The sequence below is a fragment of the Eleutherodactylus coqui genome, chromosome 13, assembly GCF_035609145.1.
Source record: "Eleutherodactylus coqui strain aEleCoq1 chromosome 13, aEleCoq1.hap1, whole genome shotgun sequence".
NCBI classification, from domain to species: Eukaryota; Metazoa; Chordata; class Amphibia; order Anura; family Eleutherodactylidae; genus Eleutherodactylus; species Eleutherodactylus coqui.
Window position 1 is genome coordinate 102,256,678 of NC_089849.1, and position 144,179 is coordinate 102,400,856.

The window sequence follows — 144,179 nt, forward strand, 5'->3', positions numbered from 1 at the left end:
AAAAAATGCAGTAAAAATAATTTTGGTAGCTGAAGGAAACAAAATAGGGCAGTAAAACCACCACATGAGTAAAATCCCTAAAAAAGTATATTGACGTCCGGTAGATATGCAGTGTCCCTCTCTACAGCGGGAGGAGGCTGGAAGAGTTGGGAGCAGTGCACTGAGCTCCCGCCCCCTCTCCATGGCCTCTCCGCCCCCCTGTACTATTTGCAATGAGAGGGGGGCGGGACAGAGGTGGAGCTAAGTTTATGTGACTTAGCTCCGCCCCACCCCTCCCCTTTCAAATAGTGTCGGGGGCGGAGAGGGGGCAGGAGCTAAGTGCACTGCTCCGGTTCTTCCCGCCTCCTCCCCCTGCAGAGAGGGACACCGTTTATCAGCCGGGCATGAATACCCGGCCGTTATACAGTCGTCTAAATGAGCCCTAAGGATCCACAGTGCAGCCGAAACCTCCCTTTGCAGATAATGCAACAATATTGACAAAATCTGCGGCCACTGGCCACCACTGCTTGGCGGGGCTTCAGCAGAAATGCCTTCACCACACTTTGGAATCTTACCCTTACGCCACAAGTATCAGCAAAGAAAATCTTCATTCATCATACTCACGGGATAATAAAAAGAACGTAAATCAGATAGCAGAATCGTGGCGTTGCTGGTGCAGTTCCTTCATGGGGTTTGTAGGTCAGCAGTGAAATTATTCCAATATCCGACTTATGCACTTTTTATTATCTCATCTGTGAGTATGATTAGATCACCTTTCATGATACCTTCCAGTGTTACACTAAATGCGTCCCCTTTGATAAAATAAATAAATAAATAAATAAACTTTATTTGTATAGCGCCAACATATTCCGCAGCGCTTACATAGACAGGGGATACAGAAAGACACAAGTACAAACATTACAGAACCACGGTTACATTGTAATCAGTTGATGGAAACAATAGGGGTGAGGGTCCTGCTCCAACGAGCTTACATACTACAAGTAATGGGGTGATACAGAAGGTAAAGGGGCTGGAGATGTGCACTGTATGGTGAGGTGGAGAGTGAGGGGTGATATACACATAGACAATGGTCAGACATTTAGCCGTGTGACGGCAGAAACAGTATGACTGCAGGAGCGGTTTATGATGGCTAGCAGGGATTGCAGTCAGTAGGTCAGGGAGCATGTTATCAGGCGGAGTACAGAGGGGTTTGTTTAGGGAATGCGGTATGCCTCCCTGAAGAAGTTCTGCGAGTCCTGGATTGCTCGGGTAGCCTTTGGTAGTGCGTTCCAGAGGACCGGTGCTGCTCTGGAGAAGTCTTGGAGGCGGGAATGAGAAGTTCGAATTAAAGGGGCGCTCAATCTGGTTTCGTTAGCAGAGTGGAGAGCCCGGGCTGGTTGATGGATTGAGATGAGGGAGGCAATATAGGGGGACGCTGCACTGTGGAGGGCTTTGTGGATGAAGGTGGTGAGTTTAAATTGAATTCTGTATTTAACGGGCAGCCAGTGCAGTGACCGGCACAGGGCAGAGGCGTCCGAGTAGCGGCTGGACAGGAAGATGAGCCTGGCTGCCGCATTGAGGATGGATTGGAGAGGGTAGAGTCTGGTGCAGGGGAGGCCGATCAGCAACGAGTTGCAATAATCGAGCCGGGAGTGGATGAGGGCAACAGTAAGCGTTTTTAGCGTGTCCACAGTGAGAAAAGAGCGGATTCTTGCAATGTTCTTGAGGTGCAGCTGACATGTTCGGGCCAGAGATTGGATGTAGGGGGTAAAAGAGAGATCAGAATCAAATATGACCCCAAGGCAGCGGGCATGTTGTCTAGGAGTTATGGTGGCGCCACACACTGAGATGGAGATGTCAGGAGGAGGTCAGTTAGTGGAGGGTGGAAATACCAGCAGGTCAGTTTTAGTGATAGTGGAGAGGAAGTTTTTTCATAGTATTTTGGTGATCCATTCCTGATGACCAGTCTGACATTCAGCCATGAGTCATTTTCGCAGTCTTCTGGATATTTGTTGGACTCTTTTTCCTTCACTTTATCTGCTCCGTCAAGCAGCCTGTGACTAAACCACTTAAAGGCCCTTTTCAATGGAACGATTTTCGTTCAAAAAACAAGGAAAGAAGCAGCAGATATTCTTGCTAAATCACTCGCTGTGATATTTGAAAATTCTTAAGAAGTCCCAGAAGATTGGAAAATGGCAAATGTTCCTATCTTCAAAAGATGGAAGAAGGTGGACCCAGAAAACTACAGGCCTGTGAGCCTGACTTCTAAACAGAGAAAGATCTATGAACACATTTTTAAACAGCATGTATGTAAGTACTTGGATGAGAATGGAGTAATTACCCAGAGCCAGCATGGGTTTGTAACAAACAAGTCATGCCAGATGAAACTAATTTCCTTCTATGACAGAATCACTGACTGGGTTGATCAGGAAAATGCAGTGGATATAGTATATCATGACTTCAGTAAAGCATTTGACAAAGTATCTCATACCATACTTATTGAAAAAATGACCAAATATGGGATCGACAAGGCAACTGGTAGGTGGATTCACAACTGGCTGAGTGATTGTACTCAAAGAGTGGTCATAAATGGCTGCACATCCAAGTCGAAGAATGTATCAAGTGGGGAAACACAAGGCTCTGTCCTAGGCCCAGTGTTGTACAACATTTTTATAAATGATCTGGAGGAGGGAATTGAAGGGAAACTGATCAAGTTTGCTGACTACACAAAGCTAGGAGGGATAGCTAACACTAAAGAAGAGAGGGACAGTATTCAAAAAGATCTAGACAAGCTTGAACAGTGGGCAGCGACTATCAAAATAGCATTTAACAAGGAGAAATGCGAAGTCCTACATCTGGGCAAGACAAATGAAAAATGCACATACAGAATGGGAGGAATTGGGCTAAGCAGCAGCACATGTGAAAAAGACTTGGGTATACTAATAGATCACAGGCTGAACATGAGTCAACAGTGTGATGCAGCAGCAATAACGGCAAACAGAATTCTGGGATGTATTAAGAGAAGCATAGAGTCTAGATCACGTGAGGTCATTATTCCCCTCTACACTTTCTTAGTCAGACCTCATCTGGAATACTGTGTCCAGTTCTGGGCACCCCGATTTAAGAACGTTATTCACAAAAGGGAGCAAATTCAGAGAAGAGTTACCAAGATGGTGAGTGGTCTACAAATCATGTCTTATGAGGAACGGTTAAAGGATCTGGGAATGTTTAGGCTGAGAGGAGACTTAATAGCTGTCTACAAATATCTGTACAAGGAAAGACTAGAAGCAATGGGATGAAACTGAAAGGGAGGAGACACAGATTAGATATTAGACAGTGAGGGTGAACAATAAGTGGAACAGGTTACCACAGGAGGTGGTGAGTTCTCCTTGAATAGAAGTGTTCAAACAAAGGTGGACAAATATCTGTCTGGGATGATTTAGTGAATCCTGCATTGAGCAGGGGGTTGGACCCGATGACCCTGGAGGTCCCTTCCAACTCTACCATTCTAGGATTCTACTTTTCATTTGTCGTTCATTTTATGCAGGCATAAAAATCATTCTGGGCTCGTTCATTTATCGCTTAAATAGCGCTTGTTCAGCTGCTCTTAGTCACTTATACAGTGAATGTGAATGACTGAATGACTTCTTGTCTGAATAGCCAACAATGTATCTGCTGTATAAACCGGCTGCTGAGTGGCTCTCACATCGTTCACTTGTTCAAACGATAATAGTTTGGTGTAAATGGACCCTAACATAGATTTTATATGGATCCCTTGGAGATGTAATTGCAGATGGGTGCTATAGTACATCATTATGGTGAAGCATATACAGGGTTTCCTGCCAGCAGTACAGGGGCTTTACCGCAGGTAGGACTGTCAGTACAGGTGGGCCATCCTTTAAAATTCCAATGTGGATAAAGCTATAAAGGATCCAAGTGATAATGATAGATACTAAGCAAAGGGGTTCATATTGGTCCTGTGAAAACAAAAAACGGAAGTCAAACGGAACAGATTCAAATGAAAACGTTTCTGTTTTTTTTTTCTATCATTGATTTTAATGGGAAAAAGACGGATCCGTTTAAGTTCAGTCTTTCTGTTCCAAAGAAGTATCAGAAAAAGGGCTTCTGGAAACGACCGTATTTGTGCATGTTTTTCATTTCAGTGGGTTCGTTCTCATGAACGTGTTTTGCGCATGCATTCCGCACACATGGAAAAATGTCGGACCTGCTCTATCTTCCTGTGTTTTATGCAAACGAGTCTATGGGAGATGCGCAAATACACTAGAGGATGCGTAAAAGACTATGCAAAACTGCAAAAAAAGAACACATCTGGACCTCATTAGGCTAAATAGCCTTTTAATCCCCGGAAGGGGTGTGCCGCGCTTGTGTGCACTCACCCTGCATGCGCAATAATTACATTACTATGTGCAGACACGCGCACAAATCCATCTCAACAACATAAATACTTCTTGCTGAGGTGAACGTATTCGTGCATATGGATGTGTGAAGCTGACAAAACAGAAAGCCAAGAAGAAGCCCAAGCGCAGGTGTGAAAGGGGCCTAACTGCAGCATTTTACTTACAGTGTAATACAGCAGTTCAGCCTCCGGGGGCACTGTTCCATTACTCCCAGAATCAAAAAAACTCAAATCATAGTCTGTAGTGGTAAATGGACACGGGGAGTCTATGAAAGGAAACATGCATCATTCTTCCCCCTCTTCCCCAGGCAGCTGGTATTCCCGCCAGTGATGGCAGGCAAATGTAAATTGATATTTTGCTAATGAAGATGGATTTTTCTCGATAACATAATGGTATTAAAGAAGCATCTGGAGGCGTTGGAATGTAATGGTCAGCAAACAGCGTAACGTTGTGACCGAGAACCGCAATGGACTATGTTACAGGGATTTATTTCAAGAGGCGGAGATATTGCTTCTGTGTACGCTATCACATATAAATGCGCCAAAGCCCGTGCTCTAATTTAGTAGGATGCATGTTTATCCGTTATAAGACTATAATCAATTTCTAATAGTATTGCTGCCTTCCTCCCTCCCATCTTCCATCCTGTTCAGTAGGGACCTGCTGCCCATAAGACCGTACGAGATTCCATATTGGGATCCTCTGATCCTGTTCCGTGTCGCCTCTTTACTTGGTTTGGCAGAGGGCCATTTTGGCTCCCAGATCCCAGATTAGACCAGTGTCTGACGGGAGGGGTAGTTTTGTAGGAACATGCAATATTTTGTGCACATTTGCACACCAAGGGGTCCCACAGAAGTTTATGGTGGGTGTGCAAATGTGCGCGCAATATGTAAGCGAATGTGCGAAAACAGTGCAAAACTGCAGAGAAAAGACCACATTTGGACCTCTTTATCAGGGCGGTGGGTGTTGTGCAACATATGAACAGGCTTCATAGTTATAGATCTCTGCCGCGGTTTTAACAGGTGAAATCTGCATAAAGAGTTCTGTGGCAGCATGCGCGTATGAATATACCCTTAGACCATGTTTACATGAGGTGGATTCGCCATGGATTTTCTGTGCGGACCCTCCGTACAAAAAAACCCTGCAAAATAGAGAGATTTGCAATATCTTGTCCACACGCTGCGGGAAAAATACGCACAAATGTGTGAGGAAATAGACAGTGTGGAATTTTAATCCACCGCATATTAGTTTTATCACTGTATGAGTCTGGTTTCATCGCAGTTGTTCACGCAATTTTTGAGCGTCAGCACTGCTTTTTCTCACAAAAACATCGCTGCTGCTTGCAATTTTTTTGCGTATTTTATTTGCACAATTTTCTTGTGAGAAAGACAATAGGACTTTCTAATGTTAGAAACGCAGCTCATGAAACTCGCAAGTCTGTGCGTTGCGATAAAACGAAGGCTCCATAGCGTTAACAAAAATCGCAAATCACAGAATATTCACCGTTGATTCTACACATACTGTGGATTTTCAAATCCGTTGCATGCGCTATATGTTGCGGAAATGCCGCGGCTTTCCACCATGATTTCGATACATTATGCAAAGAGGGACATTCACAGCTATATTCGCACCGAATCGGCACCCAGATTGCACTGCGGATTCTAAGGCTGGTTCTGCAGTGTAGTATTTGGGTGAAGTGTGAACCCATCCTTAACCTCCTTAGAACTTGATCTTATTTTCATCTGCTCTTTGGAAAAGCTAAAAATATTGCAAGGAAGCTGATCTGTTGGGGGAGGGGGCGGCCGGGAGTGACATGATGTGATGCGACGGCTCGTGTTTTCTGCGATCCACAGTCCAGGAATCGCAGTAATGAACCAGAAAACCTGCAGGAAATGTGTTGGGATGCGGCAGCTGCTGGGAGCAGTGAAAGTGATGGTGTGCGCTCCAACCTCGCTCCCTCCAGTGTAAGCGAGCGAACGGTTAGATATTGACAGATTGTAGCACTGGATATCATTCTGGCTCAGGCTACGGGGTTGGACCTGGTGCTGCTACAAAGTAACCACGAAAAGTCAAAACAAGTCCATATATAGTCCTGGAAAGTGTAACAATATTGTAACAACACAACCAACAACGTTCAACTTGGGAGAATGTCTGTAGTTGCCATTTTTGTGCTCTAGGGGGCACTGTACATGGATTCTTTCCAAAATGCAGTATTCCTATCATCCAACAATGTGGTCTGTGACTAAATGTATTGATATGTGGACTCCATGTGAAGCTGACCCTCTGCTTTCTCTCTTACAGATGTTAATTGCTCATACTTCAAGCACTTCACCTCAGGAGAAAATGCTGAGATCCTACAAGTCACCACTCAGAAAGGTGAGTATCTGGGGTACCTTAGGTAAGTGTATGTGGGTCTGGGATAGTGAATAAAAAGGAATATATAGGGGCTGGAACAGGTACAGGTGGCATAATGGTGCATATGGGAGGCTCTGAACATATCAAAGTTCAGCAGGATAAAGTGACAGGAGGGCGCATGGGCGAAGTGGGATTGGAGTGTGTGTACATTACATAAATGAACTTCAGCTGCTTCTACACCTGTGGGGACTCACAACAACAGAAAGTAAACAGAAAGGCTTCCATTAGGCTAGTTTCACACGGGCGATCGCAATTTTGCCGCAAGGAATTCGCAGCAAAATCGTGCCTTTCTTCCCGCGATTTTTAGGCAACAGCAATGCTTTTTTTTTAGAATAATATCGCATTGCTGCCGCCCGCGATAACCTTTTATCACAAAAGTCAATGAAACTTTCAAATGTTAAAACCACATCGCAACACAAGTTTGTTGCGTTGCGATGCGATAAAAAGGAGGCTCCATAGGGAAACATGGGAGATAAAAAAAAATCGCACATCGCAGAAAGATACTCAGAGAGCACGTTGCGATTTTTTTGTTCTCTCAACATCGCATCAGTGAAAACATCGCAGATGGGAATGAAATCGCATCAGCAAAAAATTGCGTGATTTTCTCACCCTGGGTGAAACCACCCTTAGGTTTCCATTTTTTTGGACCTGAAAATAGCGCAGTCTACAGAGTTGTTTTATCCATAAGAAAAAAATTAAATCTGACGGAATAGAAGCAAACTGAAGCCTTTCCATTTACTGTCCGTTTTTTGTTTTTTTTTTAAACCCCATTGAAATTAATGAGGGGAAAAAATGAAGCTTTTTTTCCGTTTTATTACAGGTTCTCTCCTTTAAAAAACAGAGCAGAGAGACGGAAACCCTGAGCTGACCCAACGCAGGTGTGAAAGCGGCCTTATGGCCCATTTATACGTAACAATTATTGCTCGAAATTCGTTCAAACGAATGAATATGAGCGATAATCATTAAGTATAAACACGACAAAATGCTCACTATTCGTTCTGTTTTTTGAGAAAACTATTGCTTGCTTCTCGTTGTGTGTAAACGCTCCTCGCTTAGCGCTTCATCAAGAAGGTGAAGCGCTGAGCGAGAAGCCAGCGATGTCTTTCAGGTAACGCTCTGCACAAGCGTTAACGACCTTACCGGTGACATCAGCTGACGACCTTACCGGTGACATCAGCTGACAACCTTACCGGTGACATCAGCTGATGACCTTAGTGACATCAGCTGACGACCTTACCGGTGACATCAGCTGACGACCTTACCAGTGACATCAGCTGACAACCTTACCGGTGACATCAGCTGACAACCTTACCGGTGACATCAGCTGACAACCTTACTGGTGACATCAGCTGACAACCTTACTGGTGACATCAGCTGACAGCCTTACCAATGACGTTAGCACTTGTGTAGTCGTTTAAAACAACTGTCAGTCCTGTGTAAAAGGGCATTAGAGAGGCTGAAATTTGGAATATTGTTAACAATCGCATTGCAGAACAGATGAGGACTAAGAAGAGTTCAAAGGGTCTCATATCAAAGTACTAACAACCACTTGTCTGGGGGTTAGTCGATCTGGGGTAGTCGGGCCCGCAACTTAGGATATGTGCTGGTCCTATCAGACTTTTGTCAGATCCAGTGGATTTGTTGTAAACCCCCCCTTCGAGGGGTTGGAGAAGGATTGGCGACAGGATGAGCAGAGTGACCCAAGGGGGTAAGGTGCAGGGCAGTATGGTGCATGGGGCTGCAGCACGATCAGGCAACGGGTGGTAGTTTTGGCTTATATGTAAGAGGCATAAGGAAGGGACTGGAAGACGAAGCCACATAATGGTGACTGTAATAATCATTCCACACTGTAAGGAGGAATGTCCTAACGAGCCCATACTGAAAGATGCCATGATCTGCGCTTATGACTGGGGCAAGTGAATGATTCTCAGCTGTTTATAAAGGGATTTACACCTCCTATGATGAAAGACCGAATCCGCCAGGCATAGTCCACATAACCTCCACACCAGGCTATCATTTTGGACCCCATCCCTGGTTTTCTATAATGATAAAGTTCAACAACTTTTTAAAAACACAATGGCCCATATTTATTGAGGCTGCGTTCACAATTGGATTTGGCATTCCATTTTCCTATTCCATCACATTAACAGAAAAAGGAAATGCCACCCGTCATCCTCCTGGACAAAGTAGTGCAGCGTACTACGCCATTTTATTTGGGATTTTGTGTACATTTGTGTCGGAAGGTCCACATGGAGCCTCTGACACAGATGTGAGCCGAGCCTTAGAAGCATTCCCTGAGCAGTGGAGTAAGATGCTCCAGGCGGAGAATAAGAGGAAACCGCCTCCTCATAAACGTGGTACATATTTTGGCAGTCCATGTGTTTCTAGTATAAAATAAGAGTGTAAGGAGAATTTATGTGTTTACCAAGGAGAAGACAATCCCAGATCTCATGTAGAAGTCTGGGCCCATAGGAGAAATACAAATCACACCAGCCTGTTGCGGTATCAAATGATTTCTAATGTATTCAAAGTTGTATGTGGTTTATTTATATACCATAAATGACATCACAGGAAAAGTACATACCTCCAAGATTAATAGGAATACATGATAGGGTACAACTAAAATGTTTAAGATAAGTTGCACCTTTTGAGGTGTAACTATAATATACAAAGAAACTGTTCTGATTTCAGTGAGAAGGTATGCAAAGGGGGGTCTGGGAGACTCTTATCTTCTGTCTGACTTTATCCCTTATCATTCACTGGTATATAGAAAAGGTTTCGTTTTAATCCCTTCACTAGTTACACTAGTAAAATGCTATATATTCCGAGTCTACAATCTGATAGCAAAAACAATTAACTGATACATTGATCTACAATTTTCTTAACAAAGAGTACAGGCTCATTCACATGGGCGTGGAATTCACGCAAAAAAAGTGCAACTATAGCTGTGGAAAATCATCTGAACGAACAATTTTTCCAGCTGTGATCTTTCTACGCCAAACAAGAGGGACTGAAAATATGCACTGCTGGAGAGAGAGATGAGGGAAAGCCATGCAGCTTTCCTTCATCTCTCCGGGGGTTTCCCCTTCATTGCAGGGATGAGAGGACTCCCCGGCACTTCCCTTCATCTCCCCAGGGAGTCCTCTGTTTTAGGATGGAGCCGAACATCGCCGGGCAGACCCCATTGACTTATAATTGGGTCCATCTGCTTTCCACTCAGCTGCCCGTCATTTGGACGGAAAAATAAGCGCTGCATGCAGCGTTTTTTCTCCCAGTATTTTATGCCAGATCTAGGAATATTGCCTATATTGTCATGGGGGAGGGGTCTCCACAGATAAGAACTTGCTAATGGCCGTACATATCTTGTTTTGGCAGAGTACAGCATTTCGGCGGCCGCCATTGCTATTATTGGGGTCGGCTTTATGGTCATGGGCACTGTGTGCACGCTACTCTCATTCAAGCAGAAGCTGGATTACCTACTTAAGCCGGCCGGACTCTTCTATGTGTTCTCAGGTAAGTCCAAGGGTCCTCCGACCACAGAATGGCAACGGCCAGTATTTATGGACACCAACATAAATGGACAAGGGTCCCATTACACAAAGTATGATAATAACCTGTTATTCCCATAGTGTCCGCACTTCTCCCTTCCGATATGCTATACCATCACACCTATCACCATAGTATACTGAGAACCAGCCACTATCATTACCTAATACATTATAGCCCATACGTCTGACCTACAGAGTATACAGTATATATCACTAATGACAAGGATGACAGATCTGTAGCTCAAGGTCCCTTTACACAGGACAACTGTCGGACGCATTAGGGCAAACAGCTGACCCAGCGACTATCGCTCCTGTGCTTTCACATATGAGTAAAAGTCATTCTGTAAATGAGGGCAGAGTGGGTAGAAATCGTTGCGGCCCGTCCACCTCCATTCACAGTGAACAGGCAGTCGCAGACAGATTGAGTGACTCCTGTTTACACGGCCTGACAGTCAATTGGTTTTTAGGCGAACTAAAAACCAAGCAACTCCAACAAATGGTCAATATGTTGCTCAGTGCACTATCGGCATCCCTTGTACATGGGACGACTATCACCCGAATTAGCAGTTTCCAGCGATAATCACCCCATGTAAAGGAACTTTAAAAGGGTTTTTCCAAAACTTAAGGGCTGTCCCTCCCCCTCATTGGCTCTCTGCTTCTCTCCTCCCCTCTGAGTTGTTTGCAATGGGAGTGGGTGGGGCAGAGCTTAGTTCTGCCCCTCCCTGCCCATTGTCCATAGCCAGCAATGGGAGTGGTTGGGACAGAGCACTCCCATTGCTCCACCCCCTCCCATTGCAAACTCAGGAGTGGAGGAGGGAAGGGGGGAACTGTTTAGATGGAAGCGTACATTGGCTGGCCGTGAAAACCCCAGCCAATATATACTCGTGGGAATAAGCCTTCGAATTGCTCCACAGCAGCTCTGTTCTTCCTGATTGCTGCTGATCAGGACATGTGACTGCTGCAGCCAATCACTGGCTATAGAAGATCACTTGAGTGGCCACTGATTGGCTGTATCAGTCACATGTCCTGGTCAGCAGCAGCCAGGAAGAACAGAGTTGCTGTGGAGCAATTTTGAGTTCTGGGAAAATCCCTTGAAGGTTGCTGAATGACAAGTATATGAAGAGGAGAAATAATCTGCAGATTAATATATCACTGAGGGCTCAAGAAATCTGCAGAACATTGCTCTACTCCCTCTACCTCCTAACATATAGCGATAGACTGACCTCTCTGCAGACCATTGCTCTGTGTCACACTATGATCAGCGATATAAGGTACCTTTACATGGGGTGATAGTCTCCTAAATAATTGCTCCAACGAGTGCTTATTATGGCTGACTGTGTACACATGGCCCCCATCACAGCGAGAAGTCACTCAGTAGTCGCTAGTAGTTCCATTTCAGCTCATTGAAACAGAACACTCAGTGCAAACAGGAGTTGTTCAGAGATTGCGCAACTCCTGCCTACTGTGAATGGAGGCGGATGACCGGATGAGATCTCCAGCCGTTCCATTATTCAACAAAGGGCTGTCGGGCGCTTATGCCATATACTTTTGGGTAACCAAACTGAAGACTTCCATCAACTGTGCTGCTCCTCAAAAAGATTCCCAGGCCTCAGGATCATTCATCAAGCGGTGGAATATCATCTGGGGAACTTTGTTGAGGGCACAATAATCTACGCTATTTGAGACGGCACCAATCGCTACAAACAGGCAAGTATAGGTATTGAAATGGGAACCATCATCGGAGTCATTAGGTGAATTTGAGGTTGGTTTAAGCCCAAGGGTCCCTTCATAAGTCGATGGGTTAAAGTACAATTCATTAATGATGAGATGCAGTCATAGACATTAAAAGAAAGTACAAGAAAATAAAAAAATATAGTTGCAAGACCTCCCATAGAAGAAGAATAACGTTGCAAGGAAAAAAATATTTTTTCATGCAACTAAAATTGTAATTTTTTTTAAATGTTGTTGCTGACCTGATAACCCTGATGATGACATTTGATTTCCATTTCAGTATTTTTACTTACCTGTTTGTAAGGTTCTGTAAGATGTAGCATCCTGAAGTAGAGATCGATGTGTAGATCGTTGTACACCCAATAAAATGCCACTGTTTGATCAATGATCATGAGACCCATGAATCTTTTTGAGAAGCAGCACAGCTAAGGGAAGCCTTACATGACTGTAAGTGAATGCCCTACAGATCCCAGAGACGGTCAGGAGCCCCCGTGGAGCCACATCTACAGGTGCCATGAAGTATCCTTGGGGTTTCCTCATACCTGTAATTACTCCACTGGGGTTGCCCTCTTAAATGCTCTTATCTTTCCATGTTATTTCCATATGCTTTTGTCTACATTCTGCTGTGTCTTGCAGGACTGTGTATGATCATCTCGGCTGAGGTCATTCGTCAGTCTGTGCATCGGATGATTGACAGTAAGGAGACGGTGTGGATTGAGTACTACTACTCCTGGTCTTTCGCCTGCGCCTGCTCGGCTTTTGTGCTACTCTTCATCTGTGGGATCGCTCTTGTGCTTATCTCCCTTCCCCGGATGCCCAGGAATCCATGGGAAACGTGTATGGATGCAGAGCCCGAAATGTGAAATGCTCCTCCCTCCCAGTGATGGGAGAGACAAGGGGGATGAGTTAGAGAGTCTGGGGCAAGAGACATTCTGATCCCCAAGGCCGTTCGAGGACTGTGGCCTCATCTAGCTTATATATGTTCTCAGTATAGATTAATTTTTACTGTATATAAAGGTTGAACATGATGGATGAATAATATCACCCTCCATAAGGTATGCCAGAGATAACCCCATCATCCCAAATCAATGACCCACCTATAAGGCCCTAATTAGATGATGACTTCAGTCCAAGAAACTGGTGACTGATTTCTTCTGGGATTAACAGCTCCAGTACAAAAAACTATTTTCATTCTAAAGTTCCATAAAAGTCCAAAATTCTTAGAGCCCTCTCCTCTAAATTCCAGTAGGTTCCTTGGACCATGAGGATGACGCTAAGCAATTAGTACACACGTGTGTAGATTATCATATATTCATGTCTTAAAACGCTGATGTTTCCTCCAGATATGGATCTGTCCATCCCAGCTACTGGAAGATGCACAGTAGGCCCCTACTAGAAGAAACATAGCGCTTCTATCTACTGTTAGACATGTTTAACATGCCCCTCCCATCTATAGGCAGCCAGCTCAGTGTACCGCCTTCAATTACAACAGGCCCCTCCCATCTATAGTCAGCCAGCTCAGTGTACCCCCTCCAGTCCAGCTCAGTGTACTGCCTTCAATTACAACAGGCCCCTCCCATCTATAGGCAGCCAGCTCAGTGTACTGCATTCAATTACAACAGGCGCCTTCCATCTACTGGCAGCCAGCTCAGTGAACCCCTCCAGTCCAGCTCAGTGTACCCCCTTCAGCTACAACGGGCCCCTCCCATCTACTGGCAGCCAGCTCAGTGTACCCCCTCCAGTCCAACTCAGTGTACCCCCTTCAGCAACAACAGACCCCTCCCATCTACTGGCAGCTAACTCAGTGTAGCCTGTTCAGATACAGCAGGCCTCCCCCATCCACTGGCAGCCAGCTCAGTTTACCCCGTTCAGCACACAACAGGCCCCTCCCATCTAGTAGCAGCCAGCTCAGTGTACCCCCTTTAGCACACAACAGGCCCCTCCCATCTACTGGCAGCCAACTCAGTGTACCCCATTCAGTTACAGCAGGCCCCTCCTATCTACTGGCAGCCAGCTCAGTGTACCCCATTCAGTTACAGCAAGCCCCTCCTATCTACTGGCAGCCAGCTCAGTGTACCCCCTTGAGTTACAGCAAGCTCTTCCCATCTACTGGCAACCAGCTAAGTGTACCCCCTTCAGCTACTGCAGGCCCCTCCCATCTACTGGCAGAAACATTTGATTCAACAATGAGAAGTCTTACAAGGAATGAATGCTATGTTAAACAAGTGACTTGCACCTCAATCTAAAGCCACTTTTACACGGATGATTATCGTGCAAATTGCTAATTAGATCGAGCAGTTTGCACTATAATTGTGCAGTGGGAACTGTTGCAGTGAAAGACCGATCAGCGATAAATCACTGATCGGATCATTCAGACAAAACTATAAATGCATTGCTGGTCTACCACTGTAAAGAGGCCATTTTTTTCTATCGGCAGCCTGTTTACTATGAATGAAGGCGGGTGGGCCGGAGCGATCGCCAGGCTGGTCCGGCTCCATTCACTAGTGATAATGCCCCTGTGTAAAAGCACAGGAACAATTATCTGTGGCATGGCATCAATGCCCGACTGTCCTCCCGTGTAAAAGGGGCTGAACAGGTTGGCTCTCTCACTGACTCTGCTGGGGTGATAATTAATAACCCCTCTCCTGTAATTATGAGTAAACACTTGAAGTTTTTGGAGATTTGTTATTTTATTACTGGCCGATGGCCATTGACAAAACACTGCACCTGATAAGGGGGCTACAGTAGCGATAATGGGGGTGAGGGGACTGAGTTTGTACCAGGGTCAATGGGAGGATTTGTCTTTAAAGGGGTTATCCCAAAATTGACTTTCATCTCTTGTATACAGGGTAGGAGATAAAAGTCTGATCAGTGGGGGTCTCACCACCGATCCCAAAAACGGGGGATCTCATGACCCCCTCTTCTGCTCCCTGTGGGCTCACTGCATGCCCCGCAGTGAAGAAGAGAGTGGATAGAGCGGCGGTCAAGCATGTGCAATGCCATGCCATTCATCTTCAATGGGGGTAACAGAAACAGCAAGTTCAACACTCAGCTATCTCCAGCAGTCTCACTGAGGACTAATGCAGTGGCATCATGCATGATCGAACCCTGTTCCAATCCAATCTCCTTCTGATTACAGAGCATGGAGTCAGCCCAAAGTGAGGAGAGTCACGGGATTGGTAGGGGTCTCAGTGGTGAGATTCACCTACTCAAGTCAATGGAGCTATAAAAAAGGAATGATTGTTGTATAGTAACAAGATTCCAAAGATCATGGAGGAGGGTATTGGCAATGATGGATACACTCCAGGCATCTGATACCTAATTAACACATTGTGGTAAGTGACAGACCCCAGAATCTGGTCTACAAGGAGTCAACACTTGAAGGATGACCTAGAGAAGGAAGGGAGGGGGGGGCATCAAGTCTACGAGAGATACAATGAGACACATAAATGATAATAAATATAGCATAAACAAGGATCCCTACCGATTGGCTGTCTTGTGTTATCTGCTGTACGGTACACCGCCTCTCCATGCCAGACAGGCTTACTTCAGGCCCCTCCAGAAGAAAGAACATTATGGATGCGTTCACACATTGCGGATTGACTGCAATTTCTCACAGTGGAAAATGGATTTGCCATGGGGATGATCTCCGTGGCAAATCTGTAAAGTATAAACACACCCTATAAGTTATCAGGTGAAAGTGTGTCGGGTGTGGTAAGTCGTAGAGACATCCAGTTTAAAGAAAACCTACCACACCGAACCAAGCAGCATCATAAACTAAGTTATGGGGTGGTGTTCTCTGAGATGAGAGGGAGCTGGAGGAGACATATATATATATTTATATTTAGACCCACCCGCTCCACAAGTGTCTGCTGGTTCACGCACAGTGATAAAATCTGACTTTTCAGACTGCTGTCCATGTGCACTCCCTTTAAGCTAGGGATACTTGCCAACCTTTTGCATGTGATATGAAGACCGCAGTAACGTACTGCAACACCTAGTGACTGCCCATAAGGTTGCATTGTGACTACAACTCAGTGGTTAAAAAAAAAAAAAAAAAAAACTTTCGGATTTCTGGTTGTAAGTTGTACTCAACTTTGCTATTATAGACTGCAATGCAAATTGTGTGACTGACTTACCTGCAGTTCATTTTGTTTTTTTAATTCCAAAGGCGCACCTCTAGAACAGTCACCAGTCACACATATTTTTGGTCACATGACTTCCGAGACTTCATATAGGGCGCCGTGCAGCCTTAACCTAACACAAGAATAAAAACCTCAGTGTTTATTTCCATAACCCTCTCACCATTCGCTGCTACATCATGATCAGAAGAACTTTGGAGAGGCCCTATTCTTTATAGGAGGCCATCAGTAGATGACGGATCAGCGACATCTTGCCTGGACGGTGGGACACACTGATGATCGGGAAGGTTTTTTTTTTTTTTTCATTCCATCAAATCACAGGGTAGAAAAAGGCCAAAACCAGAGCTTCACAAATGTTGTAAGTTTGTTTTTGCTATGAGGGCAAAGGGCCTAATACATAGACCAATCAGCCAAACGAACGTTCGTATCAATGTTCCTTCTTGATTATTGCCATGTTTGTAGGTTGATCACATCTTTTATGTGAGCCAAAAAAATAAGTTTGTTGGCAGCATATCTCCCGGGACGTGCTGCCAACAATATGCAAACTGGTTGGGGTTCAAACCTTCGTATTAACAATTGTTTGTCCCCATAAAATTTGCATTGGCCAATGTAAAAGGCAGCGATCAACTCGTTATACATTGAGTGTCAAAAAATAAAGACCTAGAAGTTGTTGACAGAATTGGTTGAAACGTTTTCTGTGATTGTAACATAGATAGAAGTAAGTGATTACAATATCAGAGCAAACGGAGAACTTATTGGGGACAACTGACCCCTTGTAGAGAGGCTCTAGTATCCTGTTGTACCACCTCCATCTTGGATACGAGATGTGATACGGGCAGCATGGAGGCTCTAGTATCCTGTTGTACCACCTCCATCTTGGATACAAGATGTGATACAGGCTGGCATGGAGACTCTAGTACCCTGTTGTACCACCTCTAGCTTGGGTACAAGATGTGATACAGACGGGAATGGAGGCTCTAGTACCCTGTTGTACCACCTCCAGCTTGGGTACAAGATGTGATACGGGCAGGCATGGAGGCTCTAGTACCCTGTTGTACTGCCTCTAGCTTGGATGCAAGATGTTATACGGGCGGGCATGGAGGCCCTAGTACCCTAGTGTACCACCTCTAGCTTGGATACAAGATGTGATACGGGTGGGAATGGAGGCTCTAGCTTGTATACAAGATGTGATACGGGCGGGTATGGAGGCTCTAGTACCCTGTTGTACTGCCTCTAAATTGGATACAAGATGGGATACAGGTCGGAATGGAGGCTCTAGTACCCTGTTGTACGGCCTCTAGCTTGTATACAAGATGTGATACGGGCGGGCATGGAGGCTCTAGTACCCTGTTGTACCGCCTCTACCTTGGATACAAGATGTGATACGGGTGGGAATGGAGGCTCTAGTACCCTGTTATACGGCCTCTAGCTTGGATACAAGATGTGATACAGGCAGGCATGGAGGCTCTAGTACCCTGATGTACCACCTCTACCTTGGATACAAGATGTGATACAGGCCGGCATGGAGGCTCTAGTACCCTGTTGTACCACCTCTAGCGTGGATGTAAGATGTGATACGGGTGGGCATAGAGGCTCTAGTACCCTGTTGTACCACCTCTAGCGTGGATGTAAGATGTGATACGGGCAGGCATGAAGGTATACAGGTTCTGTATTGTATCCTGCAGCATAACACTCTACATTTGCTGTGACTGAGCCTCTAGATCATGTAAATCTGTAGGCTGGCAAAGTTAACATTCCAGATGGTCCCATACATGTTGTATTGGTGATAAATTTGGTGACCGGGCAGCCACGGAAGTGTGACAATTTTGTGGAGGCTTCCTGTGACCCCCTTGTGTGTGCGGGTGAGCATTATCCTGCTGCCTCTTGTAAGCCGCCATGAGAGGAACACGTGTGGCTGCAGGATGTCCTGAACATATCGCTGAGCTGTCATTGTCCCTCGTACCACTACTAGGGTGACCGACTGTCGTATGTTATACCACTCAGACCATCACACTAGTAGGAGCCAGTGTGCCGCTACACATCAAAGGCAGGATAGAGGTGCTCACCTCGAGGTCTCCAGCCACAATTACAGCCAAAGTCAGTGCCCAAACTAAACCCGGGTTCATGACTAAAGACAACGTGGTTACGCTCTGTAATGTCCAATTTCGTTGCTTATGACACAAAAGCAAACGGAGGCGACGGTGGGGGTTAAAGGCCGTATATGCTACATGTATTGGATGCCATGAGGCCAAATGTCCTACAGCCAAGTGCCTGGAAATGGTTTCAACAGACACAGGAGTGTAACGATGGCGCCACCTGTCTCTGAATGGCAGACAACAAAATAGTTGGAGCTGCTTGTCGGATGATCAGACGATCCTCTGCATTGGTAGTCTGTCGGGGCGTCCTGAGGCCGGTCACCTTGTGTGCCCTCACACATCCACTGGTCCCAACACCTCCCAACAGTCTGGTCAGGCACTCCTCTCTACTGGTGGTCTGTAGGGGGGTCCTGAGCCCGGTCACCTTGTGTGCCCTCACACATCCAGACGGTCCCAACACCTCCTAACAGTCTGGTCAGATGCTGCTCTCTGCTGGTGGTCTGTAGGGGGCGTCCTGCACCCGGTCACCTTGTATGCCCTCCCACATCCACTGGTCCCAACACCTCCTAACAATCTGGTCAGACACTCGTCTCTACTGGTGGTCTGTCAGTGGTCCTGAGCCCGATCACCTTGTGTGCCTCCATCCACTTGTCCTAACACCTCCTAATACTCTGGTCAGACACTCCTGTCTACTGGTGGTCTGTCGGGGTCCTGAGCCCGGTCACCTTGTGTGCTCTCACACATCTACTGGTACCAACACCTCTTAAGAGTCTGGTCAGAACGGCCCGATAGGGGACAATTCATGGATACGACCATACAGCTTCTCACATCCCAATAATGCGCCGCTCTCACACTCTGGTAACGGGGTGCAATCTCTTCTCAGTGTCGTAGACGCATCTGGTGGTCAACAAGCTCTACACAAGAAGAGGTCACTACACACAAGAGCCTTCAATAGGTCAACGGGTAAGCACTTTTAGGGGCTTGTGGTGACAAGACTGTTCATCTAATCACACCACAGCTCATAATCTACAGTTACATCAAGGATCTAACTCCAGGGCGGGTTTTGCAGGAAGACGACAACTTCTTCTAGGGGCGTTTTTTTTTTTTTATCGATCTGCTTGTGTAAAAGGACCCTAAGATTTCAAGCACAGTTCCCCTCCGCTCCTGTTTCAGACCAATTATCTCTGTGCAAAGATTGGTTCTTGTACTGGAGGATTGCAGTCACAAAGTAAAACAAGCAGACAGCTACCGATTGCAGCGGGCACCGTATGATGCTTCTAACTGCAGCTTAGCACCAATAGTCCCACAGCAAAAGACCCTGTGATCATGAAGGGCCCCAAATAGAGTCTCCATATGTACTATTAACACCCTACAACATTTATAGCAGAATGCTTCTTGCTGCTTGTGACCCTTAATGTTATTTCTGTCCCGTGGGAACGCGGCCTAAGAGATACTACAGTGCACTACAGAAGTATTACGGTGTGTTACTTGATCGGATTGTAGGTTCAAAGTCCCTTACAGGTTAATTTTAAAAAAGGTAGAAAAAAAATGGTCAAAAAAATATCCAAGTAAGGCCGTCTGCAGATAGCCGGGTCGGAACCGGTTGCGAGAATTCTCGCAGCGGGACCCGACCCGAGACCTGGCAGAAACCAGCGCGGCACTCACCTGCTCCTGTGGCTCTGGCTCTTTGATGTGCCGTCTGCTGACGCATGCGCAGACCGGAGCTGGCGGCCGGGGAGTGACATTTCTGTGCGGGGCTCTATGAGCCCCACCCAGAAATAGAGCATGCCGCGATTATTTTTTTTCTGCGCGTGATTTCGCGCAGACAAACCACGGCCGTCTACATAGGATTGCGTTTTCTAACCCAATCCTATGGCAGCTTCCAGGGGCAGAAAGTCTACAGGAAATCTCATCGCGGAATTTCCGCCCGTGTGTCGGGGGGGGCCTAAGGCTCTGTTCACATTTGTGTCCTCCGGTGCAGATCGGCATGAAGTTTCTGATGAAAAAGTCGTGCATCGAGTGATCCAAAAAGTTTTATGTATCTCAAAACAACAAAATGGTACTTCTAAAAACTACCGGTCATCATGCCAAAAACAAATTATTTTTATTGAAAAGGAAAAAAAAAAGAAGGTGTTTATTGTGTAAAAATCTAAAGACATATCAAACCTAAAGCCTTGCTATCACAATTGTACCAACCCACAGAAAAAAGGCAGCACCTCTGCAATATTTTTTATGACCTTCATCGTATGCAGTAGTTCACCCTCTTACCCCCCAAAAAGTATTAAAAGTATGCAAACCTCAAAATGGTATCAATAAACTATACCTCACCCCACACTGAACGAGCCCTCAATATGGCTATGTCAATGGAAAAATAAAGTTAGAGGGTTTGGAAAAGTGGAGAAAGAAAAAAATCATTGTGTCCTTAAGGCCTTGTTCACACGGGCGACAAAGTCACGCGATTTTGTAGCGTTGGGACAAATCGCATGTATGTAAAGCCCGTTCTTTCCTATGGGTTACTTCACACATACGATTGTTTTGTAGCATGCAACAACCAGACACAAAAACCTTGCGGGTGCGACGATATGTCCGCAACTCGTGAGGCTTTGTAGCCCATGTTTCCCTATGGAGCCTTCCTCTTTGTTGCATCGCACGAAAGCACGATCTTCGTGCAGGGTGATGCAACTTTTGACAGTAGGAAATGCTACTGTCAAAGCCAAAATTTAAGCCTTGGCTCCAAGAAAAAAATTTTAAAAACAGTATACATCACCTTAGAAGCGCTGTCAGTCGGCCGCATCTTCTCCCCGAGTCTCGGTACTGTTTCTCATCATCATCTTCTGGCCAGGAATTGAAAAATTCACTGACTGTGATTGACTAAGTGTCAACCAATCACAGCCAGCGCTCGATGAACCAATCACAGCCATTCATTGAGTGCTGGGTGTGATTGGCTAAGTGTCAGCCAATCAAAGCCAGCGCTTCCAGGAGGCGGAGATTTTTCAATCCCTGGCCAGGAGATGAAGAGAAATAGGGCCAGGCTGACAGCGCTACTAGGTGATGTATACTATTTATTTTTTTCTCCAGCTACTGTTATTTTTGGGAGAAGGCTTATATTTCAAGCCTCCCACTTCCCCAACCCGAAAATCCTTGGATGTGGTGCTACAAAATCGCGGTGTCACCGCAAGAAACCGCAGCGATATTGATGCGATTTTCTCACGGTGATGCCGTGTCACCCGTGTGAACAAGGCCTAAAGAGACTTTTACTACTGACAACCTATACTCACGATAGGTCATCAATAGTTAAGTGGTGGAGGTCTGCCACTCACCATCCCGAACTATCGGCCAATTGCCAGGTGCGTCATTTTATGCAGACAGAGCTGTACTACAGTACTACAGGCACTGCTCTCACTAAAATCTATCAAAGCTGTGCCTGCAGTACCAAACCAGGCCACTGCAATATACACAGCACTATCTACTTCCAGGGCTGTCCAAACGGACACAAAGTTCAGCGATTAGAATATGGTTGGGAATCCTGAGCTGCCGTCCTGTGTCGATCAACTATTAGTGACCTATCCTAACTTTTCCAACAACTTGTACATTTACGATTGCCAGTGTGATAACTAGCAAATCTGCCATTCTCTTTATCGAAAATTTCGTTTTTGTGCTGAAAGAAATCACTATAAAGTGCTCGCCATCAGGGGTCTCCCTTCCTCCTAGTGTGCCGTCCACTAGACACGCTGGCAGAGAAGGAGATTAAGGGGGAGGAGTCATTGTGCGCATTGAACCGTACAGAGAGCAGAATGAAGAGTAGAGACCCACACAGTCACTGCCTGCAGCCAATAGTAAGTCACTGTTTACTTGGTTTTAGCTACTGAAATCACATCTCCCCCTCTCAGTCTTGCCGTGCAAAGTCTCACATGAAGACATCATGCCTGTGTGTGTCGCAGACCGTTACAGAGCAAAATGTGCAGTTCACTATGTACAGTCTATAAAACACACAGCAGCAGGCTCCTCCCACCAGTCCGGAGAAGATTGAGAGTAAAATGTACACCTTGCAAAGGGGAAAAATGGGAAAAAAATATAGAAGTCATATAATAGCCAGGAATAATGTTATTGTTTATGTACATACTCAAGGCAGCTGGCCATTGGCACCATTGGATCACTTTTTATTATTGAAATGCACGTATCATGGATTAGCAAGCATTAGAGATGAGCGAACGTACTCGTCCGAGCTTGATACTCGTTCGAGTATTAGCGTGTTCGAGATGCTCGTTACTCGTAACGAGTACCACGCGATGTTCGAGTTACTTTCACTTTCATCTCTGAGACGTTAGCGCGCTTTTCTGGCCAATAGAAAGACAGAAAAGGCATTACAACTTCCCCCTGCGACGTTCAAGCCCTATACCACCCCCCTGCAGTGAGTGGCTGGCGAGATCAGGTGTCACCCGAGTATATAAATCGGCCCCTCCCGCGGCTCGCCACAGATGCGTTCTGACATAGAGGAGGGAAAGTGCTGTTGGTGCCGGAGCTGCTATAGGGAGAGTGTTAGGAGTATTTTAGGCTTCAAGAACCCCAACGGTCCTTCTTAGGGCCACATCTAACCGTGTGCAGTACTGTGGAGGCTGCTTTTTGCAGTGTTGCACATTGTTTTTTTTTTTGCTATATCGGCCTTGCAGAGCATTGCGCCCTGCAGTAATACTCCAGGGCCAGAAGCGCTTAGGCAGGGACAGAAGACATATTGATTGAATATAGGCAGTGGGCCTTTGCAAAAGAATTTGGGGAAAAAAATCTATTTGGGCTGCCTGTGACTGTCCTCAGTGTTCTGGGTCTGTGCTGGGTGTAGTAGTTCTCCAAATTCGTACACAGCCAGCTAAGTGTTACAGCAGGCTTGCGCAAAATTATTTCCTGGCTCTGTCTGGGCTGTGAAATCACCGCTGTATTGCAGTTCACAGTGCAACACTCTGTAGTTCTTTGACATACTCCAGGGCCAGAAGCGCTTAGGCAGGGACAGAAGACATATTGATTGAATATAGGCAGTGGGCCTTTGCAAAAAAATTTGGGGAAAAAAATCTATTTGGGCTGCCTGTCACTGTCCTCAGTGTTCTGGGTCTGTGCTGGGTGTAGTAGTTCTCCAAATTCATACGCAGCCAGCTAAGTGTTACAGCAGGCTTGCACAAAATTATTTCCTGGCGTTCCGTAAGCGAAGTCAGCCTCCAACCACAGGCCAATAAGTGGCACATTTAATTACAGCGTTCTGTTTCTGCACTACTGGTAATACAGCATGCTGAGGGGTAGGGGTAGGCCTAGAGGACGTGGACGAGGACGAGGACGCGGAGGCCCAAGTCAGGGTGTGGGCACAGGCCGAGCCAGTGCGGTGGCCAGGGGTAGAGGCAGGGCCAGACCGAATAATCCACCAACTGTTTCCCAAAGCACCCCCTCGCGCCATGCCACCCTGCAGAGGTCAAGGTGCTCTACGGTGTGGCAGTTTTTCACAAAGACGCCTGACGACCGATGAACAGTGGTGTGCAACCTTTGTCGCGCCAAGATCAGCTGGGGAGGCACCACCACCAGCATGCGCAGGCATATGATGGCCAAGCACCCCACAAGGTGGGACGAAGGTCTTTCACCGCCTCCGGTTTGCACCACTGCCTCTCCCCCTGTGCCCCAACCTGCCACTGAGATCCAACCCCCCTCTGAGGACACAGGCACTACCGTCTCCTGGCCTGTACCCACACCCTCACCTCCGCTGTCGTCGGCCCCATCCACCAATGTCTCTCAGCGCAGCGTCCAGACATCGCTAGCGCCACTGTTTGAGCGCGAGCGCAAGTACGCCGCCACGCACCCGCACACTCAAGCGTTAACCGTCCACATAGCCAAATTTATCAGCCTTGAGATGCTGCCGTATAGGGTTGTGGAAACGGAGGCTTTCAAAAGCATGATGGTGGCGGCGGCCCCGCGCTACTCGGTTCCCAGTCGCCACTACTTTTCCCGATGTGCCGTCCCAGGCCTGCACGACCACGTCTCCCGCAACATTGTACGCGCCCTCACCAACGCGGTTACTGCCAAGGTCCACTTAACAACAGACACGTGGACAAGCACAGGCGGGCAGGGCCACTATATCTCCCTGACAGCACATTGGGTGAATTTAGTGCAGGCTGGGACAGAGTCAGAGCCTGGGACCGCTCACGTCCTACCCACCCCCCGAATTGCGTGCCCCAGCTCGGTGGCGGTATCTGCGGCGGTGTATGCTTCCTCCACTAAACCACCCTCCTCCTCCTCCTACGCAACCTCTGTCTCGCAATCAAGATGTGTCAGCAGCAGCACGTCGCCAGCAGTCGGTGTCGCGCGGCATGGCAGCACAGCGGTGGGCAAGCGTCAGCAGGCCGTGCTGAAACTACTCAGCTTAGGAGAGAAGAGTCAGATGGCCCACGAACTGCTGCAGGGTCTGACAGAGCAGACCGACCGCTGGCTTGCGCCGCTGAGCCTCCAACCGGGCATGGTCGTGTGTGACAACGGCCGTAACCTGGTGGCGGCTCTGCAGCTCGGCAGCCTCACGCACGTGCCATGCCTGGCCCATGTCTTTAATTTGGTGGATCAGCGCTTTCTGAAAAGCTACCCACACTTGTCATACCTGCTCGGAAAGGTGCGCCGCCTCTGCGCACATTTCCGCAACTCCAAGACGGACGCTGCCACCCTGCGGACCCTGCAACATCGGTTTAATCTGCCAGTGCACCGACTGCTGTGCGACGTGCCCACACGGTGGAACTCTACGCTCCACATGTTGGCCAGGCTCTATGAGCAGCGTAGAGCTATTGCGGAATACCAACTCCAACATGGGCGGCGTAGTGGGAGTCAGCCTCCTCAATTATTTACAGAAGAGTGGGCCTGGTTGGCAGCCATCTGCCAGGTCCTTGGAAACTTTGAGGAGTCTACCCAGATGCTGAGCAGCGATGCTGCAATCATTAGTGTCACCATTCCTCTGCTATGCCTCTTGAGAAGTTCCCTGCAAAGCATAAATGCAGACGCTTTGCGCTCGGAAACGGAGGCGGGGGAAGACAGTATGTCGCTGGATAGTCAGAGCACCCTCATGTCTATATCTCAGCGCGTTGAGGAGGAGGAGGGGGAGGGGGAGGAGCATGAGGAGGAGGGGGAAGAGACAGCTTGGCCCACTGCTGAGGGTACAGATGCTGCTTGCCTGTCATCCTTTCAGTGTGTATGGCCAGAGGAGGAGGGGGAGGAGCATGTGGAGGAGGGGGAAGAGACAGCTTGGCCCACTGCTGAGGGTACACATGCTGCTTGCCTGTCATCCTTTCAGCGTGTATGGCCAGAGGAGGAGGAGGATCCTGAAAGTGATCTTCCGAGTGAGGACAGCCATGTGTTGCGTACAGGTACCCTGGCACACATGGCTGACTTCATGTTAGGATGCCTTTCTCGTGACCCTCGCGTTACACGCATTCTGGCCACTACGGATTACTGGGTGTACACACTGCTCGATTCACGGTATAAGGAGAACCTTTCCACTCTCATTCCCGAAGAGGAAAGGGGTTCGAGAATGATGCTATACCACAGGGCGCTGGTGGACAAACTGATGGTAAACTTCCCATCCGACAGCGCTAGTGGCCGAAGGCGCAGTTCCGTGGCCCAGGTAGCAGGGAAGGCGCAGAGATCAGGCAGCATGTACAGCGCAGGCAGGGGACCATTATCCAAGGCCTTTGCCAGTTTTCTGGCTCCCCAGCAAGACTGTGTCACCGGTCCCCAGTCACGGCTGAGTCGGCGGGAGCACTGTAAAAGGATGGTGAGGGAGTACGTAGCCGATCGCACGACCGTCCTCGGTGACGCCTCTGCCCTCTACAACTGCTGGGTGTCGAAGCTGGACACGTGGCCTGAACTCGCGCTGTATGCCCTGGAGGTGCTTGCTTGTCCTGCGGCTAGCGTCTTGTCAGAGAGGGTGTTTAGTGTGGCTGGGGGAATCATCACGGATAAGCGTACCCACCTGTCAACCGACAGTGCCGACAGGCTTACACTCATCAAGATGAGCAAAGCCTGGATTTCCCCAGACTTCTCTTCTGCACCAGCGGACAGCAGCGATACCTAAACAATACGTAGGCTGCACCCGGGGATGGAAGCATCGTTCTCTATCACCATCCAAAACGGGGACCTTTTTGCTTCATCAATCTGTGTATAATATTCCTCCTCCTCCTCCTCCTCCTGCTCCTCCTCCTGAAACCTCACATAATCACGCCAAACGGGCAATTTTTCTTAGGCCCACAAGGCTCAGTCATATAATTTTTCTAAACAATTTTGTATACGTTTCAATGCTCATTAAAGCGTTGAAACTTTCACCTCAACCAATTTTTATTTTTACTCGGCTGCCTCCAGGCCTAGTTACCAATTAAGCCACATTAACCAAAGCGATTAATGCCCTCTTGGTTGGGCATGGGCAATTTTTCTCAGGTACATTAGTACTGTTGGTACACCAATTTTGGGGGCCCTCGCCTACAGTGTAATCAAATTAATTTTTAGCCCACCTGCATTACAGCTGACGTTACATCAGCTGTGTTGGGCAATGCAATAGGATATATTTATGTACCGCCGGTGGGTTCCTGGCACCCACCCATGCTGTGGGTCCACAGGGAGTTGTAACTGCATGTGTCCACTTCTAAAGAACCCCAGTCTGACTGGGGCATGCAGTGTGGGCCGAAGCCCACCTGCATTAAATATGACATTACCTCAGCTGTGATGGGCAATGCAATGGGATAAATTTATGTACCGCCGGTGGCTTCCTGGCACCCACCCATGCTGTCGGTCCACAGGGACTTCACAATAGGGAGTTGTACCTGCCTGTGTCTATGAATTAAAAAGCCCGGTCAGGTTGGGGCATGCAGTGTGGGCCGAAGCCCACCTGCATTTAATCTGACGTTAGCTCTGCTGTTCAGGGCACTGCAATGGGATACATTTATGTACAGCCGGTGGGTTCCAGGGAGCCACCCATGCTGTGGGTGCACACGGAATTCCCATTGCGGAGTTGTACCTGCCTGTGACTATTTATAAACAAACGCGGTCTGACTGGGGCATGCAGACACCTTGACAGAATGAATAGTGTGTGGCACATAGGTTCCCCATTGCTATGCCCACGTGTGCAGCTCCAGATGGAGGTGGCACAGGATTGGATTTCTCATTGCTTCTGTACAGCATTGTGGACTATCGCCCCACCCCTTTTAAAGAGGGTCGCTGCCTAGCCGTGCCAACCCTCTGCAGTGTGTGCCTGCTTTTCCTCTGGCAGACGCACTTATAAATAGACATGAGGGTGGCGTGGCATGAGGGCAGCTGAAGGCTGGGCAGGGACAGTTTGGTGTGCGCTGTGGACACTGGGTCGTGGGGGGGGGGGTTTGGGCAGCATGTAACCCAGGAGAAGTGGCAGCGGCGTGTCATGCAGGCAGTGATTGTGCTTTGTTGGAGGTAGTGTGGTGCTTAGCTAAGGTATGCATTGCTAATGAGGGCTTTTCAGAAGTAAAAGTTGTTGGGAGGGGGGGGGGGGGGGGGCACTCTTGCCGCTATTGTGGCTTAATAGTGGGACCTGGAAACTTGAGATGCAGCCCAACATGTAGCCCCTCGCCTGCCCTATCTGTTGCTGTGTCGTTCCCATAACTTTCTTGAATTGCCCAGATTTTCACAAACCAAAACCTTAGCGAGCATCGGCGATATACAAAAATGCTCGGGTCGCCCATTGACTTCAATGGGGTTCGTTACTCGAAACGAACCCTCGAGCATTGCGAAAAGTTCGTCTCGAGTAACGAGCACCCGAGCATTTTGGTGCTCGCTCATCTCTAGCAAGCATATTTCTAATTAGTTTATATTAACCCTTTGCAATCCAATTTTGGATTCAGGGTTTCCTAGGGGGCCCTCTTTTTCTGCCATTATACAATGGCGCCATCTGCTGGCTAGAGCCAGTACTGCTGTATGGGACATACTGGAGAAGGCCCCGACAGAGTGGCCAGTAATATACAGTAAAAATACCCTACTGGACGTCTTCCGATATCGGAGCTGTAGAGCCTTTAATTAGAATGTCTTCAGACTTCAGACAGTGGATTGGAAAGGGTTAAAAATGTTGCAGTGTATGGCTTCTGCCATTATCATGCATTCAAATACATAGCAAACTGCAGAATGCCATTCACAGACCATTCCGTTGAATCATAATTCAGTTGAGCAATCACCTAAAGTGAATTATAATGACAATGCCAGTGACTGTGAATGGCTTTCTGCAGCTTGCTACGTACAGCAATATACGCAAGCTGCAGAAGCCAAACGGTCTTAATAAAAAAAAAAATCAATTACAAATATGGTTTTTAGCCCATTATACATGCAATTCAGTATACAAAAATGATCCAAAAGTGTTCATAGACTTTAACACTAGACCCATTCCTTTACCAAGATGGTAACTCACCCCCATAATAATGTGACGACTTTGCAACACTTGTTTCATCTTTATATCGACATATATATATATATATGTCATCCCTGACTCTATAACAACGGTGACCCACCAATGTTACAATGTAGCCCTGACATATCCCTGCAGTGCACTGGTGATTTTAACCCCCCAGTACAAAAAAAATGTGGTAACCCACCAGTCTCTTGGCGCGCCACTGTAAACAAGCCTGCAAAATTTAAAGGGGTTTTCCAAGACTAAGAACTGATGGCCTATCCCTATGATAGACCATCAATGTGTGATTGGTGAGGGTCCAAATCCTTGCACCCTCACTATTCATCCATAGTGTTGCATCCCCTTCATGATTTAGTACATACAGGAGCTTACATTTGGTAGCTGCTGTGACTGGTCCTACAGCTCATAGCAGCTCAATCCCACTTAAGTGAAGGGGACTGAGCTGCAGTACCAGATAGAGGCCACTACTGTATGTAAGGCGCTGTGCCTGCTAAACAATGATGGGATGAATGAAAACGACGCCATCTACTGTTTATCTATAATAATGGTGAAGTACAAGGTCTCTCTGTATATAAAACCGTCCAAAAACCATATTCTCCAAAGGGGATTCTGTTCACCTCAAACGCGCGTGAGATCCAACGGCTCCAAAACATCCATAGAAGCAAAAGGGAGGATCCAGTGCATACAACAAAAGTCCAAAAACTGAAGAAATCTAAAAACATGCCTGGTCACCTTCTGCTGCACCCCCCATCCGATCTCCTGTGAACGCTTGTCTGCCAAGTGATGTTAGACACATTTCTTCAAAAAAGTTTGTCGTTTTCTTCCTTGTGCTGGATCCTCCCTTTTTCTTTGCCCTATCCCTGCCGGACCACCAGACACACACTCGGACTTGCGACCACCACCCAGAAGGCAATTCTGCTGTTCGAATAAAACAGCACAGTACTTGTCATTTCTTGAATAATGTCACAATTTAATGTAAAACATCAAATAATGTACCAAAATGTGTAAGAGAAAAAAAAAGAAAAAAATGGAAGCGGAACAATAACTTTTTAGAATTTTTTGGTGTTTTACTTTTCTTTATCTTTTTTTTTTTTATTTCTTTTTTTTTTCCCAATATCACTGAAGGGGGGGTGGGGGAGAGATTAAAAGCCAGATTACAAACATTTATGCATGCATAGTGAAAAGAAACAAGAATTCTTAACCAAATCCACACGGTTTGTTTCTTTGTAAAATAGTTATTAAATCTACTGAGCACCAACAGGCCTAAAAATTTTTATTCTCGTCTTTCATGATCTGGATACAAGAAGAAAAAAAAATTCTATCAAATAATTGCAAACAACAGTCTGATGTTGCTGGCCGAAAAAATAAACTGCAGAATTAGTTTCTTTATTTTAAAGTATATATATTTATATATATGCACACATCTTAGTTTTTTTTTCCTGTTTTCGCACATTTAAAAATGTGGACACATTATACTGTACTGAAAGCAGTGTCTGTACGCCAATGTATTGCCTCGCAGAGGTATCCATAGTGTAAAAAACTGAAGCTAACAGTATAGAAAAGAAAAACAAAAAAACAAAATGAAAAAAAAAAAATTAAAAAAAAAAATCACAAATAGTACAAAAAAAAAATTCTACAAAACTTGTTGAATGTGAAATGTTTTTATACTTTGCATCAAATTACTGTGTACAGGCAAAGTACATGCTACTGCTTTGAAAGGAAAAAAAAAAAGCTGGTATAATTAAATATGCCTCCCCTACTTAAAACAGCGCCTCCCTCCCCCCAAATTAAACAGTCATACAAAATCTTCAATGTCGCTTTCAGTAAATGCTTCCACAATTCTAGAAATCTCATCACAAGCGCACGGAGCTGTTCCTATGGCCATCGCCTCCGTGAATGCTGATTCTTAAGGGCGTTCCATCCGATGCGCCGTCGGCCTCCGAAATAGCCAATATTTCTCGTATCAGAAGAGATCGGGTTAACGAGACCCCATGACCTCCTTCTCCAAAAATGTATTCTTTATAGAAATTGGAATCCTTTAATAATCAACTGCTTATCAGGGTCCCCAAAGATGAAATAAAGATTAAAACCGAAGATGTGATCACTGTTCATTAGAAAACATTGAAGACAGCGTCTCCTCACAAAAGGATAAAACCGAAGCAGCAAAATAATGGACTTTTTTTTTTTTTTTATAGTCATGAAAAGAAAAATTTAAAAAAATCGAGAAAAACAAAAAATGAGAAGTGAATGCAGTAATAAGATACAATTTTTACATTAACTGGCTATTTCTGGTACAGAAACCCAGTATTGGATGCCAATGTCAAGTGAATAAATGTAAAGACTGCTTACATTTTGTTTTTCTCTTTAAATACAACTTTGACAAAATTTTAACATTTTTTTCTCTTAAGTTTTTTTTTTTTCATTTTTTTCATTTTTACTTTCTGTCATTTTTTTTTTTAAAGATATATAGCCGAAGCCGCTAATTGTAATGCAACATGACACGTAAAAAAAAAAAAAATTGTGAAACATAAAACGGTCATAAGCCGGCCCCACGTCGAAATAAAAAAAATATATGAATATATATATATATTTAAAATTTATTGGTTGGGGGGGGATGAAGGGGGTACTCTCCATAACAAGGTTGCAAATTTAGCAGTAAAGCTACAAAAATGTTAGCGGTGGATGTATATTGATGTATCGTCTATACATTCTCACGCATCCTTTTTTTTGTGTGTGTTTGCATCGTGACTTATGCGTCCACATAAAACATATTTTGAAGCCCACGGCAATGAAGTCTTATAGCCAAGAGCAGCACGCTGTATTCCGTGGCCATATGTAAATAGCTAATAGCTGCTACCTGCACTTCTATTTTTTTTTTTTTTTTTTTTTTTTAATTATTATTAATTTTGTCTGAAAATAAAAAAAGCAAAAAAATTTTGTAAAATCAGTAAAAGCTCAATTAAACATCTTGTTAAAATGGTAGCAGAGATTGAAGTTGCCCGTGAGCCGTAAATTATCCATGTGCATAATAGCTGTAGACACGGACAAGAGATGCAAAACACTTTTTTTTTTTTTTTCCCTCCTTTTTTTTTTTTTTTTTTTTTTTTATGCTCACACATACAAGAAGGAAGGGGGGTGGAGAAAAGCAAAATAGCTTAAAATTACAGTGAGGCTATAGTTTACTCATTACCCAAAACTAAAACAGGGTTTTTCTAAAAAAAAAAAAAAAATGACCAAAAAAATTGTATAAAAACAAAAAACACAAAAAGGAAAAAACTGAGTAGATGGGGGGGGGGGGGGGGGGGTTCTACTTAAAATAGGAATAGAAGCCGTTGTTACCTGATGAACTCCCTAAGCTAAGTTCCTGAAATAAAGACAAGGGGTCACTATTCTTTTTTGCCTGTTCGGGCGGGGGCTTGGGTTTAGGTGGGGCCCGCAGGGCACTAGCATAAGACATGGTGGGCTTGTTGGTGCCTGGGTTTGTCTGGGCAGCTCCGGTTCCGTTGGGTTCTACAATCTGTTTGTTGGGCATGAGAGGTGGGAACTGGCCAAGATGCTGCAGAACATTGTAATTGAAGGAGTTGGACATCTGCATGTTCTCCGCTTTGAGATGCTCGTCTGGGGGCTTCACCATTTTCTGTGGAGCAACTGAACAATGTTACAAAGAGAAGTTAGTAACCGATGGAAGAACATAGTCGCAGAATAACTGACAAACAGTAACAAGAAATGCAAAAAGGAAGCATAGTTTTTTTTGCAATTGATAATAAAACACTGGTTCCTGTGTTTTTTTCATCAAGCTACTAACGATGACCTGTCCATCTGTGCGCGAGTGAGTGGGTTTGTGAGTGACTTACATGCTCTGCCCATGATCAACTGATGGGGACGTAATCAAAGGTCCTTTATCCCCAGTGAGGAAATAATATGCTCCGGCCCTGATCACAAGACTGTGACATCATCACAGGTCCTGTACGCACACGATCTGATGTCCGGCTAGGTGTTTGTTAGTATTTCATAATAGCAACTGAGACCGCAGGGGAACATATTAACTTTTTCTTTCCCACTTCTGCCGTAATCAGCAATTCCAGCAACCTGATTGGTTGCTTTGGTTGGCTGATTCACCAAACAACCAATCAGCTTGCTGGAATTGCTGATTAGGGCAGAAGTGGGGAAGAAAAAGTTAATATGCCACAGGGGGTTTGTAGTTTGTCTGTAATCTGCACAAAGATGCAGGACCTTTGATGACGTCACAATCATGTGATCAGGGGCGGAGCATGTAAGTCATTCACTCAGGAAGAGTGTCACCGTCATGTGATAAAGGGCAGAGCATGACGGTGACGTCATCACAAGTCCTTCATCTCCAGTGCTATGCTGCTTCTGATCCCTGTTGTATTGGATGAACAATGTATGTAGCAGAGCTGTGTGTGTGTGATGTGCATGTGACAGAGCTGTGTGACGCATTGCACCACCAGAAACACTGGTACTATGATTTCCTAATAATTACTATTTCTTATATGCAAAAATCCATGAACAATCCAAGCACCATTAAAAATTAACACCCCCCCCTATGCAACACGGTATTGTGGAACCAACACAAAAAAAGATCCTCTCCTTCACCTATACAAAACAAGAGCAATGAAAAACGTGCACAAAAAACATGGAGCAATTTTCAGTAGACTGTGGCCATAGCTCATACCTAACATGTCCCTGGGCGTTCCTGATGAGTTGGCGCCATTGCACGGAATGTTCTGATATGGGACCGACGATGCAGCACTGACCCAGAGCTCAGGAGATGAATAGTTATATGAAGCAGGCTTGCTGGGGTCTTGAATTTCTTTACATTGACCAAGGGTTTCTTGACAAGCGGCTAATTCCTCTGAACCTGTGTGCGCTGAGCTAGCCGAGATTCTTCTTTGGTACAGCGGCCTGCCAGGTCCTCTAGGTTCATACTAAATCATTTTTAAAAAGTGAAAAAAAAAAGATTAGTGGGCAATTTTTGAAAAAGCCATCTTAATTTTTTTTTAATTTAATTGTATTAATCAAAGATTCTAGAGTCCTGGAAAATATCTACAATCTCTAAACTGATCGATTGTTTTTTACAATTTAATTACAGTACACAAGATTACATAGGAAGCTGTAACAGGGGTTTCCCACTACTTAAAATCGATTCACAGCCACTCTGTCCTTCCTGGTTGCTGCTGTCACATTGGTCACAGTGATTGGCTGCAGCAGTCACATGTCCTGGTCAGCAGAAACCAGGAAGTACAGAGTGCCTAGCAAGCAATTTTAGGTAATGAGAAACCCCTTAAGGTTTCTGGGAAAGAAATTCCCAATTTATTTCTAAGCCCATCTTCTAACAGACACATTCTTCTCAATGAAAGGCAAATCCACAAAAAAAGTAGGACTCTGGTATACAAAGTTACAAATTAATTTCATTTCAAACCCTTCATTTATCCTACTACATATTTATTGCTACTATCTGTATTTATTTCTTTTATTTTCCTTATTGAGTGGTTACTTTTGCTCCTTCTCAGGTTGTCTTTCCGCTGTGATTAGGTTAATTTGTCTGCAAGTGCTAACTTTTGCTATTAAAAACCCATCAGGTTTTGTTTTTTAATTTTTTTTACCAGGAATGTGCACCTTTTTTTTGTGTCTTTTTTTACATTACACTAGAATAAAGTTGGATTTTTCATGTTTATGCAAGAAACATACTTTTTTGTGAGTATACCTCTCAAGTTTATCTAAGGATCAGCTCAGTGCTACCTGTTTTCGGGCATCAGAAGAGATTTCCTTGGCTGAGACCAATGGTACTGGTGCATCTGGTCTCCACCGGAAGTTTCGGTGGAGACATGGGTTAGCCAGGTTGACGGGGAGGGCCAGGTGACGCCCGCAGGTGGCGATTGGCTGTTGCATCTCCCCTGCCTGCAACTCCGCTTGTACTCAAAACCCACTCCCCATGCCGGTGTCAAGTTCCTACTATGCCCCCGCTGTCAGTGTCCAGCCATCTGCGGGTGTGAGGTATCTGCGGCACCTGTATTCGCGGTCCCCGCTGTGAGTCTCCCCTCCACCAGCCTTCCCGCTTAGCAGTCACTGTGCTCCAACCCGGCTGACTGTCTGGCCCGGTGATACAGTCCCCAGCACCCTCCCATCTTCGGTCCTGGCAGCATGCGATTTCTGAGATCATGGGCAAGCAGTGAGTCTCCCTGCTGGCCTCCGCACTGTGCTTGTGGCTGCGCTGTCACTCTTGGCACAGGCGGCGCGTCTGCCTCCCGGCAACCAATGACAGCGGATAGTAGAAACGCCGCTCTTCCGGTCTACTGCTTCCTCGGTGATAAAGCCGCTCCTCAGCTGCCTCCTCTGTCCAACCATGCTGTGGGATCTCCTGCACCTTGCGACGCTCTGCAGCCTCCTCGGAAGGCGATCTACGACGCTATTCGTGGTCCTGCACCAGGAACTACATCTGTACTCCAGCGCGGCAGCCAATCCACAAATGGGGGTGTGAACTGGCCATTCCCTGTCAGTGCTCTAGGCCAAACCCATGTCTCCACCCCTAGTTCTGGTGGAGACAAGATGCACCAGTACCGAGACCAATACTCAGCATGTGAATGGCAATGAGCTGTTACTTTCTATCACATTCTCAATACCCGAGAGGTCAGTGGTAGGGTTACTCACATGACACATCCCTCCCTTCTCCAAAACAAATAAAAAAGTGTAGTTCTATATATTATACACACATTGCCTGAGTGCAGCACTCCAACTTCTGTACTCCCAAGATTGAAAATTGCAACCTCATAGACCTGGTTGTGCCATGACTCCCCAATATTCTAAATATATTCAACTCAACTGCATCGGCTTCATTGCACCCTGTTTAGCCAGTAATCATGGGTCTGTAGTCTTCCAGTTCTTCCTATCGCTGAGGGACATCCCACCACCACTCTACAGAAGACCAACATGTTGACCCATCTGGATTGAAACCGATGGTCCCAGTGTGACAAGCACATGATCGCCCCAGGGCAAATAATGCCTCATAATTCCTGATGGGAAATGTGCCTCTGCGGTCATTCCCAAGACACGGGCAGAAGGTGATGTTACCGCACAGTTAGCAAATCAGGGGATTAGACACAAGGCACATATCTCAGCAGGAATAAAGCCTTAAAGGAGAAGTAACCAGGAAAGAAGGGGGGGGGGGGGCGGAGCATTCACATAGTGACATGTGTGCGGTGTTGAGGGGTTGGATGACCACTTCCAGCAAGCAGAAACAAATCTCTAACATTCATTATTGGCTGTGTGACACTAGACCCCATTCACACTAGTGCTCATGCCACTGGGTCACACCAGAGAATGAACAATACTCATGCCACCGGGTCACACCAGAAAATGAACACTGATGCCACCAGATCACACCAGAGAATAAACATTACTCATGCCACCGGATCACACCAGAGAATGAACACTATTAATGCCACCGGGTCGCACCAGAGAATGAACACTACTCATGCCACCGGATCACACCAAAGAATAAACACTACTCATGCCACCAGGTCATACATGAATTCCCAAAATGCCCCAACTAGCAGCTTACCTCTTCTAGATTGTGAAGTGAAGAGGCGGAGACTGCACGGGATGCTGCTGGGTGAAATGTTTCCTGACCAGCTGGGGGCTGGTGGTTCTGTACATGGATGAATGGGTTTTGTGGTGGTCTGTGCTGTAGAGGGGGCATACTGTAATGAAATCCCTGCCCCATGAGAGGATTCTGTTGTAGGTTGGCATAGGCCCAGGACCCATCCTGTTGCAGGTATTTCATTGGTGGAGGTGGTGTCATGTGCTCTGATGGCATGGTGTAGGGGCTGTTGTACACACTGGCCATGTGCGGTGGGAACGCAGGATTGTTGCTCATGTCCATGTCTCGGCTGTTCTCACTGAAGTTGGGGAAATGGCCACTGTGGTTGGAGGAAGGGGAGGCGAGTGCTGGTGGGCTCCGGGGTTGGACCTGTCTGTATTGTAGCAGCCTGGACTGTGGAGGAGGCATCTCTGTGAGGTCTCGATTATCACCGGTCTGGTCATGTTGAGAAAGTTCCCGTAGAAATTCCTGGAACCTGGAGGCAGAAAAACATTATACTCCAATGATACAAATAACACTCTCAAAAGGTGAAAGTAAACCTAGAGGCACACTCCCACCATCCACCTGCATTGTCACGAGGCAAGAACATGAGCTGTGCCTTCTGAAATACCTGGAATATGTGATCTCAGGTTCCTCCTCTCCACTGTTTGGAATCTTCCAGTTAGGCCTGATGAGCTGCTGCTGGGCCAGACCCATTGCCTGGAGATGGGGGTGGTGTGGGTATGTTAGGTTGGCTTGACTCATGAAGGCATTATGCTCGTTCCACTGCTGTATCCTTGTCTGCTGCTGCCTCAGCGTCTCTAACGCCACGTTACCATGTAGACGATCTGTAATCGTACAGAGATTTAGTATGCAGCTTTGCCTATTCTGCCATATATGATAAAATCCATAGTATCCACATAATTAGTACCACAGCACTCCTGTTAATCAAATTGAAGAGGAGCAAGACCCACCCCAGACTTCCCAAGTACTGACCTAGAGCCTCCCCAGTGCTCAAAGCTTGAGGTCCATCCTCCATGTAGCTGTTGTGGTGCGATGATATTAAATGATTATTATGGGTGACAGAGCGGAGCGGGTTATTGACATCCTGCAGAATGGTTGCCGGTGACTGTTCAGGGATCATGCCATCCACACCAGGCGATGGGGGCCGGTGAGGAATAGGATTATTAAAGAAGGACTGGTTGGTGTTGGGCTGGAAAGCAGGGGACAGCTGGGAGGCCTGCGGAGGTGGCTGCTGTATTAAATGGTTATGCTGGGGTACAATGGGACCTTGTGGGGGAGGAGGAGGGATCTGGTTCTGAAGTTCTGAGAGATGGTTCTGCTGTTGGGATAGAAGGTTTTGCTGCTGCAGGGTAAACTGTGGTCGCTGTAAAGGGGAGACATGTGGGAAGTGGCGGCTGGGCATTGGGTACTGTGGATGTGGAGGGGTTAGATGGATGTTCATCGGCCTCTGATTCGGATTATCTTTGCGATGAAATTTAGGGTTGGTGAACGCAAGGTTGGCTCGAGACTCCGGACTTCTCGTTTGTGCATTTGGGTCCAAGTCAACCTAAAAAATATATTTATATCTTAATACACAACCCTTATTTATCACAGTGACCTACCCCCCACATGCCCTGCCCCCTGACACATGACACCGGATTAGGGGTATAAGGTGAACAGAACACCCGTAAGATCAGACACGTTACCTGTTTGCAGTCCAGCGGTTTCTTCTCAGGCGTGCGCAGCTTATTCATTTCAGCTGAAGGATTGTTCTCGCTTTTACCTGGATCAGAGAAAAGAAAGAAATGTAGACAGATTAGCTCATCAGTATTGTGTCTTCACAGGCCTGGATATAAAACTTCAAAGGCTGGTGTGTTCTGGCATCAGTAGGAGAGGTACGTTACCTTTACATGGAGCGATTATCGTCCGAATCATTGCGTGAATTTGGGTAATAGTCGTCCCGGGTACAAATGGCCGCTCATATGGCAATGAGTGACAAATCGCTCACTTATTGGAGTCGCTTGGTTTTTCGCTGAACTAAAAGCCAAGTGACTATTGGTCCATGTAAACAGGCAGTCATTCCTCTACAAACGACTGCCTGTTTACAGTGAATGGAGGCGGACAGCTAGAAGCAATCTTCGGCCCACTCAACCACCATTCAAAGAACGACTTGCTAGTTTGTAAAGCACAAGAACGTATATGTGGATGGCAGTCACCCTGTGTAAACCCAGCTTTATACAGGGGTCAGCAGCACATCTAACCTCAGATTGTTTCTGCTAGGTATTACGTTGCTCCTCCTTTGTTGACCACTGCAGAAGAGGAAGACACAAGTAGGCAGCCATGTGCAATTAGAGCACGGTGACTATATGCAGGGGGCTCTCAGTGCCAGTCACTGAATGGGCGCTGGGCACATTGCACCAGTCGCTGATTACCAGAGTGGGGAGACATACACCATTACATTATTGCATATTTCTTGAGCTTTTTGGATCTAAGGCAGGACGATATATTCAAAGAGCACATGTATTGCACACCCTGCTGCTGTGTGAACTCTCACAGGAAAGCTGAAACAACACTGGAGCCTGACGTTTTTGGGAGCTCAAGCACATTTCACACTTCTCGTATCTTGTGTCAAACAGCAGAAAACGAAAGGCGCAGAGCCTTCTCATGCAGAGATCTGTACTGCTGATGCGTTTAGCTCACAGAGGATTGCCAATCGTGAGCTAAACACATCAGCTGTCACTAAAGGCCCTTTTACACGGACCGACAGATGGGCAAGCAACTACATGAACGCTGACATCGCCGCTATGATCGTCAATGCTCGTGTAGAGCGTTTACAGAGAGACTTGCCGCTGGCTTCTCGCCGAGTGGGAAGCATTTACACGGAACGAGCTAACGAGGTTTTTTTTTTTTTTTAAGCTGACTGAAAAGTCAGCTTAAACAACCACTAATGACAAGTGAGAGATTTTTTTTGCAAATCCAAATTTTGAGCGATAATCGTTACGTGTAGATGGGCCTTTAGTAACCAGAATGATTTCATCTAAGCTGGTTAGTGCGTTTACCGTTGCGGCTGAGTTCATGTTGATCTTTCTCCATGTGCGGCATCTGCTGGCTGACATTGACTGGTGAATGATGACCGAGTCCGAGTGGAATGGGAGATCCGCGACCATGGCCTTGAAGAAGGTTCATGTTATAGGCCATCGCTGGGTGAGTCATGAGCCGGGGGTCAACAGAAAACCGACCCTGGTAGTTGGGTGGCCATGGGACCTGGGGGGAAAAAAACGTACACGTGGTGACAAATGCTCATGCGCCGTGAACATGTGCTATTAGCTGTCCATACTTCTTCCACTAAAAGCGATAGGGAGCAATGAGAGCCAACACATTAAGTGCGACGTTTATGGCTAACGTGGAAGTAGGACTCATTGTGCATAGAGTATATGGTATTGTCGAAAGCAGCCGGGCGTTGTTCACAGCCCCCCATCTGCAGTGTGTCTTCCAATGGGATTTAATTCATGATTTAGTCATCCTTGCCCAGGTTCACGGTAATCTTGTTCAGACCCCGAATCACATCATGTCTCCTACCCAACTCACATCCACAGCTGCAATCATAAACCTGCTATTACATTAAGCCTTCTACTCCATTCACATCCAAAGCTTATGTCTCTTATGCATCAGTAACACTCACAGCTGAATAGCACCATAACACCCTGTCTGTTTTCCTAGCCTTCCATGGAAACAACACTAGCGAATGACATCAAGACTTTGTTAAGATACCCCCAAAATACTAACTAGTGGGGTATTATTGTTCGTTCTGGATGTGACTGCAGAAAAATAATTGGATGCAGCTCTGGAAGTGGCTGTATTAAAATACAAACACGGAAACACAGAAGACTGATGGCATCTGGTCCGCCCTTCTATTTCTCTATCAGGATATAAGGTTTATATTCATAATATGCAACTAAACTCTAGAAGTGACTATAGTAAAGGACGTGATGCAGCTCTGGAAGTGACTACAGTAGAACATACAATGCGGCAGTAAAAGATGGCCGTTGTCTGAGTGGCAGAACACAGTCAGCAGGACGATGTTGCGCCTTTAACATTCACTTCCACGCTCTCTGCCATGGTAATGTGCTTTTTGCCTGCTCCAGGCAGTGAGGTTGTGGTGAGTCAGTGGTGGCTCCCATCATATCTAATCAGCGTAGTAGCGCAGTGTGCATGAAATGATTCAGGGCACAGGATGCATCGCACGCTCACCAAACAACAAGAGGATCAGCAGCTGCAGACAAGAGTCTGGCGGAGGGCAGGGATGTCAACATATATGTTAGAACCCATATACTAGGCATACCATTATATATATACACATATGCATATGCAATAATGGCTATTTCACATCAGTAGGCTCAGTGCCAGATGTCTGCTGGAGTGGGGTAAAGCCGCCAGCACAGTACTCTGCAGCAAAGGATACTCAAATTACCTACAATTGGAAGCAAAGAATTAGGACGGGTGGAAGTCAGGACCAATCCCAGAATGTGCCCTGACTGGATATGTAGAGACAGTGGTGGTCTCCAGCTGAGGAGCAGTGATGGTAGAGGGTAGCGAGGATGTGAAAGGGGTTATACAAAGATTGAAAGGTATACCCTACTCATAGTATAGGGGGATGGAAGATAGTAAAGAAAAATAAGAGGGTGGAGCAACACCCAGGAGGCAAAGTTGAAATATCTTCATAGGGTATTACTTCCTTTCTGGCAGGGACGGAGACTGGACTATAGTACAGTTTTTGACGGACGCAGCCAACCCAGACATGTCACAACCGTCGAAGGAGGCTGTGTATACAAGATAGCGTGAGTTAACAAGTGGGTGTAGGAGTAACCTTCTTAAAGAGAACGAGATGTTAGGTTAACCCCTTAAGGACACAGGACTTCCCCCCCCCCCCACCCCCCCACCCCACTTTCGGATTTCCCTTCCCCCTTTTAAAAAAAAATCATAACTCTTATTTAGGCCGCCTGAACACGAACGGGTTTGATTCCGCATGCGGTATCCCGTAGTGGAATCCGACCCTGTGTCTGGCCGATGACCTTGTGTACCTATGCGGAATCATCCTAATCTTTACTGCGGATGGTCCAGCCGGTACACCAGTGCACATACACAGTACAGATTTTGCCGCACCGTTGCTAGGCAATGATGCGGATCCCGCGACCTTTCTGCAATTATGATGGAAGCCGTCTGCACAAAATCCACCTAAAAATAGAGCATGCTGCGACTTTTCCTCCGCAAGCAGAAAAATCGCAATTGATTTTCGATTTTCCGTTCGTGTGCAGAAAAAAAAATTGCTTTTCCATAGCATGCTATGGGCGGTATTTGCTGCAGAATCCGGAGACTGGCGCCCACTCTGGATTACGCAATGCAAATCCGCCCGTGTGCAGGCGGCCTTAACCATCGACGTAGCTATCTGTGGGTTAAGTTGTATTTTTCAATGATAGTACATAATGTACTAAAAAACGTCTAAAAAATTCTAAACAGAGTGAAATTGGGGAAAAAAACAAAATTCCACCATCTTTGGGGAGGTTTCTACAGTGTACACGCTGCAGCAAAAATGACATGAAACCTTTATTCTACGGGTCAGTACGATTACTGCAATACCAAATTTATATAGATTTTTTTTGCTGTACTACCTTTATTTTTTATATATATTTTTTTTCATTATTTTGTGTTGCCGTCTTCTGACAGACATCATTTTTTAATTTTTTTCGCCGACAGTCGTGCGAGGACTCAATTTCTGCGGTACGCCCTGTAGTTTCAACGGATACCATTTTGGAATACATATGGCTTTTTCTTACATTTTTGCTTGGACACAGAGTGACAAAAAAGTTGCAATTGTGGCGTTCCTGTATTTTTTTTATGTGAATGTTCACCGTGCGGGGTAAATAATGCAATAGTTTGATAGATCGGCCTGTTACGGAGGCAGCGATACCAAATATGTATTTTTGTTTTATTATAAATATGGCAAAAGGGTTTGTTTTGTTTATTTTTATTTAATAATTAATAAAACTTTTTTAAACACTAATTTTCACATTTTTTAGGTCCCCAGAGTGAACAAGAACTTGCGATGCTTTGATCGCTCCAGCAGTATGATGTAATGCCATAGCATTACATCATACCGCGATCTGTCACAGGCATGGCTTGATAGGCAATGTGCAATGACATCCCTGGGGCCTTTTAGAAGGCCCCAGGCTGCTATGGCAACCCGTGATCTTATTGCGGGGCGCAGTGTGGGACCCCCGAGCAACGGTCGCGGTATTTAAAGGGTTAACAGCACAGATGAGCGGTGAGGCTTATCAGAGCTGCTGCAGGTGGGTATCAGCTGTAAGAAACAGCCAACACTCACATTGTATCAAGCAGGATCAGCCAGCCAGGATCCCCCTCCATGCACACCCCGAACCTGCAGGACGTAACTGTACGCCCTGTAGTGTCAAGGGGTTAATTTGAGCTCAATTCCTGTTTTTATTTCAAATCAGCATGCATATAGAATAAGGGAAAACTTGCATATCGGTGGGGGTCTCCCTGCACCCCCAACAGTGAGGAGGATGAATAGAACTGGTCATGCAATTCCCCAGCATTCCATTAACTTTCAGTGAGACTGTAGGGATACCCAAGCTACTGAAATGACTGGAGCACTGAGTGCATGTGCTCGGCCAGCGATCCCTTCATGCTGACATCACTGCATGGGGAGAAACAACCGCAGCAGTGAGAGACAGAACTGGACATGGGAGTCCGGTTCTGGAAAGAGGCAGGGGTCTCAGCAGTCAAAGCCCCACTGATCAGCAAGTTATTCCCTATTCTATGGGTAGGAAATAGCTTGCAAACTTGGCACAACTTCTTTAAATGTCACCTTACAAAGTCATATTGTCTAATGCATGGAAGAGCAAATGTTCCTAAAGAGTCAATTCCCACCCTCCCACCGCCCCAACTATGCAGCCAGTCAGGATAATACTTACAGGTAAAGGCACGGACATGACCATATTGCCCCCATAAACGGCAGGTACATAGAGGATACTGGTGCCAGTGTGGGGGTCTATCCTCTGCACAGGACTGGGGGATTTGCCCATGTTGTTGTGTGGACCCATGGGAGGGGTGTATGCTCGGATGGGATTGCCAATCAGCACAGATGGATTGGGCTGAACTAAAGAAAACAAAAAACAACAGGAAAGTCAGGTTGAAACTACCAACTTAGTCACATTTATGAAGTTCAAGGAGTTTAAAATCTGCTTTCTGTCTCATCAAAGGTTTAGGCTGCTGCTGCTCTGTCCCACATGCTTTATACTGTGGCTATTCTTCATTAGAGCATGCTATAATTAGCACCTGTCTATTGGTGCCTCAGGTAGTCTATACATAGTCCACCACCTGCCTCCTCTGAAGCTCACACTGCTGCCCATTACTACCCCAAACTTAACGGCCCTTTTAGACAGAACGAGAATCTCACCATTCTCCTTCCCCCGAGCGAACAAGCTATTGACATCCACACCAGCTCGTTCACGCTCGGGCAGCCTGTTTAGCCTTAGTGAAACACTGAACGCCAAGTGCTTAAACTGCCTGACAAGTGAACGGGCCGACGCTGATTTTTTTGCCAGCTGAAACTGAACGAGGAACGAGAACATCCCGCTTCTTGTTGAACGTTTAGTCGTTGGCTCGTGTTTATACTGAACCATTATCGTTCAGTTTTGCTCATTTTAACAATTTTTTGAAAGATGATCATTCAGTCTAAACACCGCTTTACACTGCAGCTTATTCGTCCCCTGTGCTTTGCGCTGCAGCTCAATTATAGCAGACTTACCAATGCCATCTCCTTGAAAGTGCTCGCTCTGATTGTGATGACCTTTGCCCTGAAAACACAAAGGAAGAGCTGGTAAAGCGACAAGAACTTTTAGGCCCAAAAGTTGCCATTTTGTCAACATCTCCTTGAAGTTTAGCTTAAACCCCTATCTGACTTTTGACGCACAATTATGTCATAATATTCGACTGTATGTATAGAGAGCGACAGCATGCAAAATGGGTGGCTACAGCCACTTTCTGTTTCATGGCCTCTGCTCTGGGGTCGGACATGGTAGAAAGGCAGAGCCAGACAAAGGCTCGAGTAACCCTTAGGAAGAGCAAGAACCAAGAATGGAGCCTATGCTGTGCCTAGGAGGCTGCAGAAGGGAGCAGGCTGACAAGGGGAGGCTGCCAAGGGGCTCACACCTCTGAAACTTGGCGTTGTGTTAAATACAGGAAGACTATGGATTTCTTGCTGTGGTAATGGTCTAGATGACTTAACCCAAAAAAGCTCTGGCCTTTAGGACTGCGGCTTAAAAAGCCACGCCATTAAATTGAGACACTATAAAATCAGGTGGAGGAGAGCACCCTGAGAAAGACGATCCCGTTGATCTGGAAAACGCTACAGAGTGTCTGCAATTAGACCACGTCCTTGTACCAGGAGCATCTGGGCCAACTGGGGGCCATAAGGATGACTGGAACTCCCTCCACTTCAATGTTCTTGAACATTCGTGGTAGAACACGGAGCGGTGGGAAGAGGTAGGGAAGGAGGTCCACGGAATTACTAGAGCGTCTGTGGCAACTGCAGGAAACTAGTTGGCTCTGGATACAAACTATGGAACATTACGGTCCAAATGACAGGATAGCAGATCTTTGTGAAGATGCAAGAAGCTGTGGCCAACCCAAATAGGAAAGTGACAAACTCGAAGTGTATGGAGTGGATCACAAAGTGGAAATGGCGCAGTCAGGTGCGTCTGTTCCGGTCCAGAATGGGATGAACTGAGCTACTGATTTCGGGAAAGACAAAAAGGTTGAAGTAGAAACCTATGAGAGCCTCTCTTGAGGTGGAACTGGGATGATGATGCCATGAACAAAGAGTCTGTTCGAAACCTGAAGCTGGAGAAGGAGATCGGGGAGGGATTAAAAGAATCAATTGCTGGGTAGAGGACCAAGATGAAGATGGCAGATGGATGCCCTAGGACACTTCCAGAGCCTGTCACCGTGAGTTCTTTCCTGGTAGGTTGGAGGACGTGGTGGATGAGTGTGAGGCGAAGCGCTGCATGACTGTGACCATGGACTGAGACATCCTAGTGAAACAAGGATAGGGCCCATTTAGAGGGAGGGATGCTGTTGCCTTGGTCAAAAGAGACGGTTCCTGGGCAGGTTGTGAATGATAAGAGGGGCATGTGTAGGAAAAACAAGTGGTGTCGGTAAATAGTGCAAGCGAAAAAAAAGTGACCTAGGAAGATGACCTGGTTTTGTGCAAACTTTCTTCTCTGCAGTCCGACATGCTGTACAGTGTATAGAATTAGATGGCCCATCCCGGCAGCGGGGACTGGTACATCGGCACTGCTAAGCAGGAGGAGGATGCAGAAGTGGAAAATGGAAGCCAGCAGGTGGTGGAGGCCCATGAAAGGGCAGGGAAAGAGACAGCATCCCTCTCCCACACCCAGGGCGAAAGCACCAGCCTGAAAACAGCACTAAGGGTTGGAAAGAAGGAGAGCCAGGAGCAGGTAGTCTGGGCCTGGAGAGGACAAAGGAGCATGGAGATCTGATGTGTAGAGGTGAACCCAACAGGAAATACCAAGTATGTAGGGCCTGGAATAGAAGGCTAGAGCCTAGGAACCAGGGACTCAGGAAGGAATCTATCTGTCCTGAAGCCCAGAAGGTCCCTCAGCTTGTATGGGAAGCATTGGTGCGGCATCACTGTTTACCACCATGCTCTGGCAGGCAGATAGGCAGCAGCTGGCTGGCACAGACCCTCCTTTCTTCAATGGGGTAACAGAACAGTACTTCTCTGGTCTGTTCCCACATGGTCCAACCATTGGCAAGCAAGAGGTGACACTTTCAGCGCTGTTCCCTCGTCTTGTGGTGGACAGAGAGTCTTCTCCCTGTTGCACCAATTTGTAGTGGGGAAAGAAAAAGTAAAAAAGTAGAACTATCTAAACGAAAAACACTAAGTAGAAGAGATCTGGAGACACCAGGTCTGGGTCTGTCTCCTAGTGCCACAAAGCTAAAACTGATTAGCTCAGTGCCTGTAAGCAGGTATAGCCTGCATAGGAGCAGATAAGCTTGTGTTTGTTCTTTGTGTCAGCATCCTATATCTACGGTTTCGGGTTTCGGTGTCCGTTAATGGAGAGACAAAAAGAAGTACACTAAACAGTACCAATAAAAAGTAACACAAGCCCTCACACGGCTGTGTCGACAGAAAAAATTAGATATTGCTCTTGAAACACAGGGAAGGAAAAAAAAATGAAAAATTGCTGGTCTTTAAGGGATTAAAGAGAACCTGTCACTACTCCTAATATGACCTTTTAGTAGATACATGTATTCCCTATGAAACAGCAACAGTGAAGCATATTTTCTCATAACTCTGCCTTGCACCGTTTCTTTGTTATCCTTCCTCAATATTTATGAATCAACTAATAGTCAAATTATTCATAAATTTCCAGGAGTAGTAACAGAGGAACGGTACAGTGCATAGATCTAAAACAAAATGCTATAGAACTATTACTTTATGAAAAATACAAGTATTTACTAAAAAATAGGAGAGGTGACAGGTGCTAGTCAATGTGAACAAGATTTAAGAATGTTCAAGATCTCTGCTTATGTCAATGATTAAGCTTCATTAATGGAAAACGGTTTGAGACGCTTAGATGCTCTGGTACCTTTGGTGGGGACTGCTGCTGTTTGGTGGCATTTGCCGTCTGCTGCTGCCTGAGCGCCCGCGGGATGAACTCTGGTGCGAGTGGGTTCAGTACATAGGTTTTCTTCAACTCTAAGGCCTCTAGTTGGGATTTGATCTGCTCAAATGTGATGCCGTGAAGACTCCGATTCTCGTGGCAAATTGTGATGAACTGCTCCCAAAACTTTCTGTGGAGAGGAGAGAGGAATTAAAAGGGTCCGGCTAGACATAACTGGACATGAGCAAAGCCACCCCCATACAATGCACACAGAATACAGGGGGAGAAACCAGTGGGGAATGAAGGGCTAATCTGTAGGAATAACAGGTCACCAAATCTATATAACTTAAGACGTTGACCATCAGCAGTTCTATGAAACAATCAAACTACTAATGACCACTTGTCAGTAAGTATGCGAGTGCTTCTGATGTCCCCCACCTCCCATGGTGACATTATCTCTCCACCCTCTGGTGACGTCATCGCTCTCCTCTCAAAATGAAGTCTCATCAGTGTATTAAGAATAGTTCTGCAAAGTTCTAATAGACTGTGTGTTACAAATTATCCCCATTTTCAACATCTCTGCTTGCTGCCAGTGAACATAATAAGTTTTGTTCATATCCAGATGCTAAAACCCCTCTATACACCTAATACTTCTCAGACCTCAGGATTTTGTACAATGTATCAGTTTAGAATCCTCTGTGAACTAGAGGGTGCTAGTACATGAGCATTAGTGACTGCTGGTAAGACTCATGAGTTGCTGAGCTTCACCTGGACTTGCTATTGTTTCAAGCTGCAAGTCCAGGTGCAGCTTGGCAATTGCTGGTAAAACAGAAGTGTTACCCGTGGCCTGACAGTTTGTTACAATGTATAAGTGCAGGTGTAATTTATCAGTCTAGAGTACACAGAGGATTGTCTAGAGTGGATACAGTTGTAAACTATTGATTGGCCTACCCTAATCCTTAGTATAGGCCACCAATAGTCAAGCAGCAGGAAATCCACCACCTGGGATCCCCTCTAATCTACTATTGGTGGCTAATCATACAGGAAAGTTATCAATAGTTTACAGCTGGACAACCTCTTTTAAAGCCCATTTACATAGAGCGATGATCGCTCAAAAATTGCTAAAAAGCGATTGTTTGAGCGATAATCGTTGCGTCGAAATGCGCGGCCATCGTGCACTTTTCGTGCACTGCTAGCTGATCCTTAAAGGGGTTGTCCCGCGGCAGCAAGTGGGTCTATACACTTCTGTATGGCCATATTAATGCACTTTGTAATGTACATTGTGCATTAATTATGAGCCATACAGAAGTTATCAAAAGTTTTATACTTACCTGCTCCGTTGCTGGCGTCCTCGTCTCCATGGTGCCGACTAATTTTCGGCCTCCGATGGCCAAATTAGCCGGGCTTGCGCAGTCCGGGTCTTCTGCTTTCTTCAATGGAGCCTCTCGTGCAGGATGCCGGCTCCGTGTAGCTCCGCCCCGTCACGTGCCGATTCCAGCCAATCAGGAGGCTGGAATCGGCAATGGACCGCACAGAAGAGCTGCGGTCCACGGAGGAAGAAGATCCCGGCGGCCATCTTCACCGGTAAGTATAGAAGTCACCGGAGCGCGGGGATTCAGGTAAGCGCTGTGCTGTTTTTTTTTTAAGTCCCTGCATCAGGGTTGTCTCGCGCCGAACGGGGGGGGGGTTGAAAAAAAAAACCCCCCGTTTCGGCGCGGGACAACCCCTTTAAATTCAGGTCAACCTAAAAATCGTTGTGCTGTCTTATCAGGAGTTCACCGCAGGTAGTGCTGATAGCATTGTTACCCGTCGGAGAAGAAAGGAGTTTCATGCAGATAAGAGCCCTCCGGCTATTAACTGCTTTCAGTTAAAGAGTTTATTTGCGCGCTAATGAGCTATTAAGAAGCTAAGCAGCTATTTAATAGTTTATGCAAAATGATTGCTCAAAGCTGTCATTCAAAGTGTCGTTTTGAGCGATCATCGCTGCGTGTAAATGGCCTTAAGCTAGTTTTCAGTGACGTTTTGTCAAGCGCCATCAGGCAAAGCGGGCAGGAAATGCGTCTGATCAGGCAGCAACGCACACTTTCCAAGGCCTCTGAAGCAAAAATCCTTTAATCGGCAAATGATTCGCTTACATATCTCGATTAGAGATGAGCGAGCACGCTCGGTTAAGGCAGTTACTCGAGCAAGCATCGCTTTTCTCGAGTAACTGCATACTCATCCATACAGATTCGGGGGGGGGGGGGGCGGCGGGGGGTGTAGCGGGGGAGTGGGAAGAGCACGCTCGGACCAGTATGCAGTTACTCAAGTAGAGCGATGCTCGCTCGAGTAACTGCCTTAACCGCGCATGCTCGCTCATCTCTAATCTCGATCCTTCGGACTCTTTGGCCCAGATGCTTTGCAGTGCTCAATGTATGAAAATGTTATTTTCCTAAAGTCTACAAAAACTTCCCTGTATTCTGTTCAATGAGGGATTTTGTCAAAGTTTAACTTATCCTTGAAACACACAGATAGAAGATTAATTTTCGCCGGTCATTAACTCTTCTGCTGCAACCACGGCATAGGACAAATCAACACAAATATGGGGATGTAGAAGGAAGAATATCCCCCCTACCTGCATCTTCCAATAGAGCACAAAGCGATGGGGTCGCCCACCACAGCAACCAGAGACTGGGCCCGAGTAATGGCGGTGTTCAGGAGTTTGTAATTGGATAGGAAACCATAGTCAAGATCCTCCGTGGAATCTTCCAGAAGCTGCTCTTTGCGTTTGATGGGAGTCTGCTTGTGTTTACAGGTGTGCCGGGTGCGCACCGTGCTGAGGAACAGGACGCGGAACTGTTTACCTGCAGACGAGAACCAATGAACTTGTCAAAGGGTTAGTATTAGTACCCCATCCTGCAACATCTCTGGCTGTCTGCAGGAAATCATCGACACTTCGAGGAGCTGTCCTCTTGTCTCCTGGCACGTCTCTCAGTACATACTTGCATCTTTTCTTAGAGCTATGCATGGTGTAGCGTTCCCTCTGTTGTTCCGTCTACAAAATTATGAATAATTGACCCCCTAAGGCTGCTGGGCCCAGGAGCACCAGCATCTCCCCTATAGTTACGCCAGTGGTTTGGACAGCATGTTTGAGCCAACAGATTCCCTTTAAAAAAATTAAGTCTTTGCCATCTGTAGGACTGTGTACATTGCAACCTCACTTCTATAGCACATCTTCTATCCATAGTCCATATGTAAGGCATGTGTCTACTCTACTATGTATTGGATACATAACCTGCTTATAGGACCTCTATTGAGGTTTCCTGCACCCCATTTCCCAGTAAATTATAAAACATCTACCTGTAATAGATTATGAACCCTTAGACTTTGGACTCACCCTGGACGTTGAGCACCCTTTCCACGCTGACTTCTGAGAGCCGTTTTTTCCGTAGTTCAGCCCGGATCCGGAAGACTTGATCAGCATAGGGAGTCACCACTCCAATGCTGCCATCATCTAGCTTGCCCCATGCCACCGGCCATTTCCTTCTCAGCTCCTCCACACGTTCTACTACTTCAAATACCTGGAAATAGAAATAAAAATGGTCTGAAGGTGGTGGACAGATGAGTATATGGGTATGCCAGATAATCAAAAGCAAATCATCAATGGTTTACAGCCTTCCCCTGCCTATACATTGACAGCTCTAAGCTGTGATAGCCTTATATATAAGTGGCTCCGTGGCTGCCCAGCCGCCATGTTCGGTCTCCGACCCTCCGCATACCTCAGCGTTGTTATAGAAGGCGGTGCTGTTCTTCTCCTGAACATCCTCTCCTCGCGCAGTGAAAAAGGTCAGAGGGTAGAAATCTTTGTGGGCCGGCTGCTTGCCACTGGCCATTAACTTCCCTTCATAGAACAGCTCAGATGTGTAACTGGAAGCAACGAAGACAAACAGGTCAGCTCCACAAGGAAAACAATCTACAAAGTTACCAAACAATGTACTGTTACGTTTTCTACAACTTAGGCCGCTCTCACACCGGCGTTGGGGTCAGTTCAAGAGAGAAACTGAAAAAAAGCGAATCCGTTTTTACCTATTGATTTCAATGGGATTTAAAAGCAAAACCAAAAAAAAATGGAAAGCAAAGTGCAAGGCTTCATTCGCTTCCATTTAGTCAGGTGTCCGGTTCTCTGGATGGAAAAATAATGCCGCAGACCAAGTTATAGTTGTGGTTCTGCACATGGGCAGGAAATATATGTCACCATTACACACTAAATGGGAAACCACTGGGGAACACTGACATGGAGAAGGACTTGGGGGTTTTATATAAGTGTAAACTTAAAGAGTACCTGAACTTTCACTTTGGTAGCGCTCCCGCTCCGTTGGCCGCTTTCGTCTCCTTCCGGCAGCTGAAGACGGCCTCATACAGCAATATATAAGAAGTATGTGGCGCAGTCTTCAGCTGCCAGAAGGAGCCAAAAGCAGCAAAAGCGCTCCAGAGTGAAAATGCAGGTACTCTTTAACTGGAGCAACCAGTGTCAGGCAGCTGCTGCAAAGAGCAAAAAAGAAAAAGAGGTCTAGGGGCACATGATGAGAACATTGTTCTTCCTCTTTACAAGTCCCTGGTCAGACCACACATGGAATATTGTGGACAGTTTTGGCCACCGGTATTCAAGGACATATCAGAGATTGAGCGGGTACAAAGCCAGGTAACTAAAGTAATAAATAGAAGGGGCGGACTACAATACCCAGAGAGGTTACCAAAATTGGGATAATTTAGCAGGCTGAGGGGCGACCTAATAACTATGTATAAATATATCTGGGGACAACACAGAGATCTCTCCCATCATCTATTTATACCCAGGACCACAACAAGAGGGCGCTCTAATAATTATTTATAATATATCAGGGGTCAGTACAGAGATCTCCCCCATCATCTATTTATACCCAGGACCACAACAAGGGGGCGCTCTAATAATTATTTATAATATATCAGGGGACAATACAGAGATCTCTCCCATCATCTATTTATACCCAGGACCACAACAAGGGGGCGCTCTAATAACTATGTATAATATATCAGGTGATAATACAGAGATCTATCCCATCATCTATTTATACCCAGGGCTATAACAAGGGGGTACTCTAATAACTATGTATAAAGATATCGGGACAATACTGAGATCTCTCCCATCGTCTGTTTATACCCAGGACTGTAACAAGGGGGCGCTCTAATGACTATGTATACATATATCACAGGACAATACAGAGATCTCTTCCATCAGCTCTTTATACCCAGGACTATAACAGTAACAAGGGAGCACCCTCTACATCTAGAGGAAAGAAGGGGTTACTACACCGATATAGAAGGGGTTCTCTACTGTAAGAGCAGTGAGACTATGGAGCTCTTTGCCCGAGGACACGGTGATGGGTTTAAGAGGGGTCTGGATGCCTTTCAGTAGCATAACAAGATTACATGTTATAGTCACCGATTACTTCAGAGGGGTTGGTGATCCGGGGATTATTCTGATTGCAAGACTGGAGTTGGAAAGGAAATGTTTTCCCATAAAATGACGAAACATTGGCCTCTACCTCATTGGGGCTTTTGCCTTCCTCTGGATCAATATGGGGAGTAATAGGCTAAACTAGACGGACAGATGTCTTTTTTTAGTGTTACACATTTAACTCCATACCTCTCCATGATGAGCATGTACGTCACAGAGATGCAGAGTGGGCAAGAAGCAGGCTCGGTAACTGAGCTCCTTTTATACCTAATGGGTTCTGGCTGTTTCTGACAGCGGATACCCGCTGAAAACACTTGAAATCTAGCACCGATTGTAGCCGGTTGACAATCCTGACCACAGGATGTAAACTTTCAGCCAAAAGAGGGAGCCCCAGCACCAGCTCACCATTGGCCCCTCAATAATGGAAGCGTGAAGTGACAACAGTTGCTAAGGCAGCTCTCGGCCTAGTGAAGGCCTCAGGGCCGCCATGTATTTAACCTTACTAAGACATGCCATAAGCAGGAACATTAAAAAAAAAAAGGCAGTGCAATACTAAAGTACTGCAGTATATTGTGGAAGTGATCAAGCAATTGCAAGTTTAAGTCTCCTAAGGGACTAAAAATATTTGAAATTTAAGTCAAATAAGGTGTAAAAATTTAAAAAAATTAAAAAGAAATAAAAGCAAAGTGCGAAGACACCTCAGGTTTATTCCATTAAGCAGTGATTGCGCCATATAAGCAGTTGACAGGACTCCCCGTGTCACCCATCGACATCCGGTAATGCAAATGCGAGGAGCCAATAGGTTCAACATCCCTGGGTCTGCCAGCGAGGCAGCCTATAACATTCTGCCTCCACCAGGGTCTGATAGGAGAGCTGCCAAAAGTACACCACACTGCACTACACAAGTTGTGATGTATAGTATACTGGTGAGAAAACCATCACTTTTAAAGTCCATCTAAGAAACCAACAAACGTGTGAAAGTTAAAATTTTAATGTTTTAAAAACAAACCCCGCAGATCGCACACGCAGGAAGACATTGCAGCATGCATTTTCCTGTGTATCCCACAGGGACGGCTTAAACAGAAGCCATTCCTGATGCAGCAGGCTGTGCCGCGAACCCCCAGGAAAGCAGGAGAGTCAAAAACAAAAAAGAAAGCACTGCGCATGCGCTGGGCACGTCGGCCGGCACTCCTGGACACATCCGCTGTGCTGAAGAAAAAAGATCCGGCCGGCTCAGAGGAGATCCGCGCTGGATCTGGAGAGGAAAGAAACTGTCTTTTCCTCTCCATGTCCGCGGGCACACACTGATTCTGCTACAGGATTCAGCAGTGGAATCCGTGCATGCAAGTGGAGATGAGACCTAAGACCTCCCCCACACAAGCGTTGCGGTAAAAGTCGATATTTAAATTGCAACGCTTTGCCGCGTTTTACTTTTTGTTTTTGGCCACAGCATTGGAGCAGATCATTGATAAGGAGCGCAAAACACAGAAAAATAGAGGCGACACTGCTCGAAAATCGTGGTGCTGAAAAGCCCTGCGATTGGGCGGCTCCCAATAAAAACAAAAAGTGCGGCAGCACCTGTGTGAGGGAGGCCTGAGGCACAAAATAGATTGGTCACTAATGAGTTAACGGCATCATTATCAAATTAAATTTCAATAACAGATCTAAGGGAGTAAAATCCAATTCCTAGAACAATCAAGCAGATGTATTGCTCGGTTGGACACCAAACTGAGGGCTCATTTACATCTGTGATAATGGTTTCTGCTTCCCGGCTCCATTATGGGGGCAGAAAAGGCAAAATGCATCCTTCATATGAAGGAAGCGGATGGACCCCATTGACTGTAACAGGGTCTGCTAAGTTTCTGTTTGGGTGTCCGGCAGCCAACAGGATCCTGGATGGAACCCCCAACACTGATGTGAACTGACCCCAATATAAAGAGTGCCAAGACCAATATATAAAGTTATGGGGTAATACTCACTTCAGACCAGCAGACTAGGGATGAAGGATCTGTGGACTGTCATGTGATAATCACAGGTCCTTCTACACATGGAGCTGCAATAATACAGGGCGGCTAATAGTGCAACTCATGTCTTTTCCTCACACGTGTAGAAACACCGGCTATTTACAGGCCGCCACTTGCGCACATGTATTTTCAAGATGCTCCGTTCTCCAGATATTGCAGCTATTGATTCCTCTGCACTTTGGTTCTGCACTGCTCGTTGCCAGGGAAACACAGACCAAGTGCTGTATAGCAGAGCGCAAAGGTAGCTGATGGCCGGGTCAAAAGCTAGTGCGTATTCGCTCCTGGGATCCCGGCCATTAGATTTAGATGAAAGAGGTGTACAAGCGCCGGCCTCCTCTGCCATTTCTTTCCACAGAAGAGTTGGTCCGTTTCCCTGGCAACAAGCAGTTGACAACCAGAGAACAGAGGAATCAATATCTGAAATATCTGGAGAACGGAGCATTTTGCAAATAACCACCCTATGGGTGAATGCCTTATTTTGCAAAGTTAAACAAACTGAAATAGGATTCCCAAGATAGGAATACCTCCTTATTTTTATTGGCATGTGTTATGTTTGAGGTGACCAACAACCCTCATAACCTAAGGTAATAAAACGAGTAAAAGGAGGCAGAGTTAAATTGTGTAATTTGTATACTTCCATCCCCTGCTGTATACCCGCAAACTAGCCATTAGTATACAGCAGACGACTGAGAAACGCAAACATAATGGAGAAGACTGCCCTCTCATACTCCAGAAATCAGGGGTTCCGTTTTGTGAAAGCTCAAAAATGAGTCGCGAGTGCGGTTAGGTAGTAGGGAAAGGAGGTATATGACCAGTAGAAAGAGTGAGATTGTGATCCCGCTGTAGAGCTCTGGTGAGACCACATCTGGAATACAGTGTTCAGTTTTGGAGACCTCATCTACAAAAGGACATTGATAGAATAGAAGGAGTCTAAAGACGGGCTACAAAAATGATGGCGGGTCCTAAGCACAAAACTTACAAAGGAAAGACTTAAAGGGGTGATCCACAATCCAGCATGTTTGTCAAAAGCCCAATACCTTTCTATCATCATTAAATAGAATGCTACATGCCCAAATGAGCTTACCACGAGGAGCCTACCTACCACAGTTACTCCTTTGGTGAAGCAAACAGGTTGGCCCTTCTGCTCCGCCACGTGACCAGAGCTTTTACGTGGTCGAATCAGGGGGATTATTTTATCTATTACTACCTTAAATATCGATTAGACTTAATTAATGATAGATCTGATGTCGGGGAACAGAGACTTTATCTGTGCAAACAAATACCATATTTTTTGCTCAATAAGACGCACCTAATAAGATACTCCTAGGATTTCAAAGGGGAAAAACAGTAAAAAAAAAAAAATCTATTTTGAACTCCCCCAGCAAACACTGTCCAGACCAAGCTATGGCAAAGTGATTCTTCATGCACATGAGCGGAAACCAAATCGCAGCAGGCTCCATTTTTTAAGTCAATGGAAGTTGTCCAACCTGCAGCCTATCTGGAATGTCAATTCTGGATTGGCTGCGGGCACCTGCGTCTTACACAAAAATTCCTATTGTGCATGTCCAACGATGAGCCGTCCAGACCATCCGCAGTAAAGAGTAAAAAAAGGCAACACTGACAGGTACGCAGGGTCGCCGGCTGCGGTCAGGGCTGGATTCCGCATGCTCTCCTCCCCTGCTATGAAGTGGACCCGGACGGCAGCTGTGTGATAAGGACGTGCAATCCTTACCACAGAGCCGCCATCCGCGTCAAAATTTCAGCACATTCGCTCGACAAGATGAACTAGCTCTACCCCACCCCCAGCAAAAAATAAAAAAATACAGTAACCCTTTGTATATAGCAGCCCTCCCCATCCTCTGTGTCGGTTTTCATTGCTCAGTTGACGCATTTCACGTCCCTAAAGCCTAAAAGGATTAAAGCATGACTCAGCGTACATGATGGAGGTTGTGGTAGCGTTGGGCTGTCATATTCGCCTGATCCCGTCTTTGATTTCTGACCTAGATTTGCTTGCGTCTGCTAGAGAAGGATGAGGAGGGAAGCACACAACTAACAAGCGGGTGGAAGGCTCCATGTTTCCAGGCGATGTGTAATGCAAATGCCGATACTCCAGCCACAGCTGTGAATTCACAGACACAGCGACACCTTGTATATTAGCGAGTACGTCACCGCAATCTGTGAGAACATTCTGTGCTCAGAGGAAGAGAATTACTGATACACAGCTGATCGTTATGTCATATATTACCGGGAGGCGGCACGATCAGATCTCGGGGGGCTGAGGACATCCAGATGAATGGGTTAGTAGAAAATGAACGAAGGTGGGAGGGTCAACAGATTCATGGGTCCAGTGTGCGGACAGAAAGACTACATAATATCAGATGTTACGTCGCCACCCGCTACTAATCCCACCAATGTGGATACAATCTAGTGACCATGGATGCCATTTATTTACCATAATTGTGAATGCAGCTCTGGAAGTGACTGGAGTATACGAACTGAGATAGCAGCTTAGGATGTGATGGGGAGTGCAAGTAGTGCGATTGCAGCTTTACAGATGACTGGAGGCAGCGATTCCATTCCGCATGTAATTCATGATATAACTCAAAACCTTTACAAAGTCACTCGATTGTTAACCCTGCAAAATCACTGTCCCACAATGGGGTTCCGCATCATTAAAAGAGAAAACCAAACTCTCTTAGGGCGTATTCATCATTGGATCCATAAACCAAACTCTCTTAGGGCGTATTCATCATTGCACTCTGAGCATGCTTGGAGTGTGGAAAACATAGAAACCAGGACTGTAGTACTAGGCAGCGAGTGCCGTCAGCTCTCCTTCCCACTCCTGGCCGATTGGCTGTACTCCGCCTCTCCTGTGACGTCACTACCATTAACACTACCCCTGACAAGTGTGCTCACTGGACTTGTGTGGATTAACCCTCTGAAGGAAAGCACACCCGGAGGTCTGTGATGTGCATCACATGCATCCTTCAGAGGGTTAATCCAGCAAGCACACTTGTCAGTGAGGGGGGTGTTTAATGGTAGTGATGTCAAGGGAGAGGCAGAGTACAGCTATCCAGGAGTGGGAGGGGGAGAGCCGACAGCAGTCACTGCCTAGTACTACAGTCCTGGTTTCTAGGTTTTCCGCGCTCTGAGTATGCTCAGAGTACGCTCAGAGTGCAATGATGCATACGCCCTTACGTATTACCGGGATCACATGTAGAATAGGTTATAATACAAATGGGCATATACGACTGCAACAATCCATACTTGTGACTGCTTTCAGGAAGCCCACGGGTTCTCTATACTTCTGAGCTCTGCACTGAACATGTGGGTGGGCTGTGCATTAGTCATGATGTGATGCCTTGACCTGTCATCTGATTTATGCATTCACTTTCAGATCCCACCACACAATAAAAGCCACAAGGGACCGTAGATGTTGTTAGAACATCAAAAACTATAGTAAATGGTGGTTATTTTCAGGTAAGTCACCTTCTGAGTGCATAATGACCCATGGAAGCATTCCTGCAGACAACACGATCTGCTAGTGTAAAGGGCTGATGCACCACAAATCTGCACTCACAGAACTGACTAGCTTTAGTAGGACACCTAGTGATGAAAAGAAGTCTACGACTAGAGCAATACAGAGCCCAGCCAGGCAAAGAGACCGCTCTAACTGCACATAACGGACCATCTAAACAAGTGGACGCTGGTATGAAAAGAACTATGCAAAGAAGCATTTTCAATCGTTGACAAAAATTGCCAAAATGTCCTAATATTTTGAGATCTACTGATAGAGCTCTACTTCTATTTGTGGCAAGATCTCCTTAACGAGTTACTTACTTGATGATGGCCTCGTGAGAGCGGTAATTCTCACACAGCAAAATCCTACATGGGAAGTCAGCTGGATAATGTTCGTACAAGCGATCTAATAGCGACACGTGGAGGTTCCGCTCTCTTGCAAACTCGCTGTAGACAAACGGACTGAGCTGTAAGAGATAGAACAGAGGGTCTGTGAGACCACCGCGTTACTGCAACGTACCTACAATGCAGCTGTAACAAAGCCTGGACCTCCTGAGGGAAGGTTATAATGACGACACAGGGGGTTGGTGCCATCATGATATCATGAAAAAGTCAATCGCTTTCTAATAGACTTTGCGTTTCAGTTCCTCACCTTGTTCAAGATGGCTGCTTTCTGTCAGTGTATGGAAACCTTCCATTTATATGCTGACCCAGTCCTACTTACATAGCTGATGGACGTGCTACAAGGTATCATTAAAGGCAAATATTTCTGATAACTCTTAGGCTGGGGTCACCCGGGACAGTAATCTCACGGAATGTCTGTAGCAGGACAGCACAGAAATTATGCGAGATTTATGCATTTGGCGTGGGTTTTGCAGCTGCTTTTAAGTCTGTATTACGCTGTGGAAAGCTCTCCCCATAGAGAGAAGAGAGTCCACTGCTGAAACTGCACCAAAATTGACATGTCGCAGATTTGAATTACGCTCCACATGTCAGTTTCCGCATGGCTTGTCCGCAGTGTGTGAATGATACTTTTACAAATCTCGTCCACTTAGCGGCTTAGTCCCAGTTTTAAAAAGGCATGCAAAATTTCGGTGCGAAGGGTCCGCATGGAAATTCCGTAGCGATCCCGCCCCGTGTGACCTCAGCCTTACACTGAACTGTTGTAACAAACTAGTGAGTGGTGTGGGTAGAATTAGTTGCGATATATTGCCGACACGGATAATATTGCATTAATACTGAGATGTGCCATTCAGGAGTCGGGAAGAGCTGGGAGATGAGGAGATTGTAATGGCAGTAATACTGACAGGCACCCAGGTTACCAGGATCTAACAACTCATGACTGAATAGAAAAGGATATTACTGTGATTCAGGGGCTTGTATTATCTAAGTACAGTAAAAACCCTTTTAGACACAAGAATCGCTCAAAAAATAAATAAATAAATAAAAAAAAAAAAAACGCTCAAAACTGTCTTTTGAGCTACAGAGACATCATGCTGTTTTCGAGCACGAGTCGTTAGTCGCTCCGTTCTAGTAAGCTAGAATTCAGCGATCAACTGTTATCAGTGGAGCAGGCTGTTATCAGCCAGCTGCGCTGATAAGATTCTCTGTGCCTGTGTCCTGCTGTGAATTCACAACGGGGCACGGGCTGTAAGCACAGAGAACACTACAGCTGTTCGCCTATGCAAAGCAGCTGTATTGTTCTATTAGCGGCCGCGGCTGTGCCCAGCTCCGACTGCATATATTAGCTACTATAAACTATGAAAAGATGATCGCTCAAAACTGTCACTCAAACAATTGTTTGAGTGACTTTTGAGCGATCATCTATCAGTGTAAATAGGGCTTAAAGCACTTTTCTATAATCGCCCAATCCTCCAGACATTTGATCATCTGGTAGCGGTCCTGTTATTGCCAGTTAATAGGAATTTTACTATATGTGGAAGGGAAGGATAGGTTGATGGGAAGAGATGAAAAGCAGAACACCAACCGAACGCTTGACATTTTATTGCATCCAAATATTAAATACGACTGTTGTGCTGACTTATTGTAGTGCAATGATTAGCATACTAACACCCTCCGTTAGGCGTATGTACTGCAAGTTCAACGAGTGAAAAGGACAGACCAAGGTTTAACTATGCCTTAAAAAACCTGCAGCAGGAGTTTGGCCAGGTCGATCCACCTCACTCATTGAGCCTACATATGGCTGACAAAGTATAAAACGAAAAAAAGGGGTTTGATACCATGCTAGCCAGCAGAGCAAAATTAGATTGTTCTCAGTGGGAGAAACCACGTAATCTTTTAGATATACCTTTTACTGGCTATCAAAAATACATGATGTAATAATAGCGAGCTTTCAGATCTCACAGGGTCCTTCCTAAGGCAATAATGGAACAAATCGAAAGACATGTAATAAATACCAATGGGAGGGCAGGAACATGATAAACTTAAAGGGCTTGTCCCACGAAACAAAGTTGGGGTAAGCACTTCTGTATGGCCATATTAATGCACTTTGTAATATACATTGTGCATTAATTATGAGCCATACAGAAGTTATTCACTTACCTGTTCCGTTGCTAGCGTCCTCGTCTCCATGGTGCCGTCTAATTTTCAGCGTCTAATCGCCGGATTAGACGCGCTTGCGCAGTCCGGTCTTCTTCTTTTCTGAATGGGGCCGCTCGTGCCGGAGAGCGGCTCCTTGTAGCTCCGCCCCGTCACGTGCCGATTCCAGCCAATCAGGAGGCTGGAATCGGCAATGGACCGCACAGAAGACCTGCTGTCCACCGAGGGAGAAGATCCCGGCGGCCATCTTCACCAGGTAAGTAAGAAGTCACCGGAGCGCGGGGATTCAGGTAAGCACTATGCGGTTTTCTTTTTTAACCCCTGCATCGGGTTTGTCTCGCGCCGAACGGGGGGGGGGGCTATTGAAAAAGAAAAAAAACCCGTTTCGGCGCGGGACAACCCCTTTAATTTGCACTGGATAAATACCAAAGACAGAGGGTAAAATGGCATCAATAGCATTTAGATAAATAACAGGGAGGGATGATCATAACAGTAAATAGTTAGTCCAGGGACAAGGAATGTGAAGTCTCTCCTTCAGACCTGCAAACAAGGAAGATGGAACAATACCTCTGCAGCGCCACCTATTGCATGGCAGCATTCCTTCAAATCAATGTATGAGTTTTTACCAAGTTTACTGTTATGGTTATGCCTTCCTGCTATTAATTTAAATGCTATTAAGTTCACCCTGTTCCTGCCCTCCCATGTGATTATTGGTATTTATTCAATACGTCTTTAGATGTGTTCGATTGTATTGCCTGAGGAAGGACCCTGAGAGGTCCGAAAGCTTGCTATAACATCATGTATTTTTGTTAGCCATTAAAAGGTCTCATATCTACCAGATTACTTGGTTTCTCTTACTGAGAACAATCACAATTTGTATCCAAAATGTTGCACAAAAATAAGTGTGTACACCAGAGGGACTAATCTTCGGATACAATAACATTTCAAGCTTTCTATTTGTGTGCTGCTCTGCTTCTTCTCTCCTGAAGAGTACGATGTGTAGGCAGCTCTAGTAGAACGTGCATCCACACATCCCGTACAAAGGAATTGTGCTGCCTGAAATCCGTGCCATATGTTCATGGGAGGAATCAGGAGAGGATCTGAAGGATGAAGTAGTGTGTGACCTGCTCACCTGCATGTGATCTCCAGCCAGGACAATCCGCGTGCTCTTACTGACCAGGGCCAGAGGCATGATGGTTTCACATTCCATGGCTTGTGCTGCTTCATCTAATAGGATGTGGGTAAAAAAGCCTAAAACACAAAACCAAAATATAAGACAGACCCCTAGATCAGTGCGGAACTGCATCAATTACAGGACTCTCGTACAAACAAGCAGATAATGGTCCTGCTGCTGGGTTGTTGCCCTTCTTTGGCCTTGTCCAGCACTCCTCATGTAAAGGCCCATGTCCTGGTATTTGCTGCATGCTCTTGAGACTGTGCAAGGAGAGACAGCAAACATTCTTGGGAATGTGCCATCCATTGGGGAAGCAGGACTACGTGTGCAATTTGGCTGAGTTTCAGGTAGCACCTCATGTTACCAATAGCGAAAGAGACGTTAGTAAAAGAATCAGTCGGCCAAGATAAGGAGAGAGAAATGATCTTTGGCCACCACCTGCTAATCCATTCTCTGATTGGGGGTTGTCTGGCAGGTGCCCCTCTAGGACACGTGTTGCATCAATACACTTGAAATTAATTCACAATCACTTATGCTTCCTAACCTGACAGACTGATAGCCCTGAAGTTTAAGTGACTTTGGACTATACTGTGGTGCATTTTTCAGACGGACGCATCTCGGCCGAAAATGAGAGACACCCGCAACCAAGTCACATATATGCCGCAGCCCAGAATTCCATCGGATGGGGAAAATCCCTCACCTAGATAAACTCACTCCCCTTCGCCGGCAGCTCCCGGCAATAGAAGCTCCCATAGAACTCCGCTCTGAGTTGAGCAGGTTCTATGGGAGCTGCAGGCTGATCGCGGCCAAAAGATCTCTTCCGGCCCCGCACGTAAAATTGGCCATCTGATTCGGCAGCGTATGTGCCATTTTTTCTGGCTGGACGATTTTACGTGACTAATCATCGCCCATCTGGGGGGGTGAGGACCAGGGAGGAGGGAACCAAGGGACGGGGAAGGAGGGAAAACGAGGGAGGGGGGAGGTGGGAACGAGGAACAGCTCACTGCTGCTTCGCCCCTCCCCAGCAGCTGATGGCCGTCCCTCTGTGTGACTGCACAATTTGCATATAGCCAGGCCTTGCCCTGAGTCTATGGAGGACCTCTGGCTTTCTAACCATACAAATGGCGAATTTCCTAATGCACTCACCGGGCTCCAGATCCAGCTGGCAGAGATACTGTGATGTGCTGAGAGTTACCACCACAACCCTGTGCCGCACTATGTCTTCCCTCTGGGGCATCTGGAAGGTGGAATGTGTGCTGGAGATCAGACAGTACTGGTGCACAACTGGGTGCACAGTCTTCACCCAGCGATTTCGGAAATATACCCTGCAAATGGCAGAATAGTAAAGTAAGATCAGGCTGTCCAGCGCTCTTGTGATATACACATCTGCTTCGCTTCTGTCACAGAAAAACTGTATGCCAATATAGTCTACAAATCCTTTATATATCCCCTATAGGGTTAAGGCCCTCATACACAAGACCATTATCGTTCAAAAAATCGTTCAAACAAGTGAAAATGAACATAATCGTTCATTGTAAACGCAGCCAATGATTGAACGATGAATGATAATTCAGTCGCTCACATGATATGATTGTTAGCTCATTCGCTAATTGTTTGGTTTAAGTACCGATCATTCAGTCGTTCTCAGCCGCTGGTACAGTGAACCAAAAAACGATTTATCTGCCTGTATAAACAGACTGCACGAGCGAATTCGAACGATAAATCGTTAGGTGTAAAAAAAAAAAACCTTACTTATGCCTCAGCTGGCTGGCCAAAAAATGGTTTTTATCCTGAACTAAAAATCATTATTCAAAAAGCTAGCGATGGCAGCGTTTACATGCAACAATTATTGCTCAAAATACATCGTTTGAACAAACTGTGAGCGATAATCGTTGTGTGTAAATGAGCCTTTATAGTGCTTGTCTAATCTTGTAGCTTCATCAGTACACAATGAGCAGTTCTGAAACTTTCTGATAGACTTCATGATTTATTTCCTGATCATTTTCCCGATTTCTGTTTTCTTATTGTAAATGGCAACATTTTTGTTCACAGAGGTGATCCATACAGATCTAATATTCGTCACATCTGATGCTTTGTTACAGCTTAAGGCCCATTTAGACACAACGATTATCGCTCAAAAGATGTCTTTGGAGTGACTTTTGACCAATAATCGTTGTGCCATTTACATCACAAGATGATCGCTCAAATGTAGAGTGATCCCATTGCGCTCCGAGGGATGCAGAGAACAAGAGGGAGGCCACTTGTTCTCTGCATCCAACTGTTCCCCACTGCGAGCGCCCAGCTGTCATACGCTTGTCTTCTGCATTCAGCTGTTCCCCGTGCCGAGCACGCGGCTGTTATACAGCCAAGCGCTCTGAGCGGTAGATGCAGAAGACAAGCGGGGGTCCCCCGCTCTGAGCGCCCGGTTGTTATACAGCTGAGCGCTCTGAGCAGAGGATGCAGAAGACAAGCTGGACAGCTGTGTTCTTCATACTCAGCCTGTCATCAGGGATCAGGATACAGCTGAAACAATAGTATCAGCTGTATCCCGCTGTGAATCCCTGATAAGACTCATTACAGTGATGAGCGATGGTTACCGAAAACTGCACGATGTCAGTGCAGTTAGACACGACAATTATCTCGAATTTTGAGCGATAATCGTTGCGTCTAAATGGGCCTTTAATTCAGTCTTGACAATGCATTGTGGACTCCAGATGGATACATTTCATCTGCACTGATATGGTGTAATAAACCATCAAGTTATGTTGTGTTTACTAGGCACAGGGCTGTCTAGACTGCATACATTATAACAAATCCTCACTAGTGTCTGAGCAGTCCGCAATCAGTGATGGCAGGCAAAAATTATAAAAATGGCAAGGAACTGAAATAATAAGTCTAGAAAGAAACTGTATAAAAACAGTCCCACAATTTTTTACTAAGAAAACGAATGATTAAGATGTATGTAGATGTTCCCCAAACACTCTTCTTAGCTCCATCCAGAGCAGTCAGCCTCACAATACCACTAGGGGATGTGCAGGAGTACCCATTGACACCCCGTAATGATTCATTTTAGCGCCAGAGATCAGACGCCCAGTGACGGACAACATCTGATGAAAATCAACTGGCTGACGGGTCGACTAGTTAATTAAAAGGAGGGCGATCCCCTGTTCGGTAATTAAAAAGTCATCACTTTATAATACTAAGCTTGATTCTATTTTGCAACCCTACCCAGACCTCTGGATGCAGCCTGAAGTATATAGAATAGAGGCTTGCATTCTGATCGTGATAGCTACATCCAGATCCTCCCTTATATCATATAGCGTACATCTATAAGAGTATATGCAGCACGGTGTAAACATTATATTTATATGTATACATGTAGACAGGAGGCTGGATGCAGTGAGGACATCCAAAATGTAAAGCTCCATCCTTTACAATGCAGCCTACATCCCAGGAAATGAGAATTACGGCCAATTAGAAACAAGGTTTATGTGACGTCACTTCTTATGCAAAGGCTGAAGGTTCAGATCCCGTTAGGACATTAACGGGCAGTACTGAATTATCCTTAGATACCTGAGCGGCCTGGCCTGTGGATTCCCTGTTTCAACGTATGGATGTAAATAATCCTTGATGTAAAGGTCAGCAGCGCTGTTAGAATGGGTGCAAATCAGGACCCTGTCAGGAAGAAGAAGGTGAACATCAGTGACAAGCTCCTATAGAATATTACTGCATAGGGGGTAAAGATTGTGCATAACAGTTTTCAACATTTTCTGTCATTCTTTAGTGTTCATTTTCCAGACTCTTATGTTGCTGTTACACACCGTGGCACATATAGCGGAGGCATGTTACTCTGGCACGCACAGCGAGAACATATGACACACCCCGGCATGCACAGCTCTTGGGCCTCTCTCACGCACACGCTTTTTACTGCGATTAGCGCAACGTTTTCAGCGCTGCACTAATCGCGGTAAGACGCTCCCATTGATTTCAATGGAGCCTCTCTGACAGCGACTCAATCGCGACGCAGGCCCCGATTTTCAAGTATTTTTTTTTCTATTTTCGGTGTTTAGCGCACCTTATCCATGATGAGCTACGCTAAACTCTGCTGTTGGCCACAGGAAGCTGCGGACAAAAGTGAAAGTAAAATCAGGGCACTTTGCAGCGCTGCTGTGTGAGGGAGGCCTTAGACATTACACATCTGGAGATGCAAGGCTCTCACATGAAGGGAGCACTGAGATAAGAATTTACCTGGTGTCTTGCTGTTTAAGGATGTGCTTCACAGCCTGGGCCAAGGTGAATGTCTTCCCGGTTCCATAGGGGCCAATGATTAAGATAGGGGGCAATTGAATAGAAAGCGGTGTAGCGATTGCCAAGATAGCTTCTTTCTGCTTGGTGTTCAGCCGTGGATCTAACAGCTCATCCCACTGTCTGTCAGAGAAGAGAACAACAACATGGGAAGAACGAAGCACTCTGAACAAATCATCGCTAATACTGTGAAAAGGGTAGAGGGGAAAGGTTAAGGAGTAGAGGGGTAAAAAGTGTCAGTTAAAAAAAAAAAAAAAAAGAGAGAGAAAAGAAGATAACAATGCAGTTAGGGCTCCTTCACACAGGCTTTTTTTGTATCCGTGTTTTGCAAGCCAAAACCAGGAGTGGAACTTAAAGAGAGAAAGTATGATGGAGAGATTTGCATTTCTTCCATATTTTGGACCCGCTTCTGGTTTTGGCTTGCAAAAACACGGATACAAAAAAAAAGCCAGTGTGAAGGAGCCCTTAAAGGGGTGAACTGTGGGGTAGAGGTTGAAGAGCAGGGGTGAAGTCTAGAGGGGTGTAGGGGAAAAGCTGTGAGAGGAGGAAGGAAAAGTAAAGGCCCATTTAGACGGGACGAGTGTCAGGCAAATGATGCCCGATACTCATGCCCGCACATACTCGCTCTCGTGCACTGCTGCACAGGAGCTAGTATTGCTGGCTCACAGTGGGGCGGCAGGAGGAGATTTCACTCCGCGCTCTTCCCCGCCCCTCTCCATTGACTTCACACAGCGGCCGTTCAGTCCTTAATGACTGCTATTTATACTGAACGATCAGCTCATCGACCATCGTTTATGCAGCAACGCTGATCGCTCAGTGTAAACAGCAGCCGTTCAATACTGAACGGCCGCTGTGTTAAGTCAATGGAGAGGGATGGGTCACAGCGAGGAGAGAAATCTCCTGCAGCCCCCTGCTAGCTGCTCTGTGAGCGAGACAGCGCTACTAGCTGCCACACAGAAGCACGGGAGCGAGTGTTTGCAGGGACGAGTATCGGGCATCGTTTGCCCGACATTTGTCCCATATAAATCCACCTTAAGAGAAAGTGTTGGTAAAAGGCTGAAAGTTCAAGTTAAATGGTTGAATCTTTGGGGAGGAGCATGGAGATACAGGGATAAAAAGTATGGGTGGGAAGAGATACATGGGGGGGGGTCAGCACAGACCTAACACTCTAACACCTAACATCTAAGTTGACCAGAAGGGGCAGGATTGCAACCCTTTGTGCCATTCCCGCATCTCATACTACACCTTGTGTCATTTTTGCCCCTTGCAACATTCTACGGCCTCTACAACCAAATGTTTTCTAAAATCTTACCAACTACCAGAAAAGGAATTACCATGTGACAAATTTTTGCTTCTGTGTAATTGCCCCTTTCCCCAGTATTAAAAAGCTGCCAGCATTTATTCTGGGTTTTGAGTTGAGTATTATTATCATCTTTGTGCTGCTGTTGGCTCTTCCCTCTTCTCTGTGTAATTAGTGTCAGAGCAGCATGTTCGTGGCGCCATTGTTCTGGCAGTGGATTAGATGATGGGGTTGTGCTCTGCGCTGCCTGCTCGATTAGCAAACATTGTTGTGCTATGGGATTTCTCATGCCAAATATGTTTACACCAAAAATAAATATTTAATCAGGAACCTTCAATGCGCGCAAATGCTGCATCCGTAATTTCTGGCCAAGATTATTTCTGCACATAACTATCTGGCGGTGCCATGATACACTTTTCTATAACCGCCTGGAAGTCCAGCCACCGAACGCAACTAATCTGCAGCTACTTATGCAATTCCCAAGAATTACATGTCAAACTAGTGCCAGTGTTAGATGACCACATGAGGACGGTATTATATGGGCCCTGCCCGGTGGTCGGATAAGATTTAACCCCTTTGCGACATCTGTCATATACATACAGTGGAAATAAGAGTGGTCTGTATGGAGTGGGTTGAGGAACAGAGCCCCCTGCAGCACAATGTGATCAATTGTTATGCCAGTCGGAAGCTTAGTGAATCCCTGCTATTCTAGTAACTCCTACTACATGTTGCCTGTGGTATGGTGTCATAGAATGACGGCCAAGGCACAACACATTATAAAGCAGAAGTATTGCAGTGTTTTGTAGAGATGATCGGTCCTAACAGGGGAGTTAAAAAGAAAAAAAAAATGGTGGAAATTTTTTTGATTTTTTTTACCTAAATATGAACCAGTAAAAAGAAAAACAACATAATTGACACCGCCACATCCAAAAAAATCTGAAGAAAAGGTGTATGTATATATACTCTTCGCCAAAAAATAATCTCGTCCCTAGAAGTAGTTGTCATTTTGTTCATCCTCGTCCTGCAGTTCCACCTGAGGCAGATATACAATTGATGAGAGTTGTGGTGATTAGATGGACGGTCTTGTCACCGGAGGCCCTAAAAGTGGATCCACCCCCGGCCTATAAGAGGCTCTCGGAGGCTCCTTGTGTGTAGTGGCCTCTTCTTCCGCTTGTGTAGAGCTTGTTGGCCACTAGACGCCTCTACAACGCAGAAAAGAGATTTCACCCCATTGCCAAAGTCTGAGAGGGGCGCATTTTTGGGATGTGAGAAGCTGGATGGTCGTATTGACGTATTGTCCCCCACCAGCCGTTCTGACCAGACTGTTAGGAGGATTCCTTTAGATGAGTTGATTATCATTTGAACGAGCGCACAAATATCTCTCCGGTCCTAACAGTTTTGTTACAATGCATCAGTGCAGGTAAAATGTATCAGTCTGAAGTCAACCATGGATTGTCAAGACTGGAAACAAATGTTGCAAGTTTTCAGGAGAGTTTTCAACCTCTCAATGTAAAACAATGAATGTCTCCATTCACTGACAGCAAGAGGAGATCTTAAAATGGTGAGGTATTGAAGCACCAAGAAAATAAGAGGTTTGTAGAGCTTTTCCTCATAAAGAGGAGACATAACACTGGGCCACTGAGGGTTGTAGAGACTGATGGACAGGGAGGATTTACCTGTTGGGGCTCCAAGGTATTGGGGGTGTTGCGCTCAGATCTGGAAAGAGAACGCCATTATCTCTTATCCTGTCCAAGGCAAAGTGCATTTCACACAGCGGCAGTCTGTTCAGCTGGAACTGGAGCTCAACCTGGAGGAAGAGGGAAACCATTAGATCAGAAGTAATGGTGTGAGAGTGCTTGGGAGGCACCACTCCTGTAGGACATGCAAGTGTCATAGTGCTAAGTTTCATTATGATTACTCCAGTCACATGTAGAGCTGCATTCACTAGAGCTTTGGCTGCTTGCACTGATCCCGAGTTACAACCAAAGCTATTCACTACTTTTTTTGCAGTTAGTAGGGGAAATTGAGTTTTTGCAGCCTGACAACTGATTCAGTTCTTCTACGTGGCTTTATATGCATTGTGAAAGATGTAAAGTTTATGCCATTCAGTACGCAGAGGTCCAATGCCAAAACACATCTCCCACTGAGCACAACAGCAGCCTGCAGTGCATCATGGGATTTCAGCTATGCATATTACACATAATGTAATAGGTATGATGTAACATCAGAATTTTGTAAGCAGATCTGACTGTGAATAAGTGTAAAGGCCATTTTACACGCAACGATTATAGCTCAAAATTCGTCCAGAGGGCCGAAAATGAGCGATAATCGTAACATGTAAACGTGGGCATTCATTTGAGCGATGGATTTTAGTTAAACCTAACATCCATTGTTTAGCTATTCAAAGACTGCAGGATGTTCTCCCCACAGCATGTTTACACTAGCCTCCAGGAGAACAATGCAATCTGCTGGCGGCCACAAAGAGAACAAAGGAATGTGTGTAGGCTGCTGTTTACACACCTAGGCGTGTGAGTAATCACACACTGGGCTCCTCAAACAGCTTCTGGAGGTCCTATTACATGCAAATGAAGATGATAAAGTGTTAATGACCATTAATGGCCATTAACACTTTATGCAAACAATTCACTAAATCTTTCAAACTTTGAAAGATTATCTTTGCGCGTAAAAGGGCCTGAAGACCTGGTCTAACCGTAGAATAGTAACTGCATTCAACTCAGGATGACATGATGAACCTCAGGATGAGTACATGAAAGGTAAAAGGAAATTATTAGCAAAGGAAGTCAAAACTGTATGCCTTCAGTGGGCTTCTTCACCTGCATCTCCCGGTCGGCCCGGAGTCGCAGCTCTTCACAGCAATCCTTGCATATTCTCAAGAAGATGTAATCCTTTGTCTTCTCCTCGATTACCGCTTCAAACACCTTTTCTTTACTTCCCTGGCTCTGTGCAGACTTTTCCTTCGAAACCGGCAGCACGTACACAGCGTTGACTTTGGTCATCACTAGTCTGCCGGCCAAAGTATCTTCAGAAAGTGTCTCAGTGAGTTTAAAGCGACCAAAAAGTTGCCCGTTCTGTGCGTATTTGGCTCCTCCAGAAACACCAGTCAGCATGAAGCTTGCCACCAGCTGAAGCTGAACCTTGATGTTAAACCTGCAAGTAAAGAATGGGTTAATGGCGAATTCTACATATTTCCATATAGACTATAACATGTATTGCACTCACTGTCGGGATTTATATACCATGGCCAGAATTGGGAATTATGGCTCCACCACAGTATGTGGACTCAATATAGTTGACCCCCGAGGTACAGCCTACTAATTAATAAGGATAACTTCCTTTTTTTCTGGAAAGTTAATCGACTACCAGTACTTCGACCAATCCGTCAGCGGTTGTTGCCCAGCTTTCTACATGATACGCACAGGAGCAGGGATGCATAATGTAACATTTCAGAAGTCTGGGGAAGCTGGCAGTGCTAACACCCATAGAAACTATTAGAGTGCATTCCCACATAACAGAAACCACCCGTGGCCGAGACTCCATCCAGCTGCGGCAGCCAACAGAAGCAGCACAATCTTGCCAATAAGGTCGGCAAGATCGAGCAGCTGGGTGGAGCCTCAGTCGCATGGGGTTTTTGTTACATGGGAATGCACCTGAAAGGAGGCCATATATGTTTTTACCCAGCTGTCCCAATCAGAAATACATCTACGACGCACAACGCTGTAAATATTATGTCTGCTGATTAAAGTCATCAATCACTGTCACATTAGCCATTCTATTAAATCCCCATGTAGGAAAGGATTATAATAGAGCAGCATTGATCCCATGATCTATTTTGCAGGCAGGCAGAGGTTTATAAAACAGGAATGGCACCCTCTTGTGGATGAACCGTACCATTTTGTATAGACTGAATAGAGCATTTCAAAGAAGAACATTTACAAAAAAGAAATGCTTGAAAGTCTCTTTTCTTGTCAATAAAATAGAAGAATAATAAAATAGGGCAACAATCAATATGGACAAATGCCCTGAGATCGTCTCTCTATAGGACCTCTATATGCCTTAGTAACTTTGGAACAACTTGAGCAAAGCTAGGGATGTCCCTTTAAATGACCAGGATGGTTATCATAATGAGTGAAGCAGGACCACCACCACCACCACCCACCTACTTGCACCAGGGAGTGATACTTACTTGCTGACTTCCTTGTACTGTGCAATCTCTTCAATATAAAGCAGGTCATGCAGGCGAGACTGGTAATTGGTCCTGGTCAGTGACTTGTCCAGGACAGACTGTGTAAACAGCTGGTCAGCAGAGAGGGGGATTTGGTATCGGCTGAGGAGGCTCCTCTCTAGTTCAGTAGTTTCGTTGGGCTCAAACTCCACTATGGTCTTGGACATGGAGTCCCAGCGTTTTGCGGTCGTTAGCAGCTGCTGCCGGGCATGCATCAAGTATTCAAGATCTGAGAAAAGAAGGAGCAGACAATGAGATTAGCAGCAATATATCCCTCGCTGTGGCCTGTCAGAGGTTGCCAGAATATTGCCACAAACATGACACACACATATATACAAACACACATCCATATTACATGGTTTGTAGAGTGTATGTATGTAAGGACCCTACATCGTTCAAGCTTCACCACCAGAGCTACATTCACAACCCTGCTACATTCTTGTTAGGTCCCACAGTCTAAAACCTAACACGTTGTCACAACTTCCTGCCGGTTTCTTTCAACGAAGAGCACGCTTTACGGTAGTGCGTTGTAGATGTATACTCCAGAGGTACATTTACAAGTCTGATGGGTGTTGCTTGGAACACATCAGCTATGTGCGGCTATTGAGGGCCCCTTCCCTTAATAAAAGGGGTATTGGAGTAAGCTTGAAGTGCATTGCATCACTTTGCAGTTACCATGATACGGGTAAGTTCATATGTAGCGAAAATACTGTGGATTTTACATCCGGTTTTGCAGGCGGAAAATTAGTCTATAGTAGCAGCAATATGCAGGAAAATTGACTCATAATTCAGATTTTTAAGAAAGCAATGCATTCATTCTTTCCACAGACTGGAGACGGACTTGTTATGAATTTTCCACAAGGAGTTCAGTGTGGAAGTCGAAGTAAGCAACAACTCAACTTGTGGATGACCTTTGCATTTCCAACCAAACTTGCAGGTGCAGATAATAAATTAAAAGGGTTGTCCCGCGGCAGCAAGTGGGTCTATACACTTCTGTATGGCCATAATAATGCACTTTGTAATGTACATTGTGCATTAATTATGAGCCATACAGAAGTTATAAAAAGTTTTTTACTTACCTGCTCCGTTGCTAGCGTCCTCGTTCCCATGGAGCCGACTAATTTTCGCCCTCCGATGGCCAAATTAGCCGCGCTTGCGCAGTCCGGGTCTTCTGCTCTCTTCAATGGAGCCGCTCGTGCAGAATGCCGGCTTCGTGTAGCTCCGCCCCGTCACGTGCCGATTCCAGCCAATCAGGAGGCTGGAATCGGCAATGGACCGCACAGAAGAGCTGCGGTCCACGGAGGAAGCAGACCCCGGCGGCCATCTTCAGCAGGTAAGTATGAAGACGCCGGACCGCCGGGATTCAGGTAAGCGCTGAGCGGTTTGTTTTTTTAACCCCTGCATCGGGGTTGTCTCGCGCCGAACGGGGGGGGGGGGGGGTTAAAAAAAAAAAAAAAAAAAAACCGTTTCGGCACGGGACAACCCCTTTAATATAAAAATATCTGGATTCCATAACGATTTACCAATGAATACGGATCAGATTAAAAAAAAAAAAAAAAAAAAAAACAACATTCATCTTTCCAATTTTCTCCCCACTCCCATGGCAACGCTTGCCTGTCCATCTCAGTATCCTGACCTACAGTGATGACATTTCGTGTAAACACATGACTGCAGCAGGGGGTCACATGTCATCACTGGAGACCAGGATACAGAAACTCACAGGGGAGCAGATTAATGTCGCTATGGCAGCTGGAAGATGATGGAGATGGTGTATATGTAGTTTTCTTTTTGCCTGTAGTGACAAATCCAAAGCATATATCTGCACCGCACAAAATACGAACAAAAATCCCCATGATTTGGTACAGATTTCTCCCGTGTCTTTCCCCATAAACTTTCCACAGCAAATCTGCTATCTGTACGCTGAGCCTAACCGTTCATGTGAGATTCCTATAATGTATCACTGCAGAAGATGAAGTTCACAAAGCACCCTAGCAGAGTGCGCTGCATGCAGAGATATAACCAGCACAAAGCAGAACTGTGAATGCAGCGTAGATAAGGCAAAGCTACTCAACAGCATACGTAGATTTTACTTGCTACATGCAACACGTTGTGCGATACATTTACTTGTCGAGCTTTAGGGCCTTACATGGGTCGATAATCGTGTAGATTCCAGCGAGAATCTGAATGATCATCATTCAGTGTAAATGCATGCAGCAACTGAACGATGAACAAGAGTTTGTTTGTTTCTCGCTTGTTGTTCAGTTTTTGCATGCATGAGAGATTAGTGTGTGTAAACAGGTAGCCTTCCACTTACTGTGAATGGAGGCGGGCGGGCAGAAACAATCCCTGGCCCGCTGCACCTCCACTCACTAGCGATCATCATTCCTGTATATAAGCAGAGGAATGATTATAGCTGGGATGACCTGGTGGGGCATCTGTGCCCGACAGGTCATCCCGTACAAAAGCACCCTTTGTTAATAGACTAACACAGCTGCATTTTTTTGCATCCCCCTTCCCACCTTCTCTTAATAACGGATGTATTAGAATCTCTCTGTTGTGATGGCCCGCACGCAATTACCTTCTGTTGAAGCAGCATCCACCATAATCCTCTGCATCAGAACTGGCTCCACACCAAAGTCAAACACTACAGTCTGGCGGAAGGTCCCAAATATCTCGGTGGTAAAAGTGATAACTACTTTGTACAAGCAATGATCAAAGCCATTCTGAGACATCTTCTCTCCGACCCACTCCTGGCAGCTCTCCGCCACCTCCTGGGACACCTGGCTGTTGCCGTCTCCAGCGGATATTGACACAATACTAAAATGAGGTCTGTGTGCATCGTATAGTAGAGCCACACGCTGAAGCGTCCTTACAGGCTGCATAGTAAAAGCAACAGAAGTTAAAAAAAAAGAAAGATGGCGGATGAATGTAAATGAAGGGGAGGAATTCTACTCACAATTATTCTGCAATTATGTCTGCAACCATACAGTACTGTTAAAGGGGGTCTGTCAGCTTGAACATGGTGTCTAAACTGCAGGCGTGAGGTTATAGAGTAGGAGGAGCCGAGCGGACCAATGTATAGTTTTATGGGGGAAGATTCAGTATAACTTGTATTTTATTCATTTATATCTCTGCTCATTCTTAGCTGAACAGTCCAATAGGCGGAGCCATCAGTGACATTCAGATGTAGGTGTCAATCACTGATAGCTCCGCCCATCTTCCCCCATATATCAATCAGCTCCTCCTGCTGCCTGCGGTTTGAACAGCAATAAAACGTATGCCCTTTTAAGTATATCTACACCTTTTTAAAACGTATGCAATAAAAGGATAGCCATAAATTTCTATGCAATTGTATCCGTTGTAAAAAACGTATTTGTTAATTACTATAATCTCCTAAAGTTTTGTAGTTGAACACTTTTTTCTTAACTTATACTTTTTTTTTAGCAAATGCTTAATGTATGGAAAAGTGCATCCATGTGTTTCCATACATTTTTTGTGGGACAGAAAAGCAGTTATGTTATACTTTTCTATTTCACAAAAAAAAAAAAAAAAAATATATATATATATATATATATATATTCACAAACATAGTCAAAAGTAAACATTTTTTGAACTGCATTTGACCCATTCTAGTTTATGGGTACAGATACTCCGCTACTTGCGAACAGGTTTAGTTCCAGGAACCTGTTCGCAAGTAAATTTGTTTGCAAGTCAGAACAAATGCCTGTATGGAGCAGGATTGCGGGTGGATCCTGCTCCATACAACGTCGGGTGCAGGCTGTTCTTACAGCCGGCGGCACCAGTTTCGCCGCCGCTCCGCTCGTCGGAACAGTTAAAGTTTTAAATATCGCTGTCTACAGCGATATTTAAAGCGTGAACAAGTCCAACGAGTGGAGTCGGAACACGTGCCGCCGGGTGCCAACTGTAAGGACAGCCTGCAGCCGACGTTCAGGGGCCCTGTACAGTGTCCCAGGATAAGATCGCAGGACGCTGTTTGGTTGCTAGGCAGCCGGGGGGGGGGGGGGGCCTTCTGAAAGGCCCCAGGGCTGCCTATGCAGAGTGCCTATCAAGCGCACGGCTTGATAGGCACTCTACATGGGCAGCCCTAGGGCCTTTTAGAAGGCTCCTGGCTGCCTAGCAACTGCACAGTGTCCTGCGATCTACCCGCCAGGCTTGATAGAAGCCTGTCCGCTCCCTGCACAGTATGATGTAAAGCCATAGCATTACATCATACTGTGCAGGACACATTGTTCGTAACTTGCCAAGTTCGTAACTTGAACGTTCGCAAGTCAGGGAGTATCTGTACTTGGAAGTTCTAGGTTCCTACTTCTCTGTATAAAAACGATGCTGAAATCTCAGTGGGAGTAGGCCCTAAATGGTCTGTCCTGGTGATTTTCTTACCTTACACGTCAGGAGAAAGGTCCATGTCTGCTGAGATTTTTTGGTGGTAACGGTAACGGAAAGGTCAGGACTGTACTCCACGTGTACACCCTCCACACACTCACTGAGCTGAAGAGAAAATAACAAACATTACAGAACTTTTTACATATCTCCACTCCTCTCCCAAAATACCCTATGCTGTTGGGGGTCTGGCTCTTTCCACTATGTAACTTTCTGTCTTTGACCTTCCAGAAGATCAGTACTTGCCTGACAAACTTTATGTTGCTGCAGACTCTGCCCCACTACTATGCAACCTTCTGTCTGTGACTTTCCACTAGATCAGCAAACTTCTCTCCTGTCACCTCACCCTTAGCCACGTGTTGTCTTGCAGCAGAAAATCCATAGCATTTACAGTAGCAGTGAAGTGGATGAGATTTAAACAAATTTCATCCACACTGTAAAAAAATAAAATGCATGGAAATTGACGTATGCTTTGGATTTTAAATCTTCAGCATATTGATCCATGCTGCAGATTTTACCCTTTGAAGTGCACGCTACTTAGTCATTTTTTTGCCACTGCAGGCCTGTAGATTTTCCGTGGAGGACCCGACCTGTGTGGGCATACCCTACCACTTACCACTCTCTCTGGCGACAAGGAATTCATCCACTTCTCAATCAGTGACTCCATGTAACTGCCTGAACATTGCGTGTTCTCCTTCTGCTGCTTGAGCCGGATGAGGCGCGAGGCATATCGCTTCTGCCACTCTTCCAGCTCCTCCTGGGAGTGTGCTGATGTGCACTGCGCTCCGTACCGGCAGATCCCCTGCTCCAAGAACCTGAAATGTAGAACCGAGGACTTGTCAGAATATGAAGGCCGAATGACAGCAAAAGTGCAGTGATATATGAGGGATAATTCCAGGAGAATGGCTGGAGGATATAATCTAGCCTGCAATACTAATTAGTAAAGCATGTTCTCCGTTAAAACTGCACACGCAGAATCAAAGCTTCATAATCAGAGGAGTCACTGTGAACATACATGACATTACTTATCCCGTCTAATCCTAATTTACACTCACTATTCTGCTAATGGAGTTACTAGTGCAACACTAATCCTGCACTGATCCTGACTTACATGCTAGACTTGCACTTACTATTCTGCTGGTGGAGTCACTGTATACATACAGCCTGGACTAAGTTATATCCTGTATTTTGCTCCAAAGTCGCACTACTATTCTGCAGATTCAGAACAGAAAACCATTGGGATTCCCTGCCTGTTTAGTGCCTGAGCAGAGCTTTCCCTGGTGCATTGCATTCTGGGACATTACATCAGATAAATTATACTCATCTGATGTACAGTAAGAACAAAGCTGTCTTTACACAGGACGTAAGATACCCGACAGCTCGTCCCAGTGATAATTACTCCTGTGCTTTAACACAGGAACGATCGCTAGTGATTGGAAGTGGCGCAGGCTGGAGTAGCATTCCAGCCAGTCTGCCTCCATTCACAATAAGCAGGCAGTCGTTCATAAGTGAATGACACTGTTTACACGGGCCAATTCATCGCTCGGTTTTCTGCTTGCAGAAACCTAATGACGAATGAGAAGGGAACGACTTTTCATTCATCATTCAGTTGGTGCGTGCGTTTACACCAAACGATAATTGATCAGATTCTCGCTGAATCACAGTAATCCGAACCATCAGCCAGTTTAATTGGGCCTCACGTAACTTCCACCTAAGGCCTCCTGCACACGGGCGGGTCAGAACCTGCATGCGGGATTCCACCAGCGGAGTTCGACCCAGTGCCCGGCCGGTGACCCCAGTTTACCTGTTCGGCAGCTTCTGCACACACTGCGGATGTGCCGGTTGACACTCCGTTGTGCATGTGCAAGTAGCCGCTGGTGCTGGGAAGGGTGTGTGCGTGCGTAAGACGCGCATCCCGCAATGCCACCGCAGTGCTCACTGCAGAAGTGCCGTGGGACGGTAGTCTTTTATTGACTTCAATGTAAGCCAGCCGTCCGTAACCCATCTAAAATCACAGCATGATGCGATTTATTCTCCGCGAGTGAAAAAAAATAAAAAATAAAAAAATCGCAAGTGATTTCCGCTCGTGGAGATGAAATGGCGCTTTGCCTTTCAAAGCTATGGGCTGTATTTGCTGTAGAGTCCGGAGACAGACGCCCGCTGTTGACACCCGCCCGCTGTTGACACCCGCAATGCAAATACGCCTGTGTGTAGGAGGCCTTAAATAGAGGATGTAGTTAATTTGGAGCTTTAGGGCCACACACTTGAGGAGGCTCCATTACTTTGTATCTGTAGTACAAACGGTAGGGGACAAACTGTATACAAATGGAAATCGCCCTAACTGACCATAATAGGAGTTGCATACTGAACAGCCCCTAATGACAGTGACAGCCGTACCTGTATGAACACTAATATGATATATTCAGACACACACAACATAAAAATACCTTTCAGCCCTAGAACATACAAGACGTCAATATCATGATGAATCAATAAAGCCAGTACTACACCCACAAGTACCTTTTACATAGTGTGTACTCCTCACTGCTAGTAACACCCCGGGGTGGGGGGCGGAATTGCCATCCATCCTGTGTACCTGGGGGTGGTAATAAATCACATCATGAGTCTATAGAGTCACAGAGGTCTTCACCTAATGCTTTATAGGATCCATGCTCTCATCCCAACAAGAGCTAATTCCTAGATTATCAGTCAATTGCAAATGCTGGGTTAAATATACATTAATAACTATCAGTTAAAACGAGTTCACCTGCACCCTCTGATGAACAAAGGTCAATGATGCTCCTGAGTCCAGGTCACATTCTACAGTTTTGGCAGTCACACTTTTTTTTTACTGTGTTCATGGCGTAGTAAAATCAAAATGTCTGTATTCTGTGGGTAAGTACAATTAGACTGAGGTCACACGAGACTGAAATCCCACGAAAATCTTGCGGAACGACTGCACAGAAACACCGCAAGATTCTGGAGGAGCTTCGCCGCCTGCATTTCACTGCGGTCATCTCTCCCCATAGAGAGGTGGCCACGGAAATGGGGAAAGAATTGCCATGCCACATCTTTGAATTCCGCGTGGCATGTCCATCTCAGCGTGGCTTGGCCGCATCGTGTGGACGAGAATTTTGCAAATCTCATCCACTTTGCTGGCTAATCCCGGGATAAAAAGCCGCGGGCGGAAAGTCTTTTCTTGGAAAGTGACCAAAACAGTGCAATTCTGCCAATGTGCACTTTTTTCCCTCTGACGGAGTTGATTATGTGGGTTTAATAATGGGATATTTGGATATACTGTACATTTACGGATGTAGTGATACTAATTTCTAGATTTTCTTTTTAATATTTTGACGACTGGGAAAAGGGTTTTTTTGTTCTGTTTATTTTTTCACTTTTTTTTTTTGAATAGTTATTTTCTTAAGTTTTTTTCCCATTAGTACCCATAGGACATGTAAACTTGCGCTCATTTGATCGCTTATAAGGTATAATGCACTACTGTAGTATTGCATTATGCAGTTTTTTAATAGGACTCCTATTAAAGATGTGCCACAGGCACGTCTCTAATAGGCAAACGTTCATGGCAGGCCTGGGGCTTTCAGAAGGTCCCATGCTGCCATGACACTCAGACGGCCCCTCTGTGATCTTATTGAAGGAGGGGGGCCAGTCAGGACATTTAAATGCCGCTATCAGAACTGACAGCAACATATAAAGAGCTAACAGCTGCGATCAGAGTTCTCTCTGACAACGGCCTTTGCGGGTACGTGTCGCATGTCAAATTCAGTCGATAACGGCCCTGTATGGAGCAGGTTCAGCTTTTGAGCCCGCTTCATACACAGCATATGCTATGGACAGCTACAAGTGTCCTAACTGCACTGGGTATGTATAGTAAGGGAGTATATAGCTGTATGTGTGACAGGAAGGGATTAATTTACCTTCTTACATCCCATAACAACAAACTTGCTGGGGGGAGTAAACTGCAAATTTCATTCTACAGGAACACTCCCCCTTTATAGGCCGTAACAACATGATATATCAGTGATGAATTATGGAGAAGATGCCCATTAAGCCACGCGTGTTTGCAGGCATTAGAACCCAGAGCAGTCAAATTCTAGCGGAAGCCCAGGTTGTGTCACTGAGGCTCCTTTTCTAGGAAAGCAGTGGAGGTTCGAGGCATTTTAGACCTCCACCTCCAGATGGCTGATTTCCTAGCCATAATCATTCATATAGAAGTAATGTGTCATACATACAAGTGAAGACTACTCTGCACTCTCATATTCTCTGAACCAGTTCATTCATAGCTGAACTGATTTAGAGGAATGATTCTAGCCCAGATGCAGAAAGTCCCAGTCCAACTATCTTACCGTCTTCCAAATCCTCAATGTGAAAACCAGAACGAACGGAGTTGGCAACATTCTGCAAACATAAGAGGAGATGACGTCATTAGACCGTACATTGGATTTAGGTCACTTTTGCAACTTACAATTTTAATTTAGAGTGAAATTTCTGTCCAATAATCTGCCATGTTTAATAATCAGGAAAGAAGTGATCTATAAACGCTGGTTTAATAAAATGGGATTATTACAAGTATCCGTTGCTAGAATACAAATACACCCCTTTGCTCTACCTCGTCCCCAGTGACGCAAAGATCAGAGGTCCCTTGTCTACACTTGGGAACCGTTACACATGCTAACTTTCTACTGTTGCCTATAGTTAAACTCCCATTTACTATAATGTAGACACATTGCACATGCAAAACTCCTCTCTTCTACAAACCGGGACCAGGAGACACTTTTCTTCAGGCTTCATAGTAATTAAACTATTTTTTTACTCACCCGAGTTCCTTGGGGGCATAGAAGATCAAGAGTATAGCTGCTGCCACTAGGAGGCAGACACTAAAGGTCATCGTTCAGATTACCACAATCCAGCAAGAATCTGAACGATTCATTCAGTATAAGTGCATGCAGTGACTAAATGCCGGAGGTTTTGTTCCATGCAAACAGACAGTCGTTCACTTATCACCCGCTCACTGAGAATGGAAGCTGGCGGGCCGGAACGATCTCTGGCCCGCTCCACCTCCATTCAGAGATGTTCATTCCTGTGTAAAAGCGCAGGAACGATTAGCTGGAACAACCCGTCAGCCATCTGTTGCTCGACAGATGATCCTAAGTTTTAAGTGTTTGTCTCTGTAGAAGGAACCATTACCCTACTGCTGACACCGAGCTAACTAAGTTCTATGCAAGCATTAGGAGAAAGTAGGAGGAGCCAACAGAAGGTAACCAGTTGGGTTGGGGTGGATAGACTCAGAGTAGTTGTCTACTCCGAGGTAATAGCTCTTGCCGTCAGTAGCCTCAAAGAATCTTGTTCAGTCTTGGACCAAAGAGATGAAAATTAAAAATTATTTCACCAAGTTCACAAGAGGGCAATAGGCAAGATGCCCTGGCCATCCCAAAGACATAGTGTCTGCTAAAGTGGGTGCCGTGGCCGGCCGAGACAACTGCGGGCCTCCCCTAGGCAAGACTGGCTGCCTAGCCAGGAAATCTTCAAATCCAGGCATGCGAGTCGGGAGAGGATAAAGGAAAAAATTGGGGAAAACATATCTCCTGAAAAAAAAAACCTCATGTTTGGAGTGGAGGATCAACAGGCCTTAAAGGGGTTCTGACATGAAAAAAAAAAAATTGTACTCACCTTGCCTGGCCTGGCCCGATCGCCAGGCATGTCCCCTCCAGCCGGCATCTTCTTCTGTGCCTTTAAAGCAGAGCAGGAGCGGTCAAAAAGACCGCTTCCTGCTCTGCTCCGTCCGTCAGACACTTCCGAGGTCAACGGACGGACCGCCACAGCAAGCACGTCACAAGCAGTGCTTGCTGTGGGCGGCCCGTCCGTCCGGCTGAACTCCGGAGTGCTGCGCATGCGCAGTGGAGACGCAGCCCGTCCTGACTCCTGTCAGAGGGCACCTCTCCACTGCGCATGCGCGCGATCCCGGAGCGGCGCGGCTGCTGGAGAAAGAAGACTGCCTGCGGGGAGGCATACTAGCACTTTCTGCTTAGGTTAAGCAGCGCTGCTGATTAGAGCCACCTGATTGGCTCTTCGGCACCATGTGACTGCACAGCGTGCACCAATCAGGTGTGCTCTAGTCAGGCTGCTTAACCTAAGCAGAAAGTGCTAATATGCTGCCGGGAGCTGACCCCCCGATGTCAACAACAACAGAAGAACAGGTAAGTGTTATCTTTTTATGCTTTAGCAGCCATTAACCAATGGGTTCCCTGGGTCCATTAGGCACACCAGGGAACAATGGCTGCTAAAGCATAAAAAAATTATTCATGTCAGAACCCCTTTAATCTGGGGCGGCTCCCAGAAAGGTCCAATTAGGTCTTCCATTGAGATGAATGAGAAAATGACTTCACTCCTGAGACAAGTTCATGCAGATGTCACCATTCACAGTAGCTGTGTTGAAATGTGACCTGTCCCTATGGGATTCACTCTATTCCCTAAGTCACTATTCCCCAACCTGTGACTCTTGAAATGTTGCGAAACTAAAACTCCCATCAAGCCCTTACAGCTTCAGGCTGTCAGGACATGCTGGGAGTTGTAGTTTCCTAACAGCAGGGGGATACACAGCTTAAGGACCACTACCCTTTATGATACCCAGTAATGTAGACAGGATTCTATCCATAGGCTCATCTTATATTTCCCTTACCTTGATCTCAGCCAGCAGTGTCTTTAGCCGTGACAGGTCCTTGGTCACCATACCATTCTAGGGGAGGATAAAGACATGATATAAGATTGATATACTCCACCCTCAGACCCTAAAGATTCCACACCGCTGCAAATCAAGAGGATCAGCACCAATGACCCGATATCATACCTGTGTCAAATAGGAATTATTAAGAGGGACGGTTCTGACATAGTGCGTTAATCCTTTCTTATATCACAACATACACTTATGGCGCTTTCAGCTGGCAGCCAAAGCACAGCACCATAAATGCATGAAGAAGCTGTTCTTGTGCCTTGAGGAGAGTATGTCAAATGTATCATACAACTGGCAGCGCCCGGAATCAGAACAAAATCTGATCCTGGCTGTTTAACCCCTTAGATGCTGCAGTCAACAGCAACTGCTGCAACTATGACATTTTACACAGCTCACCTAATAAGCCTACCAGCACCCATGTGATGCACTTAATGTTGACATCGTGTCTGTCACGGACGTAAGCTGACTAGCAACTGCCAGGCAGTTAAACAGTGACAGGAATAACACTGCAAAACTTGAGTAGTGCAGTGCATCATATCAGCAATCAAAGGATTAAAATATCAAGCCTCACGTAGTTTTTATTGATATCTTTTGGTGTACATACTAATTTTTAATCGCTTGCAGGGTGGTTTGCACAAGCGTACTACATACACATTTATGCCTCCGTCATATACATAAATGCGTATGCCCCCGGGATCAACAACGGGTCTACTGACCCAAACTCAGAAGATCATATTATGCAAACATTTGATTAGTGCAGTGTACTATGCTTGACACTTCTCTTTCAGGTCTTCTATTAGACAGTGCTATCAGCATAGCCTAATTGAATTCAGACAGACATGGCAGATCACATCATGGGAGGCATGAAGAAGGGGGGGGTGGGCGGATACAGAGAGCCCCCTCTCTCAGCGTCTTAGATGCCACAGTCGGACTGACCACAGCATCAAAAGGGTTAAAAGGCTGAGATCAGGGTTTACCCCAATCCCAGACTGCCAATCTCCTCCTCCTTAATACTGGACTAAACATGCAGCAGTGTGTTCACACTTAGCAGATTTGGTGCGAATTTCGTGAAGTGGAGAATTCACATCACAATCCACATCATTCGCACAGATTTTGACACAGATCCACAGCGGACTTCACCTCTTCAATTGAAAGGGTAAAATCTGCATCACAATTCGCACCGAATGATGCGGATTTTGTCTTTAGATCCTTACCAAAATCTGCAGTGCTAAATATGCTGTGAATTTTCGTGTGAATCTGCTTGAAAATCCACCATGTGTGAACGCACCCTTTAGGCTACGTTCACATGGCAAAATTTTGCACGTAGATTTCGCCTGTAAAACCGAGGCAGAAATTTACGACTATTATGCCACGATTTTTCAGGCCCAGTCAATGGGCAAAATTCCTGCGTGTTTTTGTTCAGATCACTTCGTGATATGGAAACGTAGCAGAAGATCTGCGAGAATTCCGCTGGAAAACCACAGCTGCAGGTTTTGGAGCGGGTTCGCTGCCTGCATTTCCACTGCGGCCATCTCTCCCCATAGAGAGGCCGCTGCGGGAAAAAAAAAAATTGACATGCTGCGTCTTGAACTTCTGCACTACATGGCCATTTCCGCACAGTTTGTCCACAACGGATTGGCCGCAGCGTCCACTTTGATAGCTAATCCTGGGATTAGGAGCCGCGGGTCGAATTTCCGTGCGGACAATCCACACGGAAATTGCGCAGCAAAGCTGTCCCGTGTGAACCCAGCCTTACACTTCCAGTGGTAGTGCAGCTACATCATGACTGCTGCAGGTCACCATCATTTTTACAGTGATGCCCCATCCCCACCATTGTCCACTACAGCTGAACCCATTCACTCATCAGAACAGGGGAGTCTTCTTACCAGTGGTTCGCCGATTAGAGTCTTGGATAATACACTGGACACGATCTGCAGCTTTCCCTCCAGATGCAAACAGCACAGTACAGAGTGAACGGAGGCGTCCAACTGCGTGTGGCCCGGCCCCAGGACTGGAGAGACAGAGGAGAACAGTCTGCTGTGAATCTCTATAGTGTCTCCCGATCACAAGATGAAGTGCAGACTAGACCCAGCCCCGCACCCAGAGTCTAAGGCTAGTTCCAGCATTGGACCCCAATTTTATAGGGCTAGGTGTCTGGATGTAGGAGGAAGTCAGCACTTACCCAGCTTGCAGTCTTCATCCGCCTGATCATAGTTTTTCTACAAAAGACAGAAGGTTGGGACATGTGAGACTCAATGACAGTACAGGATACATCCACTCACATAGCTATAATTGCAATCAAAATTATTCAACCCCCATTGCAAATTTGGTTAGGAAAAATTCACTAAATTTCAATACATTAAAAAAAAGAATCATTTAAAAGTATAAAGACCCTTTTAAAAAACTTTTGACATGTCATAGTGACGTCAGAAGTTTTGATCAGTGGGAATCTGGGAGCGGAGGCCCCCTGGATTGCTAAAACGAAAGTACAGAAGCACTCAGCTGAGCAGTGTGCCTCTTTAGCGGTCATTGTGAGTGCTTTCTATGGAGCCCTACATTGCTTCGAGCAGTGATGGAAACAGCTGAACAAGCCCAATGCTTAGATGAGCGCTTCTGCCCATTTGTTTTAGTGATTATTGTCAGTCTCCGCACCCAGAACCCCAACAATCAATGTCGGATGTTTATAGAAAGTACCCTTTAACCCTTTCCAATCCACTGTCTGACGTGTAAAGACATTCTGATTGAAGGCAGTACAGTTCCGATGTCAGAAGACGTCCAGCAGAGTATTCTTACTGTACATTACTGGCCAATCTGTTGTCAGGGTCCTCTCCAGCATGTCCCATACCGCAGTACTGGCTCCAGCCAGCAGATGGCGCCATTGTATAATGGCAGAAAGAGAGAGCCCCCTAGAAAAAGCTGAATCCAAAATTGGATTGCAAAGGGTTAAATGGCTCAACACAGCTAATATAACAAGTGGTTTCTCCATATTCAAGTGCCGCTTTTAATGTCTACTACAGTTTCAGAATAATACAAGCCCCTCATGTCTAGGGTCTTGGGTTATCATTAGAGCACACTTTGGCTGTTATGACAGAGTTTCTGGGGAATGCTAGTTCATTTTTCATGGGCAACCGCATTCTTTAAATCTCATCAGAGATCTTCTATGAGGTTCAAATCAGGTGACTAACGGCCAGTCCAGGAAGGTCCAATGATGCTAAAGCTTCAGTTTCCTCACAGAAGATATGACATTTTCTCCTAATTGGCTCCATCTTGCCCTCCACATGCTGCAGGTTTCCAGTTCCAGAGGAAGCAAAGCAGCCCGAGATCATCACTGAGCCACCGCCATGCTTCACTGCAGGCAGGGGGTATTCTTCAGTCTTTCTCCTCCAGACACACAGAGGCCTGAAAAGTTTCAGTTTTGTTTCATGGCTGCACAGACCAGAATTCCTAAACTTGTGCGGCTTCTTTATACAGTCTTCAGTAAGTTTCTGCTGGCTTTCCTTATGCTTTTGGGTCAGCAGGGGTATAAGTCTTGGGAGATTGGATATGAAGACCTTCAGCATTTAGTAATCACTAGAGATGAGCGAGCGTACTCAGAAAAGCACTACTCGCTCGAGTAATTTGCTTTATCCGAGTATCGCTGTGCTCGTCCCTGAAGATTCGGGTGCTGCTGCGGCTGACAGGTGAGTCGCAGCGGGGAGCAGGGGAGAGCGGGTGGGAGAGAGGGAGAGAAAGATCTCCCCTCCGTCCCTCCCCGCTCGCCCCTGCAGCTCCCCGCTCCATGCCGGCACCCGAATCTTCAGGGACGAGCACAGCGATACTCGGATAAAGCAAATTACTCGAGCGAGTAGTGCTTTTCCGAGTACGCTCACTCACCCCTAGTAATCACCTTACTGTGCAAACGGAAACCTTAGTGCCCGCTGCCACCAAATCTTCCCGCAGGTCTTTGACCACCTGCCACCTCAGTAAAGAACTGGTGATAGCCTCCCTTTTCTGCCACATCCTGGTAGTGTAACCAATGTTTGTGAACTATGCTTCTAACGCTATCTCTAAGAATATTCAGCGCCTCGGCTAGCTTTTTGTATCCTCTTTCTTGTTTGTGCAAGGCAACAATCTCTCTTTTTGAATCACTCTCTTGACTTTGCCCCATTTCCAACAAGCAGTCAAACATCCCAATCAACAAAGCTTTCACCAGTCCAGGAATTTGATGTGTTTTATCTTAAGCACACCTGATGCAACAAATGAAGCCCAGGATTAGTTGCATCAGGTGTGCTTAAGCTACACCTGATTTGTACATGTGTGCTCTTATAATAGATTTTACTAAGGGGTTTGAATAATTTTGAAGCCGCTTTCACACGGCCGAGAAAATTGGGCGTGATTTGTGCTTTGTGAGATGCACAAATATGAAGCCCATTCTTTCTAAGGGAGTCACATACATTAGTGCTTTTTTTTGTCTAGCATGTCAACCCCTATCTTGGCACGTTTCCCGAAACGCATCATCAATTGTTTACAATGGGATAGGAAAACACATTGTACAGCGTGCGTGCAAGCGTGATATAAGGTTTCCATCACAAGCTCACCGAAGTGATGGGAGACGTTTTTGACAGAAGAACTCCTTGCATCCACTGGTACATCGCATGTGTGCGATATTGGGCTGAGTTTCACGGCCCGATATCGCGCTCATCGTGTGTAGGGAGCCTGAAGTAGTCAATAAAAGTGGTATTTAGTGTTAATCTGGAGAAAATACTTGGTATATTAGTTGTGTTTGAGTTATTCATATTGCTTTTGTTTGCCTTCTGCAAATAGCTGAAAGTTTGTAAATCCGGCAAATAAGCCTAATTTGCAATGGGGGTTGAATATAGCCAGACACCAGTTACTATATATACACAGACAGCCTGTATAATTCTCCAGAGCTGCAGTCTCTCTTCTGCTGGTTGCTACTGAAAACAGTCAGCAAGCTTGAGGATGGACGGAACCTACCAGTTTAGCTCATGTTTTCCTACATCAGAAGACTGTATATAGCCAGGTGTAAACACACTGTACTATTGTACCTTGACGCCACCACAAGTGGTGGGTGTATACCACTGCTGGGCTGCTTGACAACCAGGTAAAGCCCTCCACTGCCCTATTGGCTGAAGTGACCTCTCGGGCGGAGATTGCGTTTACTTACCTCTCCAGCGCTGTGCCTTGTGCTGCGGGGAGTACTACATGGCAGCTGCAGCGAGTGACCCCGCTGATGCTGTGGGTTATTTGCGGCTGCTCCTCCTTTCTCACCTCACGCCGGCAGTGATGTCTGGCCTCCCAGCCTTCGGTCATGAACGGCGCAGCGGCCCTTTAGTGTTCGGGCTGCAGCTTCCGAGCAGTAACGCTGTGTGCCCGCACAATCATCGCTGCGATCATCGCCTGCCTTCAGCGCTGCAGGTGATTCTCTCCTCCTCCTGCACAGGGCCAGTAAGACCTGGGGTGGCACTGGGGAATGGGGGGGGCTTACACGCTACTGGGGCGAAGAGGTGACATGGGCGCTGTAGCAGCATTGAACTCTTTTGCCTACCATGGAGGGTTAGGGTTACGCTTAGTTTAACTGTTAGCCTTACATTAATCGCTGAAAATGCTTTCACGTTAATGGCGGCCGGCTCTCACATGGAAGCATTTACAGGTAAATGTAAGACTAACACTTAAACTAATCCTAACCCTAACCCTCCATCCCACCCAAAACGCCTTCCGCGCTGCTAGCCAATCAGGCAGTGGGTGCGTCACCAGGCTGTCAAGCAGCCTAACAGTGGTGTACACCCACCACTTCCGGTGGATTTAAGGTACAACAGTACCTAAACACACTTCCCAGAATGCAAGAGCAAAACATCAGCCATTACTCGGTATTACTGGAAAATGTCAGGTATTCTATAGTCCATCCAAAGGATGGGGTTCAGGGGTGAACACAGGCTTTAAAACCGCAGCCAGAGCGAGGGGATTATAAACCCTAGCAACTCAGTTTACTCCAAGTTGCAGCACCGTTTTAACTTAAGGGCGCCCCCTATCATCTCGGAATTACACACTCACCAACTGTAGGAACGAGGAGATGCGGTACAGCAGGCTCTCGATCTTGATGCGGTTGATCTGGGTGGAGTAGGCGGCTGTGCTCTTGTAGTGGCTGAGGGACAGTAGACATTCTGTGCAATGCTTCACGGCTGCTTCATAGTCCGACCTCCGGAATGATTCACATGCTTGTTCACAAGGATGAGCAGGTCTTCTGTCTGCCATGACTCAGGACAGAACTCCTGCCGAGGGAACACAACATCATCACATAATCCCAGAGAGGCACATAGGGAAACCAAGGCATTAGTAACAGAGGACAGAGCAGCAACAAGATATAGGGGTAGGCTGTCAGTAATAGATGAGATGCTGTCACTATAGTATAAGGTGTGTGGATGTCATGTCTGATCAGTATAATTATATTATACCAGTGATGTCAGTATAAGGGGGGGGGGGGGGCTGTGACAACCCCTCAGACATGATATAGGGGCTGGTTGTCAGTAATAGATGGGATACTGTCACTATAGTATAAGGTGTGTGGATGTCATGTCTGATCAGTGTAATTATATTATATTATACCAGTGATGTCAGTATAAGGGGGGGGGGCTGTGACAACCCCTCAGACATGATATAGGGGCTGGTTGTCAGTAATAGATGGGATACTGTCACTATAGTATAACGTGTGTGTGGATGTCATGTCTGATCAGTATAATTATATTATATTATACCCAGTGATGTCAGTATAAGGGGGGGGGGCTGTGACAACCCCTCAGACATGATATAGGGGCTGGTTGTCAGTAATAGATGGGATACTGTCACTATAGTATAAGGTGTGTGGATGTCATGTCTGATCAGTGTAATTATATTATACCAGTGATGTCAGTATAAGGGGGGGGGGCTGTGACAACCCCTCAGACATGATATAGGGGCCGGTTGTCAGTAATAGATGAGATACTGTCACTATAGTATAAGGTGTGTGGATGTCATGTCTGATCAGTGTAATTATATTATATTATAGCCAGTGATGTCAGTATAAGGGGGGGGGGGGGGGGCTGTGACAACCCCTCAGACATGATATAGGGGCTGGTTGTCAGTAATAGATGGGATACTGTCACTATAGTATAAGGTGTGTGGATGTCATGTCTGATCAGTGTAATTATATTATATTATACCAGTGATGTCAGTATAAGGGGGGGGGGGGGGGCGTGACAACCCCTCAGACATGATATAGGGGCTGGTTGTCAGTAATAGATGAGATACTGTCACTATAGTATAAGGTGTGTGGATGTCATGTCTGATCAGTGTAATTATATTATATTATACCAGTGATGTCAGTATAAGGTGGGGGGGGCTGTGACAACCCCTCAGACATGATATAGGGGCTGGTTGTCAGTAATAGATGGAATACTGTCACTATAGTATAAGGTGTGTGGATGTCATGTCTGATCAGTGTAATTATATTATATTATACCAGTGATGTCAGTATAAGGGGGGGAGGGGCTGTGACAACCCCTCAGACATGATATAGGGGCTGGTTGTCAGTAATAGATGGGATACTGTCACTATAGTATAAGGTGTGTGGATGTCATGTCTGATCAGTGTAATTATAGTATACCCAGTGATGTCAGTATAAGGGGGGGGGGGCTGTGACAACCCCTCAGACATGATATAGGGGCTGGTTGTCAGTAATAGATGGGATACTGTCACTATAGTATAAGGTGTGTGGATGTCATGTCTGATCAGTGTAATTATATTATACCAGTGATGTCAGTATAAGGGAGGAAGGCTGTGACAACCCCTCAGACATGATATAGGGGCTGGTTGTCAGTAGTAATGAGTTCCCACATACAGGTAACAGATGAGACTCGGCTCACTCGCAGCTGCTAATAGCCTTACTGGCAGCTGATTGCGTATTCACCGATAGCCGTGAGTGGCCGGAGTCTCATCTGCAAGCCTTCCTATAGGCGGAAAGACTCCCAAGATAGATCAAACTGAAAGATCCTGTAGGAGGCGCTAACGTTTGCTTCCTATCATCAGAAGTGACCCCTAAAGTAATGCCCCCCTCTCTGTGCCAGTTTGAACTGCCTCTTTAGCCCCTTAAGAACAGCCCATACGTCTTTTGACGGCTCTGTGTTAGAAGCCTGGCGCGGGTCTCCCAAGCCAGGGGAAGCGGGTGCTTGGCTGTCGGTTGACATCCGGACACTTGCTCTAATAGCGGGAACCGAAGATACCTTCAATTCTTGCTATTCAACTTATTACACACCATGGTCAGTGCGACCTCAACATGTAAAAGGCTAACAGAGGGAGGGCACTTCCTCTGTTACCCACCGGCCCCCCGTGATGTGATTATGGGGTCAAATGGGTTGCTATGGCACCCTGACGCCTGGACATAGCCTCTGGGTCTGCCAACTACGGTGGCCTATGAGGCTCAGCCTCTGGCTGACCTTCATAGGCTGTCTGATGCCCTACCATACTGATGTATAGTAATGTTTTAGAAGAATGCTAAAAGCTACTGGTAATAAAGTCCCCCGATGGACAAAAACAAAAGTTGAAGTCTAAAAAAATAAAAAATAGAAATAAAAATATCAAAATCCCACCTTTCCCCGTTGCTATGTAAAAAGGAGAAAAAAAATATACATATCACACATGTGGTATAGTAGCGTTCATAGTGACCAGAGGAAAGAGATAAAATATTATGTAAAAAAATAATACAAAAATCATGGCAAAAAAAGTCACTTTTGCTCACCTTACAGAAAAATGGAATAGAAAGTGATCAAAATGTTGCATCAATTAAAGGGGTTGTCCCGCGGCAGCAAGTGGGTCTATACACTTCTGTATGGCCATATTAATGCACTTTGTAATGTACATTGTGCATTAATTATGAGCCATACAGAAGTTATAAGAAGTTTTTCACTTACCTGTTCCGTTGCTAGCGTCCTCGTTCCCATGGAGCCGACTAATTTTCGCCGTCTAATGGCCAAATTAGCCGCGCTTGCGCAGTCCGGGTCTTCTTCTGTTCTCAATGGGGCTCCGTGTAGCTCCGCCCCGTCACGTGCCAATTCCAGCCAATCAGGAGGCTGGAATCGGCAATGGACCGCACAGAAGCCCTGCGGTCCACGGAGGGAGAAGATGCCGGCGGCCATCTTCAGCCGGTAAGTAAGAAGTCACCGGAGCGCGGGGATTCAGGTAAGCGCTGTGCGGATTTTTCTTTAGGTCCCTGCATCGGGGTTGTCTCGCGCCAAACGGGGAGGGGGGTTGAAAAAAAAAAAAACCCCGTTTCGGCGCGGGACAACCCCTTCAACGAAGTGCCATTAAAAAGGACAACTGCAAAAAATTCGGTCTGGACATAACGGTACCGGAACAGGATTACGTTAACATATTATCTATACTGCACCATGAAGACCGTCCGGAACGGCAGATTATGTTTATTTTACCTCAAAAAAAAAAATAGAATAAAAAGTAATCAAAATGTTATAGTGGATAAATGAAGACCAGCATTCATCCCACAAAATAACCAGCCCCCATATCGCTGGAATCGTGCTGACCCCGAGAATAAGGGTATCATTATTTATCTTGCACACTGAACGCCGTAAAAACAAAATCCAAAAACAAATAGAAATTCTTTTCCCAATCCCCCTAAAGACCCAATTAAAAAGTTATACAGAACATTTTGTGTACCCAAAAATGGTGCCGCTAAAAAAAAAAAAAAAAGGAAAAATACAGCTGGTCCTGCCAAAAAATTAAAAGGTCCTGGAATGTGACGATGAAAAAAAAAAAACTGAAAAACTAGTTGGTCATTAAGGTGCAAACAGGCTTCATCACTAAGGGGTTAATGCTACTCCTGGCTGTGACGCCAGTTAGGTCTCCAAAAGCTTGCAGTTGTCCAACTAATCCCGGAGGTCCTGTGAGGTGCGCCATCCCTGATCTAGAGGGCTGCTGCTCCGGCACCACCAGGATATGATTAACTGCTCTGTCATGTACTCCACAGCCTCGTGGTCACCGCAGGCGGGTCAGCTGGGGTCACGGATAGAAACGAAGGCTGTGGAACTGGTGCTCCGTGACTTTCACCTACAGTGTAATGTACCGAGTCATCACTTATCCGTCCTCCAGGCCATGCCCTCCTCCATGAAGGGCACAACGTCACTATATCACCTCTGCTTCAGGGGCTAACCACACTGACTTTAGCGCCGTCCGCCATGCGTGGACAATGCTCTGGGTCCGGAGACCCGCGGTCAGGCCAGGAAACACTTCGGAGCTCCACCACTGAGAAGGACGGAGCTAAATACAGTGTGGTTAGCCCTGTAGAACATAACTTGGGGAAATGTGTGCTTATACACTACATTCATATCCAGAGCTGCATTCATAGTTCTGCTGGCTTCTAATGAGCTCTCTGGATTCAGTATGAGCAGAGAATGCAGTACTGCGCTGTCATCTGTGCAGCAGTCCCCGTGGACTTTATGGCAGAATTAGGGCTCCGGGCCACGGACGATCTTGCATTGCGTTACTCGCGGCGATAATCCAGGCGGAGAGTAGCGCAGTGCACGCCTTTCATAGCAGATTGTCAGATTGTAGTATGATGTAATGCTATGATCAAAGCATTGCCTGTTGTGCTCCCCTAGGAGGACTAAAAGAAAATGTAAAAATTAAACAAAGTTTTACTGATCTAAATAAAAACAAACCTTTTGCCATGTTTACAATAAAAGAATCTAAATAAAACAAAAATACATATTTGGTATCGCCGCGTCCGGAAAATTCCGATCTATCAAAGTAACTCCGCACAGAAATGTACTTTTTAGTCACCCTATCTCCAAGAAGAAAATGTAATAAAAAGCCATCATAAAGTTGTACATATTCAAAAATATATAGCAACAGAAACTACAGGTTGTACTGCACAAAATGAGCCCTCACACAACTACGACGGAAACATTTTTAAAAAGTTATTGTGCGCAGAAGACGACAGAAAATAACCTTAAAAAAAAAAAATACAAGTACTACAGCAAAAAAAAAAAAAAAAACTTTACAAGTTTGGTATGGTAGTAATCGTACCGACCCATAGAATAAAGTTATCAGCTCATTTTTGTTGCAGTTTGTGCGCCGTAGAAACAAGATACACTGAAAGATGGCAGGGTGTCATTTTACTCCACTCAGAACTTTGTAAAAGTTTTTCAGTACATTATATGGTACGTTAAATAGCACCATTAAAACTACAACTCGTCCCGCAAAAAACAACCCGCAGACAGCGACGTCCATGGATAAATAAAGGAGTTACGATTTTTTGAACGGGTGGGAGGAAAAAACGAAAATAGAAAAAAAAACAAAAAACTTAGTCACTAAGGGGTTAATGTGCCTATAGATACGGAGTGTCCATTTGACCATCTGATTATTGATCCCCATACAGGCACGCTATTGTATGCTGAGAGGAAGGACATCTATAGGATCAGCGGCGGTCCTCTGCGCCGGAGTCCCAGCTCACACGGACAGCTTCGGGCGCGGTCACATCTCTATCAGCAGCGTATTTACTTGCGTTAAAAACCCCATTCATTTTGTGCGTAAAAACGCGGAGCAAACACACTGCATCCAGCGGGCAGTTACAGGGCGGACCCTGCACCGAGACGGGACAGACTGCGGTTTGTCATGTGCCTCGAGTAAGATCCAGCTGACCTAGAACCCCTAGTGTGGCCCTGAACAAGACGAGAGCACGGGGGCTTATTCACATGGACGCATTACACTGAGCATTACACATGCAAGATTTGCGTCCGTAATACGCAGTGAATAGAGCCCATTAATTCAATGGATGCGGCCGTATGTATTTCAGTCGCAAAAAGAGAAAAAGAAAAAAAAAAACACATTAAACACATTGTGAAGTCCTCTCCTCAGAACAGGTCATCAATATCACATCACTAGGAGTCCCACACAAAGCACCCTGCAAATCAGCTGCTGCGCGCCAAGTAAACTATATACACCCTGACACAAGCTCCGTCCCATTCACTTAAAATACACACATACTATATAAACCCCTCGCCGCCCCCATATGATGGGGGGCCCCCCAGCCGTCCCCCCGCGATGCAGCAGGCCCCCCTTCCCTCAGCAGTCCCCACGCAAAAACGGCCTCTGATTATTTCGGGGATGCAGAGATCCTCCTGTGCGGCTTCCAATGGGGCCGGCGCTGCAAGATGACACAGCCAGATAGGACATGCTGCGGTTTGTTTCCTGCATCACATCGTGGTGCCATGTGGAAAACATCACATGCATGTTTGTGCATCTCGCAGGGCAATCTTCTCGCCCGTGTGACTGCGGCCTAAAGGGGTTGTCACAGGTGAAAAAACATGGAAACAGATGTCCCTGCCTCAAATAACTAAAGGAATCGCACTCCTATCTCTCCTCCCCGGGATACAGGGTAGCGGCTCCCGCAGCGCTCCGGTCTCCGGCAGGTGAAGACACACCATTATTTAGTTTCCTGTTTTAAGGCACGGCCAAATGTTTGTTTATTTTTATTTAGACAACCCCTTTAAGGCCGGCTCACACAAGCGGACGTCCTCCCATTCAGGCGGCCGCAGCGGACTCCGGCTGTGAGCCCCGCTGGTCACCCTGCGTACCTCCCTTACCTGTATGCCGTATGACTGCGGAGGCTCACAGGCAGTCATGCGCAGTACAGGCTTTTGTTTCTTGCGTACCACCGCTTAGCAATGACGCGGGTACCGCAGCCCATGTACGCGGGTACCGCTGCGTGTCCAATCTTTTCACGTTCCTCGTACGCACCGTCCATTGTTTTCAATGGGACAGTAAAACACATTGCATGGCGTGCGCGGTGCATGTGAGCACGATGCGAGGTTTCCCATTGAAAACAGTGAGAAATACTCGCCGATCCACCAACGCGGCAGAAAGTCGCACCGGAGGAGAGCTACTGGACTGAAGTGTTGCAAGGCCCCACCGCCCCCCCAAGCCTGCTCGGACGAGAATGCACTTACTCGAGAAGAGCGATGCTCGTTTCAGTAACTGCATTATGCAAGCGTGCTCGCTCATCTCTATCTACATTGACACAATGTAACAAAGCCTCAGCTGTGAGGGTACTAGGGTGTGTTCATATCTGTGCTAAACGTTGTCATTGTTTTGCTCCATCATCTGTGCAGCGGGTATGACTGGCACCCGATGGACCCCATGGAGCAGAACAGATACGTTGGATTTCCATCATGGGGATCGGCATTATAGCCGACAGAACCGCACTGAAGGAGGCACTATTATTTCCCGGAAAATCAGAAATCTGCCAGGTCGGCTGCTATAGGGACCCCCAAAGCAGATGTCACCAACGCCTCAGGGCCCGATCACACAGCCGTCATGTACCCCGAGTATAAGAAGACTAATGGAGGTCAGAAAGTCACAGGAAACCCTCCTTATATCAGAAAATATTTATCAAAAGACCCCCAAAGAGACCCCAAGAACAAGGGAAAATACGCAGTGCCTGCCAACACAGGACTCCCCAACAGTAGAGACTGTACCCCTATCCCCACCGTCACAAGACCGCCGTCACACCATCCCTGCCGGTCCAGGCCAACACAAGACCGCCGTCACACGACCGCCGTCACACGCCGACACAAGACCGCCGTCACACCATCACCGCCGCTCCAGGCCGACACAGAATCCCCGCCGCTCCAGGCCGACACAGAATCCCCGCCGCTCCAGGCCGACACACCATCCCCGCCGCTCCAGGCCGACACACCATCCCCGCCGCTCCAGGCCGACACACCATCCCCGCCGCTCCAGGCCGACACACCATCCCCGCCGCTCCAGGCCGACACACCATCCCTGCCGCCCCAGGCAGACACAAGGCCGCCGCCGCCACACCATCCCCGCCGCTCCAGGCCGACACAAGGCCGCCGCCGCCACACCATCCCCGCCGCTCCAGGCCGACACAAGGCCGCCGCCGCCACACCATCCCCGCCGCTCCAGGCCGACACAAGGCCGCCGCCACACCATCCCCGCCGCTCCAGGCCGACACAAGGCCGCCGCCACACCATCCCCGCCGCTCCAGGCCGACACAAGGCCGCCGACACAAGGCCGCCGCCACACCATCCCCGCCGCTCCAGGCCGACACAAAGCCGCCGCCACACCATCCCCGCCGCTCCAGGCCGACACAAGACCCCCGCCACACCATCCCCGCCGCTCCAGGCCGACACAAGACCCCCGCCACACCATGCCCGCCGCTCCAGGCCGACACAAGACCCCCGCCACACCATGCCCGCCGCTCCAGGCCGACACAAGACCCCCGCCACACCATCCCCGCCGCTCCAGGCCGACACAAGACCCCCGCCACACCATCCCCGCCGCTCCAGGCCGACACAAGACCCCCGCCACACCATCCCCGCCGCTCCAGGCCGACACAAGACCCCCGCCACACCATGCCCGCCGCTCCAGGCCGACACAAGACCCCCGCCACACCATGCCCGCCGCTCCAGGCCGACACAAGACCCCCGCCACACCATGCCCGCCGCTCCAGGCCGACACAAGACCCCCGCCACACCATCCCCGCCGCTCCAGGCCGACACAAGACCCCCGCCACACCATCCCCGCCGCTCCAGGCCGACACAAGACCCCCGCCACACCATGCCCGCCGCTCCAGGCCGACACAAGACCCCCGCCACACCATGCCCGCCGCTCCAGGCCGACACAAGACCCCCGCCACACCATCCCCGCCGCTCCAGGCCGACACAAGACCCCCGCCACACCATCCCCGCCGCTCCAGGCCGACACAAGACCCCCGCCACACCATCCCCGCAGCTCCAGGCCGACACAAGACCCCCGCCACACCATCCCCGCCGCTCCAGGCCGACACAAGACCCCCGCCACACCATCCCCGCCGCTCCAGGCCGACACAAGACCCCCGCCACACCATCCCCGCCGCTCCAGGCCGACACAAGACCCCCGTCACCCCATCCCCGCCGCTCCAGGCAGACACAAGACCCCCGTCACCCCATCCCCGCCGCTCCAGGCAGACACAAGACCCCCGTCACCCCATCCCCGCCGCTCCAGGCAGACAAGACCCCCGTCACCCCATCCCCGCCGCTCCAGGCAGACACAAGACCCCCGTCACCCCATCCCCGCCGCTCCAGGCAGACACAAGACCCCCGTCACCCCATCCCCGCCGCTCCAGGCCGACAAGACCGCCGTCACACCATCCCCATCGTCACACCATCCCCACTGCACCAACACAACACCACCGTTGCACCATCCCCACCCCCACACCTCACGGCCATCACACCATCCCCAGACCGCCATCATCAGCACCATTCCCCAACAAGATAATACTATCACCACTACTGCACGCCCGCGCAGCACCATAATCACACCACTACTCCCTGACAATATAAAACCACCATCACGGCATTCCCACAACTACTCCAATGTAATGTCGCCACCACGTACCCGCCGCCCCCCACATAACCCCGCCACCACGTACCCGCCGCCCCCCACATAACCCCGCCGCCCCGTAGCCCCTGCCCCCCACATAGCCCCGCCACCATGCACCCACCCCCTCCAGTATAACCCCACCATCATGCACCCACCCCCAATATAACCCCGCCATCATGCACCCACCCCCCATATAACCCCGCCATCATGCACCCACCCCCCCATATAACCCCGCCATCATGCACCCACCCCCCCATATAACCCCGCCATCATGCACCCACCCCCCATATAACCCCGCCATCATGCACCCACCCCCCCATATAACCCTGCCATCATGTACCCACCCCGAATATAACCCCGCCATCATGTACCCACCCCCCCCAATATAACCCCGCCATCATGTACCCACCCCCCCCCCCATATAACCCCGCCATCATGTACCCACCCCCCCCATATAACCCCGCCATCATGTACCCACCCCCCCCATATAACCCCGCCATCATGTACCCACCCCCCCATATAACCCCGCCATCATGTACCCACCCCCCCATATAACCCCGCCATCATGTACCCACCCCCCCCCCACATAGCCCCGCCGCCCCCCACATAGCCCCGCCGCCCCCCACATAGCCCCGCCATCATGCACCCACCCCCTCCAGTATAACCCCGCCATCATGCACCCACCCCCAATATAACCCCGCCATCATGCACCCACCCCCCCCATATAACCCCGCCATCATGCACCCACCCCGAATATAACCCCGCCATCATGCACCCACCCCGAATATAACCCCGCCATCATGCACCCACCCCGAATATAACCCCGCCATCATGCACCCACCCCGAATATAACCCCGCCATCATGCACCCACCCCGAATATAACCCCGCCATCATGCACCCACCCCGAATATAACCCCGCCATCATGCACCCACCCCGAATATAACCCCGCCATCATGCACCCACCCCGAATATAACCCCGCCATCATGCACCCACCCCGAATATAACCCCGCCATCATGTACCCACCCCGAATATAACCCGACCATCATGTACCCACCCCAATATAACCCCGCCATCATGTACCCACCCCCCCATATAACCCCGCCATCATGTACCCCCCCCATATAACCCCGCCATCATGCACCCACCCCCCCCATATAACCCCGCCATCATGTACCCACCCCCCCATATAACCCTGCCATCATGTACCCACCCCCCCCATATAACCCCGCCATCATGTACCCACCCCCCCCATATAACCCCGCCATCATGTACCCACCCAGAATATAACCCCGCCATCATGTACCCACCCCCCCATATAACCCCGCCATCATGTACCCCCCCCATATAACCCCGCCATCCTGTACCCACCCCCCTATATAACCCCACCATCCTATACCCACCGCCCCATATAACCCCGCCATCCTGTAACCACCGCCCCCCCAATAACCCCGCCATCCTGTACCGGCAGCCCCCCCATATAACCCCACCATCCTGTACCCGCCGCCCCCCATATAACCCCACCATCATGTACCCGCCGTCCCCAATATAACCCCACCATCATGTACCCGCCGTCCCCAATATAACCCCACCATCATGTACCCGCCGCCACCAATATAACCCCACCATCATGTATCCACCGCCCCCCATATAACACCCCTATTATCAGCATAAAGTAGTAGCCCCTGATACAGCCGTGGATACTACATTATTACACCCTCCCAGCACGCTGGTATGGTATTTGGCCCCCGCCTGCTGCCCCCAGGAACAAGTTGTAAGTATTCGCACCCCTTTATATAACAAGCTGAAATAACCCCTCTCACCCGGCGTATTGTCCCGCCCGGCCGCCCCCCGCCCCCACACACCCGTCCGGGGTGACCCGCTGCCCCCTCGGTGCCCGTCCTCTGCCCTGCGGCCTGCTCCAACCCTGGCGCCGGGCGCTCGCCTGTTCCTGCAGGCCGGGAATGTAAACAGACGGCCGGGCCGCACTCTGCAGGCCTCTCCGCTGCCCCCTACGGCGCTGGCCTGTCGGTGCAGGCCCCGGGGGTCGGGCAGAGGGCTGTGTGCAGGGCCGGGGGGAGCACCGGGGACCGGTTGGGGGGGGCTCTGTGCCGGGGGGTGTCAGGACTTACCTGTCATTACTTTCTACGCCATCTTGGATCCGACTTGTCAAGAGCTGCAAAGCACGACGGGAAATATACGAGACTCCCAGAGAGGGAGGAAGAGACTGAGGCAGCCGGGAGAGAGAGAGAGAGAGAGAGAGAGAGAGGAAGAGACAGAGACAGAGACAGAGACCGAGGGGGAAGAGAAGGAAGCGTCCGGGAGAGACACATGCAGAGGGAGGAAGAGACCGAGGGAGACACACATGGAGAGGAGGAAGAGACGGACGGAAACAGGGCAGCTGAGAGACCCACGGAGAGGGAGGAAGGGACAGAAACTCAAGGAGACAGGGAAAGAGGAAGAGACAGAGACTGAGGGAGACAGGGAAGATGGAAGAGACAGAGACTCAGGAAGCCACACGGAGGGAGAGACAGACACTCAGAAAGGAAGAGACAGAGACTCGGGGAGACACACAGGGAGGAAGAGACAGAGACTTAGGGAGGAAGAGACAGAGACTCAGGGAGACACAGAGGGAGGAAGAGACAGACTCCGGGAGACACACAGGGAGGAAGAGACAGACTCGGGGAGACACAGAGGGAGGAAGAGACAGACTCAGGGAGACACAGAAGGAGGAAGAGACAGACTCAGGGAGACACAGAGGGAGGAAGAGACAGAGACTGAGGGAGACAGGGAAGATGGAAGAGACAGAGACTCAGGAAGACACACGGAGGAAGAGACAGACACTCAGAAAGGAAGAGACAGAGACTCGGGGAGACACACAGGGAGGAAGAGACAGAGACTTAGGGAGGAAGAGACAGACTCAGGGAGACACAGAGGGAGGAAGAGACGAGACTCAGGGAGACACAGAGGGAGGAAGAGACAGACTCCGGGAGACACAGAGGGAGGAAGAGACAGACTCGGGGAGACACAGAGGGAGGAAGAGACAGACTCAGGGAGACACAGAAGGAGGAAGAGACAGACTCAGGGAGACACAGAAGGAGGAAGAGACAGACTCAGGGAGACACAGAGGGAGGAAGAGACAGACTCAGGGAGACACAGAGGGAGGAAGAGACAGACTCAGGGAGACACAGAGGGAGGAAGAGACAGACTCAGGGAGACACAGAGGGAGGAAGAGACAGACTCAGGGAGACACAGAGGGAGGAAGAGACAGACTCAGGGAGACACAGAGGGAGGAAGAGACAGACTCAGGGAGACACAGAGGGAGGAAGAGACAGACTCAGGGAGACACAGAGGGAGGAAGAGACAGACTCAGGGAGACACAGAAGGAGGAAGAGACAGACTCAGGGAGACACAGAGGGAGGAAGAGACGAGACGCACAGGGAGGAAGAGACAGAGACTCAGGGAGACACACAGGGAGGAAGAGACAGAGACTCAGGGAGACACAGAGGGAGGAAGAGACAGACTCTGAGAGACAGAGGGAGGAAGAGACAGACTCCGAGAGACACAGAGGGAGGAAGAGATAGACTCCGGGAGACACAGAGGGAGGAAGAGACAGACTCAGGGAGACACAGAGGGAGGAAGAGACAGAGACTCAGGGAGACACAGAGGGAGGAAGAGACAGAGACTCAGGGAGACACAGAGGGAGGAAGAGACAGAGACTCAGGGAGACACAGAGGGAGGAAGAGACAGAGACTCGGAGACACAGAGGGAGGAAGAGACAGAGACTCAGGGAGACACAGAGGGAGGAAGAGACAGAGACTCAGGGAGACACAGAGGGAGGAAGAGACAGAGACTCAGGGAGACACAGAGGGAAGAAGAGACAGCCTCAGGGAGACACACAGGGAGGAAGGGACAGAGACTCAGGGAGACACAGAGGGAGGAAGGGACAGAAACTCAAGGAGACAGGGAAAGAGGAAGAGACAGAGACTGAGGGAGACAGGGAAGATGGAAGAGACAGAGACTCAGGAAGACACACGGAGGAAGAGACAGACACTCAGAAAGGAAGAGACAGAGACTCGGGGAGACACACAGAGAGGAAAAGACAGACTCAGGGAGACACACAGGGAGGAAGAGACAGAGACTTAGGGAGGAAGAGACACAGACTCAGGGAGACACAGAGGGAGAAAAAGAGACAGACTCAGGGAGACACAGAGGGAGGAAGAGACAGAGACTCAGGGAGACACAGAGGGAAGAAGAGACAGCCTCAGGGAGACACACAGGGAGGAAGGGACAGAGACTCAGGGAGACACAGAGGGAGGAAGGGACAGAAACTCAAGGAGACAGGGAAAGAGGAAGAGACAGAGACTGAGGGAGACAGGGAAGATGGAAGAGACAGAGACTCAGGAAGACACACGGAGGAAGAGACAGACACTCAGAAAGGAAGAGACAGAGACTCGGGGAGACACACAGGGAGGAAGAGACAGAGACTCAGGGAGACACAGAGGGAGGAAGAGACAGAGACTCAGGGAGACACAGAGGGAGGAAGAGACAGAGACTCAGGGAGACACAGAGGGAGGAAGAGACAGAGACTCAGGGAGACACAGAGGGAGGAAGAGACAGAGACTCAGGGAGACACATAGGGAGGAAGAGACAGACTCAGGGAGAAACACAGGGAGGAAGAGACAGATTCAGGGAGACACAGAGGGAGGAAGAGACAGAGACTCAGGGAGACACAGAGGGAGGAAGAGACAGAGACTCAGGGAGACACAGAGGGAGGAAGAGACAGAGACTCAGGGAGACACAGAGGGAGGAAGAGACAGAGACTCAGGGAGACACAGAGGGAGGAAGAGACAGAGACTCAGGGAGAAACATAGGGAGGAAGAGACAGACTCAGGGAGAAACACAGGGAGGAAGAGACAGATTCAGGGAGACACAGAGGGAGGAAGAGACAGAGACTCAGGGAGACACAGAGGGAGGAAGAGACAGAGACTCAGGGAGGAAGAGACAGAGACTCAGGGAGGAAGAGACAGAGACTCAGGGAGACAGAGAAGGAGAAAGGACAGAGACTCAGGAAGGAAGAGAAGGAAGCGTCCAGGAGAGACACATACAGAGAGAGGAGGAGACGAACGGAAACAGGGCAGCTGAGAGACCCACAGAGAGGGAGGAAGGGACAGAAACTCAGGGAGATACACAGGAAGGAAGAAACAGAGACTCAGTGAGACACGGAGGGAGGAAGAGACACAGACTCAGGGAGACAGGGATGGAGGAAGAGACAGAGACTCAGGGTGACACACAGGGAAGAAGGGACAGAGACTCGGCGAGACAGGGAAGGAGGAAGAGACAGAGACTCGCAGGGAGGAAGGGAGAGACTCAAGAAGACACAGAGGGAGGAAGCGACACAGACTCAGGGAGACAGGGATGGAGGAAGAGACAGACTCAGGGAGACACAGAGGGAGGAAGAGACAGACTCGGAGACAGAGGGAGGAAGCGACACAGACTCAGGGAGACACAGAGGGAGGAAGGGACAGAGACTCGGGGAGACAGGGATGGAGGAAGAGACAGAGACTCAGGGTGACACACAGGGAGGAAGGGGCAGAGACTCGGGGAGACGGAAGGAGGAAGGGACAGAGACTTGGGGAGACAGGCACACAGGGAGGAAGAGACAGAGACTCTGGGAGACGGAAGAGACAGAGACACAGGGAGGAAGAGACAGAGACTCAGGTAGACAGGGAAGGAGGAAGAGACAGAGACTCAGGGAGACACAGAAGGATAGGAATCAAGAGACAGTCTGCATGAAGAGACAGAGAATAAAGGAGACTGACAGAGGAAGAGACAGTGATAGAGAAGAGGAAGCGACTGAGTCAAATAGAGGCAGCTGGGAGACCCACAGTAAGAGGAGAAGACAGGGACTGAGAAAGAAGGAAGAGACTTAAGGTGCCTGAGTGAGACAGAGGCTGATGGGAGAGACAGAGAAGAGACTCCGAGAAGAAAGAAAGGACAGAGACTGAAGGAAAACACATGGAGAGAGAAAGAGACTGAGGAAGTCAGAAAATAAAAAAAACAGAGCCAGCCAGGAAGAGACCCTCAGAGACTGAGGGAGAAACGCATGGAGAGGGATTAAGAGACAGGCAGCCGGGAGAGACAGAGACAGCCAGGAGAGTCACACAGAGAGGGAGGAAGAGACTGAATTATAAAGACATATAGGGGTGGAAGGGACAGAGACTGAAAAAGAAACATAAAGATGGAAGAGACAGACAGAGAGAATGACAGAGACAGGGAGAAACACATGGAGAGGGAGAAAGAGACTGCAGAAGACAGAGAGCGAAGAGACAGAGCAGCTGGGAGATGCGCAGAGAGCAAGGAAGAGACTTGGGGCTCCGTGTTTTCTTGCGCCATACAACACACTTTCATGGCCCGTGTCAGTCCGTCATAGTGACTAATTGCTGTATTTTTTTCCCGTTTGCGTAAAATACGTCCGAATACCACAGCGCAAATCAGTAGGATCTGTGGTGTCCGCATGACACGTAAAAAGTCGGCGCCGCAAACACGTCCGTGTGGATGAGCCCTAAAGGAGGAGGAGACTGGGACCGGGCTCACACGACCGTAAGCGGAAAACTCTGCCGGGGTCACACAGCGCTTTACCAGTGAGGGACCGCCGGTGAGCCGGCCTATCGACACGTGGGGCAGCGAAATTGTACTGCGCATGTCCGGCTGTTTATATTTCCCACACCATCGGAACATATAAATACACATGTGATTACGTGTGGGCAGCGCTAATAACGCACCCATAGAGGACAATGGTCTCTCGCGCGTAGGACGCGGCAAAATAGAACATACTGCGTTCTTTTTTGCACTTGCATACTACGCAATTTCTACGCGCTAAGGTGAGCGGTACTGCGTATGGCAATGTATCTGACTGCCTGCGAATTACTGCATATCACGCACAATGCACTGCAATCATACACGCCCGGCCTAAGCCTCATGTCTACGGGCAGAATTGAATTGCGGATCACCTGCGCGGACCATCCGCAGTTCAATATGCGCTATAGATCACTGGGCATCCGCAGTTAATTAAATACCTACAGATGTCCCTTCTTCCCGTCGTGCGTATCACACACACGGGAAAAAATGCAGCATGCTCCATATTCTGTAGATTCCCATATGGATGAGAAGCCGTCCGATCCGCGGCACACCCGCAGCTCACACTGCGGACGTGAACTGCGCATGTGTGCAGCATGCCGGCCGGCGCCCGAGCACACCCGCAGTGCAGAAGAAAGAAGATCTGGCCGGGACAGAGAAGACCCTCACCGCTTCAGAACAGATGAGAAAATATCCATGGCTGCCGGTACGGGTGGAACTCGCTGCGGGTTTCTGCATCCATGTGCGCCCGTGGACATGAGGCCTAAGGGAGACACAGCGGATACAAATGAGAGAAACATGGAGAAGGAAGAGACAGCAACTTAGGAGAGAAAGGGAGCAAGAGACAGAGCGAGTCAAAGAGTGACTAAGAGAGAAAAAACAAAATAGAGACACTTGTTATAGTGTAGATATGTATCGATGGTATCCCCCGATGGCAAAGAGGGTCTAGGGCAGTGATGGCGAACCTTCAGTGGCCCCAGTGTAATAGTGACACCCCACAGCAGCCCCCAGAATAATAGTGACACCCCACAGCGGCCCCCAAAATAATAGTGACACCCCACAGCGGCCCCCAAAATAATAGTGACACCCCACAGCGGCCCCTTGAATAATAGTGACACCCCACAGTGGCCCCCAGTATAATAGTGACACTCCACAGCAGCCCCAATGTGATAGTGACATCCCACAGCGGCCCTAGTGTAATAGTGACATCCCACAGTGGCCCCCAGTATAATAGTGACACTCCACAGCAGCCCCAGTGTAATAGTGACATCCCACAGCAGCCCTAGTGTAATAGTGACATCCAACAGCAACCCCACAAGAGCCACATACTTACCCTCTCCTCCTCGTGGAAGCTTTGCTGCCCCTTTGCTCAGCATTGCTGCTCGGCGCTGATCCCAGGTGCACACTGTGACGTCAGTGTGCTGCCGGACGCCTCCTCCCCTGCTCTCGCGGAACCGAAGAGGAGACGTCAAGGGAGGGGGGAGGAGGATCCCGGCTGCACACTGATGTCACAGTGTGCTCCGGGATCAGCACCGCTAGCAGCGCAGCTGAGTGAATGCCAGCAGGGGAGCCGCGGCCCCTGCCAGTATTCTCTAAGATGGTAAGGGGCTGATGGCGGCACGTGCATGGTATAGTATAGTGTCTATGGTATCATCCGATGGCAAAGAGAGGCTAGGACATCACCCTATCATGGTATAATATAGTGTCTATGGTATCACCCGATGGCAAATAGAGACTAGGACATCACCTTATCATGGTATAGTATAGTGTCTATGGTATCACCCTATGGCAAAGAGAGACATGGACATTGCCATATCATGGTATAGTATAGTGTCTATGGTATCACCCTATGGCAAAGAGAGACTAGGACATCACCCTATCAGGGTATAGTATAGTGTCTATGGTATCACCCGATGGCAAATAGAGGCTAGGACATCACCCTATCATGGTATAGTATAGTGTCTATGGTATCACCCGATGGCAAAGAGAGACTAGGACATTTCCATATCATGCTATAGTATAGTGTCTATGGTATCACCCTATGGCAAAGAGAGACTAGGACATCGCCATATCATGGTATAGTATCTATGGTATCAACCAATGGCAAAGAGAGACTAGTACATCGCCATATCATGGTATAGTATAGTGTCTATGGTATCACCCTATGGCAAAGAGAGATTAGGACATTGCCATATCATGGTATAGTATCTATGGTATCAGCTGATGGCAAAGAGAGACTAGGACATCGTCATATCATGGTATAGTATAGTGTCTATGGTATCACCCGATGGGAAAGAGAGACTAGGACATCGCCATATCATGGGATAGTATAGTGTCTATGGTATCACCCGATGGCAAAGAGAGACTAGGACATTGCCATATCATGGTATAGTATAGTGTCTATGGTATCACCCTATGGCAAAGAGAGACTAGGACATCGCCATATCATGGTATAGTATCTATAGTATCAGCTGATGGCAAAGAGAGACTAGGACATTGCCATATCATGGTATAGTATAGTGTCTATGGTATCACCCGATGGCACAGATAGACTAGGACATCGCCTCATGCAGAGCTCAGAAGACTGGGCATAAAAATATGCAATAGATTGTAAGGCCCCAAACAATAGGCATCAGTGAAAGAGATCTCTCCCCCCCGCCGCCCCCCCGAATCTGCTCGGACCAGTAAGCAGTTACTCGAGAAGAGCGATGCTCGCTCATCTCTATGCCATACCTTTTTTATTTTTCTGTTGATATAGTTGAGCGAGGGCCCCTTTTTTTTTCGGGACGTCCTGCAATTTGCGTTGGTACCGTTTTGGAGTACATACGGCTTTTTGATCGCTTTTTATTGCATATCTTTTTCGAGACAGGGTGACCAGAGAGCGCTATTTTTTTCTGACTTATGTTCATCATGTGGGGTAAATAATGCGTTACTTTGATAGATCTGACTTTGATGGACACAGCGATACCAAATATGTATTTTTGTTTTATTATTTAGATCCTTTTATTATAAATATGGCAAAAGTTTTTTTTTTAACTTTTATAACTTTATTTTTCTTAATAATTAGTAAAATTTATTGATCTTACTTTTACTTTTTTTTGAGTCCCCAGAGGGGACAACAACTTGCGGTGCTTTGAGCGCTCCTGCAGTATGATGTAATGCCATGCGCTTGGCTTGATAGGCATTCTGCCATGACAGCCCTGGGCCTTTCAGAAAGCCGTGCGGATGCTATGATACCCGCACAGCTCCCTGCGATCTCATCGCAGGAACCCATACGGGACCCCCCAAAATCAACCGGGGTATTTAAATGCTGCTTCAATGGAAGCCGTCTCTGCGGGATCTGCATAAAAATGGAGCATGCTGCGATTTTTTTTTTTTCCGGACCAAAAGGTCCGCCAATCCAATCCGCATGCTTTTCTCCATTTGCGGACGTCCATGCTTCTCTATGGGCGGCTTGATTTGCGGATCTCCCGCCCATGGACATTGGGCCTAAGACTTTTTTTTTTCCAAGACACATCCTACGTACAAAAGTAAAGTACAGCTATGGGGTTCAGTTTGGCTATTTGGTGGGTTTCATATTTGCATTGGAACCTCTGGACGGAGAATCATTCTCAGATCCGCCTCAAAATAGCGGAAGAAAGATCACTGCATGCAGCGCGCCTTCTTTCAGCCAAAAGCTAGGCGGAAACCAAATGTACCTAATTATGGTCAATCAGGTCCATTTGGCGCTGTTCAGTTCCATGCTGAGACAGAGCCGTTCGGTCGTGGGGATTCCCCTTTCTTCCCGAACAGAGCAGAATTCCCAACGCAAGTGTAAAACCACTATTTTATTTGCGATTTGCTATACAGATAGTTTTAAAAAGACATTTATCTACCCCAACGCATAGTTCGGAGCAAATGCCAAAATCTGGAAGGGATACATTGACGACACATTTTGTATGTGTGGAGGCAGTGGACACCCTACCCTACCTCCATTCCTACTTAAAGGGGTTTTAAAAGAATAACAAGTTTTCCCCTGCCCGTAGGATAGGGAATAACTTGCTGATCAGTGGGCACCTCACCGCTGAGACCACTGCCAATCTCCAGGATGGGACTCATGTGTCCTGCTCTCCTGCCACTGTGGTGATTGCTTCTTCCCCAGTAGCAGTGCCATCATTCTGAGATTGTCTATCCCTGTCTCTAACATCATGTTGCCTCTCTACCAGAAACGGAATATTTCAAAAATGTAATTTCATGTGTTACTGCCATTGGCTATTCGACCTAAGGGTGCCCACCCACTAGCGTTTTTTTACTGCGAAATTCGCAGCGTTTTTTTTTTTCTGCAGGGGTCTTTGGGCTATGGGACATGCAAAGCTAAAATCGCGATCGCGCAAAATCGCGATATCGCGGTAAATCGCGATTTTGCGTGATCGCGATTTTTACATTACAAGTCCCATAGACCCCCTGCAGAAAAAAAAAACCTGCGAATTTCGCAGTGAAAAAAAACGCCAGTGGGTGGGCGCCCTAAACCTGATATTTCCATCTCAGTGTGCGGTTACCATAACTCCTAGGCAGCACGCCCGCTGTCTTGGGGTCCTACTTGATTTCGATCTTTCCTTCACTCCTTACGTTTAATCATTTGCTTGTTCATTGTCACCTGCGCCTCAAAAACATTTCCAGAACCTGCCTTTTTCTTACTGTGGATACACATAAATACTCCTTGTTGCCCTGATTCATTCTCAGCTTGATGACTCGAGCTCAGTACTGATTGATCTTAAACGCTTCCCTCTCCAATCTATCCTGAATGCAGCAGTTAGGCTCTAATTTCTGTCCAACTACGCCCCCACCCTGTGACCTTCACTGCAATGGTTTCCCGTCTACTGTAGAATATATTTTAAACTCGTCACTGTCATCCGTATGGCTCTCTATAGTGTTGCACTGCCCTGTATCTCCTCTCTCATCTCTGTCTACCACCCTAACCATGAATTGTGTTTTGTTAATGACCTTACACTAAATTCCTTCTTAATGTGAAACTCCCACTCCCATCTCCAAGATTTTTCACGCGTTGCACCAGTTCACTCATAGTTTGTAAGCTCTTGTGAGCAGGACCCTCACTCCTATTTTCTCATAGTCTGTAAGCTCCTGTGAGCAGGACCCTCACCCCTATTTCCTCATAGTCTATAAACTCTTGTGAGCAGGACCCTCACCCCTATTTCCTCACAGATTGTAAGCTCTTATAAGCAGGACCCTCACCCCTATTTCCTCACAGATTGTAAGCTCTTATAAGCAGGACCCTCACCCCTATTTCCTCACAGATTGTAAGCTCTTATAAGCAGGACCCTCACCCCTATTTCCTCACAGATTGTAAGCTCCTTATAAGCAGGACCCTCATCCCTATATCCTGATAGTCTATAACACTGGTGGCAAACCTATGGCACGCTTGCCAAAGGCGGCATGCAGAGCCTTCCCTACTGGCACGCGCCACCATCAGCCCCTCACCATGTTAAGAGAATACCGGCAGGGGCCGCGGCTCCCCTGCCGGCATTCACTCAGCTGCACTGCTAGCGGCCTTAATCCCGGCGCACACTGTGATGTCAGTGTGCAGCCAGGATCCCCCCCCCCCCTTGACGTCTCCTCTTAGGGTCCGCAAGAGCAGGGCAGGAGGTGTCCGGCAGTACAGTGACGTCACAGTGTGCACCCGGGATCAGCGCCGAGCAGAGGGGCAACAGAGCTTTCACGAGGAGGAGGGGGTAAGTATGTGGGTCTTGGGGGGGGGGGCGCTGTTGGATGTCACTATTACACTACGGCCACTGTGGGATGTCACTATCACACTGGGGCTGCTGTGGAGTGTCACTATTGTACTGGGGGCCACTGTGGGGTGTCACTATAATACGGTGGGCCGCTGTGGGATGTCACTATTACACTGGGGCTGCTGTGGAGTGTCACTATTGTACTGGGGGCCACTGTGGGGTGTCACTATTATTCAAGGGGCCGCTGTGGGGTGTCCCTATTATTCTGGGGGCCGCTGTAGGGTGTCACTATTACACTGGGGCCGCTGTGGGATGTCCCTATTACACAGGGGCCGCTGTGGGGTGTCAATATTAAACTGGGGCCGATGTGGGTGTCACTATTATACTGTGGGCCACTGTGGGATGTCACTATTACAGTGGGGCCGCTGTGGGGTGTCCCTATTATTCTGGGGGCTGCCGTGGGGTGTCACTATTGCACTAGGGCCGCTGTGGGGTGTCACTATTTCACTAGGGGCCACTGTAGGGTGTCACTATTACACTGGGGCCGGTGTGGGGTGGGCACTGTTACCACTAGGGGGGTCACTATTACTGCTGGGGGCGCTGGAGGGGGTCACTATTATCGCTGGGGGAAGGTCACTTTTACCGCTGGGGGATGTTTACATGTGGTGGAAATGGGCAGAGCTGCTTCAAAATAGACAGGGTGCAGATTTTGACTGCTTTTTGAATCCGGAAATGCTGCTGAATTTTCCATAGAAATTTCCGCTGCATTCTGCAGTATTTCCGCACGCTGTCTATTTTGAAGCGACCCTGTCCTTTTTAGAACGGCGGGGGTAAAATCATACGTCGTGATAAGCCCCGCCCCCTGACATGTTGGCACTTTCCAGTAAATAAGTGGGTTTTGGATTGCAGTTTGGGCACTCGGTCTCTGAAAGGTTCACATCACTGGTCTGTAAGCTCTTATGAGCAGGACCCTCACCCCTATTTCCTGATAGTCTGTAAGCTCTTGTGAGCAGGACCCTCACTTCTGTTTCCTCATAGTCTGTAAGCTCTGTGAGCAGGACCCTCACCCCTATTTCCTGATAGTCTATAAGCTCTTGTGAGCAGGACCCTCACCCCTATTTCCTGATAGTCTATAAGCTCTTGTGAGCAGGACCCTCACCCCTATTTCCTGATAGTCTATAAGCTCTTGTGAGCAGGACCCTCACCCCTATTTCCTGATACTCTATTAGCTCTTGTGAGCAGGACCCTCACCCCTATTTCCTGATACTCTATAAGCTCTTGTGAGCAGGACCCTCACCCCTATTTCCTCATAGTCTATAAGCTCTTGCGAGCAGGACCCTCACTCCTATTTCCTGATAGTCTATAAGCTCTTGCGAGCAGGACCTTCACTCCTATTTCCTGATAGTCTATAAGCTATTGTGAGCAGGACCCTCACCCCTATTTCCTGATAGTCTATAAGCTCTTCCATAGAAATTTCCGCTGAGGACATTCTGCAGTATTTCCGCACGCTGTCTATTTTGAAGCGACCCTGTCCTTTTTAGAACGGCGGGGGTAAAATCATACGTCGTGATAAGCCCCGCCCCCTGACATGTTGGCACTTTCCAGTAAATAAGTGGGTTTTGGGTTGCAGTTTGGGCACTCGGTCTCTGAAAGGTTCACATCACTGGTCTGTAAGCTCTTATGAGCAGGACCCTCACCCCTATTTCCTGATAGTCTATAAGCTCTTGTGAGCAGGACCCTCACTCCTATTTCCTGATAGTCTATAAGCTCTTGCGAGCAGGACCTTCACTCCTATTTCCTGATAGTCTATAAGCTCTTGTGAGCAGGACCCTCACCCCTATTTCCTGATACTGTATAAGCTCTTGTGAGCAGGACCCTCACCCCTATATCCTGATAGTCTATAAGCTCTTGTGAGCAGGACCCTAAATCCTATTTCCTGATAGTCTATAAGCTCTTGCGAGCTGGACCTTCACTCCTGTTTCCTGATAGTCTATAAGCTCTTGTGAGCAGGACCCTCACCCCTATTTCCTGATATTCTATAAGCTCTTGTGAGCAGGACCCTCACCCCTATATCCTGATGGTCTATAAGCTCTTGTGAGCAGGACCCTCACTCCTATTTCCTGATAGTCTATAAGCTCTTGTGAGCAGGACCCTCACCCCAATTTCCTGATAGTCTATAAGCTCTTGTGAGCAGGACCCTCACTCCTATTTCCTGATACTCAGCTCTTGTGAGCAGGACCCTCACTCCTATTTCCTGATAGTCTATAAGCTCTTGTGAGCAGGACCCTCACCCCTATTTCCTGATAGTCTATAAGCTCTTGTAAGCAGGACCCTCACCCTATTTCCTGATACTGTATAAGCTCTTGTGAGCAGGACCCTCACCCCTATTTCCTGATACTCTATAAGCTCTTGTGAGCAGGACCCTCACCCCTATTTCCTCATAGTCTATAAGCTCTTGCGAGCAGGACCCTCAATCCTACTTCCTGATAGTTTATAAGCTCTTGTGAGCAGGACCCTCACCACTATTTCCTGATAGTCTATAAGCTCTTGTGAGCAGGACCCTCACTCCTATTTCCTGATAGTCTATAAGCTCTTGTGAGCAGGACCCTCACCCCTATTTCCTGATACTGTATAAGCTCTTGTGAGCAGGACCCTCACCCCTATTTCCTGATACTCTATAAGCTCTTGTAAGCCGGACCCTCACTCCTATTTTCTGATAGTCTATAAGCTCTTGCGAGCAGGACCTTCACTCCTATTTCCTGATAGTCTATAAGCTCTTGTGAGCAGGACCCTCACCCCTATTTCCTGATACTGTATAAGCTCTTGTGAGCAGGACCCTCACCCCTATATCCTGATAGTTTATAAGCTCTTGTGAGCAGGACCCTAACTCCTATTTCCTGATAGTCTATAAGCTCTTGCGAGCTGGACCTTCACTCCTATTTCCTCATAGTCTATAAGCTCTTGTGAGCAGGACCCTAACCCCATTTCCTGATAGTCTATAAGCTCTTGTGAGCAGGACCCTCACCCCTATTTCCTGATACTCTATAAGCTCTTGTGAGCAGGACCCTCACCCCTATTTCCTCATAGTCTATAAGCTCTTGTGAGCAGGACCCTCACTCCTATTTCCTAATAGTCTATAAGCTCTTGTGAGCAGGACCCTCACCCCTATTTCCTGATACTCTATAAGCTCTTGTGAGCAGGACCCTCACCCCTATTTCCTCATAGTCTATAAGCTCTTGCGAGCAGGACCCTCACTCCTATTTCCTCATAGTCTATAAGCTCTTGCGAGCAGGACCTTCACTCCTATTTTCTGATAGTCTATAAGCTATTGTGAGCAGGACCCTCACCCCTATTTCCTGATAGTCTATAAGCTCTTCCATAGAAATTTCCGCTGAGGACATTCTGCAGTATTTCCGCACGCTGTCTATTTTGAAGCGACCCTGTCCTTTTTAGAACGGCGGGGGTAAAATCATACGTCGTGATAAGCCCCGCCCCCTGACATGTTGGCACTTTCCAGTAAATAAGTGGGTTTTGGGTTGCAGTTTGGGCACTCGGTCTCTGAAAGGTTCACATCACTGGTCTGTAAGCTCTTATGAGCAGGACCCTCACCCCTGTTTCCTGATAGTCTATAAGCTCTTGTGAGCAGGACCCTCACTCCTATTTCCTGATAGTCTATAAGCTCTTGTGAGCAGGACCCTCACCCCTATTTCCTGATACTGTATAAGCTCTTGTGAGCAGGACCCTCACCCCTATTTCCTGATACTCTATAAGCTCTTGTAAGCCGGACACTCACTCCTATTTCCTGATAGTCTATAAGCTCTTGCGAGCAGGACCTTCACTCCTATTTCCTGATAGTCTATAAGCTCTTGTGAGCAGGACCCTCACCCCTATTTCCTGATACTGTATAAGCTCTTGTGAGCAGGACCCTCACCCCTATATCCTGATAGTTTATAAGCTCTTGTGAGCAGGACCCTAAGTCCTATTTCCTGATAGTCTATAAGCTCTTGTGAGCAGGACCCTCACCCCTATTTCCTGATATTCTATAAGCTCTTGTGAGCAGGACCCTCACCCCTATTTCCTGATAGTCTATAAGCTCTTGTGAGCAGGACCCTCACCCCTATTTCCTCATAGTCTATAAGCTCTTGTGAGCAGGACCCTCACTCCTATTTCCTGATAGTCTATAAGCTCTTGTGAGCAGGACCCTCACCCCTATTTCCTCATAGTCTATAAGCTCTTGTGAGCAGGACCCTAACCCCATTTCCTGATAGTCTATAAGCTCTTGTGAGCAGGACCCTCACCCCTATTTCCTGATACTCTATAAGCTCTTGTGAGCAGGACCCTCACCCCTATTTCCTCATAGTCTATAAGCTCTTGTGAGCAGGACCCTCACTCCTATTTCCTAATAGTCTATAAGCTCTTGTGAGCAGGACCCTCACCCCTATTTCCTGATACTCTATAAGCTCTTGTGAGCAGGACCCTCACCCCTATTTCCTCATAGTCTATAAGCTCTTGCGAGCAGGACCCTCACTCCTATTTCCTCATAGTCTATAAGCTCTTGCGAGCAGGACCTTCACTCCTATTTCCTGATAGTCTATAAGCTCTTCCATAGAAATTTCCGCTGAGGACATTCTGCAGTATTTCCGCACGCTGTCTATTTTGAAGCGACCCTGTCCTTTTTAGAACGGCAGGGGTAAAATCATACGTCGTGATAAGCCCCGCCCCCTGACATGTTGGCACTTTCCAGTAAATAAGTGGGTTTTGGGTTGCAGTTTGGGCACTCGGTCTCTGAAAGGTTCACATAACTGGTCTGTAAGCTCTTATGAGCAGGACCCTCACCCCTATTTCCTGATAGTCTGTAAGCTCTTGTTAGCAGGACCCTCACTCCTATTTCCTGATAGTCTATAAGCTCTTGTGAGCAGGACCCTCACCCCTATTTCCTGATACTGTATAAGCTCTTGTGAGCAGGACCCTCACCCCTATTTCCTGATAGTCTATAAGCTCTTGTAAGCCGGACCCTCACTCCTATTTCCTGATAGTCTATAAGCTCTTGCGAGCAGGACCTTCACTCCTATTTCCTGATAGTCTATAAGCTCTTGTGAGCAGGACCCTCACCCCTATTTCCTGATACTGTATAAGCTCTTGTGAGCAGGACCCTCACCCCTATATCCTGATAGTTTATAAGCTCTTGTGAGCAGGACCCTAACTCCTATTTCCTGATAGTCTATAAGCTCTTGCGAGATGGACCTTCACTCCTGTTTCCTGATAGTCTATAAGCTCTTGTGAGCAGGACCCTCACCCCTATTTCCTGACATTCTATAAGCTCTTGTGAGCAGGACCCTCACCCCTATATCCTGATGGTCTATAAGCTCTTGTGAGCAGGACCCTCACTCCTATTTCCTGATAGTCTATAAGCTCTTGTGAGCAGGACCCTCACTCCTATTTCCTGATACTCAGCTCTTGTGAGCAGGACCCTCACTCCTATTTCCTGATAGTCTATAAGCTCTTGTGAGCAGGACCCTCACCCCTATTTCCTGATAGTCTATAAGCTCTTGTAAGCAGGACCCTCACCCTATTTCCTGATACTGTATAAGCTCTTGTGAGCAGGACCCTCACCCCTATTTCCTGATACTCTATAAGCTCTTGTGAGCAGGACCCTCACCCCTATTTCCTCATAGTCTATAAGCTCTTGCGAGCAGGACCCTCAATCCTACTTCCTGATAGTTTATAAGCTCTTGTGAGCAGGACCCTCACCCCTATTTCCTGATAGTCTATAAGCTCTTGTGAGCAGGACCCTCACCCCTATTTCCTGATACTCTATTAGCTCTTGTGAGCAGGACCCTCACCCCTATTTCCTGATACTCTATAAGCTCTTGTGAGCAGGACCCTCACCCCTATTTCCTCATAGTCTATAAGCTCTTGCGAGCAGGACCCTCACTCCTATTTCCTGATAGTCTATAAGCTCTTGCGAGCAGGACCTTCACTCCTATTTCCTGATAGTCTATAAGCTATTGTGAGCAGGACCCTCACCCCTATTTCCTGATAGTCTATAAGCTCTTCCATAGAAATTTCCGCTGAGGACATTCTGCAGTATTTCCGCACGCTGTCTATTTTGAAGCGACCCTGTCCTTTTTAGAACGGCGGGGGTAAAATCATACGTCGTGATAAGCCCCGCCCCCTGACATGTTGGCACTTTCCAGTAAATAAGTGGGTTTTGGGTTGCAGTTTGGGCACTCGGTCTCTGAAAGGTTCACATCACTGGTCTGTAAGCTCTTATGAGCAGGACCCTCACCCCTATTTCCTGATAGTCTATAAGCTCTTGTGAGCAGGACCCTCACTCCTATTTCCTGATAGTCTATAAGCTCTTGCGAGCAGGACCTTCACTCCTATTTCCTGATAGTCTATAAGCTCTTGTGAGCAGGACCCTCACCCCTATTTCCTGATACTGTATAAGCTCTTGTGAGCAGGACCCTCACCCCTATATCCTGATAGTCTATAAGCTCTTGTGAGCAGGACCCTAAATCCTATTTCCTGATAGTCTATAAGCTCTTGCGAGCTGGACCTTCACTCCTGTTTCCTGATAGTCTATAAGCTCTTGTGAGCAGGACCCTCACCCCTATTTCCTGATATTCTATAAGCTCTTGTGAGCAGGACCCTCACCCCTATATCCTGATGGTCTATAAGCTCTTGTGAGCAGGACCCTCACTCCTATTTCCTGATAGTCTATAAGCTCTTGTGAGCAGGACCCTCACCCCAATTTCCTGATAGTCTATAAGCTCTTGTGAGCAGGACCCTCACTCCTATTTCCTGATACTCAGCTCTTGTGAGCAGGACCCTCACTCCTATTTCCTGATAGTCTATAAGCTCTTGTGAGCAGGACCCTCACCCCTATTTCCTGATAGTCTATAAGCTCTTGTAAGCAGGACCCTCACCCTATTTCCTGATACTGTATAAGCTCTTGTGAGCAGGACCCTCACCCCTATTTCCTGATACTCTATAAGCTCTTGTGAGCAGGACCCTCACCCCTATTTCCTCATAGTCTATAAGCTCTTGCGAGCAGGACCCTCAATCCTACTTCCTGATAGTTTATAAGCTCTTGTGAGCAGGACCCTCACCACTATTTCCTGATAGTCTATAAGCTCTTGTGAGCAGGACCCTCACTCCTATTTCCTGATAGTCTATAAGCTCTTGTGAGCAGGACCCTCACCCCTATTTCCTGATACTGTATAAGCTCTTGTGAGCAGGACCCTCACCCCTATTTCCTGATACTCTATAAGCTCTTGTAAGCCGGACCCTCACTCCTATTTTCTGATAGTCTATAAGCTCTTGCGAGCAGGACCTTCACTCCTATTTCCTGATAGTCTATAAGCTCTTGTGAGCAGGACCCTCACCCCTATTTCCTGATACTGTATAAGCTCTTGTGAGCAGGACCCTCACCCCTATATCCTGATAGTTTATAAGCTCTTGTGAGCAGGACCCTAACTCCTATTTCCTGATAGTCTATAAGCTCTTGCGAGCTGGACCTTCACTCCTATTTCCTCATAGTCTATAAGCTCTTGTGAGCAGGACCCTAACCCCATTTCCTGATAGTCTATAAGCTCTTGTGAGCAGGACCCTCACCCCTATTTCCTGATACTCTATAAGCTCTTGTGAGCAGGACCCTCACCCCTATTTCCTCATAGTCTATAAGCTCTTGTGAGCAGGACCCTCACTCCTATTTCCTAATAGTCTATAAGCTCTTGTGAGCAGGACCCTCACCCCTATTTCCTGATACTCTATAAGCTCTTGTGAGCAGGACCCTCACCCCTATTTCCTCATAGTCTATAAGCTCTTGCGAGCAGGACCCTCACTCCTATTTCCTCATAGTCTATAAGCTCTTGCGAGCAGGACCTTCACTCCTATTTTCTGATAGTCTATAAGCTATTGTGAGCAGGACCCTCACCCCTATTTCCTGATAGTCTATAAGCTCTTCCATAGAAATTTCCGCTGAGGACATTCTGCAGTATTTCCGCACGCTGTCTATTTTGAAGCGACCCTGTCCTTTTTAGAACGGCGGGGGTAAAATCATACGTCGTGATAAGCCCCGCCCCCTGACATGTTGGCACTTTCCAGTAAATAAGTGGGTTTTGGGTTGCAGTTTGGGCACTCGGTCTCTGAAAGGTTCACATCACTGGTCTGTAAGCTCTTATGAGCAGGACCCTCACCCCTGTTTCCTGATAGTCTATAAGCTCTTGTGAGCAGGACCCTCACTCCTATTTCCTGATAGTCTATAAGCTCTTGTGAGCAGGACCCTCACCCCTATTTCCTGATACTGTATAAGCTCTTGTGAGCAGGACCCTCACCCCTATTTCCTGATACTCTATAAGCTCTTGTAAGCCGGACACTCACTCCTATTTCCTGATAGTCTATAAGCTCTTGCGAGCAGGACCTTCACTCCTATTTCCTGATAGTCTATAAGCTCTTGTGAGCAGGACCCTCACCCCTATTTCCTGATACTGTATAAGCTCTTGTGAGCAGGACCCTCACCCCTATATCCTGATAGTTTATAAGCTCTTGTGAGCAGGACCCTAAGTCCTATTTCCTGATAGTCTATAAGCTCTTGTGAGCAGGACCCTCACCCCTATTTCCTGATATTCTATAAGCTCTTGTGAGCAGGACCCTCACCCCTATTTCCTGATAGTCTATAAGCTCTTGTGAGCAGGACCCTCACCCCTATTTCCTCATAGTCTATAAGCTCTTGTGAGCAGGACCCTCACTCCTATTTCCTGATAGTCTATAAGCTCTTGTGAGCAGGACCCTCACCCCTATTTCCTCATAGTCTATAAGCTCTTGTGAGCAGGACCCTAACCCCATTTCCTGATAGTCTATAAGCTCTTGTGAGCAGGACCCTCACCCCTATTTCCTGATACTCTATAAGCTCTTGTGAGCAGGACCCTCACCCCTATTTCCTCATAGTCTATAAGCTCTTGTGAGCAGGACCCTCACTCCTATTTCCTAATAGTCTATAAGCTCTTGTGAGCAGGACCCTCACCCCTATTTCCTGATACTCTATAAGCTCTTGTGAGCAGGACCCTCACCCCTATTTCCTCATAGTCTATAAGCTCTTGCGAGCAGGACCCTCACTCCTATTTCCTCATAGTCTATAAGCTCTTGCGAGCAGGACCTTCACTCCTATTTCCTGATAGTCTATAAGCTCTTCCATAGAAATTTCCGCTGAGGACATTCTGCAGTATTTCCGCACGCTGTCTATTTTGAAGCGACCCTGTCCTTTTTAGAACGGCAGGGGTTAAATCATACGTCGTGATAAGCCCCGCCCCCTGACATGTTGGCACTTTCCAGTAAATAAGTGGGTTTTGGGTTGCAGTTTGGGCACTCGGTCTCTGAAAGGTTCACATAACTGGTCTGTAAGCTCTTATGAGCAGGACCCTCACCCCTATTTCCTGATAGTCTGTAAGCTCTTGTTAGCAGGACCCTCACTCCTATTTCCTGATAGTCTATAAGCTCTTGTGAGCAGGACCCTCACCCCTATTTCCTGATACTGTATAAGCTCTTGTGAGCAGGACCCTCACCCCTATTTCCTGATAGTCTATAAGCTCTTGTAAGCCGGACCCTCACTCCTATTTCCTGATAGTCTATAAGCTCTTGCGAGCAGGACCTTCACTCCTATTTCCTGATAGTCTATAAGCTCTTGTGAGCAGGACCCTCACCCCTATTTCCTGATACTGTATAAGCTCTTGTGAGCAGGACCCTCACCCCTATATCCTGATAGTTTATAAGCTCTTGTGAGCAGGACCCTAACTCCTATTTCCTGATAGTCTATAAGCTCTTGCGAGATGGACCTTCACTCCTGTTTCCTGATAGTCTATAAGCTCTTGTGAGCAGGACCCTCACCCCTATTTCCTGACATTCTATAAGCTCTTGTGAGCAGGACCCTCACCCCTATATCCTGATGGTCTATAAGCTCTTGTGAGCAGGACCCTCACTCCTATTTCCTGATAGTCTATAAGCTCTTGTGAGCAGGACCCTCACTCCTATTTCCTGATACTCAGCTCTTGTGAGCAGGACCCTCACTCCTATTTCCTGATAGTCTATAAGCTCTTGTGAGCAGGACCCTCACCCCTATTTCCTGATAGTCTATAAGCTCTTGTAAGCAGGACCCTCACCCTATTTCCTGATACTGTATAAGCTCTTGTGAGCAGGACCCTCACCCCTATTTCCTGATACTCTATAAGCTCTTGTGAGCAGGACCCTCACCCCTATTTCCTCATAGTCTATAAGCTCTTGCGAGCAGGACCCTCAATCCTACTTCCTGATAGTTTATAAGCTCTTGTGAGCAGGACCCTCACCCCTATTTCCTGATAGTCTATAAGCTCTTGCGAGCAGGACCTTCACTCCTATTTCCTGATAGTCTATAAGCTATTGTGAGCAGGACCCTCACCCCTATTTCCTGATAGTCTATAAGCTCTTCCATAGAAATTTCCGCTGAGGACATTCTGCAGTATTTCCGCACGCTGTCTATTTTGAAGCGACCCTGTCCTTTTTAGAACGGCGGGGGTTAAATCATACGTCGTGATAAGCCCCGCCCCCTGACATGTTGGCACTTTCCAGTAAATAAGTGGGTTTTGGGTTGCAGTTTGGGCACTCGGTCTCTGAAAGGTTCACATCACTGGTCTGTAAGCTCTTATGAGCAGGACCCTCACCCCTGTTTCCTGATAGTCTATAAGCTCTTGTGAGCAGGACCCTCACTCCTATTTCCTGATAGTCTATAAGCTCTTGTGAGCAGGACCCTCACCCCTATTTCCTGATACTGTATAAGCTCTTGTGAGCAGGACCCTCACCCCTATTTCCTGATACTCTATAAGCTCTTGTAAGCCGGACCCTCACTCCTATTTCCTGATAGTCTATAAGCTCATGCGAGCAGGACCTTCACTCCTATTTCCTGATAGTCTATAAGCTCTTGCGAGCAGGACCCTCACCCCTATTTCCTTATACTGTATAAGCTTTTGTGAGCAGGACCCTCACCCCTATATCCTGATAGTTTATAAGCTCTTGTGAGCAGGACCCTAACTCCTATTTCCTGATAGTCTATAAGCTCTTGCGAGCTGGACCTTCACTCCTATTTCCTGATAGTCTATAAGTTCTTGTGAGCAGGACCCTCACCCCTATTTCCTGATATTCTATAAGCTCTTGTGAGCTGGACCCTCACCCCTATATCCTAATGGTCTATAAGCTCTTGTGAGCAGGGCCCTCACTCCTATTTCCTGATAGTCTATAAGCTCTTGTGAGCAGGACCCTCAGCCCAATTTCCTGATAGTCTATAAGCTCTTGTGAGCAGGACCCTCACTCCTATTTCCTGATACTCAGCTCTTGTGAGCAGGACCCTCACTCCTATTTCCTGATAGTCTATAAGCTCTTGTGAGCAGGACCCTCACCCCTATTTCCTGATAGTCTATAAGCTCTTGTAAGCAGGACCCTCACCCTATTTCCTGATAGTCTATAAGCTCTTGTGAGCAGGACCCTCACCCCTATTTCCTGATAGTCTATAAGCTCTTGTGAGCAGGACCCTCACCCCTATTTCCTCATAGTCTATAAGCTCTTGTGAGCAGGACCCTCACCCCTATTTCCTCATAGTATATAAGCTCTTGTGAGCAGGACCCTCACCCCTATTTCCTCATAGTCTATAAGCTCTTGTGAGCAGGACCCTAACCCCATTTCCTGATAGTCTATAAGCTCTTGTGAGCAGGACCCTCACCCCTATTTCCTGATACTCTATAAGCTCTTGTGAGCAGGACCCTCACCCCTATTTCCTCATAGTCTATAAGCTCTTGCGAGCAGGACCCTCACTCCTACTTCCTGATAGTCTATAAGCTCTTGCGAGCAGGACCTTCACTCCTATTTCCTGATAGTCTATAAGCTCTTGCGAGCAGGACCCTCACCCCTATTTCCTGATAGTCTATAAGCTCTTCCATAGAAATTTCCGCTGAGGACATTCTGCAGTATTTCCGCACGCTGTCTATTTTGAAGCGACCCTGTCCTTTTTAGAACGGCGGGGGTAAAATCATACATCGTGATAAGCCCCGCCCCCTGACATGTTGGCACTTTCCAGTAAATAAGTGGGTTTTGGGTTGCAGTTTGGGCACTCGGTCTCTGAAAGGTTCACATCACTGGTCTGTAAGCTCTTATGAGCAGGACCCTCACCCCTATTTCCTGATAGTCTGTAAGCTCTTGTGAGCAGGACCCTCACCCCTATTTCCTGATAGTCTATAAGCTCTTGTGAGCAGGACCCTCACCCCTATTTCCTGATAGTCTATAAGCTCTTGTGAGCAGGACCCTCACCCCTATTTCCTGATACTCTATAAGCTCTTGTGAGCAGGACCCTCACCCCTATTTCCTCATAGTCTATAAGCTCTTGCGAGCAGGACCCTCACTCCTACTTCCTGATAGTCTATAAGCTCTTGTGAGCAGGACCCTCACCCCTATTTCCTGATACTCTATAAGCTCTTGTGAGCAGGACCCTCACCCCTATTTCCTCATAGTCTATAAGCTCTTGCGAGCAGGACCCTCACTCCTATTTCCTGATAGTCTATAAGCTCTTGCGAGCAGGACCTTCACTCCTATTTCCTGATAGTCTATAAGCTATTGTGAGCAGGACCCTCACCCCTATTTCCTGATAGTCTATAAGCTCTTCCATAGAAATTTCCGCTGAGGACATTCTGCAGTATTTCTGCACGCTGTCTATTTTGAAGCGACCCTGTCCTTTTTAGAACGGCGGGGGTTAAATCATACGTCGTGATAAGCCCCGCCCCCTGACATGTTGGCACTTTCCAGTAAATAAGTGGGTTTTGGGTTGCAGTTTGGGCACTCGGTCTCTGAAAGGTTCACATCACTGGTCTGTAAGCTCTTATGAGCAGGACCCTCACCCCTATTTCCTGATAGTCTGTAAGCTCTTGTGAGCAGGACCCTCACCCCTATTTCCTGATAGTCTATAAGCTCTTGTGAGCAGGACCCTCACTCCTATTTCCTGATAGTCTATAAGCTCTTGTGAGCAGGACCCTCACCCCTATTTCCTGATACTGTATAAGCTCTTGTGAGCAGGACCCTCACCCCTATTTCCTGATACTCTATAAGCTCTTGTAAGCCGGACCCTCACTCCTATTTCCTGATAGTCTATTAGCTCTTGCGAGCAGGACCTTCACTCCTATTTCCTGATAGTCTATAAGCTCTTGTGAGCAGGACCCTCACCCCTATTTCCTAATACTGTATAAGCTCTTGTGAGCAGGACCCTCACCCCTATATCCTGATAGTTTATAAGCTCTTGTGAGCAGGACCCTAACTCCTTTTTCCTGATAGTCTATAAGCTCTTGTGAGCAGGACCCTCACCCCTATTTCCTGATACTGTATAAGCTCTTGTGAGCAGGACCCTCACCCCTATATCCTGATAGTTTATAAGCTCTTGTGAGCAGGACCCTAACTCCTATTTCCTGATAGTCTATAAGCTCTTGTGAGCAGGACCCTCACCCCTATTTCCTGATAGTCTATAAGCTCTTGTGAGCAGGACCCTCACCCCTATATCCTGATGGTCTATAAGCTCTTGTGAGCAGGACCCTCACTCCTATTTCCTGATAGTCTATAAGCTCTTGTGAGCAGGACCCTCACCCCAATTTCCTGATAGTCTATAAGCTCTTGTGAGCAGGACCCTCACTCCTATTTCCTTATACTCTTTAAGCTCTTGTGAGCAGGACCCTCACCCCTATTTCCTGATAGTCTATAAGCTCTTGTGAGCAGGACCCTCACCCCTATTTCCTGATACTCTATAAGCTCTTGTGAGCAGGACCCTCACCCCTATTTCCTCATAGTCTAATAGCTCTTGTGAGCTGGACCCTCACCCCTATTTCCTGATAGTCTATAAGCTCTTGTGAGCAGGACCCTCACCCCTATTTCCTGATAGTCTATAAGCTCTTGTGAGCAGGACCCTCACCCCTATTTCCTCATAGTCTATAAGCTCTTGCGAGCAGGACCCTCACTCCTATTTCCTGATAGTCTATAAGCTCTTGTGAGCAGGACCCTCACCCCTATTTCCTGATAGTCTATAAGCTCTTGCGAGCAGGACCCTCACCCCTATTTCCTGATAGTCTATAAGCTCTTGTGAGCAGGACCCTCACCCCTATTTCCTCATAGTCTATAAGCTCTTGCGAGCAGGACCCTCACTCCTATTTCCTGATAGTCTATAAGCTCTTGTGAGCAGGACCCTCACCCCTATTTCCTGATAGTCTATAAGCTCCTGCGAGCAGGACCCTCACCCCTATTTCCTGATAGCCTATAAGCTCTTGTGAGCAGGACCCTCACCCCTATTTCCTCATAGTCTATAAGTTCTTGTGAGCAGGACCCTCACCCTATTTCCTGATAGTCTATAAGCTCCTGCGAGCAGGACCCCCACTCCTATTTCCTGATAGTCTATAAGCTCTAGTGAGCAGGACCCTCACTCCTATTGTTCACATGGTTTATTGGTCTAATACTGTACCTAATGTCCATTTTTGTCTGTTCATGTTTCCTCTGATTTGTATAGTGGTGCAGAATATGTTGCTACTATACAGATAATGAACGTTATTATTAATATTTCTATCATGTAACACTAGCGGGTTTATATAACTGAATATTTGTCCAGCCATACTAGACCTTAAATCTAAAACATTCAATCCGACAGAGGAGACCTCAGTATGATTTCCCTTTTGTGATCCAGACTATATGGTTTTGTCAGCTTGTTACAAAAGCCTTTATGTACAGAGATATTCATGTCATTGCATGTGAAAGGTTTAAACCTAGCAAAATACTCTATATTGACTCCTTACCCCCTTAGTGGTGTTTGCATTGCCTTTTTATGCATTGCCTTTTTTTGCTTTGTGAGCTTTAATCCTCAGGGACATAAAAACATGCTTGCCCTGACGATTAAAGCCCCATCGGCTGCGGACGTGACAGCTCCATGCTGTTGGTTCTCGGAGGTAGCGGACACCCTGGAGCTGTAAGGGGGGGCTGTAGTCATGCGATTGGAGCTATCCAATGAATAACAGCGATTACAGAAAAGTTCTAAAAAGTAAAGTAAAGTTAAATTGTCACCTCCCCTCATGTATCGGATCCATGAGAGGAGGTGAAAATACTCACCCCCATCCTTCGCGATGTCCCGTGGTGATATGGTCCTTTCATGACCTTATGTCACCTTCTGCGCATGCGCACCTGACGTTTCCATCGGGACATGCACAGAAGGGCTCTCTCCCTGGAAAATTTTAAATCTTGCTGCTCCCGGCAAGCATGTGCAGCCTTGAGTAGAGAGATGTCACCGGGGGTCGCTGTATGCGGTTCCCGGTCACATGATCACTATTATCCGATGGATAACTGATCATTTAAAGTAAAAAAGAAGTGTAAAAAGTTAAAGTTTCATCTCCCCTCATGAATCATATTCATGAGAGAAGATGAAATTATATACCTAAGGCCCCCGGATTTTTCCGCGGACGTTACCCCGACTTCTGCACACGCCAAAGTGACGGACGCATATGCAAAAGCCTGGGTAATTTAAAATTTCCTGCTCCTGGCTACCAAACATAGCCAAGAGCCTGTAGATTTCACAGGGTGCCGCGGTGAACGTTTCCTGGTCACGTGATCGCTGCTATCCAAGTTAAAATTTCACCTCCCATCACGGATCTGACCCATGAGGGGAGGTACAATTACTTACCTAAGGCATCCGGTGATGTCCCCCGACAGGATCTTTATCCGCTGACCTTTCCCCAACTTCGGCACATGCGCCCGTCTTCAAAATGGCGAATGCAAGAGCAGAAGCTGGGAAGTGTCCAGAAAATTTAAATCTCCTTGCTCCTGGCTACTAAATGTAGCACAGAGCCTGGAGCAGTGACTGAGGGCCGCAGTGAGTGGTCCAACAGATAACGACGATCACGTAAAAGTTAAAAACAGTTGAACTTCAATGCTCCTTTTGGTTTGGGCCCTGTTGTGCATGCGGACATAAGATTAGAGCCACAATGGGGATGTCTCTGAACTCAGAACAAACAGGGGTATCTATTTTGCTGTGAAAGTCTTCATTCATATGTCTGCTGTACAAAAAAACTGTTTTTAAAATGACATGATTGCCAAAAAAATGAAAATTTGAGGAACGGTTAAAGGATTTGGGAATTTTAGCTTGCGAAAAAGAAGGCTGAGAGGAGACTTAATAGCTGCCTACAAATATCTGAAGGACTGTCAAAGTGCAGAGGGATCAGCCCTATTCTCATCTGCACAAGGAAAGACCAGAAGCAATGGGAGGAGACACAGATTAAATATTAAACAGTGAGGGTGATGAATGAGTGGAACAGGAGGTGGTGAGTTCTCAATGGAAGTCTTCAAACAGAGGTTGGACAGATGTAGTGTCCCGCAGCAACCCAGACATCCACGCTGAGGAGCTGGTGGGGTAGCGTTGGCACTTGTCATGTAGGGGTGCACAAAACCTCGGCCAAAGCACCACTAGACCTCTTCCAGGCAACGCTGGGACAGCGGTTACCTGTATAAGTGTTGCGGACGTGAAGTTGTCATGCATGATGCCACCGTTCCTTTCTCACCATTTAGTATCCGGCAGATGAATAAAGAGAGTCCACATACTGTTAAGCTTGAATACCTCAATTACTGGGAACGGTCAGTGACTGGAAACTTTACTGTAGAATATTCAGTAGAATACAGCTTACTCGCATGTGCAGGAAAGACAGGTTGCTAGTGCTAGGTCAGGGAGGATAACTCAGGATGATATTGGGCCTGCAGTCTCAGTTATCTGCAGTGCTCCGCTCCTGGACAGTGAACAATCTAGAGGAGGACGGGGGAAGGGAACACTCCAATGACACTCACTCTGAATTCTTATAGACAGTTCTGCACAACAGACTTCTCACTCCTTTCTCTCCTCAGAGGTTGCTCCTGGCATGGAAGACCTCAGGATACCTCTCCTTTTCATCCATCACTTCACCACATGAGGGTTGAAGGTACCCCCATGTGGCCGGCATTCTGACTCCTCTCGCAACCGTTAAAGATCAGGAACTCTTCAACCACACCTCAATCATAGTTATAGGGTACAGATATCACATGACTAGACATATATTGATACTTTTACAGACATATTCCAGACACTTTCAGACATTAACCTCTTACATGCTGCAGCTGTGCAATACACATAACAGAAGACAATACACTTTGCACAGTGCATCCACATAAAAGACATGACATGTATTACATTTATGGAGGGAACAGAAATAGGTGTTTCAGGCCACTACAGTTCCCCTTTCTTAAAATAAGCCAACCCTGGCACCTCTAAGGCAGAGTGTAATATCCGGAGAAGGAATATCTCAGTGTACTACTCCAGTTCACCATTATGAACACTACACAGTCATGGAGTGTGCAAGGTGAAACCTATAAACACAGTTCCTAGCATCTGGTTATTTGTACAGAACATTAACCCATTCTAGTATTCAGAGATTACCTTATGAATGTCACTTTCTGAGTAATGCATTGTTATGACAGTGTGTATGAACATGGTTTGGCCTAACCATGAGAAGATTCTACTAGGCTGAACTGAATTCAGGATACACTACTATAGCTATGGGGCACATACATTACTATTCTTCCCAAAGATATGAAGCAAGTGGAATGAACATCACTTTCTCTGAAAAAAGAGAATACAACACTGATGCAGAACTTACAAATAGAGAAGGGCAACTGGTAGGAAAAACAAGTGACAAGTGGAATGACCATCACTTTCTCTGAAAAAAAGGACAAGACTCCATGACAGATGGTAGCTTAAGTCAATACCCCCCGTGTCTGGGACTAAGGGATAAGGTGAAAAGGATGCCCCACCTACTGAGACAGAGTAGGACAGTGGACAGACACTGGCACTAAAGATGCAACATGGGGAGCAAAACCTCCATACACATATATCATACACGCCATTCACGTGGTTTTATTCAAACAGGAGCTTTTGTTGTGAAACTGAACAATTTTTACTTTGCTAATAAGATTGTTTTAACTACCTTCTGCGCAATGCTTAAACAATAAATGTTGCATAACAACCAAACAATTTCAATATGAAATAATCATAGCATTTAACTATGCAAAGGGGAAAATGAGACTAAATAACTGTTCAGTCCTTTTCTTAGCTTAAAGGGATTTAACTGGGGACAATAAATGTCTCTTATGCAAAGAGTCCTTTTCCGTTTAGAACTTGAAGATGTTCTTCACCCGCCTCACACTATGCACAGAGATTAGTTCCTCCATCTTTTAGGTGTAGGCAAACTTTCCCAGGAATTGACTCCAAGAGAAGCGACGGACAAGGGGCTATCTAGATCCTCGTTTGGTGACCTCCCGTGTAGGCGTGGCAAAACTTCTGCTACAGCTTGGTAGCTGGGGTTGCAGACTGCACTCAAGTGTATACGGCTCTGTGGCAGGTGGACACAGTCTCTTCCATAGATGCAGGTGTTCCCTTGCATTAAAGAGGACTCTCACCCCAGAGTCCTTAAAGTCCCATATGAAGGAATGCAACCCTGGGGGAATGGCTGCACGCGCCACCTTATTGTCTCTGTGTATAATGATTCAGGGAAGGATCAGTGCTCCTGCCTGATGTGGGGACATCTGGCTGAACAGCCACAGTGGGATTCCTCCGGGGCCTAGCAGGCTTTAAAGGTCCAAGCCAGAAGAATTTCCTTTTCTGCGGAGCTTCTCCAAGAATATCCCTGGTTGATTGGAAAATTGAAAGTCTTGTTGGAGCATCCACTTCCGCAGGCTCTGGTTCGTCCCCCCAGAAATACCGCAGTTGTGGTGGTGGATAGCCAGATGCCACACCCTGGATGGGCCTTGCACCTGGAATCGCTGGGAAAGGAGGCAACATCTCTGCAGCTTGCTGGCAGAAGGCGTTCTGAATGGAGAAATCTAGTGGCTCCTATCTTTTGTAGTCTCCGCCTCCTGGGGGCGCTCTTGGGTTGCATGCCAAATTTCTGGAGTGGGGGTAGTCCTCCCTCCTACTTTGCTCTCAGCCAAGACAGGAACTTTTTGGTGAGAAACTTTTGGCGGCAAGTCCTAGGCAGTAACACCCTGTGAAGAAGGAAGAAGACAGGGTGGCTGGGCGCCATTTTGAGTAGCCATGTTGAGACTCACGTGTGGCTCTGCAGCAAAGATCAGTAATTGTACACAGTTCAACAAGATCAGCACATTCTCTCTCAGCATATTACTTTCTTGCAATGGCCGCTTGAAAGGAAACTTCCTGTAAAACTGTAGACGTGGCAGGAAAACTTGACACCAAATTTATACAGTACCTAAAAGAAAATACCTGCAAAAAATAGCTTTCTGTCACTATTTCTTGACACCCCAAAATATTTTTATGTTGATGGGGTTGTGTAAGGGCTCAGTCACACGGGCGTTTTAATACAGTCTGTTAGTTGCGTTTACGGTCCGCATCTGTATTAGAGATGAGCGAGCACCAAAATGCTCGGGTGCTCATTACTCAAGCTGAACTTTTTGTAATGCTCAAGAGCTCATTTTGAGTAACGAACCCCATTGAGGTCAATGGGAGACTCGAGCATTTTTCAGGGTGACCGATGCTCGGTAGGTGCCCGACTTGTTTTCAATGGAGCTGCGGCTGCTGCCAGCACCCCTAAAATGTTTTTCAGGGAAGGGCTTTACATATAAGCCCTTCACTGAAAAACAAAAATGTTAGTGTAAAAAAAAACAAAAAACTTACCTCTCCGCTGTTGCCATGTCCTCGGGGATGCAGAACACATGCCGAAGGGAAATGAGTATGTATTTTTTTTGTTTTTGTTTAACACTAGGTAGGGAATCCTTTAATTCCCGCAAGGAAAAAGAATTCTGACATTTGTGACAGATGACACAGAGGAATTCTAAATCCCTGCGGGGAATAAAGGATTCACTACCTAGTGTTAAACAAAAACAAAAAAATACATACTCATCTCCCTTCGGCTGCCGGGCTCAGCTGCGTCTTCTCCTGGCTGTCCCCAGCTCTGTAGATCTCAGCTATCAGCAGGCGGGAATTTAAAATCCCCGCCTGCTGGTAGCTCTGATTGTGATTGGCTGAGCGCCTGCAGACTGTAATCGCTGCCAAAGTTGCTTCAACTAAGTCAGTGTTTCTCAACTCCAGTCCTCAGGACCCCCCAACAGGTCATGTTTTCAGGATTTTCTCAGTATTGCACAGGTGATGTAATTATTGTCAGCGCCTCAGACATTGCCACAGGTGTTCTTACTATAGGAGATCCTGAAAACATGACCTGTTGGGGTCCCTGAGGACTGGAGTTGAGAAACACTGAACTAAGTACTGAGTATGGGGTGGGTTTTTCTTTTTTTTTTAATTTACAGAGATTTCTAACATTTTGTTGTTACTTTATCATTATGGGGTACTGAGTGCAGAATGATGGGAAAACGTGAATTTTTTAAAATTTGCACAAGGCCCAAACATAACAAAATGTAAGATAAAGTAGAAGGGTCTGAAGACTTTCTTAACCCTTTCCAATCCACTGTCTGACATCCTAAGACATTATGATTTAAGGCTGTACAGCTCCGATGTTGGAAGACATCCTTTGGGGTTTCTTACTGTATATTGCCAGCCTCTCTGTGTCGGAGCCTATCCAGCGTGTCACCTCATTTAGCCAGCATATAGCGCTGTTGTATAACAGCAGAAGAGTAAGCCCCCTAGGAAAACCAGGATACCAATTGGATTGGAAAGAGTTAATGCATTGTATGTATCAAAAGATATTAGTGACAGATAACCACTATATCAGGTTTTTGGGATCCGGACACATGGAACTGAACAGGAGGGTTAAGATGAGGGGAGATAGTGACTGAGAAAAGAGTTCCTCCCCTTATTGATGGGCACAGTTCGGTTTCCATTCCTCGGCTCCCAGGCTTATTTTGTTGCAACTTCTTTCTTTTATACATGTCCAGTGTATTCTGCATAGACTGTTTCAGGAACTGACAAACACATGTTCTATAAGGTTGCGGTGACACATAGCGGAAATGGTGCAGATTTTCCATTGCAGAATATCCACACCAAAATCTGCATTATTTCTGCGTCAAAACAGGCCGTGGATTTTGACATAAATTTTGGTGTGGATTCGCAGCAAACTTCACCTCTTCTATTAAACGAGTGAAATCAGCTGGAGATCTGCGCCAAAAACAAATAGTGCGGGTTTTGATGTAGAAGAGATACAGATTTTTAGCCATAGAAAACCTGCACCATTTCCGCCATGTGTAAATATACCCTAAAAAAACCTCATCTTATTTGTATAGCGCCAACTCATTCCGCGGCGCTTTCAGGTAATTTATTCATTATCCCCACCAAGCTTGGTGCTCATTTTACAGACCTCGGAAGGATGGAAGGCTGAGTCGACCTTGAGCCGGCTACCTGAATCATGCGGGGATTAAACTCGCAACCTTCAGGTCATGAGCGAGAGCTTAAGGCAGCATTTCTGCTGTTCATGTTCTACTTGATCCTGGGAGTTTGGTCACCCTGGTTCATGGCAGCTTTTTTTACATATTTTTTCTAAAATAAACAATCCCAATTTTGATAACCTCTCTGGGTATTGTAGTGCGCCTATTCCATTTATTACTTTAGTTGCCCGGCTTTGTACCCGCTCAAGATCTGATATGTCCTTCTTGAGTACTGGTGGCCAAAACTCCACAATATTCCATGTGTGATCTGACCAGTGACTTATAAAGAGGAAGAACAATGTTCTTGTCATGCGCCCCCCTAGACCTATTTTGTTGCACCTCATGATCCTATTTGCCATGGCAGCAGCTGCCTGACACTGGTTGCTCCAGGTAAGCTTACAGTTAATTAAATCCCCAAGTCCTTTTCCATGTCGGTGTTCCCCAGTGGTTTCCCATTTAGTGTATAATGGTGACATGTATATCCCTGCCCGTGTGCAGAACCGTACATTTATCAGTGTTAAACCTCATTTGCCACTTTTCTGCCCCCAGTTTATCCAGATTTATTTGCAACCGTATGCTGTCCTCTCATCTTAAAGGGGTTGTCCCGCGCCGAAATGGGTTTTTTTTTTATTCAATAGGCCCTCCGTTCGGCGCGAGACAAACCCAAGGGATGGGTTAAAAAAAAACAAGGTTTAGTACTTACCCGAATCCCCGCGCTGCGGCGACTTCTTACTTACCTTACCAAGATGGCCGCCGGGATCTTCACCCACGATGCACCGCGGGTCTTCTCCCATGGTGCACCGTGGGCTCTGTGCGGTCCATTGCCGATTCCAGCCTCCTGATTGGCTGGAATCGGCACACGTGACGGGGCAGAGCTACGAGGACCAGCTCTCCGGCACGAGCGGCCCCATTCACCAGGGAGAAGACCAGACTGCGCAAGCGCGTCTAATCGGGCGATTAAACGCTGAAATTAGACGGCACCATGGCGACGGGGACGCTAGCAACGGAGCAGGTAAGTGAATAACTTCTGTATGGCTCATAATTAATGCACAATGTATATTACAAAGTGCATTAATATGGCCATACAGAAGTGTATAACCCCACTTGCTATCGCGGGACAACCCCTTTAATTGCTTTGGATAGTTTTCCATAATCTGCAAATACTGATATTTTACTGCACAATCCCTCTACAGTGTCATTAATAAGTATATTAAAGAGAATAGAGCCCAATACCACCCCCTGTGGTACCCCACTAGTAGCTATGACCCAATCAGAGTATGTACCATTTATAACCCCCCTCAGCTTCCTATCGCTGACCAGTTACTTACCCACTTACACACATTCTCGCCCAGACCAAGCATTCTCATGTTATACACTAACCTTTTATGTGGCACAGTATGAAATGCTTTGAAAAAGTCCAGATACACAAGATCCAGTGACTCCCCCCGTCCAGTCTAGAACTTACTTCCTCGTAGAAGCTGATCAGGGTGGTTTGACAGGAGCTATCTCTCATAAATCCGCTGATACAGAGTTATACAGCTATTTTCCCTGAGGTCCTCCAGGACAGCATCTGTTAGAAACCCTTCAAACATTTTACCCAGAATAAAAGTAAGACCTGTAGTTTCCAGGTTCATTTTTTGATTCCTTTTTGAATATCGGCACAACATTTAGTTGGAACAGACCTGAACAGACCTGAACGTTATAGAGTCCTTAAAGATAAGAAGCAACAGTCTATCTAGTACTTTACTTAAATCCCTAAGAAACCGAGGGTGTAAGCCATCAGAACCCGGTGATTTGTCTATTTTAGTCATTTAAAGGCAACTATGCACTTCTTCCTGGGTTAGACTGGTGACATTTAATGGAGAGTTTACTTAATCACTTTAAATTTCACCTGACATTTCATTTTTCTTGAGTGAATACACTGGATAAAAAACTATTTAACAGATTTGTTTTCTCCTTTTTACCCTCTGCAATTTTTCCTCATTAATTTTAAAAGGACCAGTACTTTCTGTTTTAATCTTTTTGCTATTTATATAGTTGAAGAATAGTTTAGGGTTAGTTTTACTCTCGATGGCAATGAGTTTCTCTATCTCCACCTTTGCTGCTTTTATTTGCTTTTTAAATAATTTCTTTTTTCCTTAACGCTTCTTCGCTGCCTTCTTGTTCTAGTGGTTTAAATGTTTCAGATTGGTTTTCTTTTATTCCTAACACTTTTAGTTCTGTAGGGCAGGGGTGTCAAACGTATTTTCACCGAGGGCTACATCACCATTATGGTTGTCTTCAAAGGGTAATATATATAATAGCTCATAAGAGAGATGGAACAATACTTCTGCAGTGCCACCTGTTGGATGGCAGCGATCCATCAAATCAATGCCTGACTCAATATCTCCTTGATCATCAACTCTGCAATTTGTTCAGCAGTAGGAATCTCTTTGATGGTAATAAAATGATCATTTTTGTGAGTCAGTCCACCTACAAGGATGGTAGTCATTTCTTTCGAAGGTGGAAGACTGACAATAAAATCCATTGATATTAATCCACAAAGCCTGGATGGGACTGGAAGTGCTTGAAAAAGTCCTAACAGAGGAGATCGTGGTGTCTTGTTTTGTGCACACGTTACACAGAAGGCAATACATTTTTTCACATCGTCCTTACAGTTAGGCCACCAGAATGAACGAAGCAATAGTTCCAGAGTCTTCATGACTCCAAGATGACCTGCAAGTTTGGAGTCATGGACAAGTTAAAGAGCTTCAAGTTAAATAGCTTCAGGGACATACAGTCTGTTTCCCTGCATCCAAAACTCCTCCTTAAAAGAAAGATCCACGTCTTTAGAAGGATGATTGATAAAAGTGTCATTTTGGTATCCATCTTTGAATCCTGAAAAAAAGTCCCCTGAGTCAAGTATTCCCAGGAAATTTTTGGAGGACAAGATGGTACAGTCACTATTAGACCCTTCTTCTGGCTCAGCCAGGATCCCGGATAAGGCATTGGCCTTGCCATTTTTTGAACCAGGCTAATAAGAGATGGTAAAATGAAATCTGGAGAAGAATAAGGCCCAATGTGCTTGTCTTGCCGACAGTCTCTTAGCTACACAAATAAATTCTAGATTTTTGTGGTCAGTAAGGACCACAAAAGGTGATTGGCACCTTCCAAAAGATGTCTCCATTCAGAGAGGGCAACTTTAACAGTTCTTTATTCCCAATGTCATAGTTTCTTTCAGCTGGTGACATGATATACCAATTCATTGAGAAAAGACAGCTCCCACCACAGCATCGGAGGCGTCCACTTCCAAAGGAAAGGGTAATTCTGGATTTGAATGAACTAGTACTGGTGCAGAAGCAAACAGAGCTTTCAGTTTTTCGAAGGCGCCGTGTGCCTCTGGAGACCATGAATATGGTTTGGATTTCTTTTTGAGTGAAGTGATTGGTAAGATGATTTTTGAAAAGTCTTTAATGAATCTCCAGTAGAAATGGGCAAATCTTATAAAGCGTTGCACATCTTTTAGGCTTCTTGGATCAGGCCAATTAACCACAGCTTTAATTTTGCTAGGGTCCATGCTCAGACCATCTGGGGAGATGATATACCCAAGAAATTAGATCCTGGTTTGTTCAAACTCTCACTTTTCCAGTTTGATATAAAGATGATTCCTTTGAAAACGTTCCAAGGCTAGCTGGACATGCCTGCGATGTTCCTTCCAAGCTGTCAGAAAATATAGGAATGTCATCGAGGTTAGCAGCACCTAATTGATCAAAAAATTCTTGAAACACATCATTAATAAAATGCAGAAAGGTGTCAGGAGCATTACAAAGGCCAAAAGACATAACCAGGTTTTTAAAATGTCCATATCTCATCCTAAAGGTGGTCTTCCACTCATTCCCTGGGCGTTTTCGTATGAGGTTATAGGCCCCTCTCAGATTGAGTTTGGTAAAGATCTTGGCAGAACAGAGTCCCTCCAGCAATTCCATGATCAAGAGGAGAGGGTAGCGGTTCTTAACACTAACTCTTTTTAGTTCCCTATAATCAATGCATGGCCGCAAGGCTAAGTCTTTCTTTTCTACAAAAAACAAAGGTGCCCTGGCTGGGGATAAAGAAGGTCGAATGAAACCCATCTTCAAATTTTTGTCCAGGTCTTCTCTGAGTACCTTTAATTCTGGTTCAAAAGATTGTAAATTCGCTCGAAAGGAATGGTTGTTCCAGAGAGCAATTCTATTGGATAATCATATGGCCGATGTTGGGGAAGTTGATCAGATTTTTTTCTTGCTGCAGATGTCATTGAATTGCTGATAATGAGGTGGTACCCTAACAGAATTCTGCTGACAATCTTCAGGGGTTAGAGTATTTTTCTTTACAGATTTCAGAGGGGAAGGTAATGGTCCTTAAGTCCCAGTTGACAGAAGGATTGTAGGGAGACAACCAAGGGATTCCTAGGATAATTGGAAACTTGGGAGAAGAGATAAATTGGAAACTAATCGTTTCAGGGTGATCATGTTCAATAATGATTTCAAGTTTGATTGTCTTGTGAGTTACAGGCCCCAAAGACAATGGTGAACCATCCACGGTTTCCATATCGAAGGGTATGGGTTTGGTCCTGCTTGCAATGTTATTTTCAAGACCGTATTTAAAGTTCATGAAATTCCCTCTAGCTCCCAAATCTAAGAGAGAAGCATTGTAATTTCTGGTCCCCGACTAAGACCTTTATAGGAATGATGAAGTGAAAAGATGGGGGACGTATCTTATCTTTCTCTTGAGTAAGAGATGGGATGGTCTGTGACTCCAGACCCAGAATGTCAGATTTACCTTCGGTCTTGGCACTGGTAACGTCAATAGTTTTTCGCAACTTGTTGGAGCAGTTAATGGCATAATGTCCCGAGTCCTCGTAAGAGAGACAGAGATTCTCCTTTCCTTCTCTGCTAGGGAAAGAGATTTGCTTCTTATATTCAGTAAGTCTTTGGTCCATACAAATACACAACTAAATAAAGTCCTCCAAGTTGTCAGTGGTCTCGACTCTGGCAAGCTCATCCTTTACTAGTTCGGATAGTCCTCATCGGAATTGACTCTTCTGGGCGGCTTGGTTTCATGTAGTATCTGTCAGCCAGCGACAAAATTCTGCCATGTATTCGGCAACAGAGCATCGCCCTTGTTGTAGATTATATAACCTACCCTCTGCTGTGGCACAGCAATTCGGCTCATCGAAGATTTGATCCATAACTGTAGTGAAGCCATCGAGGCTGTCAAGGAGGTTACTGTTGGTCTCCACATAAGGCAAGGCCCAAGCAAGCGCCTGATCAGTGAGAAGGTTGATGATAAAGAATACCTTCTTCCTGGCACCAGTAAATGGAGTGGGTTGCATTTGAAAATAGATTCGGCACTGATTGAGGAATTCTCGGTATTGGCGACGATCTCCCCCAAATTTCACTGGCAGTGGCATGTGGACACCAGGACCTGAATTGTGCACTTCCAGGAGTTGCCTCTATAACGCGTCTATCTCTCTTTGCATTCCAGCAACCCTTTCCTAGTAAGAGGCATAAAACTCTTGGAGCTCTGTAAGCTGTTTCCTCAGGGTGGCCACAATGGACTCCATTTTGGGCGCAATTAATTTGTAACCAGTCTTTTTCTGTGTTGGAGCTTTTTCTGTTGTAGCCCATGCAGACTGAGAGCATAGTCAGAGGAGAGCCAGGAGTCAACAACACGTAGTCTCAGTTCGTAGTACAAGGGAGCAAGCAGGTAACGTAATTAGGAGGAAGCCAGGAGTCGAAAACAGGTGGTCTAAGGTCACAGTACAAGGAAGAAAGCAGGTAACATAGTCAGAAGGAAGCCAGGAGTCGATAACAGGAGGTAGCAGTTCACAGGAATAGAGGATCGGGTTAGGAAGAGGAGCTAGACTATTGGCAGGTAGCTCAATAATCACACACTGGAGCAGTGGCAGGGCCAGGCTTTTATAATTTTCCTAATCAGAAGCAGGGTGGAGCCAGAACAGGGAACCAGACCAGGAGTACAAGGTCATGGCTAAGCTCAGCAGGTAAACTGTCCAGATGGCTGGATAGCTCAGCAGGGAAACTGTCTAGCCGTCTAGACAGCTCAGAAGGGGAGCTGTCCAGACGGCTGAATAGCTCAATAGGGAGAGTGTTAGGTGTGTGCTTCTGGGACCTGTTGTTCTTCAGATTTCCATGAGCACAGCTTCACAGGTGAGGGTTAATTCAGCTGTCTGGGTATGCAGTTCCTCCTGCCAGCCAATCCCCACTGGTCTGTTGCATATATATATATATACCAGTCCCTTTGCTAGAGGTAGTTGGTATTCCTTCACTCTAGGGTTTAGTTTCCTGCATGCCTGTATATGTGTTCTGTGTGTGAACAGTGACTTGTTCTGTATGTCTGTGCATGTGGCCAGACATTAGGTATGGACAGTCCTGTTCTGTGCTTGTTCTGTCTTGCATGCTAGCCCTGGAGTGTTGGTGTGAACTGTGTCCTGTCCTGTTGAATCATTTGTCATCTCTGGGCTAGTGTAACCCTTAGGTTCCAGTGTTGGGCCGCCCTTATCGGGGCGATCACCCTGCTTGCAGGCAGGGCTCTGGTGGATGTTAGTAGGGACCCACAAGACAACGAGGAGCCTTGAAGTGGCTTACGGGACTTCATGAACAAATACCTCATGCTTTCATAGCAATACTATCTGCTAATGCGTGCGGGATGCTTGGTGAGTGTGTTGGTCGTTTGTCAGTCCTATGTAATGTCTGTCCATTAATCCAGTTCCCAGTATGCAGTTCACTGTTCCTTTGGTGGTCCAGCCAGCACGTCTGGTTTGAGCACGATACCACTTCCGCGTCTGTGCTGCGGCAAGGAGCACCCTGCGGACATAACAGAGAGCTGCTGGCTGGTAGTACAGGAGTTCCTGTGTCAAACCATGATACTAGGCTTTAAACTCAGCTCATAGATAACTGCTAGGATTAAATAAAGCTCATAATTAACTTCCCCTAAACTAAACTCCTCTAAACTCAGTTAAAGCCCTGCTCAACGCATTTCCTCTGAAAAGAGATTCATCAGATAAATAAAAGATATAAAAGTGCCGCCAGTTTTGATGGTTATTCTGTTATTTGGTGTGGAGATCTCTCGGAGAGGTTATTCTGCTATTAGGCATATTTTCTCAGGGACTTCATTATCCCTGTTATTAGGCATTTTTTCCATATAGAGGTCTGTTAGATTCATATGGGTGGTTGGAGCAAACTATCATCATCCCCTTTGTATGCTCCATTACCTTTTGTAATTTACTGCCTCTTGTTATTGGATTCTACTATTAGGCTAATTTGACCTAGTGGCTGATCATTCATGAGTACATCTATAATCAGCTCTCCTAGGCACTCTCTATTTTTGCTTGCTTATAATTTTATTTTTTGGGGGTTTATAATTTTTTCTGGGGTTCATATAGACAGGTGCTTCCTTCCGCCTTCCTTTGTAGTTTGTACCCTAATAAAGTTATATTTTAGAAGGATCCTCAGTGAAATTTATATGATTAGATTGATTCTTCACTGCCACTCTGTGAATTTATTGGTCAGACTTCTAGCATTTGTCACCATACAGTTTAGAAGTTTTTTGTAATTTTTTTTAATTTTAAGTGTATCCTTATTAACTGTTCTGCCAGTTCTAACTGTTGTAACCCCTCCCATCGCTCCGCCCTCATTTCCCTTATTTAGTCTCAGGTCACTGTCTACCCCCTATCTCTGTGGTTGTCCTCCTCCCCAGTCCCTAGTTTAAACACTTATAAGGAAAGGAAGCAGCCCTATGGTATACCTGGCTAAATAAACAATTACCAAGGAAACCGCCTAATGGTTATACCCTCCCAAGCAAAGAACAATAAAAATGTATACTTTATTAACATATATGCACTAAAAGAAAGACAAAGACACTTTAAAATAAAGGAACAGGTGGCTGAACAGGATCTTGACTAGGTCCATAAAGGAATTAAGTGTATATTAGCTAGGCAGGCTGTAAGGGCAGTAATCTTTAGCTACTATTATATGTAGGCAGCCAATAGTGGGATGCATAGGGTGTCACTTGATAGAAGTGCTATAGAAAGCAGCCAAAATATAAGCTTCCAATGAACTGCTATACTGATTGTGCCTTGATCACAATTGTGACAGAAGCTGAAGTTGTCAGAGAAATCTCTGTATATTCACATAGAATGTGAGCTACTATGCTATACTGCTATGTTAAAGGGGTTGTCCCGCGCCGAAACAGGTTTTGTTTTTTTTTCAACCCCCCCCCCGTTCGGCGCGAGACAACCCCGATGCAGGGGTTAAAAAAGAACACCGCACAGCGCTTACCTGAATCCCCGCGCTCCGGTGACTTCTTACTTACCTGCTGAAGATGGCCGCCGGGATCTTCTCCCTCGGTGGACCGCAGGGCTTCTGTGCGGTCCATTGCCGATTCCAGCCTCCTGATTGGCTGGAATCGGCACGTGACAGGGCGGAGCTACACGGAGCCGGCATCCTGCACGAGCGGCCCCATTGAGAAAAGAAGAAGACCCGGACTGCGCAAGCGCGTCTAATTTGGCCATTAGACGCCGAAAATTAGACGGGCTCCATGGAAACGAGGACGCTAGCAACGGAGCAGGTAAGTGAAAAACTTCTTATAACTTCTGTATGGCTCATAATTAATGCACAATGTACATTACAAAGTGCATTAATATGGCCATACAGAAGTGTATAGACCCACTTGCTGCCGCGGGACAACCCCTTTAAAGGGGTTTTGTCATTTTAAAAAAATCAATACTTACCCCCCCCATCTCCCGCTGCCTTCTGGTGTGGCACGTGGGACAGGTAGTATTTGAGAAAATACTACTTTGGAGGCCCCTGTCAAACTTGTGTAAACTTCCAATTCCCGATCTGTCCCCCTAATAAGTGAGTCTCCCACTACCAGGACCTATCTAGCCTGCCTTGCAATTCTATTCCCCTTCTTACTGGAGCGGTCATTTTCCCTGGACATGTAAGCGCTGCGGAATAAGTTGGCGCTATACAAATAAAGATTATTATTATTACATGTCGTGATTAGAAATGAGCGAGCATACTCCCTAAGGCAAACTACTCGAGCGAGTAGCGCCTTATGCGAGTACCTGCCCGCGGCGAGCGGCGGGGGAGACCGGGGAGGAACAGGGGGAGATATCTCTCTCTTTCCCCCCTGCTACCCCTTGCTCACTCCCGCAACTCACCGCTTTTCCCCGCCGGCACCCGAATCTTTAGAGACGAGCGGGCAGGTACTCGCATAAAGCACTACTTGCTCAAGTAGTTTGCCTTAGCGAGTACGCTCGCTCATCTCTAGTCGTGGTACATAGTATACATAGAATGTATAGGTTGAAGGGAGACAATGCCTATCTAGTTCAGCCTGTTTCCACCCCCCACCCCCCTTTCTTGTTGATCCAGAGGAAGGCAAAAAAAAAAACATTGATGCAGAAGCCAATTTAGCCCACTGCTGTTGAGAAATACCTGACGGTCGATATGCATTCAGCGTCCTCACATTTCACATCCATGTGTACTATGCTCTTTTACTAATAAAGGAGAAGTTTTATGGTTGCAGGTATCCTCCACTTTTTTTTCTTTGCTCTGTATTGGACTTCAGCTGCTTGCCAACAGATCTGTGAGGATTTGGCTCCCATTACTTCTTCAGCCAGGACATTGAAGCACTGCAGGAGAGGTGAGCTCTGTTTTTTGCAATTTTTTTGTACTCCTTTGCCTTTATGTCCATCTAGTTCAGCATGTTTTCACCCCCCTTTTTTGTTGAACCAGAGGAAAGCAAAAAAAAAACATTGAGTCAGAAGCCAATTTAGCCCACTTGGAGAACAAAATTCCTTCCCAACTCCATAATGGCAGTTAGAATAATCCCTGGATCAACATTTTGAAAGTTCCTACCGACTCCAAGACCCGGATCAACAACCCCGCTGGTCACCTAATGCCTATATCCTGTAATGTCGTAGCGTTCTAGAAAGACATCTAGTCCCTCTTAAACTCCTCTGTGGATTTTGCCATCACAACGTCCTCAGCAGAGAGTTCCACAGTCTCACTGCTCTTACAGTAAAGAACCCTTTTCTGTGTTGGCGATAAAAACTGCTTTCTTCTAGACGTAGCGGATGCCCTCTTGTTACCGTTGCAGTCCTGGGTATAAACAGATCATGGGAGAGATCCTTGTATTGTCCCCTCATGTATTTATACATGGTTATTTGGTCACCCCTTAACCTTCTTTTTTTTAGAGTAAATAATCCCAATTTGGATAACCTCTCTGAGTATTCCAGTCCCGTCATTCCATGTATTAGTTTAGTTGCCCGTCTTTGAACCCCCTCCAGCACTGTAACATCTTTCCTGAGCACCGGTGACCAGAACTGTGCACAGTATTACATGTGAGGCCTGACAAGTGCCTTATATAATGGGAGGATAATGTTCTCGTCCCTCGCCCCTATACCTCTTTTAATGCACCCCAATACTTTATTAGCTTTTGCAGCGGCTGATTGGCATTGGTTACTCCAGTTAAGTCTACAGTCCACTAGTACCCCCAGGTCTTTTTCCATATCACTTTTCCCTAGCAGTACCCCATTTAGTGTATATTGGTGACATCCGTTTCTCCTGCCCATGTGCATAACCTTACATTTATCAATATTGAACTTTATTTGCCATTTTTCTGCCCAAGCCCCCAGCTTATCTAGGTCCGTTTGTAGCCGCACATTGTCCTCCGTTGTATTAATTACCTTGTATAATTTCATATTGTCTGCAAATATTGATATTTTACTTTGCAGCCCCTCTATCAGGTCATTGATAATTATATTGATCAGAATGGGGCCTAGTACTGAACCCTGTGCCCCCCACTAGCAACGGTGGCCCAATTGGAGTACGAACCATTTATTACCACCCTCTGCTTCCTGTTTTTGAGCCAGTTTTTTACCCAGTTACACACATTTTCGTCCAGACCGAGCTGTCTCATTTTATATAGCAGCCTATTATGCGGCACTGTGTCAAATGCTTTAGAGAAGTCCAGATATACGAGATCAATAGACTTTCCCAGGTCCAGCCTAGAACTTACTTTATTGTAGAAGCTGATCAAGTTGGTCTGATATGATCGACCCTTCATGAACCCATGCTGATAAGGAGTTATACTGTTGTCCTCCTTGAGGTATTCCAGGATGGCTTCTCTCAGAAACCCCTCAAATAGTTTTCCAATTATTGAAGTAAGACTTATCGGCCTGTAGTTACCAGGCTCTCTTCTTGACCTGTTTTTTTTTATATTGGAACCGCATTGCCAACACGCCAATCCAGTGGTACAACCCTGGTCTCTGCATCTCGTGTGACATTTCTTTTTCCTTCATGAATACCCTTGAGAAAAAACTATTTAATAGTCTTCCCTCCACTCCCCACCCCCTACCCATCATTGTCTATGGTTTCTCCAGCATTATGTGTTAAAGGGCCAGTGCTCTCAGTGCAAATCCTGTTTATACAATTAAAGAATAGTTTAGGGTTGTTTTTGCTCTCTTTGGCAATCAGTCTCTCTGCCTCCTCCTTGGCAGTTTTGATCTTTTCCTTACATAATTTATTTTTTTACCTGTATGTTTTTAGCGCTCCTTCGCTGCCTTCTTGTTTTAATAATTTAAACGCTTTATTTTTTCCGCTTATTACCCCCATTACAGTCTTGTCGAGCCACATTGGTTTCCTTCTACTTGTAGTTCTTTTATTTTTAAAGGGTATGAACAGCTCACATGAGGTCATTAGGATATTTTTAAACTTCTCCCATTTGTCACCTGTACTGTTATTTTTGAGACTGTTGTTCCAATTAATGTTGCTGAGAGTAATTCAGAGCCTATCAAATTTTGCTTTGTTTTTTTGTTGCTCCCTGGTAAGGCTTCTAATTGAATGACAGCTGGAAATTAATTATATTGTGGTCATTATTTCCCAAGTGTCCCTGCACCTGCACCCTTGTGATTCTATTCAGTTTGTTAGTTACTAGTAAGTCCAGAGTGGCCCTCCCTCTAGTTGCCTCCTGCACAAGTTGGGTAAAGTAGTTCTCTTTAATTGTTGTCAAGAACTTATCACCCTTGTGAGATTCGCAGGTTTCATCTTCCCATATTATACAC

At 46.7% G+C, this 144,179-nt stretch overlaps 2 protein-coding genes across 4 annotated transcripts in view; one reads left to right on the plus strand and one right to left on the minus strand.

Annotated features, from left to right (window-relative positions):
- The window catches only part of CACNG1 (calcium voltage-gated channel auxiliary subunit gamma 1), an 88,400-nt gene extending 73,633 nt beyond the window's left edge, over positions 1-14,767 (plus strand). Inside the window, exons 2-5 of one of the 2 annotated variants that reach the window (XR_010787601.1) lie at positions 6,696-6,770; positions 10,185-10,322; positions 12,725-13,970; positions 14,025-14,767. Coding sequence is in view for 1 of the 2 variants with exons in the window: in XM_066588236.1 (XP_066444333.1) it covers positions 6,696-6,770; positions 10,185-10,322; positions 12,725-12,951 (440 nt within the window). In the remaining variant the exon portion in view is untranslated. Of the gene's footprint in view, positions 1-6,695; positions 6,771-10,184; positions 10,323-12,724 lie in introns of both variants that reach the window. The other variant, XM_066588236.1, reaches the window with a different exon arrangement.
- Positions 14,768-29,835: 15,068 nt separating this feature from the next.
- Positions 29,836-100,459, minus strand: HELZ (helicase with zinc finger). 2 transcript variants are annotated; one of them, XM_066587297.1, is made up of 31 exons: positions 100,388-100,459; positions 88,877-89,094; positions 85,005-85,041; positions 84,709-84,833; positions 82,772-82,828; positions 80,439-80,490; positions 78,595-78,670; positions 76,691-76,889; positions 76,075-76,182; positions 74,252-74,549; positions 71,635-71,902; positions 70,265-70,598; positions 69,107-69,237; positions 66,074-66,253; positions 65,399-65,500; positions 62,972-63,150; positions 61,784-61,902; positions 58,414-58,559; positions 50,832-50,979; positions 50,450-50,633; positions 49,688-49,916; positions 47,059-47,263; positions 44,193-44,241; positions 43,357-43,541; positions 39,424-39,628; positions 38,071-38,147; positions 37,358-37,931; positions 36,993-37,209; positions 36,344-36,857; positions 33,458-33,710; positions 29,836-32,412 (listed from the first exon to the last, which is right to left on the minus strand). In XM_066587297.1, exons 2-31 carry the CDS (start codon positions 89,075-89,077, stop codon positions 32,072-32,074), a joined length of 5,793 nt encoding a protein of 1,930 aa, XP_066443394.1. In that variant the 5' UTR covers positions 89,078-89,094; positions 100,388-100,459; the 3' UTR covers positions 29,836-32,071. The 2 variants fall into 2 exon arrangements, with proteins under 2 accessions (XP_066443394.1, XP_066443395.1); XM_066587298.1 differs by lacking the exon at positions 100,388-100,459 and adding an exon at positions 91,596-91,632.
- Between the last annotated feature and the right edge of the window lie 43,720 nt (positions 100,460-144,179).

Coding starts and splice junctions, on each gene's coding strand:
- HELZ (XM_066587297.1), bottom strand. CDS start 89,077: ATGGCAGACAGAAGACCTGCTCATCCTTGTGAACAAGCATGTGAATCA. Junction 50,980..58,413: donor TCTCACGAGGCCATCATCAA/GTAAGTAACTCG, acceptor CGTTGCTTCCAG/TTACACATCTGAGCTGTTCT. Junction 49,917..50,449: donor AAGGGTGCTCAACGTCCAGG/GTGAGTCCAAAG, acceptor TCTCGTCTGCAG/GTAAACAGTTCCGCGTCCTG.